The 118710-nt window shown below is 42.8% G+C and overlaps 3 protein-coding genes across 9 annotated transcripts; all 3 read left to right on the top strand.

Annotated features, from left to right (window-relative positions):
- The first annotated feature begins 24817 nt into the window (after window positions 1-24817).
- On the top strand, window positions 24818-81183 carry PKIB (cAMP-dependent protein kinase inhibitor beta). 7 transcript variants are annotated; one of them, XM_087775870.1, is made up of 4 exons: window positions 25303-25394; window positions 28308-28438; window positions 74148-74322; window positions 80323-81183. In XM_087775870.1, exons 3-4 carry the CDS (start codon window positions 74175-74177, stop codon window positions 80406-80408), a joined length of 234 nt encoding a protein of 77 aa, XP_087631996.1. In that variant the 5' UTR covers window positions 25303-25394; window positions 28308-28438; window positions 74148-74174; the 3' UTR covers window positions 80409-81183. The 7 variants fall into 7 exon arrangements, with proteins under 7 accessions (XP_087632000.1, XP_087631997.1, XP_087631996.1 ...); XM_087775869.1 differs by lacking the exon at window positions 25303-25394 and adding an exon at window positions 25446-25657; XM_087775874.1 differs by lacking the exons at window positions 25303-25394; window positions 28308-28438 and adding an exon at window positions 24818-24944.
- Window positions 81184-94756: 13573 nt separating this feature from the next.
- Window positions 94757-98222, top strand: FABP7 (fatty acid binding protein 7). Its single transcript, XM_087775536.1, has 4 exons — window positions 94757-94919; window positions 95573-95745; window positions 96380-96481; window positions 97958-98222. The coding sequence occupies exons 1-4, from the start codon at window positions 94772-94774 to the stop codon at window positions 98006-98008; spliced, it is 474 nt and encodes a 157-aa protein (XP_087631662.1). The 5' UTR covers window positions 94757-94771; the 3' UTR covers window positions 98009-98222.
- A 2719-nt stretch (window positions 98223-100941) lies between these two features.
- On the top strand, window positions 100942-116899 carry SMPDL3A (sphingomyelin phosphodiesterase acid like 3A). Its single transcript, XM_087775535.1, has 8 exons — window positions 100942-101285; window positions 102886-103099; window positions 107054-107198; window positions 110208-110304; window positions 111554-111732; window positions 112916-113096; window positions 115033-115157; window positions 116386-116899. Exons 1-8 carry the CDS (start codon window positions 101180-101182, stop codon window positions 116695-116697), a joined length of 1359 nt encoding a protein of 452 aa, XP_087631661.1. The 5' UTR covers window positions 100942-101179; the 3' UTR covers window positions 116698-116899.
- Window positions 116900-118710: the final 1811 nt, after the last annotated feature.

The following is a 118710-nucleotide window of genomic DNA, read 5'->3' as shown; positions in this document are numbered from 1 at the left end:
CGCGGGAAGATGTCGCCCGGAGCGACAGGCCAGCTGCGCTGTTTCCCCACGCCTCCAGAAACCCACCGACGGGCTGGAGCTGGGTGGATGTAGTCTCCCTTACCTGAGCAATGCTAAAGGGTAGGCTTCAGCCCGTAAAACCCATGTAAAACCATATACAATTTTCACCACATCAAATGTCATTAGGGACCACATTTCTTAAAAGTACTAATAAAAGCGTTGAGCCTGCAGGACCTTCTCGCTGTTGTGGTGGTGCTATGTAGGAGACGAACGTAGTCCAAAACCAAAAAAGTCCAAAAAAGAAAATAGTCCAAAAAGAAAAAGTACTCCTCAAAAATCTTTATAAAATAACTGGCCATTGGAAAATGTACATTTTAATAATACATCATAATACCAAGGATACTGGCTCAGCGGAAAAAATACAACCATTTCATTTGTCAAATGTGTTTTAATATCCAAAAATAAGCACTTAAGAAGGATAAATAATTAAATTGAATTTTTAAATAAAATAGCAGTATGAGGCAGAACATTTCGTATGGAGTAAACAACATGTAACCTAATTTTACAAATTAAGAAACATTTTTGACTCTCACAAGTTTATCTTCTGACTAGCATATGAAGTGATTATAGTACTACATACTACATACTGAGCTAGTGCTCAGGTTGGAGTTATCCATGAATGTTGCTAAGTCTATCATTTATAATTGATTTTAAGGGCAATCCTATTTTGAAAATCAAAGTCAAACATGAAAAGAAAAAGCTAAGAAAGTACTTTTGCAGCCTGAAGGTTTAAGGCTGTGATTGCTGTCCAGTGATAAAAAAGGGAATCAGAATAATTAACAAAATGGTTATAGCTATGAGTTTGAAAGGTAAGTACACAGAATTAGTGGGCATTGAATGCTGAACTGAAATAAAATGCAGCATGCTTGTCATTACCAAAAGGTTAAAGCTTTTGAAAATCTCTATAAATAAAGTAAAAATGTTGGTAGAGTGGAGGTACTTGAGGGTGGGAGATGAGCCTGAGCCATCTTCCCCCGAAAGACTGACTGTAGTGCAATGGGACATTCCCCCATGTTCAGCAGGGTAATGGAAGTGGGTTTGCAGCTGTGGCAAGGAGGAGAAAAGACACGGGGAGAGGAAGGCAGCGAGTGCTGCTCTCTCACGCTCCCTGTCACAGGAGCGTGAGGCTGGGGCTGGCGGTGAACGAGGATTTGGTCTTCCTGCATCCCGTGTCTCCTCAGAAGGGCAACGGGAGGGCAGGGGGTGGGGAAAAATGTTGGAGTCCCTTTAGTTAGGCCAGCAGATCCACAATAGTAATTCTTAATGATCACTTGAGATAGAGTTTGTGCACTAATTTGAGCCAGTAAAGTGTGCTGTGTTCATCTTCTACATAGCATCACCACGACAGCCATAAGGTCCCGCAGGCTCTACATCAGCTCCCAGCTACCTGTGATTTCATAATCTCTCAGAACAGGAGTCCATTCCCTCTCCTTTGCGAAGTCCTTACTCTTTTTCAAATACGAGTTTTCATTAGAATCATAGAATCATAGAATCGTTTAGGTTGGAAAAGACTTCTAAGATCATTGAGTTCAACTGTTAACCTATCACTGCCAAGTCCACCACTAAACCACATCCCTAAGCACCACGTCTACCCGTCTTTTAAACACCTCCAGGGATGGAGACTCAACCACTTCCCTGGGCAGCCTGTTCCAGTGCCTGACTGCCCTTCCGGTGAAGAAGTATTTCCTAATATCCAATCTAAACCTCCCCTGGTGCAGCTTGAGGCCGTTTCCTCTTGTCCTATCACTTGCTACTTGGCGGAAGAGGCCGACCCCCACCTCACTACAACCTCCTTTCAGGTAGTTGTAGAGAGCAGTAAGGTCTCCCCTCAGCCTCCTCTTCTCCAGGCTAAACAACCCCAGCTCCCTCAGCCTCTCCTCATAAGACTTGTGCTCCAGACCCTTCACCAGCTTCATTGCCCTCCTCTGGACACGCTCCAGCACCTCAATGTCCTTCTTGTAGTGAGGGGCCCAAAACTGAACACAGTATTCAAGGTGCAGCCTCACCAGTGCTGAGTACAGGGGCACTATCACCTCCCTGGTCCTGCTGGCCACACTATTCCTGATATAAGCCAGGATGCTATTGGCCTTCTTGACCACCTGGGCACACTGCTGGCTCATCTTCAGCCAGCTGTTGACCAACACCCCCAGGTCCTTTTCCACTGGGCGGCTCTCCAGCCACTCTTCCGCAAGCCTGTAGCGTTGCCTGGGGTTGTTGTAACCCAAGTGCAGGACCCGGCGCTTGGCCTTGTTGCACCTCATACAGCTGGCCTCGACCCATCGATCCAGCCTGTCAAGATCCCTCTGCAGAGCCTTCCTACCCTGCAGCAGATCAACACTTCCACCCAACTTGGTGTCATCTGCAAACTTACTGAGGGTGCACTCGATCCCCTCGTCCAGATCATTGATAAAGATATTAAGCAGAACTGGCGCCAATGCTGAGCCCTGGGAAACACCACTTGCGAGGGGCTGCCAACTGGATTTAACTCCATTCACCACCACTCTTTGGGCCCAGCCATCGAGCCACTTTTTTACCTAGTGAAGAGTACACCCGTCCAAGCCATGAGCAGTCAGTTTCTCCAGGAGAATGCTGTGGGAAATGGTGTCAAAGGCTTTACTAAAGCCTAGGTAGACAACATCCACAGCCTTTCCCTCATTAGTTACAGATTTTTTCTGCTTCAGTATTCCCGCAATATTCATAGTGCGCTCTTTTTCCTTACAAAAACCTCTGACAGCCAAGGCAGACTATTTCTGAGAGACCAACCTGATCTCTTTTGTTTCAAAATACTAAATCCCATCATTGTTCTCTGATTCTTTCATTCTCTCTGCTGTCTTATTTGGAGCATCTGCTGTGGAAAGATACTGAAGCATTACATACACTTCACTGAACCAAGTCCTCCTCCTTCTGCATCACACAACTTTTCTAAGAAATTGTAATAGAGAACCTATCTGCTACAGGAATTTCTCTTCTGGAGTTTTATTTCACTTTCAAGTCATACAGCATGCCTGACAGCTTTAAATCATATTGTGAAATCTCGGTTGTGTAGAAACTAGCAGTTTCTCAACATTGTTCCTCAGGAATTTGGAGGTCTATTTAGGCTGTTCATATGCTGCTATGGAAATGCTTAGGACTTTGCTTACCTTCAGCCATGATGGTAAATACTTTCCTTTGTACTGGAGCATCTTTTAATTAGTTGCTGTCAGTCTACTTGCCACTAGAAAAGCTTCTTGCAGCATTGCTAAGTTTAAGTCCTTTATTTTTATTGAGATGCTTCAGTTTTATTCAATTTGAAGCAGGGTGGAATCCTGCATACCCAGATATCTGTCTCAGATGGCTTCCCCAGTGTGATCTCCTGCTTCCCTCTAAGCCTCTTGAGTTTGTATGGATATAAGAATCACAGTCGTCCGTTATTTGAGTAGCTCTCCGAATTTTTTTTAGAAAATAACAGGACCCAAATAGCTGAAGTAACTTCTTTTTTCTTGTTTGTGTAGGGAGCTTCTTTCTTACTAAAAACTGCCTTTTTCTCAGATGCTTATTGGAAAATGAGGATTTTTCCAGACTAGAGACCACCCGTCCATTCCATGGTCTGCACAAGCAACTTCCATCAGCTCCTTCAGTGAACACCAGGTCTGCAGAGAGCCCAGAGCTGCATTGTGAGGGATCCCAAACATGGCTACACACATTTTAACCTGCAGCAGAAAAGCCCCGGTGACCATTTTGTTTCCTGAGTTCGTGTCTTCAGACCACTGAGAGGAAGGGCAAGCTAGCCAGAACAAGATACACTAAACAGGCTTATGCTTTAGGCAAGGCTATTCCAAACCCATAGTTTTCTGTTAGTGGTTCAACACACTGGTAAACAGCGTGAGAGGGAGAATCCTGAAAATCACGCTGGATGAGAGGTGGACAAGTGGCCTGCCTGCCTCGCGCTGCGGGAGGCTGCACTTCTTGCCATGAATTCCTGCCCTCAGTAATTGAGTTACCGTTCATTGCATTTGTTGTTTGAAGGAACAAGCAAGTAGGAGGCTGGGAACACAGCGCAAAGAATATACTGCCTGGCATACACAGGATAAACCCTAAGGCTTGCAGGAAACACCAGGTATACGCACGGTGACCATGTGCACAGCATGTGCACCATAAGCCCAGCAGTTCTCCATATAGGTAGGCAATGCACGTGTGTGTGCTATGAATGTGCACTGTGTAAGCAGAAGTGAAAACATTTTGTGAAAAGTGTTGAGCCTGACGTGTTTTCTGTTCACCCCCAGCTGTGCAGAAGCTGTGAGCGTATTTCTTCAGGACCTAGGGACCTTCGTGAGGCATCCAGCACTACTATCCAGCAGCAGCAGACCTTTCATCATGAACAGTCTACCCTACATCCACAAATCTCAGAAAAATATAAAAGCACCTCCAGGCCTTCCCAGACAAGATTTCCAAGCACACACACAAAAAAGAGAATGTGTGTAAGGGAATAAAAGAGCAAATAAAAGGTCTCTGTACTGGGGCCTCTCTCATCTTTGTGCTACGATGCCAAAATCATATCAAGCATCAGCATAAAATTTGGAGGAAGCAAAATATTCAGCCTTCAGAACTGAAGGAGAAAACGAGGAAGGCTTTTGTTCTCTCGACATGGATATGGAGATATATCTGAAGACCATCTCCCCCAGAGGGCAGTGCAACTTAAAGAATGGAAATGTCTCCCTGGCAGCGTTTAAATGGAAATCGGCAATTTGAAGATGTGGTTTTTATCTCAACGATGTTAACAGAAAAATAGTCTACAGGGATGTATTTTCTGGAATAAACCAGTGTGACTCTACATTTCACTCACTTTAAGCCATATTTAAGTGAAATCTACAAAAATTCCTTTTTTTCTTCCCCCCTTGATCCTCCAAATGAAATGTAATTCGAAATAATGTCTGTGATAACAGATTATGATATCCAGGGTTATGTCTCTATTGTGAGAGAGAAGTGGAGCACAAAAGAATAAAATTCTTGTTTCTGATGGACTGTGCAAAGACTCCTAATAGAGATATCTGAAAATAAATTTAATTCAGAGGCCATATTTTTAAGGACTGACCTAGATGTAAATCTAATACTGATTCAAGTAAATAGATAAGACTAGAGAATAAATATTTCACTTTATCTCTTACCTGCAAGTTTTTTTGTTCTAACAATACCCATTTATGTAGAACAAAATCAAATGATGCAATGGATTTAAATGGTAAAGCATTATTATGCATGTTTATAAAATTATGTTTTGTCATCTAGAAAAGTACATTACCGAGTAGAAACTGATGAACAACATACATATTTTTTTGTAAATATGTATGGATTTAATCCTTCTTTTGAAAAGAGTGAATAAGCTGAAACTGTTTTATACAGCTACTGTCATGAAGCAAAGAACAAAAAAATCATCAGATTGTGCAAATTGCTGTCACTCCATTCATGGCAACAGAAGATTAAATGCAGATTGGATCAAGATTGTTATTAATGTTCCTATTAAGCCCCATCACAGTCATTGCAAGTGAGAGAGGAAAACTAATTTCTACCTCTGTTACTGTTATTGTTTACTTGGAAAAAATTGCTCTCCAAGGGTAAATTAACAAGACACTTCCACATCACTACATAATGCTCTATGTTCTTAACAGGAAAAGACAGAAATATTTGTAATAAAATCAAACCCCTTCAATTTGTGTAGCATAGTATGATTCACTATGTCTAAATAATTGGCATTTTGTAGACTGCTGCTAGCATTGTACCAGTGTGTGATGGATGCCTTTAAACACCAATACTGACAACTTTCAGTCTTATTCCCATCTTGCCTAGTGGTCCAACGATGAGAAGCTTCTGTTATTTGTCCTGGGAATAAGTCTAAAGAAGCCTGTGGAATTCATCATGGAATGCTTTTTTCCCCTTATTTTTCACCAGCCAGTGAGATTTTAGAAGACCTGGGTCCATTTATGTTCTTCAAAGTCATCCTGTCGTGTGTACCAGAGAGCTCTTGTGTGTCTGAGAGGACCTGAGGACACACAACTGGCATCGCATTAGGCTGCCTCCGGTCTCAAGCCTCAGTGACCGGAGACCTGGTTGCAGTGACTTTGATGAAGGCACCTTTCAGCACAGGTTTGGAGGGAGGCTTGTGCTCAGGGTTCCCGGGGTGCACACTGGCCGGCTGTGACTGCTCTGCTGCCCTGTTCCCCTGCCCATGAATAAACACTGATCAACAGCCTAACAAGAACAGAGAGAGAAAGTGCTTTGAAAGCTGCTCCTACCCATCTTTCATGCATGCTCAGTGTTAAATGGTAGCCTGCCTCTTTCACTGGATTGTTTTTTCTTCTTTTGCAGACAGGCAGGGTTTCCTTGGCTTTTAGTCTGAGCAGGTTTACCAAAAACTAGTTCAGAACTGAAAGCCGTGCTATCACCACCTCATTATCGATGTATAAATTATCCTCATAGGTACTGACACATAGAGAATATTTGTTGTTTTTCATTTTTCATGTAGATATGAGTATATAGATAAATATGTATGTGTGTAATCACATATCTGCATGTTGCACACTAATGTACATACACATGTACACAAACACTTACACATATGGACCTGTATGTGTTAATATGTTACTTGAAATGAACTGCTATGGATCTTCATACTATACCAGCATTCCAATGAATTTTTTTGGCACTTCACTCTTCATTTCAACACTGTAGATACACAGCCATTTGTATTTTACTGATTTCTTTTTATTAGTAATGGCTAATTTGGAGGCAAATCCTTTTCCTGAATCTTTATAAATGCCTCTTAACTTCTATGTGAAATCTAGCTCTGGGCCAGAACCGTAACTGGCACAGCGTCACGTCTCTCCACTGAATTTGGTGGAGGTGTATGTGCCCCAACATTAACTAAAAAGATGATGATTTTTATATATATGGTAGGCAGCACATATAATTGTATGAGCTGTAACATTTTTGTTAATTGCATCTCTTTTGACAAATGCATGTAACCACTGTCTTATCTAAAAATAGGCCCAGAAATGTAGATATTTTTAGCTCAGGATTAATAGGCAAGTCTTAAATGAGATAGTTTAATTCTAAATGGCCTCAGAGTTTTGTGCCTCATTGTTAAGGCCTAGATTAGAAGACGACAGTGGTCTAAACAGTATCTGCTTTTCTGGATAGCAGTATCTGAAGCCATTTGATTATTGAAATAAGTTTTTAAAGTAACTCTTAAAATGCATATGTACATACATACAAAAAGCAAAACTGTTGCAGAAAGCTGATATATTTTTAGAGAAGAGAATTTAATTTTTTTAATGATTTTGTTTTATCTGTAGGGATGTTATTTGAGCTACACTGATATACATCAGTTGTTACTAGTCTGCATTATTAATGACCTTCCTTTCATTTTCAAAGGCAATGAGGACACATTTGCCTCAATTATGTGTTTCGGCTAAGCATAAAGTTTGCCAATCAGGAGTGGCAATGCAGAGGTTCTAATCTCCTTAAAAGGTAATCATGAGGAGGTAAAGCTGTAGGATTTTAGTATTTGCTCCATAAAACCACTTACCTGTTGCAGCAACATGAGAGCAACAGCTAGGGATCATTTTGCCTTTAGGACTGATATTTCAGGCACTATGGCTAATTTCAAATAAATTAATAACATTGGTGGGATCAGATGCTGTTTTTGACAAATGAAAATAGGAAATTGCTGAGCCAGTAGCTGTTATTTAACTGGCTCTGGCAGTTTTCCCAGAAGACAGGGGGCAACAAATGTGATGCCAATTTTTCCAAAGACTCCAGGGGCACCTGCACAGCTTAGCCTCCCAGGAAGGCATGCTTCATAAACCTAATAGCATTCTTTCAAAAAGTTAGTGAGCATATGAATAAGGGTGATTTGGCTTCTGCAGCGTACCTGGATTTCTAAAAAGCCTTACACAAGGTCCTCACTAAGAGCTTTCAAAGCAACTAATCAGTCATGAAATGACAAAAGAGGCTCCCTTTTCGATTAATAGCTACTAGCAAGATCCATCAAGGGCTATTAAACATAATTGTCCACTTGCAACCTCTATTCAGGAAATCCTTAAAATGGTAATTGCTGGAACCGGGACGGCGAAGCTATCACCACCTGCTTGTCCTTCCCTTACACTCTTTCCAGAAGGATTTGCTATTGGCCTCTGTCAGGGACATAATGCTGGGCAAGAAGACTTTTACCCTGACCTAGCAGAGCCTTTCCAATATTCTTAGCTAAGTGTCAAATTATGCTCTGAGTAATAAAGAGTATCTGTATTTTCCTCTTTTTAATGATAAAAGGGCTCTTCTTTATGTAACTTAATAATTTTATTTAAAAATAGTGCAAACATTTCCACATCAATAGCTTCTTTTATGAAGGATATCAAACTTCGAAAATCTGAGCCATTGGGCAGTGCAGAAGTCTATCGTTCCTATTGTTTTTAGAAGATTTTGGAGAAAGGAACGCGGTTCCTGCAGTTTGATGAGTTGTGATGAGAGACCTCCTCTGCAGAGACCTGGGAGACTGGCAGGGACACGGGTGGGCCGTAATCCTTGAACACAAGAGCTGCCCTTGTGTAGGGAAATCAGAGGTGGAATTTGTATGACTCTGCTTGACATGGCTACGCTTTAGTAACTTGCACAGCCACAAGCACTGAAGTACTGAACATGAGGAAAGTTTGGACTACAACATGAACTCTGCATCTGTATAAACTCATGTAAGAGAGAGCAACACTATTCAAGTCAACTTTTGCAAATGTAAGCATTCTCCCTCACTATAACTTCTTTCCCAGTGTGACCATATGTATGTCAGTGGCAGGTTCAGGTGTAGAAGCAAGCAGTCCTGTTCCTTAAACAAAGCTGTTAGGAGAAAAGATTTATGTCTGTGTACTAAATGGACAAATTTCTTTCTCAGTCTGTTAAGCTGTCGGTATGATCTCTTGGCAAGCTGCAACAGTTCACTGCTGTTTTTTGGAGTGGAACAAATTGCCTGTGTGCAAGTACAGACTAATAGTAAAAGACACCACAGATATACTGATCAATGCATTCAAGGAAGTAAATCAGTACTTATTTTCAGAATCCTTTGACTTCATATGGAACCAGTTTTTAAAGAGAGAGAAAAAGAATCAATGTTTTCAGAGATGAATGCCTAAAGTAATATGTAAATAAGTCCTCTGCAGTTCCATTAACTTCAGCTGAACTTGCTGACTCTCTGGACCTCCAGCTAGCAGACCATTCAGGCCACTCAGAAATCATTCCTTATTTTAGGTCCCTATTTTTAAAAAAAAACCTTGAGAGAATGCTTAGAGCCAGAATTATTTTTTAACAATTGCTTATTAGTGATGATAGGCAACTTATTTTGCAGAAACTAAAGTTAAACTGATTTAATACTGTGAAAGAAAAAAACACATTGAACAACACAAGGCTCCTGCCATTTTTCTTCTCTGGCTTGACAGGTTGGTTTGAAGAACAGTGTTTTTTCACTGCTAAATCTGAGCTTCATCATTCATGGTATTCTGCACTAGAGTAATGGTATTGGAAAGGTTGCTTTACAATAATGATGGAAAAGCCACAGGCTAGAGGAAGCATTCAGAAGCATTGGCATTTCTATGACTGCTTTGGAATATGTTCAGCACTTTTTTCCTCCTTTCGCGTATGACATTACCCAAGCACAACAAGGTTTTGTTGCATGCATCTGGTTCACTGCTCTGCATGTGGAAGTTTGTTATAATGAAAAACACAGGAATCTTGGTAATTTTCCTTATTTATTTAATAGAGACTTTCTATCAACAGTCACAACTAACTTCAAGGGGTTTAAGTGCTGTTGAGGGATCAGACCAGAACCGTTTTTTGGTTTGCAGACAAGAAAAGCCCAGTTGATGGGTGGGTGAAACTGACAGCTAACCTGTCTGCCCTGTGAAGCCTGGATCTTGATGGCATGCCCTGCTCCCACCCATCTGACCAGCAAGCTCACAAGGGCACACAAGGATGATGTCATCTCAGGTACTACATCATGACCTATGACCACCTTTGATGGTCAAGCATTGACCCACGAGACATTATCAAGAAAGATGTAAGTACTAGCACGTATTAAAAGTAAATGTATCTGAGGTATTTTCTTCAATACAAATAAACTATTTCTTGACTGAGGTCTGCTGGATAATATTCTGGCCAATCGACAAGGCTTTGAAGATACAACTTAGCAACAAGGAGGCTTTTGTTTTGAGACACTAACGCTTCACTTTCCCATTTTTTTATCTGTTTTAAGTTTTGTCTTTAGACTGTAACTTTACCTGTATTTGTTTCTGTAACTATGACAAATGATTCTTTTTCTTCTTGAAGCCTTTATGACAAGGAGGGACACTAGTCAAATATCATACGATGATAATGGTGTCAGGAAATGTTTATATAGTCTGTTGTGAATTCAACATGTCCTCTATAGGATCCATTTCCTGTATATAAAAATTCTGATGTCTGAAAACAAGAGAGGGGGTTATTTAACCATGCAAGAGTTTAGGAGGGGTCTATCTAGTGCACTACCACAAATGTGGCAATAGGTCTTTTTCATTGCTAATAGCTTCCTAATTTTCTTCCTGGTCCCAGTTGCAGATCAGTTTATTGTAACCTAAGGCAGGAAGAAGAATCACCATAATTTTTATTTCTCTACCAACACAAGATTTTGTACTTTTTCATACAAGTGCAGCTGGAATTTTGCTATTTCATCTGTCTCACATAAGTGAATTACAAACATTGATTTTATAAGTCACTGATGATCTATTACATAAATATTGCCTAGTCTAGGTTTGCTTTCTTAGGTTTTCCAGACTTTCCCAGCATATTATTATGGCAAATTTGCATGATATGTTCTCTATATTTTATATAAATAAGTTATTTTTATGGATATCTTTTCAGATCCAGACTGAAAAATATTTTTCTTATCTTGACTTTCATGGCTGCTTCACTTTTATCCTAGAAAACATCTCTCTTCAGTGACAACATGTGCCATCGGCTATGTGTGGCAACCGTACAGAAAAAGTGTTCATCTCAAGGAAATATTGCCTGACCTCCCTCCTTCTCGGGGCTGTCATCGCTCTAGCCTGCAGGGACTCCCCGCTCCTCTGGCTCTCCAGAACCTGCAGTAGTCAGCGGCACGGTCAGGACAGCTTCTGCCACCTTCTCATTGCACTCCCATCTTACATCTTACCACAGCTTGTCCTAAGCTGCCGAACTGTTTCACACCTACCCTGAAACAAATCTTTTAATGCTGAATTAGATTAACTCCTATTTTGGCTCTAGGACTAAATCTAGGACAGTCAGGCCTGGGTTGTTCTGTCTCCTGGTGGGGACTGGCCCTACGGTTTTCAGCAGCCTCCCATCGTTTCTGGAATGCCCCCAGACCATCTTTGTTTCTGGGCAAAGTAATTTGGCAAAAGCTGACCAAGTTGCAAATAGCATTTGCGTATCTCCATGTAGCAAACCTATTTCAGGTGGGCATGCTAGGTCTTGTAAAAAAGGCACTGCTCTGAGCAGTGAATCAGTGAATCAGAGCTTAGAGACAGGGAAGTTGTTCTTGCCTACCCACCTGATATCCAGGTCAGAAGAGCCAGCTCCAGGCTGCTCAACAACAGAGGCAGATTTCAATTTTGATGCTCCAAGAAAAAGAATAAAATGTAATTTGTCTTCTTTCTGGGGTGGCAAAATCTGTGACAGCAGTATGTCAAGTGAGGCAGATGAGATAACAGGTCTCGAGGAAGTCAGTGGTGGTTTCAGAGTGAGTGGATGGTGAAAGAGAAAGGCCCAAGTGGTGCTGGTTTAAGTGGTGCTGGGAGTGGATTAAAGGTCGCTGTCCAGTGTCCATCACCCTGGGTAGATTAGAGGCCCAGAAATGCCCTCATCTGTCTCTTGCAACACGCCCAGCTGAAGGCCACGCTAAAGCTTTCTTAACACTGTCTTAAATGATGTGCCCCAGATAAACATCTGGTTCCCCGAGCTCCCCTACGTAGTCAGTGATAGTTAACCTGCTGCTATTTTTCTTATTGATTTAAGCACAGAATCTGGGGGGAGAGGGCTTTGGAGTCTGGCATCTTGGTGACAGGACTTCAAGCCTCAGGACTTATGATGTGTTTCAGGAGGCGGATGAGAAATACATTAAGCCCATGATGAATATTTTTATACCATGCTTATAAATTGAATTTACAGTGTTATGGTTTTGTCCTTATTGGCTTAGCTACTGACAGATGCCATTCTGGACCCCAGGTAACATCCCTAGCATTTCATTTAGTAGCAGGCATTTTCATATCCAAGCACTATAAATGCTGATTCTTGCTGAAACTTGTGTTTATACAAGTGTTTACGCACATCTTTCTAAAGAAAGGGCCGCAGATGGTCAAGCTTACGAGAGTGGGAACCATTTTATAGACCATTCTGGCATTCTCGTGTCGAGGCTTCATATGCCATTAGCAGAAAAAGGATTTTTAAAGCTGACTGCAGGAGAGGATAAAGGTCAGTCCCAGAAACTTTCATGCCCTGGTGAATCAAAAGAAGGGAGCAAACTATAGATCCTTTGTACTTCTGCGCTGACACATCAACAACCATCTCACGGGGATTTTGTGGAAGGGAGTCTTAGGGCACCAATGCCTCCTTTAATTTGAACTGTGTGAACTAAGAGGGAAAGAAAACCTAGATGAAATAAGAATATATCATGAGTATGGAGGAGAACCACCTACAACAAAAATGCGTATCAGAACAACCCCGCCTAAGCTAGCTTCACCTACTTTTTAGTGTTTGTGTTTGGTACCATATATTTTATTTTCAGCTTCTGATATTTGTATCATTACCAGCTTATCCAGTTAATGCTTAAGAACAAAATAATTAAAAGGTTCATACACACTTAAACATCCTTTGAAATTCCTTAAAATAGAGGAAAATCCTGTGGAAGTTATATCTTGCCATCAGCATGGGTTTTTTTCTGAATAAGATATTGTCATACTTTTGCTCTGGATATGGAGGTGTATTTTAATGGGTGCTAACTAAAACTAAAATATTTTTTCCCTATGCTTTAGTGTTTCAAAGAAAAGTGTTTTTTTTCTTTCTACCAGACTTTTTTTGCCTTTAGGCTACTATTAAAAAAAAAAACAACCAAACCCAGAATATTCCAAACCCTATATTTTTTTGCATCATTTACACTTTTTCAACAAAATCAGAAAATTTTCAATGAAAGTAAAGGTATGGGCTAAGGATATCATATTGTTTACCTTATGAAAGCTGAAAAGACAAAAGCATAAGATGCAGTGGTTGAAATCTCTGCTTTTGCATGCTTTTTAAAGTATTTAATATTGCCAGCATTAATATTTATACTCCATGGGACTCACTAAATTTACATTCATGGAAAATTAGAAAAGGATTCATCATGTAACTGGTTGTAACTGATGAATTCCCTTTCCCATGAAAGGCTGGGCTGGATCATCTTTTGAGGTCCCTTCCAATCTGGGCTGTTCTGCGATTCTGTGAATGATGCGCTAATATTAGTTTATACCCAAAACCATATTTCAACAGTACAGTATCAGCTCATGGTTTTTGCTCTTGTCACCTTCTGGTTCCAAATATTATTCCCTCATGATCAAGTTGAATTGACTTAAATAAACTAAAATAACAATAATTTAAAAAATCAGATTTTCTGATTGGCAAACATCTTTTTGCTATAAATTTCTATATTTCACATCTGTAGTGTAGTAGACGAAACTCACATTCTGTTGTGTTACACGAAAGCAAAACAAGAGCAATGTAAGCCAATATTTGGCACTTCCCATACAGCAAGGACCACTTTGTCTGGCTTCTAGGTGAAGACTTGCTTATAGGAGCAGCTCTATTAAATTAGAAGCACATTCAAGTGTGTAAACATTGCATAAACTCCAAATAACACAGCAAACAAATTTTCCAGTGAGAGCCCCCAAATCATTTGGTTATGAATTTAGAAGACCAGCCATCTCTGCATACTGTGAACTGTCCTGTGGTACGTCGAGAACTCTGAGGAGGAAATAATGTTTTCTAGCGGGCAGTTAGAGGAAACATATCTTTCAGAGATTATGAAAGTGGAAAAAAACTCAGGTTGTGTGTCTTCTATATAGTGATGATTTGAAAGTTTTGCATTCTACAATAACCAAGCTCTTTGCTGTTGCTAAATTGTCATGGCAGGAACTTCATAGTAAGTTTGAATTATGGAAAGACCACGTGCACCATTTCTGTAGTCATCGAACTTCTGTGTGAATGATTACAGCTGTTCTCACAATCATGGAAAGTCTAGAAACAGAGGCATTGCTGTGGCATCCTAATAACCTATGAATAAATTGGAGATACACCCATTCATTGGTGCTGGATGAAGATATGATTTCTAATTGGCACCATCTGACTACGTACAACTTTTATTTGAATATGATTTTTTGTTGCAACTGTTTTGGTAGCTTTGGTTGGACATTCCACATTTTAATTACCATCAGGGTAATTTCAAGTCTGCTTCCTCAAAGCTCATCTCTCTTCCCAACCCTTCACTGACGGTCCTTCTGTCAGCTAGATTCTTGCTCAAACTGCTTCCCTCAGAACTGATCAAATCTCAGATATGTCCATCCTTAATCTCTTCCCCTATGGTCTTATTACCTAGTATAATGTTTTGGACCTCCAAATCCACAGTGATCATGCTCTTAATGATTTTCTGAATTATTAATATTCCCATTTTACAGCAGCCCAGAGGTTATTTAAGAGGGTCAGCCTGTATCTTCTAATCCATCATCTATGCCCTAGTTATCTCCTTCCCCTGAGCTTTCTAAGGAACAAAACTTTTGCTTTCCTACTAATTTCAGATATTTATAATTCTGGCTGAAACTAATAAACACAAAGTTAAGAACTTTGATCTTCAAGGCTGCTTAAATTTGAGATTAATTTTGTGACTAGGTGAGGATTTTTTTTTTTCAGGGGAAAAAGTCTTTCTAAAACGGATACCATTTAATGAGGGAGCAAGAATAAGACTATAGGTGATCAGTCACAGTGCTTGACAGCTGAATTATAAAGATTAATTCTCCACTAATGTTGGTGAGGCATTTTTGAGAAAATTACCAAAAGAAATTAATTCACTGATTCACTGAAGGTTTCTGAATGGTGAATACACAGAAACAGTCTGTTTTGTAAAGCTAACTTGACGCACTCCAAAGAGCTGATTCATTCTGAGAGGCTCTTTCATGAAGCATCTTCTCTCATCTCTCAGCTTTTTTTTTTAAGACAAAATGTCCTTTCACCCCTCTTCAGAACTGGTTTTTGCTGCTTTTCAGTATCCATGTGCTCTCTCCCTGGAGACTTCTCTGAGCCAGCCATGAAATGAGTACCCCCCCCAAAGATACAGAGCACGTTTATTGCTGCTTACATCATCCCCGACTTAATGATCTCTACCACTGAAGTGAGAACTCAGATTCAAGTCCATTCTAGTCTCTGAGTTTTTTGTTCCAAATTACTTGCATTAAGTGTCTTCTTTATTTGGAACTTTTTAGTCCAGATTACTCAGATACAAAATTAAAATGACAACTAATGCCAAATTAATAGATAGTCATGTGCTTGGATGCCTGTAATAATTGTAGTTCTCTGATCACCTTGTGACAACATGCAGATAATTCTCCACAATGCTGTTTCTCTTGTCTTTTGTCTCTCTACTGATTTGTGCTTCATTCTTCATTAATGCAACTCAGGGCTTGTTTTTTCTTCTAGCTCTTGCAGCCACAGAGAGGCTGGTTTATATCCTTTTATAAGCTCCAGCTCCTTTACGCGGTGCTTACTGAAGAGTGCTCCCTAGTTAACAAAAGTCTGAGGAAGAACCTGGCTTTTTGGAGACGACAAAGGTAAGCTGGGTACCTTCACGCGGCGTTCATTTAGCTGGGACTGGCGCTTTGAGAAAAGCAGTGCTCCAAAGCCCTGGGAATTTATAGCTGACAGATAAGTTATTACTTGCTCGGCTTTAAAAAACAAAAAAAGGAAAAACAGAGAGAATCATGTTGTAAAGGAGTTATAGAAGTATCAAATACATTATAAATTGCATGAGACATAAGACCTGACAGAGACATCACTGTAGCCTGTGCACTCACAACATAAAGGAATGACAACAGTGTCCAGTCATTTGATGAGGAAATGAAGAAATGTGTTATTTTGGGATTATAGGAGAGAATCAGGCGCTGTAACTCTTCTAGCCTTATTTCTTGCAACTGACTCACCATATGATGCTATACAAGCGGTCCTTACTGCTGGTGGAGTTAATCTGATGCCGGGAGCACTGGCTGACTGCGGTTGCTGTTAGACTGCATATGCTGTATCTTGTGCTGTATCACATCTGTCCTTCCTGTGCAGGCGGAAGGGATGTCCCGCTGCTGCTCGCCTTGCTGTGGTTTGAGCAACATGTGCTTGTGACAGGCACGTGCTTTGTGGCCAGGTGTGAGGGACAGGTCAAACACCCTTGGAAGAGGGAAATGTGGAAGGGGGCAAGAGGGATGCTGTGAACCTGTCCCTTCTGGAGTGAGAAAACTGGAGAGTATTCTTTGTATTCAACTTTTTTTTTTTCTCAGTTCTCTGCCTTTTTAGCATTTTTCCTCAGTAATTGCAGCTTATTCTGGACATCTGACAAGATCACTCCTGGTAGGACAATTTCCCAACATTTCCAGCTGGGACTGGTTGGTATCCTCATCCCATATAATCATTTTGTCTAACTGCTATGGTGTGCAGAGGACAGATAGCTCAGAAAAAGTGAGAACATTCAGCCCAGGAATTCATGCAGGATGTGACATTACTGCAGCAGCCACAGCTCTGGAAGGTTGAACTGACTTCAGTCATAAAGAAACACCTTGCAGACAGCCATACAAGTAAATATCATCCAACTCCCTTGCACCTTTCCAATAGAATGAGGAAAAACGAATAAAAAGATAAATTTAAAAGGAACTGGTGCATTGAATGTGTATTTGGATCAAAGTCTGATACCCCAGAGATCAGGAACTGTGTAAATCTTCCAACTGAGCTAACTTGCTAAGTAATTTCTATCAACAGAGGGCCTGGGGTCACTGGGCAGACGAGATGAAACCATGCACACCAGAGTGTTAAGAAACTATTTCACAACACAAAAGCAATTTGCATTGTTTTTCTCACTGCTCTAAAGCAAGCAGGCAGCAATTTTCTGGTGCCTGCATTGTACCTTTCCTGTGCCTCATGCTGCAAAACTCAACTATTCGGAGACAGGTAATGGCTTGTCAAGTTTTCTGCACTGCTTCTGTTGCACTAAGAACTTAGAGCTGTATGATGAAAGGAATCAGTGTCTTCTCTTTAAATGCTAATGCATAAACTGGACATTTCACCCCAGCAAAGGGCAATGTCTGACCACACTCCATCTGGTAATGCATAGCTCTGCATAGTCAACCTACCTGACAATTAAGTTAAGCATAAGTAGATGGTTGCAGTATAGCAGAGCTTGGGTGGAGACCATGCTTTCATGATACCACTCTGGCAATATTCATCAGTGCCTGTGGCCCACCCTACGTCCCATTTGCTGCTCCGGTTCACAGCATGACCCCACAGTCAGTTGTACAGGACAACGGAGGGGATGATGCACCATTTCATGGAGCTAAAATTGACCATCTGTGAAGTATGTGTGGGGGGCAGAAGAACTCCTTAACTCAATGTTGTTGCCAGCACACTCATATATTGAAAACACAGTCTCAGCTGCCTGCATTTCAGTTGTAACATCGCAGTAATATGTGTTAGGCCTGAAAGACATTCCACAAAGCTCTAGAAAGACTCATGTACATCACCACTTTGGGTCTTCTGAGCCTCTATGCAATGCTGCTTCTCTTCAGAAGTCCAGCAAGTCACATTTGAGACTCTACCTTGCCTTTGTTGTCTTTTTGGGAATGGACTGAGAGCTCTGTTGCTGTGGTTTATCACTTCTGAACAAAATGTTTGTATGTTTATTGATCTGAAAAGGAGATGTTTCCTCCCCAGCTGGGTGAAACATGGAAACATAGCCTGGGGAAAGACTGCAAACACATTGCAATTCTCTGTATTTTTTGGACATCATCTTTTTTCCCTTATTTCATATTTTCAACCCAGTTAGCTTAAGTTATGCGGGTTAGGCTGTTTATTTCAGAGATATTCCTTTACTTAGCGTGATGCTTTGTGAAATTGTCAGTTAAGCACTAATCATCATTTAGCCTGTCATTTTGGCTGTGTCTGACATATATTAAACTGTACCTCAGGATATACACATCTGGTGATGACAGTCATTTGTTAATTGAATGTGACTTTTAATGAACTTTTCACCCAGCAGGCTATTCCAGGGATTTATGAACAACTGTATTTGTCACAAGTGTTTTTGTAATTTTTGGTAGCAAGTATCAAACAACAATGTAGTGACTTTGTGGTAGCTGCGGCAGTGCGCAGGGTTGCACATATTTTGCCCGTCAATCCCCACAGATACCAGATTCACCAAAGTTATATCTGACTTGATAAATGCAAGCTCCTAATGACAGGTGTTTTACAGCCGCTCTCAAATGTACCACCTGAATATGGCCATTCATCACATCAGCCATCACCACGAGTAGCTTCCTCAGTGGCGGTATCACCAACTTGACTTGTCTTCCTTCTCCATTCTTTGGAGAGAAGACTGCTGTTGATGGCATGAGGTACGTGCTGTTGGTGAGACTACACGTGTGTCTGTGTTCCCCATGGAGGTGACACAGGGGAACAGTTCGTTTTCCCTTAGAAAGCAAGAACAGGCTTCAAAGGGTAGTGCATGCTTTTCATATGAAAGAAGTGAGAATGACCAAAATGACAGGACACAAGTCAGCTGTATGTATATCTGGGCCACAAAAAAGCAACTTGATAGTAGGAATAGACCCTTTCTTGATTCTTTTGGTTCTGTTTCTAATAAGGATTTGTTTGTTAAAGCTAGCTCAAGAGATGCCTCTTTCTTTATCTCGGTTTCTGATTGCCATTGTTTACATTCCTTTGGAAGAACCGGAGATCAAACACAGAACAGGATGAGGGAAGCTTTGGAAATTAGCTATGTATACAGAGACTTGGCAAGAGCATTAATAGATGCAAAGAAAAATTGCAAAAAGAAAGAAAATAATCTAAATGAAGGCAACTCGCAATATGAATATCAAAGGAGAACTAGTTTGGAAATGGAAATACAGCACACTTGGAATTAATGTAGACTCATTCTAGGCCTGGCATGATTCATACAGTGCCAACAGGCTGTACAATTTGCATCAGTATCTATGTTTCAATACAATTTTGTAACCAGGCTATTTAAATGCTCTAGTCCTTTTATGAATGTGTGTGGGAGCCTGGAGATGAGGAAGGGTAGGACGCAAGAGCTGGATATCTGCAGGGCACATCGCACATGCAACTCGTCAGGGCCAACTCTGGGCTGAAAAAGCAGCATCTCTGTTCAAACCCTGGCTTTGTCATTCTGATACAAACACACATTTCAGCTGCAGATCCTCTGGGTAGACATTTCTGAATCTAGGCAATGTAATCTCCTCCCTTCTCCTTAAAGTGCTTTAATTCAAAGCGCATATATAGCTCCCAGTTTTGCTCTAGGTCGCAGCGAGATGCGAAGCCTGATGCTGTATCACAGATCACAGGATGCTTGCCTGTGGAGGTCTGCATGTATTTGGATGCATACATGTAATCTCATGAATCAGAAGCTTGATTTTTGCTTCATACTTGCTTTCGACTTCTGTGGAGTTAACTCTTGCTTCGTACTAATTTAGAGGCCAGTTGCTGGAGGCCAGTAAGTTGGAGGCCCTCTCCTGGTTTTGATCAACATGAGGGTACGATGGTAACAAGAAAAAGATGTTACCGCTTAGAGTAATTGTGCAATGCAAACTAGGAAGGGCTCCATGCAGTGCTCATGCTGTCAGTATTTTAATGAAAATACTGGTAAATAAGTAAATAAAAAATCTAGTATTCCTACTGAAACACCTTTTCCAACTAACATTCTCCCCAAGAAGATTTCTGAATGCCTCCAGAGCCTGAGCTTTCCTCAAGTAAGCTTGAAGACTGCAGGCTTTAAAGCTGCAGGGAGCTGAGACACAGATGATGCACTTGTTTTTCTGTTTCTGTAGCCTATTATAAGAATTGTCGCTTTCGGTCATTTATTAGAGGCCTCACACATATAAAGAACTGGAAATATGATTTTTTGTCTTTAATTGCACCTGATGGATATTTCTTCCATAACTTGCACTTTTTTACCTGTTTATGATTTTTGTTTCTACATCATTCTCTGATTATGTGGGCAAAGTGTCATTTAATAATGTGCCATATGGAAAAAGTACTTCCTTTTATTTGTTTCAAATCCACTGTGTGAGGATTTCAGTCAGTGCCTCTTTCCTTGTGTTGTGAGACAGAAGTTGCATCTGGACGATTTTCTTTAATATCCTGTGATAGGCCTTTAAGTAGTTATTAAACGTTTTTGTCTCAAGATAGTTGAGTTTCTTTATAAAGGTCTTCATCATAGGTCTTTCCTAGAAGACCTTGACAGAAGCATTAATGGTATTTAAAAGTCCCGTATAGACTGGATCATTTACCTATGAAGGAGCTTGATGAAGCCTTCAGCAGATAGCGAGGAGGCATGGCTTCCTTCCACAAGAGGTAGCTTGATGCTTCCCCATTAGTTCAGAGTTATTCATGTGTGAACTGATACTATTCTTTAGGATATTTTTAAGTGGATTGCCTCAAATACAAATACCCTCTGGAGCACTTTTCAAGATTTAGTACCTTCTATTTGGCTGACTTCAAAAACTATTTGAATGGTAAGTTTACACTTCAGTCAGTGGAACAGCTATTCAGTATCTGACCTCTCTAGGAACTTCTGGGTAAACAGGACTTAGGCCAGCTGATTTTATTATCCATTTTACTTATCTGAGCTATTTCTTTTCTTCCAATTCAATGTGAGATAACTCTTCAGACCTGAGTTTTTTAAAGAAAGAGTATGGATATGAATGTCTGCAAGCTCTTTGGTAGTGAACGCTGCAACAGAGTTGCCTTAGTACCTCTTCTGTGGCCTTTTTTGTGATCCTTCTACTCCAAAATCATCTCTCAGCTCTCCAAAACTTCCTACTTCTTATGGTCTAAGGTTTTATTAGTAACTTTTATACTTGCCTTTAGTAAGTCGTTCTTCAAAATCTTTGTTTATAGTTTTAAGCCTAATTTGTCTGGGTTTATGGTCTGTGTAAGCTTCCTTGTTTGCACTCCACTTCCACTTTCTGAAAAATGCCTTTTACCTTCAGATAAGGCCTCTTCTATTTAGCTCTGTCATCTTATTTATAGCCCTCTAAGAATCTTTTTTTTTTTTTTTTACAAGGAATATTCATTTATTCTGCATCTCTTAAGACCATGCTTTTAAGGAGGGCAAAATGTCAGCTTTCTAAAGCCAGCTCTCTAGAAGAAAGGAGAGAGTTCAGAAGGCTTTACTGAGGCAAGACTCTGCCTCTGGCTTAAAAGGCAGCCTGAGGCTCTGACACATTGCTACATCCAGTACTGTGGCTGCTCAGATCCCATGAAAACCCAGCTCAGCACAGCTCTTCCCCCAGCTCAGGGAAGGGCAGCTGGCAGGAGGTTTGCTCCGTGGCCCATCCAGTGAGGTGGCCAACAGAGAAGGATGGCGGTCCTGCAGCTCCCCGGGTGCAGTCCCCTTCCTCTCCTGGCTGGCATCGCCAGTGCCCACTGCACTGGGGGCACCACACAGGGAGCAAAATAATCATAAAAGTTGCATTTTGCTTTTGTTTCATTTTTACTTTATTTATGTCCTGTTTATCTTAAAAATTTTAGATGCCAGGTGAAACATGGAACATGGTCACAGGACTAGCAAGGATCTGGGCCACTGAATTCATTCCCTGGCTTCTAGGCACCACAGTAAAACATAACCTTCTTCATAAATTTCTCAACTGGAATTCAAAAATAGTCATCTACAGTATTTTCCTCACTGAATTGTTTCCTGTGATAGCAATCGATTTCATTAGAAGCCTCTTTGGGATTTAATCTTATATTATTTTCTATCTGAAACTTTCAACAATATGTACAATATAATATAAAGAAACAAAGGCTTGGCATGAATATTACTAAAGTACACTAGGATTTTTTCCTAATCCTCCAGGTGTCCAAAAATACAGAAACTGCAAGAGCTACAACATGAAAAGTTTCTCAGCAAGCCTTATAGATATAAAATCTGTTTTTCAGGTGACATTGATTTTGCTACAAGGAGGGAAGAATTAAAATAAATCAAAGAAATAGCAGTTTGTGATAAAGAAAGGGAAGAGAAACCCTGTTGTGGCTCTAAGTGGGATGCTCCATGTTTCTGTCAAGGCATGCCCACAGCAGAAAATAAGTTGATCCCAGCTGCTTTGAAACAGTTTTCCACTACTGAACATAGAATCGTAGAACGCTTTGGGATGGAAGGGACCTTTAAAGGCCATCTAGTCCATCCCCCCTGCAATTGGCAGGGACATCTTCAACTAGATCAGGTTGCTCAGAGCCCCATCCAGCCTGGCCTTGAATGTTTCCAAGGATGGGGCATCTGCCACCTCTCTGGGCAACCCATTCCAATGTTTCACTACCCTCATTGTAAAAAATTTCTTCCTTATATCTAGTCTGAATCTACCCTCTTTTAGTTTAAAACCATTACCCCTTGTCCTGTCGCAGCAGACCTTGCTAAAAAGTCTGTCCCCATCTTTCTTATAGGCCCCCTTTAAGTACTGAAAGGCCGCAATAAGGTCTCCCCGCAGCCTTCTCTTCTCCAGGCTGAACAACCCCAGCTCTTTCAGCCTTTCCTCATAGCAGAGGTGCTCCATCCCTCTGATCATTTTTGTGGCCCTCCTCTGGACCCTCTCCAACAGGTCCATGTCCTTCCTGTGCTGAAACACATCACTAAGGTAACTTGTGAAAGGTTTGCAGAAATGATTTTTCTCAGTGTCACAGCGGGAACATGCACATTGCTGAAGAAGAACTTCTTGCCATATAGTAACCATCACAGTTATTGGCATCTATGGCTCTTCCAGCCATTCGTGTTGGGTCTAATTCAGAACAGGTGTCTGAAGTTCTCCACACCAAACACCACACATGAAATCCCACCTGTACACGGCAGACACCGGCTGCATGAGGAGAGCTGAGCAGCATCTCGTACTACCTCAGAAGTACTACCACTACAACAGCCTGAAGGAATACGCAGGTTGGGTTTTCCCCCAGAAGACATCCAGATGGGCTAGAAAGATGTCAAGGCCTTCACATAATTTTACCAAGCTAAGTCCAGGACTGTATTTTGGCACTAATATCTGTAATGCTGATACATATGGTGGTTGGGTGTTTTCTTCTTTCCTCATGTGTTCTCAATGCAAATGAAGCACTGCAGGTGATCAGCACGCTGAAATCCAGTTTCTGCTGGAAAAATGAGCTGCTGGATGTAAATCTATAGTATAAATACTAGCTTCATGGGAGAATAACTGCAGGTTCATTCTTCTGAATAAACCTTTCTTATAACCCAGAAAAGGAAAGACATCTGCTAATTATTTTTGTCATTGAGCTAAAAATAGTAGTCATAAGGGTTTTTTGAGAAATCAAACCATCTGCCCAAATAATAAAATAAATGACAAAAAGCCTAATCATTAAAGGAGATACAGTAAATTATATTCTAAGAAAAATATTTTAGAGGGAGTATTGGCATGACTCCAAACTACAGCTCCTATATTTTAAGAGGACATTTGGAAAGATCTAATAAAAATGCAAGATAATCAACCAATTCTAAGCCATCATCTGAGTTATTAGGTGTTTAAAGTTCCCGTTGTAAATTGGATTACTGTAATAACATGGCTTAAATAGTCTTAAAAATAGATCCGAAGTATTCTAGGCCACACCAGAAAAATGTAAAAAGTAAACCCAAGGGATTTTAGATTGAGGAACGCCAACTTCAGTTTCAAAACGAAATAAAATTCTAAACCTCTGACTCCCTTTATTTGTCATCATAAATAAATATGATAAAAAGCTTGACATAGTTTGTAGTGTAAGCACTGAAAAACCCAGGTATGATACCCAACTTCAGCTGAATCTGTCCAGTTCTCAGAATACCAGGTATAAAGGGAAAACCTCTGTGCAGGTTTCCTTGTCACGCGGCTATGACTGGATCGAGGGAAATGGCTGGATAAAGGGTCAGATAAATATGGGTTGCCTGTAGTGAGGTTTTCAAAACACTTTAAAGGGATTTCAAAATAGATCGTCTAGAGTCCTTTTGGTACAACATAGAAAAAACATGTTAAAAATCAATGCCTAAAATTTCTATGTCTTTTAAAAAGCTTTCAAAGCTGGTTTGGTATAATACGGTCTTACGCGTCCAGCTGTAGGGAACGTGATTGTGCCTTGATATACTCTAAGATGCCAGATGTTAACTTTTGTGTTCCCACTGAAATGCACTCATTAAGACAGAGAACTTGCTATATTATTCACAGGGCAACGTTTTAAGCGGAAAAATGCAAAACCTGCTGATTTCAGGCCCAGATTGGATTTTTTCAAGCTCCTGCGTAAAGGCACGTCCCAGAGGCCAGCAGTCTTATGAGAGACTAGTGCAGTTGCACCACGGCCTCTCCCTAATGTGGTATAATAAAGCCTGCAGCCAAAAGGGGTCACATATGGCTACATCCAGGTGCCAACTTTTTGCCTTGTTTTCACACCAGAATTCGTCCGACACTAGCTGCTTGCGTCGGGCAGGAACGGGAGGATGTCCTGTGTCATTTTGCTGGTGCAGTTTGAGGGACTGCAGCCAGAAAATCGTGTAACACGAAGAACTGAGACTAAAATGAGCAAGGCTCCAGGTAAGAGCTGTATTTTTTCCCCGCTGTTTTTGGGTGACCGGGCACCGGGACCTGCTCTCCTCGCCGCCATCAGTTTGCAGAGGGACAGCTCCGTGCTCCCCGGGGCCAGCGCCCTCCTGGGGGACAGGGTGCTTCGGGAGGCATGTTGGAGGTGACGGGGGGGGGGGGGGGGGGGGGTCCCCGGGCAGGCGGAGGCAAGCTGGGGGGCACCAGGCTGGGTGCAGCCGGCGGCCCGCCCCCTCCAGGCCCGGCAGCCCCTCGGGGGAGCCCCGCTGCGGCCCCGCCGTGCGCTCCGGGGGAGGCCGCCGCCCCGGCCCCCCCGCACCGCTCCCTGCCGGGCCGGGGGGGCGGCGCGGCCTCAGGGCGGGCACGGCAGCCCGCCGCCTCCCGGCGCAGCGCGGCCCGAGGGCAGAGCCCCGCCGGCCGGGGGAGCGGCACCTGCGGCGCCGGGTGAGCGCGGCGGCGGCCGAGGGGGCGGCGGCGGCGGGACAAGCCGGCGGTCGGGCGGAGGGGGAGCGGGGCGGGGCGGCGACTCCCTCCCTCCCGCCCGGGCCGTGGCCGGCGGGGGTGGCTCGGTCGGCCGGTGCGGCTGCCGGCAGGGGACACCCCCGCAGGGGCGGCGGCGGCGGCGGCGGTGCGGAGGGACGCCCGCCCTGCGCCTGCAAAGCGGAGCGCTGCCGGCTGGCCGAGCCCCTGCCCGGCGGAGCGTCCAGGTAAGGTGCAGCGGCCCCGGCCCCGGCCCCGGCGGCGGCCGTTTGCTTTGGGCAGCCCCGGGCCGGCATCGGCCGCTCCTGGGGAGAGGGACGGGGAGAAGCGAGGGCAGAGGAGGCGCAGCCCAGGCGCCCTGGGGGAGGAGAGCCGCGGGCGCGGCTGCGGGCGCGGCTGGGGACGGGCGGTCCGGCCTCCCGCCCTGTCCCCGGTGCTGTGCGGGACCGCGGGTGAGTCACAGCTGTCCCTGCCTCCCCGTCCTGGGGGCTGCCCCCCGACCGGGCTTCGTCTTGGGTAACGTTAGGTATTCACCTTTAGGAAGTGCTCAGGGAAACTGGTAATAGGTGTTATAAATAGACCGCCTCTCGTCAGGAAGAAAGCTACAAGGACTTTTTCCCCAGCAGAAAAGCAATCAGAAGTGCTCCAGGTGCAGTTTTTATCTACAGGTCCTTTCTGAAATGATGCTTGTATGGTCAAATTAATCAGTGGTAAGAACATGAAGAGCAGAGAGTAAAAATACCAGCTTTATTTACATAATGACACTGCTTAGTTATATTAAAATACATTTCTGAAAAATAACGTTTGCGCATGAAGTCCGTAATTAAAGTTGCACGGACAAGATAATGAACAACTAACATGCAGTTTGTTGATGCAAAAGGTGTTCCTGGAAAACAAGTTAAAATACATCACTGACTTTCATCTTTCCGTGATTGCAAGGAGTGTCCTTGTACTTCGATCACTCACAAGGCAGGAATGTTTCTTTCTGATTGCAGCAAAATGCTGGCAGTAAGAGAATTTTTTCTACATTCAGTTATGACGGATGCTCCTCTGCATTTGTTAAAAGTTATTTGCGGACTCTGAAGAGAGGGCAAGTGCTTTTAGCGAAGGAAGAAGTAAAAAGAGTATTCAAAATACTCCTGAAGCAATAGATTAAATGATCTACAGCATACTCTTTGGTTGGTACAGATACGCCCAACTCTTAAAGGTCTGAATTTTGAAAAAGAATGAGACTTTGGTCATTCCCTGGCAATCCTAGCTGTCTTTGGGGGCATTGTGGTTAGGACTGATGAATGTGAAAATATCCACAGCGTGTTGACTTACCCAGTATAACTTCATCACCTTTTGTAGCTAGCAAAAAACAGTTTAGGTGAAATGTTTGATCAGAACAGAGACCTTGAAGGAAAGACCATGACTTTGTTTACCTTTCCTCACCGAAGAAATGTTTTTTGTTTGTTTCAATTGTTAATATTGCCTTTGAAATGCTGAACTTAAATGTTTGTGTTATGATATTTGTGAAATGTTACAGTGTGGTTGATAAAACTACTTGGATGGAAGTAATATAAATTGAAACTTCACTAGAAATACGGAAATAACTTACAAAAGCAATCACTTTACTGGACCATTAGAGTGAAGGTTTAGTTCTATAGATTGATTTTGAAGTACACCCTGTTGGAATAAAGACCAGTCTACTTTATTTTGTCCTAGACATGTCATGACAGTAACAAATTTAAGCAAAACAGCATAACATTCATCAGTATGCTATAAACATATACATGACCTTCAAAATTTGACAAATTTAAAAAATATTGATGCAAATCATGAGATGCAGAGAGAGAGAAACTCAGTCACGTCATGTTGTTAATCTGTCTGGAAGTGCAAAAGTGTTGCCTTGTGTCCATTTATTGATCTGTCCTGTTCAAATAATATTTTCTGTTAGCATAATGATGAGTGTTATTAATGAATCACTCAGAATGTACCTGCTTCCTTTGATTTCTAAAACCTGGGATGAAAATCTGTGAGGAATCATATGTGTAGTTTTCTCCATCAGCTAAAGATCACTCTAGTGGGAGATTGTACGTTCCCTGAATTCCTGCTGGGCTTTCTGCTGGACTTCACTGATTTCTCTTTCTGGTGAAGATGCTCCAGGACCTTGCTCACTTCTGTGGGCATGGCTCCCTCTTGACTGGCTTTGGGGGAGAAGTGAGTGTGCTCTCTCCGTATCGTGATGGCCAAAGAGCCATCATTCACTGCAGCGGCTCCCTAGCAGTGAAACAGTGCAGGATTTAGGATTGATGGCTTGATTTGTTCCACTCTGTGGCATCCAGGCTGGCCACTCCGACCCATGGGATCGCCACCGGCACTGAAGGGGGAGAATTACAAAAGTAAATCCAAGCGATCTTGTCTGGTAGAAGTATTTGGACAGTCAACCATCTGTGTTAGAATGGATTAAGATTCTGGTATTTACATTTTTACAAGGGGATCATCCAGATTTTCATTGCAGCCTAAGAGTATGGCTTAGCAGAAATCCTAGCAATTCAGCAATGGTGATCTGTCTGTCAAAAGCTCCAAATCTGGCTTTCCTCACGTGACATAATGTCTTCTGTACTTGACTTAATAATTCTGGTTTTAGAAGTTTTTCCTCTTTGAGATTCCTGTTTATTATTTCTTCTCCTCTGTCCTGACTATATTCTTTTCAACCTGGTTTCCTAAGGAGATGAAGCTAAAATAATAACAATGCTGTCTGACTGATAGCTCCCCTCATTGCCCCGAGTAATTTTTTACCCCTGGGGATCAATTTCAGCCATTATAAATAGAAGAGCAGAGATTTCAAAGTGATTAAAATCTTACTAACCTCAAGACTGCTTGTGACCACAGAGATGAGAGAGATGAGGTTGATGCCCCCACTGAGGGAAGAACTGTAGCAAGCATTCAGCTTATTAGACATCAGAAAATTCGCGTCGGTGCTCCATAGGATACTGAGCTTCATAGCTTCTGCTACTCACAAGGTTAGTGGTTATGTTTTTCAATTTCTCTGCTCCTTGGGAGTGCACAGTCTTGGAAGTTTTAATCATGCCTCTTCTCCTCCATAGTCAGCTCAAAATAAGCTCTATTTGTCCGAGATGTTTTTGGTAATGGTGTATATATAAATGCTGTTGTTCCTCAACTTAATAAACTTCCCTGTTGCTTTCCTAGCCCATAATTTAATACTTCTAGATACAGGGTCGATAGCCGATCGTGCAGTAATTTTCTTTTGTTATCTTGACTCAATGCAAACACTTGATTACCGTGGTCACAATAAAACCTACTTTCTTCCACAATCAGTTTCTCTGAATTACTTACAAGTTTTTGATTAGACTTTAATTTGCTTCCTACTCCCACTGCTGTTTCTTCTGGTTACGGCTGCATCCGAACGTCCTCTTCTGCTTTCTCTGCATAGCGGGATGCTGTAGCACTCCCCCCGTGTCACAACGGGAGAAGGATAGTGGAGGAGAAATACGAAAAGGTATTGTGAGTTCATCTAGCAAGACCTTTATAAATACATGATGCTTTTATTGACTTTTAAGTGGTGGTTATTGTGCTGATTGCTTGTTCTGTTACATAAGTAAAGTTAAGAGCTGTATTTATGGGTAATTGCCCATTTTCTCCTTCTTTGTCTTTCCAACATTAATACCATCACAATACTTCCTTTCTCCTCTTTTTCATTACCTCCCTAAAAAATTGCTTTGGGTGGGTTTTTTTGTTTTGTTTTGTTTTTTAGAAAGCTTTAATAGTACAGTAAGTTGATTTGCTAGTTTTTTTCCTATTGCAGAAACCATATCAACTGGACTTGCTGTCTGGGCATGAACATACATATATAAATGAAACCAATTTAGTAAAGTGCTTAGTGAATGAGGTTTATTTCTTTTTAAATATTCATTTGCATTCAAGTTGCACTAAGCTCTCCTTTAAATCTTTTAGAAATTGTTTAAATATTATTAAAGCCTGCATTCCACGCTAAAGGGAGAGCGCCGTGCTTGTATAGTGATTACATTTGACTTTATTCTCCCAGTTTATATTAGCAAGGGGAGGAACGAGGCGCACAGGAACGTCTTTTTCTCTGGGAACAAGCACGTATGCTCATGTAACATCGTGCCCTGCCTCTTCTTGCACTTCGATGGAGACAAACATCCTTCCTTCCCCGCCGCAAGGACCTGGCCCCTCCTGGCAGCCCCACGGGGCTCGCCCCGCGCCGCGGGGAGCTGCCACCAGGCCGCCGGGCTGGCTGCCTCCCAGCTGGTTGAGGAGGCAACTCCCGCAGCGGTTTCTCACCTCCCACCCCTCACCAGCAGTTGCATCGCTCCCAGAAATGCGGGATGTGGCAGCGTACGTAGGTGCTACCCAGTCTGTTTCAGTTAAGATGCATCCAAGGGATCTTAAAACCCTGCCAGCAGAAGTGTTTAACTTGAACTGCTGTGACAGATTGGGTATGGTGTGCAAAACCCTGCCCTTACCTTGGCAGGTCGGAGAAGGGCAGCGACGTCCTGCAGAGAGGGGAGCATGGCACCTGCCCAGAGGCCAGGGGGATGGGCTGGGGTGGGAAAGCCAGCAGCGGGGCTGAGAGAAGGAGCCCTTGACGTGGTTCAGCTGCGGCCGAGGCAGAACATCTGATTACAGCCTAAAAAACCAGCCTCAGCGAAGGGAGATGACAGTTTTACCAGCTGGGTCCGGTTTGCACTGCACAAGGGCAGACGTGTACCTTGAGCAGCCTTTGAGCGTGGAGCTGTGTCAGGCGTACCCAGGCTGAGGCGCTGGGGCAGGGGGTGTTCAGCTCGCTGCCCAGAGCGCAGTGAGCACTGAATATACGCGCCAGAAGCTTTCCTGCACGTGGCTGCTTCGGTGTGTAGCGCACATCTTTCCGTGCTGACCCCAGAGGTGGGGGCAGTTCTGTGGTAGGTTGTGCTGCAAGGACACAGCTCTTAATTAAAAGCCTTCCATTTTGCTGTGGTGTCCTTAGGAAGATCCCAGAGAAGCAACTGCAGATCAGGGAGCGCTTTGTGCTTTTTTCTTCTTTAATCCAGATTAAGCAGTATTTGCTGCATGCGTAATGATAGCAGCGCATTATTTTCCTCTCTGTTGGCTTTTCCCATCCTGTCCACATATTCCATCCGACAAAGGAAGGTGAAGTGGGTTTGTAGTACGCAGTACTGTTTATGTTTGCAGATCTGAACACCTGCTGACGCAGAACAGGGCAATAATTTATGCTGCTTTCCAGTTTTCTTGGGCAAACGGGCAGCCTTTTATTTTAGTCTCTTTAAAGTACCTTTGAAACTGGTTTACAAAATTCTGTGGGGAGCTCACAAGTTTGTCCATAGGCTCCTGAGTAACCTGTAACTGTGTTCAGTAATGCAGCTGCAGAGTTGTTGCCATGTCCTTGGAAGACATGCTGCGTTCAAGACCTTGGGTAGGGACAGCTTCCTCCTCTGCAATGAAAACCCCTCCTTCGGAGTCGGCCTTGGATCAGATCGACATCCTGCACCTCTCTTTGCCTAAAGAGAAGCCAGCAGGTCAATAAAAACAAGTATGGAAGTGAACATCACTGGAGTATGTAAGCCGTTTTTACAAGACAAACCCAAATGCCTTCAGATCTCTGGGTTTGGTCTTTGTGATTATTGTTCCTGGCTGACTTCCTGAAGGGTAATGTCACTAGGATACTCTTCACAGTATTTTGAATTAGTTGTGAATACAAAATGGTTAGCAGTACCTGTGTGATAGGCCTTAAAAGAAAAGGAACCAACAAAAATGAAAATGAGGAGAACCAGGGAGGAAGGAAGTTTCAGTTTGTGTGCCCAGAGCTTTTAATAGTGCTACTTCTTCGTACTTTCAGGACAATATTGCATTAAAGCGTGTGCATTTTCCCCATGACAACATATTCTGATTAGGAAACATCTTGGAGTTATCCTATGTCCTAGGGAGTGTTTATGTGGAAGCTCTGTTGCTGTGTGTATATTCATGTACGCTACAGAAAACACCTGGATGTGTGGTATTTAATGATCTCTCTATGATGTCTAGTGACAGAGGCTGAGATACCAGCATTAACAAAATTCACACAACTATGTATTCTGTCTGGATAAAGTATTCCCTTTTGCTCAGGCTTGACACCTCCTTTAAGTTTTGTTTTGCCTAATTTTGAATCTTGTGTCATTTATACCCTCTAGCTGAGCACCTCACCCATCAATATTTACAATTTCTTCATTACAGGGTCTCTTGCTTTTGCTCAGACGGAAGCAGAAGCGTTGGCAGCTGTTACGCATTTCATACTAACTAATAAAAGTGCTCTGTGATGTATCACACTGTGATGCCAAAGGGATTATCATTAAGGGGAGTCTACGCCCTCCCTCTGCCTCATCAAAAATAGCTTTAATTCTTGGGCAATATGTGGTATGCTTTGTTCATAAGCAATTCTTATCTACAAAATTGGATCTTACAGTCCTTAATTAAGAGACTTTCCATTAAGTAGTGTTGGTAAGATTTGTCCTGTAAGTACTTAGATGGAAAACTTGGAAGGTCTGTTCCGTCTGTTGTGGACAGAGTTTGGTTAGATAGGAGGACTAAAGGAAGCAGAAGACGAGAAGGTGACATCTGTGAGTGGACAAGCAGTTCTGAAAATAATATTTGAAACATAACCAGAATTTCACCCGTGATACCAAGTAGAAGGATGTGGTTTGCCTAATACCTGAAGTATATCTCCATTCCTCAGGGCTTAGCCAGTGGTGAATAGCATTGTTAAATTTGGCAGATGATATGACAAGGTGTTGAACAATTATATGGCACTTCATCTTAATTTAAATCCAGGATATAGTAGGAGTGCTGGAGCTTTTCCACAGCTGTATGAATAAAAATTTGGAGGACTGGCTTTATAAACTGTCCTGCAAACAAGGGAAGCCATCCTGGAACTGCTCTGTTTCTGTTGCCGCTTCTTCCAGAGCATGACTGGGATGCTCTTACAAAGACAACTTGCAGTTGGAAGACGAGATGCTGTTGTAGCTGTAATCCTGCCTGTAGCAGAGCTGGGCTTGGACACAGGAACGTGGCTCCACCCCTGACGCGGAGAGTCAGATGATGCTGTGGAGCTGACAAGGGCTCTCAGTGTGATTCACCTTGATCTGCTTCCACGTAAAATAGGGTGCACTTTCCTCTGGCGAAGAAGCCGTTTTCTAGAGTATCAAGAGCACAACAGTCATGTCTGAAGCAGTTGCCCTGTGAGGAGAGGCTGAGGGACAGGGCTGGCTCAGCCTGGGACAGAGACATCTCCAGGGGGGCTGGCAGCAGCCCCCAGCACCTGCGGGGAGGAGGTCAAGAAGAAGGAGCCAGAGAGGCAAGGGGCATCGGCTGAGCGAAGCAAGAGAGGTTCAGATGGGACCCAAGGAGAAGGCTTTTCCCCAGAGGCCAGCAGGGCAGAGGCGCAGGCTGCCCAGGGCGGCTGTGCCGGCTCGGTCTGGGGGGTTTCCAGCCCCGAGGGGGCACAGCCCTGAGCAGCCCGGTCCGACCTCAGCGCTGAGCCTGCTGCGGCAGGGACGGACCAGGGACCTCCTGGGCCCCTATCCAGCCTGAGCTGTCCTGTGACCTTATCGTCCCACGTTCAAAGCTGAGCCTCTGAAGAGTTGCTGTGAAGTTCTCGTTACCATCTATGCATGAAAAACGTAACAGGGAAGAGGGACCCTTATTTCCCAGATTAAAAGGCGGCCAGTGACAGTACCTTTAATAAGAAATCACAAACAGATGCTTACAACAGCGTAGCTGTTTGCAGTCCCTGCCTTAAATATCTTGCTAATATAATCTGTCTTAAATATGGTTAAAATCAATGATATAAAATAATTTGTAAGTGTGCAGCATGTGCTCTGTTTCGGGCTTCAAGTCTAATTCAGTTTACTGCTGCTTTTGTTCACCTAATAAAAGCTTTCTCCAAGGCACAATATAGTACCATAAATATGCAGCGATTTCTGTAAACATGTTTTGCTTAAGTGTTAACATGATATTTATGTTCTGTGTTCAAAAATGAAACACTAATCCGATATTGCTGTCTTGACAGTAGGCATCATGTGCAGTGGCGTGATTTTAAAGATTTTAAAGGTTTTAAAGAAAGGTCCCTCAGTGGGGACGGGCTCCTTCTAATATGCCTCGCTTGTTTTTCTTCTTGGGAAGCTCAGGTATTAGAAATTCTACGCTACCCTTCTTATGTTCTCTTTAAATGTCTTCTCAGAGGAGCTGGAGTGCAGTGAAACCTCATGATAATGAAGTCTCCAGAGGAGACAGCCACTCACTAATCTGTTATTAAGATTGTGGGTTGCTTTTGTTTAACGAAAAAATGTAAAAAGAAGTAAAATAAAAGCAATTGCTTCTAAAATAGATACAATCTCACTTAAACAAACATCAAGCAAAAAGCTCCTCTCTGTGTTATCAAAGCTGTTTCATAAGCAGTGATTGAACATGTCTTCCCTGAGTAGTATAAAAGAGTTTGCATTAAGAAGCCAGTGGTGCTTTCAACCACCTCCTCGCTCTTACCCACCATTACTCAGAAACTGTCACTAAAAGTGCTTGCTGTTTACCTTGGAGAGCTTAAAAAAGCTTAAGAAGATGAGTGTGTGAGGGTTGGAGGAATACTTGTTTTCTTTCCCCTTGAACTTGCATTTGTTTGCTGGAAAAGCTAGAATTGTGGAAGGAACTGAACTGAATAAAAGCAAATCTCAGCCGATTACTAATGGAAACATCCTGTTATTGATGTGGTTGGAAGCTCTCCACTTGAACGCGGAAGGCGTATAGCACAGAGCCAGAGCACCATGCCTTTAGGAAGAAGACTTGCTGAAAAGGCAATACTAGCTTTTTCTGTTCTGAATTTGTGGTTTTATCACTGACAGTTTCAAGAAGAGTGTACACGCTGTCCATGCAGTTCCTTCTATTAATGGGCTAACGCACCTTTATGTTCCTTCTCTCTTTCCAGATTCTCATGACTGACAAGTAGCTGGAAGTAGCACTTCAGAGTAAAGCAGAATAAATGGGACGATGTGTTCCTCAAACAGATTTCCCAATAGTCAGTGTATTGTTTCTGTTCTAGCAAGTTTTGAAAGTAAAAGAAATAAATAGTAATTCATGATACTACCTGACTCATTAATTCATGATTTATCTTTACTGATTATTAAAATAATTCCAAATGGAAACCTGCTTGGTATAATCACATTTAAGTAGAGACAGTTCCTCGTTTTGAGTGAACTATAACAACTCATGCATCTTACCAAGGAAATTGAATGTTATTACAGAAACTTAGCTATCTTCAATGGATATAATCAGACATTCAACTGTATATTGACTGTGTTAATTAAGTGCCTGGCTAACAAGCCATCTTTTGTAGAGAGTTAAATTATGTCATATAAAGAGAGAACAAACAAATTTGGATGCCACTTTAGAAAGAAGTAGTAATTGATGAAGCGTCTAAAGAGCGTAGAAGAAAGCTGAACAAATTTACCCAGCTGACCTATTTTGCAAGTCCACTTGGAGTGATATCTGCCTCCTGATTCTGACTACCAAAAAAAAATCAACTAAAACTTCACACCATAAAGATCTAAAAAGTTGCTTGTTCTTTAGATTTCTGTAAAACCTAGAACCTGAAGTTCTATTGCTTAAAAATAAAGATTTATACTCTAGAAGAACTGAAAGATAAGATTCAGAGATGTACATTTTTTAAAAAGGGAACTTTTTAAGTATACTTAATCACTCGATCAGCTCTTACTGTAAATATTTTAACTATGTAAGTTTTCTAAGCATACATTTTGAAAGGACATTGTAATTTATTTATTTAAATCTGTATCTTGGCCTCATTTCTGTACCTTTTCAGAACTTAGGAAAGAGCGTGTAAGATTAGAGGTGAATCAAAGCAGATTAAAAAAAGGTTTTAATTTTACAAATTTAATTTTGAATTTTTTAAATTTAAATTTTGGGTGGCTCAGGCCCTCCCCACCACCACTTCCCCCCCCACTCCCGATGCTGTTCCATTTGATTAAAGCCACCAAAAAGCTGGGTTTTCCAGTCCAGACGTTTCTGTAGGGCTACCATTCCGGGTAGGATTGAATGCATTTGTTCCTGCTCTATTCCTGGTTGAGAACTGGAGAACAGAGATAACAGCCGGCACTGCTGTCTCTGGAGTGAAGGATGTTTCCCGTAATCTCCATTTCCTTGGTAAGACTTTCCAATGTCAGTATTTCACAGAGGAAGAAAAGCGAGGCTGACAGCCTGAGCTACCATCTGACGGGAGCCACATTTGATGTATAGATGGCAGCGGATCGGTTAGTTGTGTCTGTGACAAGCGATGCAGTCCAGCAGTTTAGGCTTAGAAAAGCAGGAGCCCATCGAAGGTAAGACATAATTACCATTTGAAATTAAACTTTTCCCAAAACGGGGATATTTGTTCAGATGTCTTACCAGGAGCTGGCAGGGGGATCTGGCTCTGCTCCTGCCATGCCAGTCTGAATTGAACTCCAGCAGACAACAAGCCAACCTAGACAGCTGAACAAAATATGTGCAGGATAAGACCTAGTTCTGATTTTCTAGTGTCTGTGTTGATGTCTCCTGTGTTTTGGGGCAAAGGCCTTGATAGGAGCACACAGAGACATGCTTTTTTTGCTGGAGACCTTTTTAAGGCTTGATCTCATAAGAGAGAGTGTAGGGTTCAAAAGCATGAGGGTAGATGGCTCATCACTAGATGGGATGTGATGAGGGGGAAGATGCTCAGCCTCAGGCAGCATGGGAGCTAAAAACGACTCCGTGGTGGTGGAGCTGTGCTTGCACAGTGCTGGCACAGCCAGTACCTAACTTGGGAGCGGCTGGAGCTGTTCTGGGTTTGTTCAGAGGAGCAGCTCCTCGAGGGGAAAAAAACCTGAAGCTGAGGACGGAATATTACGATATGGTCATGTCTGGTATCAGTATGGGAGTTTCAAAAACTATGAAGAAAATATGGACTGTATAAAAGGCACATAGACTTATTTTGAGTGAGGAACATAGCAGACACTCCATTCCCCGTGTTACATCTCTTCAGAAAGCATCTTCACACATTTTGCTGTAGATTTGTGACTCTGAATTGAGGCAGGGAGGGTGAGGAGGAAGGGAAGCTGAGGAGAGAGCGATGCTGGGATCTGACAGAGATTAGCACCAGTTTGTTTGCAAATGGCAGCTGCAGAGGAGCTGCAGTGATGTTGTATTGTTACTTATGTTTCAGTGGAAAAGCTGCCACTCAGGAGAAAAAGGCATTTCCAGTAACAGCTCTGGAGTTGTAGATCCTAGGAGAAACGCCACCCTGCACGGACGTGGTGCTCAGCATTTGTTGGTGAACTGTGACATCTGAAATGATGCTTCTCTAGATAAAAATAGAGCTTAACTGTGCTAAACATTCAACAAACACTTATTGAGACTCCAATTTGAATGTTTAAACTGTGAACAAAATACCAGGAAAAACCCACCACTAATTCTGTGGCATCTGCTTTCTGGAGGAAATTGCACCCTCATTTTCTAAATCAGAGGAACAAAAATAACATTTAATTTTTTTTTTTTCTCGGATCATGCTGCATTTGGTAATAAATTGCCAGGAAATAGCTCATGAACTGTCTGCACTTCTCATCTGGGGTGCTGAGTTTGCGTGATGTTCACTTGAGCGCCTTGGGAAAGGCAGCCGCCCATGGGAGGAGGCAGAGCTGGGGTGGCGGGCCAGTGGGCGGCTTGGGGAACAAGGTCTGCGGTGCTTGGAAAGGGCTTGAGGACCCCTTGCTGCCTGCCATTTGGCCTTGGGGCTGTGCGCCATGGCCTTGACAACGGGCATCAATGATACTGGGCAGAGGAGTGAGATAAAAGGTTGGGATGATTTGGTTTTATAACCAAAATGGGCAGGATGAATCTAATGAGACCTTGCAAATGCTTTCTTAGTCTATTGAGGAGAATGGTGGCTGACTAAATGAATGTGCCTTGGCAACAGCAGTTGTACCCAGGTGTCCTCTCATGTTTCGGGAGCTGTGGCAGGTGTCCGGATCCAAGTTACTTTCCTTCTTCAAGGTAGAGGACACTTTGAATAGTCATTAAAAATGAATGGATGCTATAAAAATACCAAGGCTAGAACATTTCCTCTGGTCATAAATTTCCCACAGAAAGACTGCTCTGTATTCAACATTTTAATGCTGGGACTGGTACTGATGCTTGAGTTTAATAGGGTTTATTAAAGTATCTTCACTATTCAGAAGAATAAAATTGTACCGGTTGTTTTGCACTATTTTGCACTATATATGCAGTATGGAATTGCACTGTGTGAGGCTTCTCCTGTTTTGGTGGTAAGGACTATCTTATTCTCATCTCTACAGTTCAGGAAGAGCTCTGATGTTACAGCGTACCAGTGGATCTGTATAACCAGAAAAGATACTGGTAATCAAACATGGAAATCTGTAGAAAAGGTCATTTTAGTTATCAGATGCATCTGCCCTTTTCCCATCCACTAACTTGCATTTTAATGGCTCTGGGGTGGCACAGATTTGTTACTAATCCTTGCTTTGGATCAGCAGTGCCTGCTCAGATAATGCAGGAATTGTACGGAGCTTTAGATTGACGGATGGTTCAGATGAAAAAAACCAAACAACAAAAAACCCAAACCAATCAAAAGAGCTTTTCTACTACACCACCAAATTGATTACTTCTAATTTAGAAATTCATTTAACCCTTTCTTTTTATCTTTCATAACTTGATTTTGGAAAGGCATTTTTACCATGTAACCCTGATTTTTTATTTGTGTTTGTTTCTCTGGGATTGAGTAGTGAGGGCAGCTATCCAATTAATCCAGAATGGGCTTCAACAAATTCTAGATGTTGATGTGTGGCACAGCAGTAACTCCCAGCAGCGTAGCAAGTACCTCCTTCTCCACATCCAAGAGTGTGGGACATGGGGAAAGGGAGAAAGGTCTGAAGCTATTTGTCTGCTGCTTGTTGTATCGCATCTGTTGAGCATTCGCGCCGTTGGCTTCAGCCTCCTTCACCCTCCACTTTAGCTTGGTGGTTTCGTGGCCATTTGTGGCACGAGGCTTGCTCCAGCAGCTGCACCCTTCTTTGGCGTTTTCTCCAGCCTGCTGATGAGCCACATCTGGCTGTCGGAGCTGATCTGTGCCAGGGTTTAGGTTGTGGCACCCCTCAGATCCCTCCATGCCGTGGTTTGGTGATGAGGCTTCTGCTGGCTGTTTGCGGAGCATCCTGCGTAGGAAGTGTTCCCCTGTGGCGGGAGGCCGTCATTCAGCTGGGGATCTGTGAGGCAGGGGTGGGTTTTCTCATGGATCTCCTTGCTGGCTCTGCAACATATGGAGATCTGCACCCAGATCTTTCACATTCACCTGTTTGCCTCCAACCATTCTTTTTTCCCTCTTTTTTTTTTTAATGCTGAAGAAGGAAAGCGCAGAGGCCAGCAGTACTAGTTTCAGTCTCAAGAAAGGGCATTTGCAGCATTTGCAATGCCTGTAAAGCAGGCCACTAGAACATGCGTGTGCTTACCAAGAAATGTTGGCTTGCCCTCTAATCCATAATACCCCTGACAATAAAATGGGAAAATGTTATCTTCTGAGTTGTCAGATGAAGCCTTCAAAATGCAGAACAGACAACCGTGTCACCAGGGAAGTTTCTTGAAAGACTGAGTTTACGTTCTTCTAATGAGGCAAATGAGTGATGTACTCTGGATGCAGTTGTGCCAAGCGGGTGATCATGGAAATTAATTGTTTGGGAAAAAGTTTATGATCCCAGAAACGTTACTGGCACGTATGTAAAACATGCTGCACAACGCAAGTGTTCTGCCATCGCGCTGACTGGGCCCTGTTGTTTCACTCTGTTTTTCTCTACGGCCTCTGAACTACTCCAGTTTCATTGAACTATTTTGAGTCACTTAGTAAGCAACCTGAAACAACACTCTACTAATACAGCTTTCCTGGATATATATGCTCAGCGTATTTTCTTGCTGCATGAAATCTTAGAAAGGCTACTGGTATATCCTGACTTTGATTTTTCTTTTTATAGTCATTTACAGTTTCAGAGAAAATTTCCACTTGCATTGGTAAAGGACTTAGCGTGAACTTGCAGCTTATTCTCCTTTGACTAAGTTGTCTGTGTCAGTTTTTGATATCTGGTACCCATTTTTCAGCCTCCAATTCTGTAGTTGAAAGACCACAATTCCAGGAGAGTAGTTTATTTGTAGATGTTCCTCCCTTTTTCTTCATCCACATGTAATTTTCATATATATATTGAGTATTTTGACAGTCAGCTCCCAGATGTGTTTGAAATGCACATCTCTGAAGAATCAAATATTAGCTCATGAAATTCAGTGAGCAGGAAAACTGAGAGGACACCGTAGGAATGGCTGACCGATGCATCCTAAGAAGAAAGCGTGATAGGAAGAGCTTGGGCATTAGGCACAAACCATTGACCAATGGTATTTGTGGCAGGGTAGCTTCTGTGCTTTTAACAGACATGGTACCACTGCTAAATACCTGCTGTCTCTTCTTCATGCTGCCCTCAGAATTCTTTGAAGAAGCAAAAAATCACTAAGGACAAATAGTGAGAGAAAACTCAGAGCATTGTATGAGAAGCTGGCTGTAGAGCTTAGACATCCTTTAGTGGGAATGGGCATGCTTGAATGCTATGCATGAATATTTTTCTGATTTTGAATAAAACCCTGACAGGAACTTGGCCGAATACAAGAACTTTTGAGGCCTATGCCATGTGTCCCTTCATTTCTGTGAGATGTATCCTACCGATTTCTATTTCTGCTGGGTTTTTATGCATTTCTTTGGAAGCAGTGCATCCTTAGAAGAACTTTTTAGCAGCTCTTTCTTTTAGCCAGCTTAGACCCACAGCTCATCAAGGCCTAGGAATGGACCACCCAGGACTTGAAGGGTAGAGTCTTGTATTGGTGCCTGTCTGCCTTGTTGAGCTTGAGGGTAAATGAGGGTGAATTTGGCTTCTGACATAATTCAGAATATCCGTTATAAATTGTGCCTGGTTACATTAGCCTCTCGGATGGATCTCTGCAGCACAGTGGTACGTTGGTTCTGCTTTTTCTTTGGTGATGTCCTCCATACCAAGGGCGATTAAAAAATCTGTGCATCTGCCTGGTTGTCGCTGTAAAGCTGCATGGTTGGTTGATGTGTGATGCTCGAACATATTCTTATGTAGAGCATTGACATGTGAACTGTGGTCAGAATAAGCCAGTGCATTCATCGTTTTCCTGAATATGGGTAAAGGGAAGATTTCATTCCTGGAATGAACAGAGGGAATGCTGTTGCTGTGCGTACCTGAGAGAGAGATGGGCTAGGAATAATACCTGGTGAATTAACCTCAGAATTATGTTCACTTACAGGCTGCTAAAAGCTGCATAAGTAGTCTCCCATCATTTAAGTGGTGTACATAGCAGAGAGAAGAGCAAGAACACCACCCGGTTGCCTGAGGTTTGGTTTCACAGCACACTGAATCCAGAGGTGACCTTCAGTTATCATCAGTGCGACATCCTTGGATACACAGTGTGCCAAGGCTTCCTTCCGTTGTTTTATTTCAGGTTTGATCTCAGTGATACCAGATATGGAATAACATGGGGTCAGGTTTTTTTTAACCTGTTAGGTTAAAAGAAATGTTAGCAAATGTGATTATACAGGCTGCACGATGGAGACACTTGTGCTAACAAATGCAGCAGGTTCTTGTGCAGGACAGTTTGGGTGGGGGAAAGGGGGGTGATAGTGTGATGAAAAAGTGACATGAAATTGGGGAGGGGAAAATGAATTGGGGATTCAGCAGTGACTCTGGACATAGGACAGTAGTTTTTAAACACACTTGCTTCTCTTCAGGCTTATCATCAAGGCTTCAGGCTTATCATCCTTCTGCCATTGACATCAGTTATGCATCTTTTTTTTGTGTTATCTGCTACATGCAAATCTAAATACTGTGTTTTCATGATGTGTAAAATTGCCCTACTGATAACACCAAGGAGTCTTTCAGGGGGGATTGCAAAGTACTTGTGAAAATCCTGTTTGATGGATGAAGCTATAATGGAGTATGCAGAGGTCAGGGATGGGGTTTAATGATGCCTGCTTTCCCTCTCCTGCTCTTTGCAGAGATGCCGTTTTTCCAGGGAGAGCTAAGAGGTGCAATCCTAACCCCGAGGGAACCCCTTGGGCTGCAGCTGTGTCTGGCCTGCATAGTGCAAGAACAAAGACCAAAGAAAACCTTTTTCCACCTCTGTTGTCCCTCTCCACCTCTTTAGGGATCAGATATGATTTATTGTCTTCCCTGGGACTGCCTTCCCCTCACCTCCAAATGCCATTCAACCTTTGGCAAGCCCTGGTGTACCAGCAGATTGCTTCAGCTGAACATGGGCAAGTGACGACCAGCTGCTGCAAGGGTGGGTCTAGGCTTCTGATATCCTTTTCCTTCTAATCATAGGTTTTTAAAAAGGGATTTAGTTTTGGAACTGCTGACTTCAGCTCTCACATCTATGCTGATAGCTTTATTTATGGCAGATATGGCACATAAATTGTCATGTCCTGACTGCCCAATATCAGGGATGTCTCTGTAGACAGGAGAGCAGGTGGTGTTTCTTTGGGGCATTTGACTTTTAAATTTCCTCAGCATCACCTTGCTTTAAAGAGCACCGCTTTAGGAATTGATTGCTCCTGTTGCTGCCCTTTCAGAAGGGCAACCTGCAGCACTGCAGAGCTGCCTCTGCAGCCACCAGCAGAGTTGCTGGGCTTCAAGGATGATCAATATGGAAAAATCTGTGTGTTCATCTCTTTGTGCGCTGTGAGACTTCCCATTTTACCATTCAAGCAGAGTTCAGCACAAGTGGAGGGGTCATACAGTTTCAATAGGAAGACAAAATTGATAATCTTGTGTTCTTTTCTGATTGAGCTCTTTCAATCTTTAGAGTGCTTTTTCATTCTCTAATGCTTCTTTGAAATCAAAAAACGAAACTGAATGAACAGTTAATAGGATCCTTTCCCATTTTCATTGGAAAGCTGTAATGTCTTATTACCCCAAAATACCCTTGTAATTTTCCACTTTCAGATTCTGCTTTCTACCTTTCCAAAATCAGCAGACACATTTGACTCCTTGCCACAGGAGGAACTCATCCTTCCCCTCTGCAGGGGATTGCTGTGGGGTTAGTTGAAGGTGGTCTCACACACCAGCTTCTGGGGGTGGAAATCAAAACTGAACATGATTTTTGTGGTTTTCTCTTCATTAGAAACGTGATGTTCTGCCTCGCCATGGCACCAGGCAGCAAACACTGGACTAGAAACCTTAGTGTCCTCTGCTGTTCCACTGCTTGAGGGTCCAGAAAGGAATGGGTTTTCTTAAATCAGTGTTGACTAAATGACTTGGACTGCTGTTTGGTATGGAAGGGGAGGAAAGTTTTCCATTTGCTTTGAACTGACATAATGGGGATTTAATTTGTGGGGGCTTTATTTTTATATTTTCCTCCAGAGCATAAGAACAGTTGAACTGCCTCAGATCGATCGGCTGTCTTGTCCATAGTGTCTTGCCACTGAGAGAAGTAAAAAATAAGCGCCTAGGAAAAACACTATGAACACACAACAGTACTTTCCCCTGTGTATTCTCCACATGTCCAGTGCTCAGCAGCTCACGGGTTACTTGAGCCAGGTGCAGTGTCTTTATGTTTAATAGCTGTTGATATATTTTACTTTCTTCAATTTTCTTATGACCTTCTCAACAATATTAATTACCTCCTGGACCTCTCAATCATCTCTTTAGATTGAACCCAGTTTTCAGATCCAGGATAGATTTGTCACAGACATCAAGAAATTGCTCCCTGAAGCCAACTGCATGACATCAAGCAAGTTCTGTCTTGGAAACAATCAGTATTTGTTGCCTATTGAATCTGTGGACATTTGAAATGTTAAGATCATGTGTAATGGCAAGCAAACCATAAATCTGTGGAGGTGTGGGAATTTGCAGAGTGTTGGTTTCTGACAGAGATCCTGGCCAAGGTACAGGACATCCAGAATGATAGCCCCAGTCTTCTCAAAGCCAAGCCTCACTGCTGCCATAATTCATCTTTCTTTTTGTCATCACTGCCACCTCCTCATTGCCCTCTGCCAGCTGGTGTAATTGTCTCCTTGTCCCTACCCCAGCTGTAGCCATTGCTTTCTTGTCCACTTCAGCTATGCAGGGATGTCGCCAGTGCTTTGCAGGGTAAGTGGTTCTGCATTTGTGAAATTTCTTTTGAAAGTAGTAGACCCTTGCTTACGCAAGTTACTGGTAGAGGAAGGAGCTACAACTGTAAGTAGATGTGGCTTAAGCATAAGATTCACCTACTGATCAGCTATAGACATTTTTTAAACTTGATAAAAGAACTCATGAACTGTCGTTTTTTTACGTATTTCACTGCAGATAATGCTCAGGACACAAGTTGTGTAGCTTAATAGTTTACAACATGGGATCAGAAATTAAATTAACCTCCTTTATCTGTTCAGATGTAGAGCCCACATATCTCTGTGTCTGGGAATGGTAAAAATGTGCAAACTGATACGCTCCGTCCATTTTTGAAAGCTAACCTCCTCAAATATGGGTTTACAATGTGGAAATCATGCCTGCCAATATCCTTCATGTTCAGCATAGGCTGTATGAGGAGGTTTAAGTCATTGTGCATCCTCTTAAAGTGTCCACAAACTGTGTAGGCACCACACTGAAGTGGGGAACAGTAACCCAGGTCAATATAATTATACGGGACCCAGGACGAATTGTGATAAAGGATTTTTTCATTGGAGAGACCAACCTCTCACAAAAGAGATAAACCTCTCACAAAAAGGACAGTGGAATCTCCAAAGCTGCTCTGTGTGCACATTGAAGATGTCCTATAAAAGCACTGCACAGTCTAAACTGATGCCATATTTATGTATTTCAGAAGAAAGAGCAAGTTGGCCTCTTACGGCCAAAGCAATGCTGTAACTACGGTCCTGGGAATAGATAGGAAGCCTGAGAAGGAGAGGGCTAGTCCGTAGGCTGAGGTTCTGGTCCCCCACCTGCTGTAGAGCTGTACTCAGCCAGTAAGCCTGTGGATTTGGATTTCAATAGTTGGCATAAAATGCCTTTCCGCAGAGATCAGCACTTTGGAGGCAGCTCCTAACAAAGATACAAACTCACCGGAAGGCAGAATGAGGCAACTGCTAAGTATGTCAAGAGCCTAATTGTGAGGGCCTCCACGTATAAAAAGGACTTCATTAGCACTGTCTATAGGCTACCTCTTTCTGTCTGTGATGGGACAGAGCTCTGTCCTCTGGGTTACCCTTCTCCAGTCCATGGTATGGACAAGGAGCAGATGCACTTGGGTGGTAAGTCTTACGAGGTGCCTTCACCCCTCATTTCGGAAGAAGCAGGAGTTAGGAGTGGTTATGCCTTCACTGGAAACAGAAGGTGAACAAAAATCAGAAGAGTAGCTATAATATGCCATTTCTTTCTTCTGTGTTGACATGCCAGTTGCCTTTTACATTTTTATCTTGAGAATGATTGGGAAGGGCATGGCTACCTTGGGAAGACAGTGGCAGATGAGTGTCTGGAGAGTGCACTGGTATTTGCAATGACTTTCTATGGTGCATAAATCAGACACCTGGGTCCTTAAGGCCATGCTGAAAAGTATTTGTCGTTTAACAGCTCTCGGTAAAATCACATTCAAATCTCCCAGAAATTTTACTCCGAATAGGTCAAATTATTTGAGCACAGACAGAAGTGAGGATGAGGTGGGGAAGTGGATTCCTCCACTGTGTGCACCAAAGATCTAAAGAAAGACTCAGGCCCTGTAAGAAGGGGTGCCCCCACCCCAGGGTGGGCTGGACATCCCCCTGGTTTCACCAGCTAGCCTGCTAGAAGCTGCTGTTCATGTGTTTCACGGGTGGGGAACAGCCGCGGGTGAGGGTAAGGCGCACACATCCTCTGAGCTGGAGTCTCGGGGGACAAAGGGAGCTTTGTACGCGGGCTGGCAGGGAGCGTCCTCTCCCGTGACTTGCCCCGCTCCTGTTCACTGGGGGAGCTGGCTCTCGCCGGGGACGGGTGGCTGAAATCCTTCCCTGATGCAGCTGGAGAATGGGAGTGCTGAGCTGCAGCAGGTAGCAATTCCTTTTACATTTCATAGCTAGAAACTAGTGGTCGTTCAGTCTAAATTCCAGGCAAATGAATACCGTAAAACCTCTCTTAGGAGACAGGCCTCTGTCTTCAAATGTTTTTGAGCCTATTCAAGCAACTTCAGGCTATGCTACCTACGGGCTCAGTCGGTGCCCTTCTTCCTCGCTGCTTCAGAGGGATGTTGTTGTTTTTGACATTTTCAAGTTTAAAGCCAGTACAGCATCAGCCTCATCAATCACGGTACGAAGACAAACCCTGTCACAGAATCCAGGCTTTATCTTTGCTTTTTGCTCTTCTTCGAGAAGCAGAAAGAGGAGTGGAAAAAAGCTGTCAAATGCTTCTAGGTGATAGTACTGAGGCTCAGAAATTAAACTGGAGGAGGGCAAAAAAACCTTTACCATAGGTGCGGGGGATGGAAGTCTGAATGTGAAAGGGGAGCTCAGAAGGCAGACTTTCTGATTCGTTTTGCTTGCTAGTTCTGCTGTTCTGATCGTGTTTGGTTTTATTTTAATCATGCTGGTTTTATTTCACTACTATTTTACACCAGTACAAAAGGAAAATATACTATCAAATCCAGTGGGTTTGTGTTTGCACTTGTATAAATAACTCTTTAGCAGCTATTTATCAGTTATTTCTACTGTACAGCATCAGGGGATAAAAAAGAGTCGAAGTGTAGATGTGCTCACGTAAAGATTGTATTCCTAAGGGAGCACTCAAAAAAATAACCAGCCTAAAAGACACATGCTATGTCCCAGTCTGGTATTCCATATTTGAAGTTCATACACATAAGGACAGTAGTAAAGGAAGGCAACCTTAACAGAAAGCATCAGTTTAGCATACATTTTGAAACTTGCAGTACTGACAGCTTCTACAGCATTGCTGAGTCAGCTGCATAAGGGTGAAAGGTTTGTGATCTTACTGTCAGCAAAAGCATATGAAGACTTGCTAGAGAAGGTAATGAAAATATTCGTGAAGCTTTTGACCCTCAGTACTTTTTTTTTATGATGACCCTTAAATTATAAATGGATATGGAAAACAAATGAATCATCATTTTCCGGTGGCAAGTATAATGTGATGTTCTGTTCCTTAACTGGATTTTTCCTGGGTGCCTGTGTGTGAATGTCTTCCAGGCTGCACTGCATGGTTAATTAGTTATTTAAGACAAAGCTCTTTCAGGGCGAGGGTAGACTGGTTTTGTGTGTTTCACTGCATGGATTACTTTGTTGGCTTCAAACTAAGGATTTGGGAAGGGCGGGTTTTGAGTTCTTTCCTACAGCCTGATAAAGTACAGGAGGCCACAGGCAGCTTTCTCAATTGCTGTAACAACTCACTTGCACTTTCCTGATCTTCCCTTGCCACTTACCTTTGCAAAAGATACTGGATGTAATCGAAATATGGTCTCTGATCCTTGCCAAAATCAATGGCTCTTTTGCTATCAATTTCTATCCATTTTGAAAACCATAACTGGGCCCTGGCATAGCTTAAAACTCAATAACTGTTAGTGATGTCTTCATTTTGATTTTGGAACATTACGTTTCTGTCGTGGGGGTCTGCTGCCCTGTCGAACAATGATGCCATTTACTGTGGGACACATGTCAGAAATGCAGCTGAATAAATTTAACAACTTCCACACTCTATGAAAGGAGATTTAAAGCCCAACTTCCTTATGTGTAATAGGACTCCATGATTACCAGCACTGACTTCTAAAGCGTTACAGAGAGCACAACCTGTGGTAGCAGTTCACGTGCACGTCATCTGTTCTGGTGGGTCAGCAGCGAAGGAATGGCAAGAGAGCGTGGGCAGGTCCTAGTGACTTCAGCAAGCTTAGCAAAGGATGTCTCATTACCTCCTTAGACTCATACAGTGTCTACTCCTGTTGTTTTTACACTCATCTGCAGGATGCTAAAAGAATTTCTAAGCAAATTTGTTCCTAGCATCATGGAAGTTGGATATCCAACTTTTGTCAGTCAATGGCATTTGCAAATTTGGTGGCTCTCCTGTTCTGAAATCACATCAAATAAAGGAGAGACACTGTCAGAATAAATGATTATAGCTGTGACTTATTTGAAAAATAAAATAGAGATGGAATGGAAGATGACAAAGATGGAAGCCATCTGGACAGAAACAGTCTTTTTCAAAGGAAAATTAAGAAGTGCTAGACTTTCAAATAGTGAAGGTAGCAATAATTTGGGATAGAATCAAATAGGAAATATCAAGACTACCTTGGAAATACTGCTGAGGCTGGTTGAACTTTATGGATGAGTTATTTGCTGGGATTATTTTCATCAACCCGTAGCAGTGTCCTTGCTAGGACGATGAGAGGCAGCAGGCTACTGAAACAGGCAGAGGAGCAGGCACAGCACAGATAGCCCAAAGGCTGCTAGGGCACAGCCGAGATGTAAAAAAAAAGCAACCCACCAAAACCCCCCTGAGACATCAGCAACTTCATCAGGTCTTTGGCTGCTGGATGTGTCTGGAGGGCTGGTGGCAGAACGCACTTCCGAAAGCCAGAATGCCAAGCTAAATGCAAACATCATTTCCTTAAACGTGCTCTTCTTTTACCCACACAGAGGAACACAACTCTAATCAACTAAATTAAATTGCAGCCTGGGGAAGCAAAAAGGGAGAAAGAAGCTGATAAAATTTCTGTTTTTTAACATCTGAGGGGAAGTCTGGTGTCCTGGGACGGTGGAGCAGCACTGTGGTGGGCATGTTTATGTTTTGTTTCAGCAACCAGAGCATGGCTGTGTTCTCAGAAGTCACATATAATGCTCCGGGGGAAAAATGCAACATATCATTTACATGCCAGCTGTACTTTGTTGTTTGTCACTCTTTTCAGCACGGAACCGTTGCCCTTTTTTATTTTCTATCACTTTTGTAAGCTGACAGAGAATGGGATTGTATGGAGAGAGAGTCAAATGAGAAGATTATAAGGTACAATTCCCATTTTTGTTATAAGAGAGCATCTTCTTAGTCTCAACAAGAAACCCCCATCTGCAGTTTTCCAGGAGACTGTTTCTCTACAAAGATGTTTTCAAGATTGATTGGTATCAGGTGTGCAGCGCCACGTGATTCAGGCGTTACCATGGTGACCGCTCTTTTTCGATAGGATGTCAGAGACTATAATTGTGCTTACAAAATCCTGTGCACAGTACGATAACCTGCACGGAAATAAGCTGTAGCCTCACTTGGGCCTAGGTCTATCTGCGCAAATACGCCGATTTGCGACTGCAAGCCACCGAAGATTGCTTACAGATGTTTGGGGGGGATGTCTCTCCCCTCTCCCTTTTTGTGTGACAAACAGGCAGGATCGGCTCTACAGTATAGGAGGAAAGACTAAATCCTTTTGATCACCATCCCTCCCCAGCCCCTTTTGAGTCTGTGGCTCCTTCTGCATCTCTGGCCCACAGATATGCCTGGTCGGTGCTCTGCTGATGTCCGTATGGCTCTGCCTGTGTTCACCTTGTGCTAGGGCATGTGAAAAAAGGCGTTTTACTGCCATACTGGCATCTGCGTGGTTGTACTGTGGACAGTGGCAAGCCCGAAATGCCTTCTCTGCCTTCCACAAATCTCTGACCAGTGATTAAAATTAAATTATTACCCTTCAAAATGCTTCTTGCTCACCCTTTGTACTTCATGGGTCCTAACACTGAAACCACACATTCGCCTTTTTACAGTGCAGCTGGCAGTAATGTTATGCTTGTTCATTAACCTCTGCAGGCTTAGAGGCACAGGTTAATTGGCCCCGCTGTCCATACACTGCTTATGCCTGTACAAAGGTAGTTTGACCTTTTGGCTACCACAGCCTGTAGATTCCTGGGTTTCTGCTTCAAGCCAAGTAAGTTGTAGTTGACATGAAAAGTCACAAGCTTGCAGAGTTTTATTAGCTTGAATCCTGCATCAGTAAGATGGAATGAAAAGAGAAAAGTCAGTAAGGAGTGAGGAAAGTATACCATGGGTTCAAGGTCAAGAGGCAAGGGCTGAAGGAGCAGTAGAGTTAGAAGGTAATGTGCCCTCCTGCCCCAATTCCTCTGTCCCAGCTACTGCTTCTCAGCAGCAGCAAGGAGCTCCAGGCTCAGTCTCCTATGGTTGCCTGTAGGCAGGATGGTATGAGCAGCAAAGGGAATCCTGTTTTCCATGGCTTGCTGCATCTTTGCTCTGTTGTCTCCTCAGAGGGCCTGGGCTCAAGGCCACGGCAGCACAACAGACCTACAAGAATGTGTGTCTGTCTATCAGACTGTTACAGGAGATCAGATGTCAGGGAAAGGTCTACTTTCCCTGAAAAGAAAATTTCCCTGTTGAAAGAAACCTTTCTGATGAAGTCTTGCACATTCCTGGAGTTTTAATAGGGCTTGATCCTTTAAGTTGCTAAATAACTTTAGCTCTCTCCAGTATCTGTAGAAGTCAACATTACTCAGCGCTCTTCAGAGAAAGAACAGAAAGCTGAATATTTGGACCTGTTGTGTCCTGGTGGTCTCTCTTAAGCCTGCAACTGCTATTTTGAAAGACGAAATTAGAAAATAAAATAAAATAAGTGATTATGGCCCCAGTTGTACAGAGTGCTTAAGTATGTGTTTTTAACCATGCAACTACAAAAATTAAACCCTTGACTGAGTGCTCCTATGTACTGGAGTTAGGCAGTACAATGGTGTATAGGGCTACAACTTGGAGTTAAAGCGTCATTTGATTGTGTATTGCACTTCAGTTTATTGATTTGACATTATCCCCTCTTGTATTTGAGTTGTCTGTTGCTAGGTAATAAGTGGGCTCTAATACAATAAATAAATGGAACAGAGTCAAATAGTTAAAAGTGAGTGTAGTTAGCAGTCCTTTAAGTCAACTCTGTCATGTCCCCACTGTGTTAAGTATGCACCCTTCAGCTGTGCTGGGAGTCTTTTAGAAGCCAGAGTTACTCCAGGGGTCAAATTCTTAAACTGAATTTTCCCATTGACTTTTAATGATATTCATGAATTAATTTGAGATGTAAGGAGCATTTCCAAATATGAAAAAATTAAAACAGATTCTAATACAAGCATCAAGCAGTTTGAAAAATTAAATATCAAAAGCAGATAAAGAGCAAAAGAAGTCAGACTTTGTATAGCATAGAGCTCAAACATCGATATGGAGGCTGATCGAAATCTGAGGGGATGGTAAACAAGAGCATCTGTCCTTTCAAAGACCATGTTTGTTAATAAAGAAATAAAAGCATGTTAATTGGCTGCTTTGCATCTAACTGCATAAATAAGATTGGAAAATGCCAGCCAAAGCTACTACAGACAGGACAGTCAAACACTGAATTGTTTGGCATAAAAGTGAGAGCTTCCACAGCTGGTTCCTTACTTGAGAAAGCTGTGACACAGGAAGTGACTTAGCTTACTAATGATTGCCTTATTCTTCACGTTTTTACTTCTGTTTCCCTGATTTCTTGCTTCTCTGTGGGGAAGGGCTTTCCCTTCTGATTTTGCTGTGTTCCTCTAAGCAACAGAAACACACAACAGAAAACCATCTGGAAACCAGACTCAGTGCCAGCCCCATTCAGAATAAAAAAAGCTGATTTTTGATGCCTGATTTGGCATGCCACATGCTCTGTTCTACATGTCTCACAGCCAAACTGGAAATCTGTCACTGTGCCCAGTTTCCAAAAGATGAAGGCTCTTAGAATACAAAGTCCTGCTGGATCAGTTGATAGTTTGCACACCTGTCGGGGTGAGCCACTCAATCTGAAAACTCTTGGTAACTGTGACCGTCTTGTCCTGCTTTGTGTATTGCCTGCAACAGATGGAAAAAATAATAAGCCCTGTACAACCAAACAGTAGTCACTGGCGAGAGACTTAATGACTTCCTGCATCAGAGAAGTGTAAAAGGTGTTCCACACCCAGTTATCACCTTGACTGATTCTGTACCGGAGTTCAAACCTATGCCAATCTGTCCCTGTGCCCTTGTAAATCTGCTTGGTGAGGAAGACGGTTCTGACCAATGCTGGAAGTGTAAATTATTGATTTCCACCTGGCTGCCTCAGCCATTTACTCCCACCTGAACAGAAAAACTTCGTCTCGTTAACTTGGTTTCACTGCAAAAGAGGTGATTGCTCCTTTTTTTTTTTTTCAAGAGACTGACGTTTTAGGATATCCCTAAATTTATTTGTGTTTGGTATTCTGAAGGAAGCATCAGTGGACTGTGGCCTCTGGGCAGCCACCAGAGTCTGCTTCCCTCCAGACCTTTCTTCATGTCTCATTCACCCCATCTGTTTGTAAAGTATTCGGCAAAGTCAAGTAGGATTCCTTCCTTTGATTTAATTAGGTTTTTGAGTTGTCCCAGAACCAGTGACCCTAATTCATTTTCACATGCAGAACTCTTTTTTAGAAGACTAAACAAGATAGTTGAACTAGTACGTATTTTTCCTAATTAGGTTACTTCTTCCCTTCCCCTCCTCCGCTGACTTTGAGAAAAACTCAGAATGCTCATGCTTTTCTCCAGCAAGAGGGTTAGGGTTAGGGTTAGAGTTAGAATGGGAAGATACAAAGACACCATCTAAAAAGTACCCGTGAACAGCCTGAAATAATGACTTCATAATAAATGTGAAATACAGTTAGGAAAATTGCAGAATTTTTCTTCTTTCCTAAACTTAAAGGAACTCAAAGGTCAGATTTCTAACGTGGGTTAGTGACATGTAAAGCTTCTAAAACTGTGATGAAGTATATAACAAAGACACTTTCTTTTTGGACCACTGTTGAATGTTTGGTATTGCATCTTGTCCCCAAAAATGTTAGTTTTGGAGCTGACATTTGCTAGATTGGCTGACAATAAGGAGAGCAAAGAATCTCTCCCAGAAAACACAGGGCCTCGAGTTGACAGTGAGGTAGGATCATTAGTTTGTCTATCAAAAGTCACTTCATTTCATCCAGTTATTGACAACTACTAGTCTTCACTGTTTTCTTAGCGGTTGCTAAGAGTTCACCAACTTCAAATCTAGTGACTCACTTGGGATGTGCCTGAGAACTCCGCAAAAAAAGAACGCAAACAAGACTTTGCAGAGCTTGGGTAAATAGGCTTTCTGTGTGGTGAGAGGAACAAAACAAGGGGCCTTTTCTGATGTATGATGAAGTATGTGTTGGCACCAGTTCAGATTTCACTATGTAATGATCCAGCTCTGGAAGTCAGTGTGGCTTGTCAGTGTTCGGCGATTGAGGTGGTAGTAGGAGACACACAGGTGATACAGAAATGATAAGCACAGAAACTGATGCTCAGAGTTTCCCAAATAATTGCATAATTATCTTCTATTTATTTTGGACATGTTAGTGGTCGGTTTTTCTCAAGTACTGTGTGTCTAACAGTTTACACTGACCTCTACTTTTTTCAGGACTCTAACTCCAGTATTCCTGACAAACTAATGTATGCAATGCATTTAAACTTCACCAAAGGCTGGCAAGAGGCATAACTTTTTCCCTGAGTTTAGTTGCATTAAAACTGTCACTATTTGACTTTGGTACGTGCAAATAATACATACAAGTGAAAACTGACTCTTCAGCTTTCTTTTAATCCTGTTCCTTTCTTTGTAGGTGTGATGACTCCTCACTGGCAGGGACAAATTCTAATAACGATTCCCCTAGGGGGATCAGAAAAGTCAAACTATTAGTTGCAGCGAGTCACCATAGCGTGTAGCAACAGAGGCAATTAAAACCATCCTATCATCAGATTAGCAGGTCTGTGTTGTGACTGATCTCATTTACTTTCCGTTGCAAGAAGCATGTAAATGTCCTAAGATGTTTTGCAACTGTTGTCTCCAAGAGAACAGCGTCTTGTTGGGGTCCTCTTTAGTGCTTTTTTATCAGTATTTTGCTAATGTAATACTGGCAATGCAAGGAAAATATTCTTTCAGAGAAATACTCAGCAGTTCCTTGCAGCATGGTCAATGTTTTTAGTCTCAAGTCTTACTTAAATAAACACGCAGTGTTTTGGTTTAATTTTGTTGTGGTTTTACTCATGTTTGGTTTAACCCCTTTCTAACAGCTCAGTGCTGTGGACACTTTTTATCCAGCCAGTTGGGAGCTAATTAGAGAAGAGGACAGGTAAGAATTCATGGTTTGTGGGGACAAAATGAGCACGGTCATTACGGTACTCAGCTGGAAATGTGGAAGTTGTGACTCCAAGGCCGCTTTCTTCTTGTATGAGAAATAGTCACTGCATAAATTAGAGAAGAAGTCTTTAGGTTTCAAGTACAATATTTTTCCTCTGTTCAAGTGGTGGCCTGACGAATGCCAGTCCTGACCACCAACTTCTGTTACACACTTTTTTTCCCCCTCAAAGAAAGCATTGTATTAGAGGTTAAAGTGTAAAGACTAGGGCAAAACTTACATTGACATTAAAAGAGCAGAATTTCAGTTACAATACTTCTGCACAGTGGAAAGTCCTATTGCTCAACTTAATTTCTTCCCTAGGGATGAAAGCATTCACCTAGGAGACAGAAGCTCAAGGCAGTTTTTCTTCAAATCACTAGGTATTCTCCTCTGGGCATGTTTTCAAAACGAGGAATGAACCCTTCCTGGTGATTTGAAGGAGTCATTGCAGAGGCGATGATTTCTTCACCAGCTGAAGTGAGCGGTGAGTAGATGCGGGTGCTTCCTCGCAACCCAGAGCAAGGAAAAGTCTGTGATGGGTAGGATCCCTAGGCATGCCCTTCTCCCAGGTATTACCTGTTGGTTAGTTGCAGGTAGCTCTCCTTTCATGTGTGAGAATTGTAGGTTGAAGCAGTTTTCTGAAACATCCAACTTAGTAGAGGAAAATCCGGCATCTAGTTCTGTGGTTTGGCTTTTTTCTACTTTGCAGGTCTGGTACCTCAAGCAAAGGTGTCGTGGCACCTGTCTTATACGTGCACATGCTCTTGGCTGAAGAACGAAGAAAAATCCGTCCCAGGTGCTATGAAAAATTGTGGTGTGTGGAACAAGAAAAGAGGCAAGATGAGGTCCAGGGACAGTAGTGGGCCTTCATCACCTCAGTCCACAAAAAGCTTGACTTTGCATATGGCTGCTTGCAGTAGGCTTGATTCCACCTTTATTTGCTTTAGAGAGATGTTTTTTTTTTCATCAGCTGTGGTGTGAGCATGAGCAGTTCCATATCCAGTGTAGTCATCTCACCTTAATGGCTATGGCAACAGCATTTAGAGAAAAAAGAATTTGGATGACGTATGTCCTTAGGCTTCAGTGTAGGAGATGTGGAGGTATCCATTCCTAATAATGCAAAATAAATGCAAATTACAAATAACCTGAAATGCTTTTATATGCATAGGTAAGTATTTTATTTATAAACCTAAGAGCATTCTGGACATCAAGCCAATAATATATCTCGTGGTCTAATTTTCATTTCTTTAAAAACTTCGTACAAGGTAACTTGGTTGGTCTATAAAAGGAATGGTTCAGACTTAACTGAGCTTCTCAAGTGCACTGAACACAAATTGAGAACACTTTCTTCATCTGTTACAAAATTAATAAATAGAAATTATTGTAGAAAAAGTCAGCAAGTAAAGGTCTCAGCGATATTATTTGGAAAATAAATTTCTTGAAATGAGAAGTGCAAAAGTTATTTCTTAATAAATGATGACATGCCAGAATAGACTTTCCACAACCCAAACATTATGTTGTTTAGGAGATTCTGAATGCTCTCAGCACTGCAAGACCAACAAAGTTTATCTGAGTTTACAGCAAATAATCTGTCCTTACATATGTAATGGGCATACTTTCATTAAAGCATCCTGCTGCATATTAGGAAGCTGCTAGATCATTAGTTTATCTGGCACCAAGTCACTTGCCAAATTTCTAAGTGTGAAAGTGTGGTTGCTGAGTCACAGCTTTGGAAGCTGCAGTAACAGTTCAGAAAAATCTATCCTTTAGCTGGTAGAAACCCTGGAGAGCTGCAAAGATGTATAATATATATGCTTTTGAACTTTAAAATAGAAAAGAGAGAACCCATCAACAAACCTTTTGTATGTACATGTTGTTTTCTTCCTCTCCTCAGCACTTAGGTAACTATAAAGCAGCTAAAATCAGCACGTAAAATGTCAGGTTTGAAAGGGCATGTGTGCAAAGAAAGCATTTCAGGCTAAGGATGTGGTTCAGAGCACTGACTGTACCAACGGTTTGTCCAGTAATATATCAGCTGAAGTAAACGCATGGTTTTTGGTCTTCAGGTGAGCAACAGATTTGGAACAAGAGAGCATTTTAACTTCAGATAACATTTACAATTTTGTGCTTCCCTGCTGATACCAGGCATGATTTATTGAAGGGCAGGGGAATAGAAGGAAAGAAAATAGGTTGTAAAAGGGGGCTAATGGGGCTCTAGCCATTGCATTACCCCAGCTGGGTTGTGTGTGTGCATCAGCATGGTGGCAACCACATACTTCCCTTCTGCTACTGCAGCACTGGTCGATGTGACCCTGATAACATTTTCTGTCTCCCTTTATTCACGCTAGTCTCTTCGGATCCTGGTTCTTAATTAGAAACCCAGTCTTGCTTTGCCTTGCCAACTAGACTTGTAAAATAAACGAAGTGTATTTCGTAACCAATGGCCAAGGACAGTTATGTCGTTGAAGTTTCTTCTGGATAGTGTTAATTAAGCAAAGCCAATAAAATAGGCATAATCGACAAGCACAAGAAGAAAACTGATTTTACAGAGTGCTAAAAGCTTCAGGGAAGATTGCGTTTTTTCCTGTAAATTTATGCTCCCTTTATTGTATCGGTGACTGTTGCAGAAACGTTGAGGTGGAGGTTGAGAAGTGGTACAATTTATTTTGCAGTATTTTGAAATCCAGTAATCTCTCCATAACAAACCCCTCTCTAGTTCAAAATGCTGATCTTTGTATTATCCTAATAACTTTCTGGAGCAGCATTTTTTTATAACTAGTACCTGTGGAACAGGCGGGGGTTCTCTGAGCCCTTCACAAAGTTTGTACTGGGTTTCATGAAGTATTATCACTTAATATGAAAGTGCAGAGGGAAGAATGTTCATCTGATAGAGAGAATATGGGGAAGTAAAGGTTATATTTAGCAAGTGCTGAGTTGTTGAATAGATCTGTGTAGGCTTTAGTGTGGTTTCATACTGTACCCAAATACATAAGTGATTTGAAGGCTAACTTAATATAACCATTTAAACAAATGGTTTCTTTTTTTCTCTTCTTTTTATGTCTAGGTTAAACATTTGAAGTAGAGATGACACCGTACAAAAAAGGAATATGTATCTAGGCAGATTAATTTCTATTTCTGCTACCTGACTTTATGATCCCACTGACATCCACTGAAATGTCCCATTTTCACTTCAGTAACTAAGTAATTGGCTGATGTGAACGGTTTCTGGGAAGACCCAATTCTCAAGTGCCCCAGCATACATCCAGAGGAACATAACTCCTGTGGGATTGCTCTAGATTTACAGCAGTTGAGTTCTACTCAGCTGGGTCCTCTGTGTTGGAAGAAACCAATCCAGTGGTAAATAAAAGCCCACTTTCCCCCCAGTCCCCCACCTGTGGGTGACTGACCCTTGAGAAATGTCAGGTGGAGACTATCTTGACTTTGTACAAAACGTTGAGTCATCTCCTCAACTGAGAAATTAATTTTTCTTCAGTGTTCCTTTCCTTTTTTTCCCCTGCTGACGTACTTGGCACACAATAAGCTTTTTTTATTTGTATAGATTCAAATTGTTTCAGCCTTTCTGATTTTTAAAAGCAGGGAGGCTTTTCCAGTGTTGATTTGCTTCCCTGGTAGTTGTGTGACGGCAGGTTATTTTTGAGGAGACAGTGGAAGCCAGAGCTTCTGGCTCCTTCCTGGGTGTTCCTCCCTGTGATTGCCCACAGCTCGAGCGGTGGCTTTCTTCTGTCGCTCACGCCCAGCCCCTCTTCAAGAAAGACCATGCTGTGGGGCTGAAGGCATACCTGAACCACGAGCTTTAAGGTACTTGGCATTTTGGGGGGCAGAATCGGGCAGATTGCCAGGAAACCATACTAGATAGCCCTCTTCTCTGCAGGCCGGTTGGTTCTCCGTGCAAATCAGCTGACAGCTAATACAAAATGAAGCAGTATGGTTATTTCCAGGTAGCTTTCTTGTCCGCTGTGAAACTCTCCGTGTGTAGATGCTGAAATATTAACTCCGTTGTAGACATTTGCTGAAAATGCAGTGGGAAAGTATTATTTCTCTTACAACAGCGTGAAAGTAGTTTTTATGCCATAGGTAACGTGTTCCCACTTCGGATAGCAGAATGCCATTGAACAGACACAGCTTGCTTTCTTACACAGTGTCCAGGCAGCAGTTGCCGCCTTTGGGGTGAATGTAGCGGCACCGCTGGTGCAGAGAGATGCGCCCTCCTTTATGGGAGGATGGAGAATTCATTTTATGACACGGTTGTTAAGGACTTATTTTTGTACCAGAAATGCCCTGAATGGAAAGGCTGAACTCCAGAAGTCTACCTGCAAGGCATGTGCTCCTGTACGTGAATTTGTAGTCTGTTTATTTATTTTAAATGTATTCAAGTTTCATTTCCCTCTTGGCAACAGTTCAGCCTTCCCTTGGCGTTTTGCTGTAGTCAGCTGAAAGCCAGACATTGAGATCATGTTCTAGTTGTTTCTGGGTGTCTCTGGTATTCATCAACCCCTTTTTGCTGTCCTGTAAGTAGGTTTTTTTTCTTTTCTCTCATTTGCTGTATTCTACCATTTGTGTTCTCTACCTCTTTTCAGCTGTTTTTAAACTATTTTAACAAGGTTGCATAAGCATCTAGCATTCCTAATGAACTTTGGTTAAAGAGCTGTGCTTGTCTCCGTACTGCTCTGAACAAACTAAGCAAATAGAAAAGTTCCCTCTTATTTAAATGTTCGTAGCCTTGCTGGTGTTCTCCTGCTCGCGGGACTTCATGCACCTCAGAAGTTGTCTTTGTCTGTCTAGGCTCTCTGCTGAAACACTAGAGTAAGAATCTTGTTTGCTATAATAAATGGGGTTAGATTAAAGAAAAAAGACTCTAGATTATATGTTCAAATGCTGTTCTTTGGCTATGACTGTCGGTGCTTTAGGGAGTTCCCTGCTGAGAAGTACAGCAACGGGTACAGCTTCTCTGTGGGTGCATCTCTTCCTTCTTTAGAGGGGAAGAGAGATTCATCAGGCAAAACTGGGGAGAGCCACCGTTCATGTGCCCCTTCAAATGCAGATTGTCATGTCTGTCCTGTAGAGACATCCTATCACAGCCAGGTTCTGGAGCTCTCTGTGCCCAGGAAGAGTGTGAGATGGAGCACTGGCCATGAGCAGCTGTGAACTGAGCACAAATAGCTGCTTGTGCTTGCACCTGGCCTATCGGGTCTTCACCCAGTCCTCACAAATTTGAGGGACTCTTTACAGTTTAGGGAGGAGTTTTAAATCTTCTGAGGCAGGAACAAATCTTGCCTTTTTTTTTTTTTCCCCCTATCAGAATAAATGAGCAGGGCTTTTGTGGAGGGATATCTGCAGAGATGTATTTGCTGTCAGCTCTCTCCTAAACATCTGTTTCATTGAACAAACCTGTAGTGGTTTGGTTGATGTTATAAGGAACAGAATGTGACCCATAGTTTCAAAATGAGTGTAGCATACAGGTGTGTTTGGTGAAAGGTCATTTCTTTTCATCTGCAATCAAGAAAATTCAGAATTATTTCTGCTTTTTTTTTTTTTACAAAAACGCAAGATATAAATGAAACAAACCTTTCAGCTGCTGATTTTGAAGTGAGCCATAAAAATGTAGCAGAGAGGACCAGAGAAAAATGTTTCCCATGGCGCCTGTAGTCTTTTGTAACTCCTCAAGACCAGGAGGTCATATGCAGAAAAAGAGTCCCCTGAAATCACAACATCTGCCGTTCTCCACCCAGATTCATGCAAAACTCTAGGGAGGAGATGTAGGCTCTGCTCACCTCCAGTGCCGAGTGGAGTTTAGAAAAAGGGAATCCACCATCTCTAAGGATATATGTTCAACAAGAAAGCATGGCAAGCACCCTTCTTATTTTTGATCTTTTGAAGATACAGGTCTTAAGGCAGAAGTAAATGCCAGTACCTAAAACAAGGAGTAAATGTTTTGAGTACTACAACATCAGCATAACCCCCAAAGATCTTCACTTGTCAGCCAATCTCATTTCCAGGTTTTTGTTTTTAAAAGCTCAACTCCATACTTCCACAAACAAAACTCCCATGGAGTTTCCATTAAGCAATGCAGTGAGGTCTGTGTGTTTCTGGGAAAGATGAATCTTTGTAGTATGTGTCCTCCAAAACGGTCTTGGTGTTGGTTTCAGTCTGTCTAGAAACAAGTACCATTTTGCAAAAAGATTCGCTCAGTGATAACACCTGTCTCTTTTGCTCCTTCTCTCTGTCTGGGCTTAATAAGACAAAACAGGGGAAAAAATCTCCTTCTGAGGAATTTGCATGGGGAGAAAAAAAAAAATAAGAGAGATTAATTTACACTGCCGGGTGTCAGGCTGTAATATGATTATGCTGGCAAAGCTAAAAAAGGAAATGTTCAGAGCTCATAGATGTTTTAGAAGAGGTCATTAGCTTAGCAGATGGCAAAAATCTGTTTCTGAGCATTCAGCAGTTCCTGAACTCACACAATGTGTTACACAGGTATGTATACACACTGGCCAAATGATGCAAAATTGTAAGAGGAGCTTGCAAGGGTGGTATTTTTCATTTAACATAAAATCTGCAGGCTACAAAATGTCAGCGCTGAACAGTAATCTTTAACCAACTGGAAATAGGCTCTTTCAGGCGCCTCATTCCTCGGCACCAGCGTGCCTTCAGCGAGCGAGGGAAATGGCAGATGTGATTAATTCCCCCTCTCCGGGCTGCGTTGCTCATTCTTGTGTCTTTCGGCGGGGAGCCTTACGCCTGGTGCTGCCCAGGGCAGAGCCTCTGTGGGGACAGGGCAGGCTCTGGCTGTGGTCCTGTGGGGCAGGGTAGGAGAAGCTCGACGGGGGTGGGCACCGGGACTTTCTTCGTGGAGTGGGAGTGTCCTGGAGGGTGCATGTTGGTGGAGGGTGAATTTGCTGCTGTAGAAGGGCAGAGAAAGAGGAGGGAAGGTGTTTGCTGCGGTGGGAGGGTAGAAGAGGGGAGGCAGGGCTGGTGCTGCACCCTTCAGGGTGAGGGAGGGAGGAGTTGAGGCGGAGGGTGCCCGGTCTCCTACACGGCCCGTGTGGCTGCCAGGGTTTGACCATCTTGGTCTCGGTGCCAGGTGAGAGTGCAAAGGAACCACCCTGCTGTGATAAAGCCGAGCCAGGTCTGGGCTTTCCTGGCCTCCTAACATTTTAGGAAATGTCCTGTACCACCAGGGCTGTACACAGGCTCTTTCCAGGGCAAGCAAACCCCGGTGAGGTCGTGTTTGTGTGTTTGCGGGGATGAAACCAGCAAGTGAGAACTTCAGGGCACTCAGCTAATCCGTAGGAATTCAAGCTGACTGTCCTCCCACCCTGTGCCAGCCCCTAACCACAGCCACGCAACTCTTCAGCAGCAGTTGGCGGGCTCTCTCTTGCCTGGACCTAGTAAAAAAGGTTTTTAAAATTGATGTGATTCAGGAACGGCATGGTTCCAACACAGACGCCTGTGCAGTGGAAGTGCAGATTCCTTTACGATGGAAGACAGTTTTCGCTAGGAAAATCCTATCCAACTCTGCTCCAAAGGAAAGCAAAATAAAAACATTTGCTCAGACAGATCTTGCTTGTTGCTTTTGCTACTCCTTGTGGGAGAATGGCTCTGGTCTGACATGTCAAAATTAAACCCACCTCTCACTCAGAATATAGCAGACTAAATGTTAAATTAAAAATAATAAAGACGAAGAAAAAGAAAGCTGATATTCTTAAACTTTTAAAACCAAAAGATTCAGTACATGAACCTCCCAACTAATGTTGTTTGTATGACAAATAGGAACAAGACTCGATGGCTTTCTTATATTTTGGTTTCCATCCCTCCACTTTTCCTTTAGCGTCAATGGCCCATGTAGATTAAGAAAGTTAAATAAAACTTCTATGCCTGGTGGCATTCCAGCTAAAATAGCTTAAGGGTCCAGCTGTACTTCGTTCAAGTTGTTTATAAAAAGCACACTTTAACTTTCTACTCTGTCGTCTTTCAAATGGTCCTGTATCTACTGGTTGTTTTCACAGCCGCCTCATTTGGGATAGGAACACACTTTTTTTTGTCCTTATTTGAAGCACTTTATCCAGGTGTTTCAATAGCAGGGCATGTTTGCTGAAGGATCATTTACCAAAATGGAAAAGACTCTTTTAAAGCCATCTGCCTTAATTAGATATCATTTTAATCGAATTAATTTAAAATACATTAATTCAACTGTGTAGAAATTATCTGACTGCCAGCCCAGTACATGCCTTGGAAATGACTGTTTGGTGTTTGTTCTTGAACAACAGATAGGGTATAATATTTGGAGGTAGGGATTTGCTTTTAGGGCTTACTTTTTTGAGAGACAATAATTTTCCTCAATTGCCAAGTAAGCTCAGGGAGACCATAAAATAATTTTCTTAGTATATTTTACTATAATTTTGATCGAAATATGTCTATTTTACCAAACTAGTCTATAACCGTGAAGCTCTAAGATAGGTAGGCTGTTTTAATGTCCTAGGCTAAGGGCATTGGAGGCTAATATAGATGATTCATACTTTCATAAAATAGAAGTATATTGAAAGGCTAAAGAAATTAAACCAAATGAATCCCAGGTGTAATTCCACTGACTTGTTTAGGCTTATAACCAGTATGAATTTCACCTATTAGGCTTATTCTCATAGGAAAAAGAGATAGTCTGAAATAACATGAAAGTCAGGGAGGTTTATAAATCACTGTGATCCATCATATCCTTTCAGCAGAGACACCGAGGAAACAAATGGAGTCATCTAAAAATAGGAAGGCAGGAGCAAGTGTAGTACTGCAGATAAACCTTTCACCTGAAGCGTAAAATTAATCCAAAATAAGTTGCAAGGAAAAAGTTCTTAGTGTGTACTGTGGCTAATAATATAGCCTATTTGTTTCCATCATTAGTCCTCAAGAGATTGTGGGTTTGGGGTTATTTTTTTTCATTTATTTGAAATTCTGTTTCATCGGTGCTATTCAGTGGAGCAGGGTATAGCTGGCTCATTCCCAGAAAATTTAAAGACAGGATACTCTCAAATATTTGTGCCCCCATATTCCCTAATCTGTGGAAAATTTGTTAAGTTTTTCCCCCAGTCTCAAAATTTTCTAGCAGAGGAGTAAATCTGAGACTTGCCTTGTTCTGATCGTTTGTGCCTGTGCGTGCATGTAAATACCCTGTGGTCTCTGAGCGTTAAGGTGCAGTCACAGAGTTTCTGGTGCAGACAAATAACCAGGGACTGCATCCATGGGTGTCTGATCCACTGGAGACAACTCTTATCTCCAAATCTGAGTGGGACAAATCCAACCCAGTGATCTGCTACTGAACGTTGAAGAGCACATTCCTAGTACTGTCTCCTGTCTATATTATCACATTTCAATGGAAGGAACAGAAGCCTTGCAATTAGATAAAGTTAAGTACATGCATAACTGCAGGATCAAAATGTAAACCTATAGTATCAGGATATGTTTCAGTGAATTGTAATTGATTGAATTTATTTTTTTGTTTGCATGTTAAAGTCTATTGTAAATATAATTGGGAAGTCTTGTGAATCAAGGTCATTATTTAACTTAAATTATAAAGCTAAAGGAAGACATATTTGTTGAATCTCAGTCTATTTTCTTGGTGAGTCACCGTGGGATGGGGCAGATTTTTCTACCTGTAATTTCATTAAAGTCAGTAAACGGGACTACTGCCAAGATTCAACAGGTATGCTCTAGAGGATATGACCTGAGTGGAATTGTATTAGAGTAGGCATGATGTATGCTGGAGAATGAAATGAAAATGAAAAATTATTCATTTAGTATTGAAGAAATATTGTATCTGAAGCAAAAATATATGTTAAAGCATACATAAAATATAAGTGGAACATACAGAGCAGGGATCTGAGGGTCCAGATTTAAAATGCAATTTTAGAAGACAGTGCACAGAAGTTGTGTAACGTAACTTCTCGAAATGTAGCCCTATGTCCTATTGATTTTTCATCTTTGTGAATGTTAACTGACATATTGAGCACAGCAGTAGGAAACTTCAGGAACTCATTAAAAGGCGCTTCAGTGCACCAGGGTGACTTGCAGCTGGAGGTGAGCTCCATTTTGTTTGTATTAGACTTCACAGCCCAAATGGCCGTTTTCTGCCTGGGCTCACTTAAAGTCATCAGATTACTGTGAAAAGCAGAGTGATCTCTGTTGGTTCATCTTCCCCTGAGGGCAAACTGAAACAAAATGATTTTGTAGAACTTTCCAGTACCTGTAGTGGCCTAAGGAACATGGTCAAGACAAAGTTTTTAGGGAGAGAAAATATCTTTTATTAGTTAGAAAAATGTCATTGGAAAGACTTTTGGGTAGACCATCTCTCCTTTAAGCTGAGATGGCTTTATAGAATTATCCTACAATAGCTCAGTTATATTTGGAAAATCAAAGAACTTTTACTACCCTTGAACTGAGTTAATAATAAAATACTATTTTATTAACTAACTAAACATTTATTGAGTTGTGCAAACATAATTTTCTTTCCAACGTCCTATCCAGTGAAGAACACCAAATTAAGTATTTTGGATTGGATTTCCAGACGCATTCGTGGATGAGCCAGAAGTATAGTTCAGGAAACCCAGATCATTTGTGGAGTAGAAGAAGCAACTGAAGTGAGAGACAAAATAAATAATTATGGGGGGGAATAGTTATGCAGAGCTTCATGGTGAAAGCAAAGATGGCTGAGCCCCTGAGAACCATGTTTGAATGAAGTGTTGGAGTGATGTCTACAAGATACCTTAGCAGCTCTGAGGCTGGTATTTGCTCTTTGTGAATAAGGTGGAAAAGATGGTCTCATCAACAATAAACACTAGTGAAATAGCTGAAGTTGTCAACCAGACTTTCCAGCTGGTGCTTAAGGAAGCTAGTTGAATAATAAAAACTTGGAGTGTTAGATTTACAAACTCACTTATGACAAAGACAAGCAGGCTTTGTAGCAGCTTGCTATCCTAAAGAAAAGAAAACTAGCTTTTGGTAGTACACTAGTACTTCTATTGTCCAATAAAGAGTTGAGGGTTAAGCTCACTTTGATTTAAATGCTATATCCAGACCTCTATGAGTAAGTAGCAATCAATTACTAAGTTTCACTTCAGTTTGTTTGGTTTGGTTTGGTTTGGTTTGGTTTGTGTTGGGGGGGGGGGTGTTGGCTTTTTTTGTTTTTTGTTTTAATTAGAACAGACTGCTATGAGTAATTCTTCATCTGGAAATAGTGGCTTCTCCTTGTGTGTGTTTGGCACTATGAAAGTAGAATGCAGAAATGAAAAATTTAAAGAGGAAAGTTTTACTCCAACTTAAGGAGAAGAATGGTGCTTGGATTTGGTTACACATTAGCTTTTCCAAAGTGTTCATCAGACATGAGCCATATCATTACAAGACAGAGAGTATCCTCTCTTGTCTTCAGGTGAAGAAGCCCTAAGGGGTGTGACTGCAAAACTGGCTAAACACAAGTATTTGCACATCAGTAAGGTGCAACTGAAGCTGACTGGGGAAGAAGTCCACGCATAGGGTGGGATGCTCTTCAGGTCTGATCCAGGCCATAAAAAGTACATCTTGTAGGTTGGAAGGAGGAAGACTCATACAAATGTGATATGATTAATCTGTTTTTAGAAATAATTATGGAATGTTATCTGGCCATGACAAAGATAATAAAATCAAAAGTCAGCTTTCATTTGCATAACTAAAACAATAAAGTGCTTCTGCGGGCTTGTCCTTGCTTTTTAATGGAAATAGTCTCATGCTTTGAAGGGTTGGGGACTTAGAAAGGTGCCTGCTGCTGTTCACACAGGGTTCCTGCTCACTGCCAGACTGTTACGACCTAACAGCTAGATGGAGAGAAGCACTGGGTTGCGTCTTTTTCACCAAACCCACTTCTGCTTCCAGGAGACCCTCTGGAGGTCTGAATATGAAATAAACAGGGACTTTTCTCCCTGGAAGGGAGCTGCTGGCAGGGCAAAAAAGAGGCATGTCTGTGTGGAAGCTCACATTGTAGCTGCTTCTTCTTTTGAGGGGTCTGCACAGCATCAGTCTGTAAAGGTCATCACAAATACTACGTATTCAGTTAACTAGGCGTTGTGGCACATGTCATGTTAACAAAATCTCCCTCAAAAAAAAAAATGCCTTGGTGTAATAAACTGTCCTTGTATTTCTTCTGCAGATTCTTCAGGTTTTCTACATGTGGGCATACTGGGATAATGACACACATAATCTTTTAAGCAAAAAAAAAAAAAGCCTGATTTACTGCTACCTAGCTAGTGTGCTGCTAATCCATAGGCTCTCTGTAGTGCCCATCTGTGTGCACATCCTCCAGCAGAGCTGGTCTCCTGTAATGCTCCCCAAACTTTACCAAGCCTTTTTTCCTCCCTGCCTCCATCCCACTTGCCCTCCAAAGAAGCTCCTTGTTACTGATTTTGTTCCTTTTCCTCAGTAAGGTTCCAGGGGCTCCTTTCTTCCTGTGTTGCCTTAGCTTGCTGTGTCATTTCTTTGCTTTAGATAAGAACCTCTGTTTATCTTCCCTTCTCTCTATGTACAAAACCACCATTACAGGCTCCCCATGCCTCTTACTCCTTGTGCTCCTGACTTTCAGCCCTTCGTGCCCACGTGTTGCTACAGGCAACTCCTCCTCTTTCTCTGAACTCCTCTTCTATAAGCACTCCCACAAGGATCTCCATTCCTGGGAACCTCCTGTCCATACCAGTACTGTTTGATTCACTCTGAACTAGATGAAAATGTTCCTCATTCATGTCAGTAAGATCTCAAGACGACTTGGGCCTTCTCCAGTAAGCGAATTTGGGTACATAGGTGTGTTGGTTATGTGGATAGGATTGTCCCATTGTCATACATCTGTTAAACTGTAAATTCATCTTCTCTCAATTGCATTTTATATTGCACTATGCTAATTGCTTTACTAGAGTGCATTGTGTAAGTGGACTCCAGTATGCCACAAGCTGTTTGCCGCCTCAGCCTTTCCCAGTGGTTTTGTCGGAGTAGTTTTCTTCCACAGAGCTGGCAAGCAGAGAACCAGATTCCTTGCTGCTTCTAATAAAGAATACAGTACGGACATACGCATGTGCTGGCTTACGTAGCTATCGACTTGTCTGTGTTGCAGGAAGTGTTCGTGGGATGCTGGGGCAGCAGGTATCAAAATAGAGGGAAAAAGTCCTTTGATTCTTCCCTAAAGAATTCCCTGTTCAAAGGAACAAGGAGATAGGAGAGGCTGGAGGAAATGTGTGGTGCATGTATGACTAGTAACAAAACTAAGTAGTACAGTAAGGATACTCATCTCCCTGTGTGCCTTTGGCCATGCGAAAAATCATAAATACAAGTTAACTGCAATGTTGTAGTTGCAAGGCCTCTGCAAAATTAGCCTTAAAAATGATGTCTAAATAATTCCTACATTACTCCTCAGGTATGTTCCTGTGGGTGGGAAAACTTCTCTTGGATTTCAGGCCAGATACAAATCTTAAGAAAGGATTTGGAAGGGTGGAGCTCTGTGGCTGAACTCAGAAAGTGTACTGTGTATATGTGGGCATGTGGGACAGGCAATATTTATACATTTTGCAATAGGAAATGAAAACTCTGTGAGGATGAATGGCCAAAATATAAGAGGAAGAATTAGGTTGGTTGATTGGTTTGTTTCCATTGCGCTTCATTTCTTATTCCATAGTAGGGGATGCATTTGATTTCTTTCCAGCATAGCTGATGCATTAGAGTTTCCTCCCTGTTGAATTGTGTTTCCCGTGAAGTCAACTAAAGTTTATGTCTGTCATTGCTTTTGGTCACTCAGAGACATTTGGAAAGTGACTTGCTCGCTTGCTTGGTATTGACTGCCTTCAGCTAATGTCGCTTCATTTATTACTTGCTGCAGATGATAACTTCTGATTCAGTTGTCACTATCATGACCCCTTCCCCTCTCTTCCTTATTTTCTTTCACAATGGGAAAATTGTACCATTACTTAGAACTGCTATTAGCTTTGTAATGTGTTCTTCCCTGCATCAGAGCACCGTGTGTACACAGGGTCAAACACAGCTCACAGTAAAGCTGTTCTGCTCTATATGGGTTTGTGGAGGGTGAACTGCACGGTGGTATCTGTGTGTTCTCCAGAAGCATAAAAACAGCATGACTAATAAGTTACGTGGGCTTTTTTTCTCCTGTCTTTTCCATGAGTATAATACTGGCTTTATGGAAGTGATCAGAAAATTCAACTGAAAGTTTTGAAGTACCAGTCTGAAGAAGAAAAAAGTCCATCCCGTTTTATTTGTATAGAAAGTGGTTTCATGCCACACATACTTTGTAATGCTGGCGTGGCGCACTGGCTTACAACGGCCCTTTCAGCTGCAGTATCTATACAAGGGCACACATACACTTTTTAGGTACTGTATACAGGAGACAGCAAAAGTTAAGACATATGTTGCATTTTGAGCTGAAAATTGGTGAGGTTTGTGATGGTCCCTGATACTTAATAAAATTAATTCCCCATCTGCAACCATTCCTCATGAAAGCATAGACAAGATTTATCTAGAAACTGGACTCACCAAGGGGCAAAATTCGTCAGCTCCTGTCTTTATCCTATAGCTTTGGCCAAGGTTTTCAGATTCTGTACCCCAAACTGATCAGCATCTGAAAAACATGATCAAGACCTTGGACCTTCATTAAATGCTTCTGAGAGCACCAAGGCAGGAAATGGAGGAATGGTATAATCTTAGTATCCCAGGCTGACCAGTTTGGGACTAGGAAAATCACGTATGGAAGCCATTTTTGCACATTATCAGTAAGGATGTTGCCCCTGGTGCAAGAGTGTAGAGTAGGTCACGTGCCCAGAGCAGAAGAAACACACAAGACATTTGTGTTAAATGTCTGTCCAGCTATGTACACTGCAAAGAACCAAAAGTGAAAACCTGTTATACTATATAGCAGATTTTCAAATATCATCCCCAAAATATCATGTGTTATATGGGCTGTAACATCCAGACTGAGGCAGAAGATACAGAAGGACTCAGACATGCTTCTGCACTGTAGATTTACTGAGATGGGATATAATTTAGTTTCCCTGTATGGGAAAACAACTCCTGAATTTTTCAGAGAACATGTACTAGAAAGGCCATCTCCATTGGTATAGGAAATGCAAATCATCTTTCTAACATGAAATAACAAAAGGAACTATTGTTTCAACTTTAGTGATGTATTAAAAAACCTGAAAGCAAACAAATTTACTTTTTTTCCTGAATGATTCACTTCTGACTTTCGTATAGTTAGCTATATTGCTTTGTGTATTAAGAAATGTGTGGTCTCTTGTCCTCAGCCCCAAACAGAATCGAGACTCCTGTGTTTGATATAGATACGGTAAAGACCGCTTGCTTATCTTTCTGTGTGCTTCCCAGCACTAGGCTTGCGAGTGCCCAGGTTACTGTTAAGTCATCATCATCATCTCTGGACTGTCTTCCTCAAAAACCATGAATGTTCCTAGGTTTTTTCCTCTTCTGTGGTCCAGTAATGCTTCAGGATAAAGCATAGGGATTTCACGAGCACGTATAATGAGACTGTTCCTATTCTGAGATCTTTGGGAAGAGGAAGCAAAGCCATCAGAATGCAGCTGCAGCAGAAGAGGATGTGAAAGCATGGTGACTGCATAGCAAGGAGATGTGGTTTTCGTCTCAGTTGTACAGTGGGAAGCGCTTCATTCAACAAGTTTTCTGTTCTCCTTACTTAGAAACTTTTGAACCTACAAGCTTTTGGGGTAAAGGTGCTTGGAGAACACTCATTACTTACAAGTAAATAAAAACCAACTAAACGCAACTACAAGGACTAAAGTTCTTTCTGAATAAAGTAAGATGCTGAAATGCATCTTACAGTAAGAGACCATCAAGACACAAAATCAAGCAATCTGGCTCTAAAAGTCCTACTTGACTATTGTATTTTTCAGGTGTTTGTGAGAGGATTTCATGCTTTCCAGTTTGTTCCTACTCAGGGGCATTCAAAAGGAACAGTGTTTGGGAAGCGTAGCTTTCTCTGATAGTGCAGACAGAGACTACTCGTAAGACCCAAGAGAAAAGTTTTTGAGAGGAGAGAAGTGCCTGAGTGGTAAGGAGTGATGTGTTTGGTCTTTCAGTCTCCTGTGTGGAGTTGCAACAATACCAATGTCAGGAACCTTCTGACATTTCCCGAGGAATAGTTTGTCCTTCCAAGCAGAACAAAACCAGTATTTTGTCTCTGTGTAAGACAGTAAAAAGATCAGAAGAAAAAAGAGCTTTCACAAATACGTATAATGGTGATTTATCTACTTCCTAACAGATAGGGTGAGGAAGAGACAGCACTGACATTTAATGTGGACCATGGCACCTGCTACAGCTGAGCACCATAAAGCGTTTTTTCCCTTGATCCTCAACATGCAGTGTTTCAGGAGACTTATTTGTTCTTTTCCTTTGTCATTTACTTAAATTCTCATCAGCTTCTGTGACTCATTTTCCCCCAAGAGGCTGGCTACGCTGCCAACAAAAGAAGACTCAAAGACTAACAAACTAGCTGTCTCGCTCAGAGAAAATCCCACTGGTAGTTTACCTGCCATTGCTTTGTCTGAGGACACTTACTTAAATGTCTGATAGATACAGTAATTGAGTTCTACTTTTGGTCGTAGCCAGTTTTCACAAGCAGAGCATTTCCTTCCCCCTTGCACACCTGAGTGGTCTGTTGTGCATTCTGGGTGGTCCTGCAAGGATTTCAGAGGCGTATATGAGAAGATTAACCTAGTACTCCCCAAAACCCTTTAGCACTATGTCATGGCCCAGTAATGAGCTGCAAAGTTAGTATGGGGCCATGGAGTACCGATGGCGTACTAGTTGGGATGCCAGTCAAAGCCTTCGGTCTCCAATTTTAGTAGGTGAGCTTCCCCCTGCCTTCCCACTGTTGACCCTCTGCAAACAGCCGGCATCCCTGCTCAACTGTTTTCCAGCCAGTCCCCTTCTGCTTTTGGGTGGCCTGGTTTTTGCTATGGAAAAAAGGGGAGCTGGGGAAGTACGGAACCTTCTGCTCTGGAAATCTGTCACTATTCTTTTGGAGCTGCGCACCATTAATCTGGTGAGCAGTGACACGGGAGAAAAATGACAACAGTAATTTGGAAGCTGAGAGAGGCAACTGCATGCAGGCATTGGCAAGAGGTAAGTATCTTTAACTTGGATAAGGCTACAGCAAAATGAGTTCAATGAAGCTGAAGGAGATGTTGCCAGTGGGAGGAGGAGTGGAATTGGGAAAATAGATGCTGTGCTGTTCTTATTATTTACTCTGTGGGGAAGCATGAAAAATGCTACACATAACAGATGCAAGAAGATGCCCAAAAGACAGTTACTTCCTGATGGATATGTTAAAAAAAATTAAAGGTAGAAACAGATGAAGAGTGGAGAAACTCTACATCCTTACTTGGATGTAGGACTTGGAAAATACTACTATAAGAGAGCATCAGAATTAAATCGAAGAAATTCCTTAGAACATTAAAGAATGAAATGCTGTTTATCCAAAGTACAGCAGCAAGCTATTTTGAATATGGTCTGTCATATGTTTGGAGGTGGACTTAAGTTTTGATTTATGTGGACCTAAATGGACTTAAGTTTTGATTTGTAATTTCAATTCTAAGCCTGCTGGGGTAGTCCCTTGTCTTTCAAATATACTTAGAGAAATATATCGTGTGCTAGCGCAGTGGGTAGCCCTTAACTTTTGAACTCAGTCTTCTCCTCAGCCTCTAATACCTTAAGTGTAGTACAGAAAAAACAAAGATGAAGACATAATGGTAACTGCTACATATATAAAGGTTGGTGTACTTTTATTATTTTTAGATAGCTACGTTTGAGTTATGGCCACCGGACTGATGGATAACGATCAGCTGGTTTTCTGTCTGACAGATGTTCTAGATTTGTCTCTGCACACTTTTTTAATCAAGTGCATAAATCAAAATTAATGTACATGAAAGCATGTCAGATTGTGTCCTTCATAATCTTCCTGGGTTGTCTAGTATTATGCAATGAAGAGAGATTACAGCAGGGGAGAAAGAGATGAGCTGGAGAGGAAAGGGAGGGATTTGAAACAAGTGCACAAGGTGGGTAAGATGAAACTGTGCTACAGAAGAGAGTCATTTCATATAGCATGAGCTGTAGAGCAGCTTTTCTCCATTTAAAACGTAACCATTTAGGGACAAAAACATCCGTACAGGAGAGAAAAGAGAACAAAACAAGTCCACGAGACAGGTTCGAGAAAGTCTTTGGTGTCTTTTGTTGTTAATGTCATTCTGTAGATCTTTATGTGAACGGCAGTCAGCTCACAACAGTATTATTGTCTCACCAACTAAATGGCTGAAATGAAATGGGCAGGAACTGCAGCAAAGGCATTTTGGCATTGGGAACAAATTTTAATAGCTTTACTAAGTGAAAGGAGATCCTGAGTATTTCCTATTCTGAAGTGTAATTTACAGTCTCTTTACTTGCACTGGTGAGCATGTGGAGAAATATATTTAGGACACCTACAGTTAAGTAAATATGAACACCCACAAAAAGCCATGAGACTGTCTCTGTAAATATGGATTCATTCTGCTTCTTTTGATATTTCTTGTAAAGTGCTGACCTCACCTATTTTAATGAATACATAGTATAATGTCGTATCTAACTGAGAATGTTGATACACATACTGTGTATATTTTCTCAAAGTTGCGCTCTTTAATGTCCATGTATAGTTTTTATATTTTTGCTACTTATGGAAAAGATTCATTTGGACTTGACCTGACTGTTTTCGTGCAAGACAGGAACTTCCTGCTGAATCTCCAGGTCAGAACTTTCAGCTGCCTACTTTGGTTAAAGAAAATGGTTTATTTGCATGTTCAAGTCATCTTTCAGGCTTGCAGATTTTACTAATGCCTTCGTTTCTGGCCAAGAAGGATTAATTTCTCTTATTACAAAGTATTTAGAGATACAAAGAAGATTAAGAATATTTATTCTTGTTGTTGGAGTGACACAGCTGAAAGGCACTTTGAGGGCAAAAAAGGAAAATGTTCTTTGTGGTGGAAACGCCAGGTCAGCATCAGTAATCAAATTTCTGCCCCTCGCTTCCTGCACATCAGAGCAAGTCATGATCGATCCCTATTTGCCTTGTTTTGTCTATCCATGAAATGAGAGCACTGATATTTCCCAACCTTAGCGGAATTTTAAAAAGGGGACTATGATTCTTTGCTTCTTATATGAACAACACTAAAATGATTGAGACTTTCCTTATCCAATTCTTATTCTAAATACAGCCAGTTGTCAACCAAAAGCTGACAGCCTTCCATCAGGTTGGTCTCCAGCCCGATCTGTATCCCTTCCCACACAAAGCACTGACCATGTTTACACAAAGACACGACATTCCTGTTCCCACACTGCACACAGAACTGCATTCATATAGAGAAAGTAAATATTGTTTTTAATTGAACAATTCATGTCTAATTATTAGAAATCATGCGGTTAATTATCAGAAATTATTGTGTACAATTCTGGTATGATAGTCCTTTGTGATTCTTAATAATACAGCTGCTAATGGCAGTTTTCACACACTATCCCTGTGTGCCTCCTGCAGCTAAGTGTCACCTCCTTCTGCTCCAGGTGTTCTCACTTAAGCTGGTGCCCTGGGCTGTGACCCTGCAAACACCTCTGTGCCTGATCCAAAGCCCATTTTGGTCAGCAGGACTTTTCCCATTCAATTCAATGGGCTTTGAAACAGGGATCGAGGGAGATCGTTGGTTCTATTATTTGCAGGATTCAATTATTTATTAGATAAAAGTCACATGCACAAGCCGAGGTTAAGCCAAGCTAACAAGGAGCAGAGGAAAACAAATGGTTTGATATCTGCATGATGAAAAAATGTTATGAAGAGTTTTAGTTTGTTTTTTGAGAGATCTTTGTTTGTAAATTTGCTCCTCTGTAAAAGGATTTTGCTCTAACAAGATTCTAAATAAGAATCTAAACAAGATTCATAATAAAGAAAACATGCTTTGCTTCATAGAGACAGTATGACAAAACAGTTTCAGTTCCCTTCCGAGTGGTTGTATGGCAAAACCACTTAAAAAGAGAGATCAGGTCATAAAAAGACATACAAGTGGCTGGCAGAAAGGGCTGTTGCTGACCCTATCCACAGGTCTCTTGTAGGATCTAGAGCTGTTCATTGTGCTAGTCTGATGTGCACATGGCAACGTAAGGAAATGCACAGAGATTCTTTTATCTTCTTCTGGGGCACAAATAAAGCTTAAGCACTCAGTATTGAAATATGTGGCTTTTAATACAAAAAGACCCGCTGAGCAAAGCCTGTGGCTATTGTATTGGTGAGCAGGTGATTAGCATCCATCCGGGCTACAGCTGTTTTCTTCTTGTGTTTGTTCCGCATGCAGATGTTGCTATGAGGAAAGGAGTCAGCAATGACTGATGTGGAGCCTGTGGTCACAGATTTTGCAGCATCAGGACGGGCAGGCCGCCGGAACGCCTTACCAGATATTCTGGGCTCTCCTGCTGGTGCGGGGACTTCAGACCTGCCACACAAACTGGCTGAGCTCTCCGTTTCAGAAGGTAAAGGCTACACATTCAAGAAGCAGACATTTTCATGCAGTCGTCCTGTGCTTTCTCCTTAAGACTTCTGCCACCATGCAGTTTTGATGTCAATACTAATATTTCTGTCTTCATTTAGAATTAAATTCAAGCTTGCAAAGCAGTTACCACTTGTACCTCCTGATGAGACAAGTTAATTTTAACCCAGACTAAGTCTGCCATATCCACCCACAGATTCAGTGTTCAGCAGCCTGGGGAAAGGTGCTGGGAACTGAATTCCAGTTCGCCTGAGGACTAGCAAACACAGTTGCATTGCTGGGGAGCTTGGAAAACGATCACTCCAGCTATAAATTAGGGTCTTCTCCCACACTGTGAGATACCTTAGCACAAGACAGCAAGCTGCACTGTTAATCCAATTACAGCTATCCTAACTCAGGCATATACATCAAGAGCAGGATTTACAGTGATTTACTCCTGCTCATAGGCTTTCAGCTTTGCTATCTGAGATCAGTGTCCTCCTTTGCCATGTCCTTTAATTTGATAAGGTGCTCTGTTGATTTAGCACAGGTCTAATCAACACCAGCTTTACATTTGAGTTCTTTTTACTTTCAGGGGGATTTTCAGATTCAGAAAAATCTGGTTTCTAATGCCTATGAAGTGAGAATTATAGGTTGGCCCTGAGCGTGGGTTGCCCCTACTTTTTTAGGTTCTGATTTGGAAGTAAGTTTTTCTTCTCATGCCCGTCACTGTTGCTGCTGTGACAAATGCCACCACAACTGGTGGTCCCACAGCCAGGAGCAGCGATGGTGTGGGTGCAGCACAGCGGGAGGCAGGCCTGTGCTGAGGAGTGGCGGGTCCATGAATCTGAGCTGAAGTAGATTATAGGAGGGATTCCCAGGCTCCCAGGATGCATGTCCTGCTTGTACTTGCCCGAAGCAATCACAGGATGTTGAGTTTACAGCCTCCTAAAGCACCATAAAGGCTGGGAGGGCGGGGGATTCCTTTGATTGCAAGTTGTTCTTGGTTTGGTGATTTAATTTATATTCAGGTATTTGGGGTTCTGTAATCCAAACCCAGCATGGGCCCATCGAAGGACTGCTGGGCAGGTAGAGAGAACATTTCCAGGAGGAGCGAGAAGGGGCCGAATGACCACATCCTGGCTTGAACCTGGGAAAGAGAGGAAAATAAGGATCTGAATGGGTGCTGGAAGGGGGCATTACTTTTGCAAAAGGAAAGCACAAGATTTATGAAGGAGAGAGGGTGGACATGAAGAAAAAAAGGGAAAGCCAACAAGATCAGATACCCTCAGGCTGCAGGGCAGTAGTGAGGGGAGCTGGGAGAATATGGAAGAGAGGGTGGGAAGGACGGTGGGCACTGTGTCCCGGTATGTTCAAAGTAAAGCTGGGAGGCCTGTGAGTCCGGTTAGAACTCCTTTCTTTCAAGGAGAGATTTTTCCCTAGGAATATGAAAATATGTCCCTACAGATTTTCTTCTTCTGGTGTGTGCAACTGCAGCACTGGAAATCCATTCCAAAGTACAGACAGTCACTTAACATTTGATGCTTTGGTTTTCAAATATTATGTGTTTTTTTTATTCCAAATAGCTCTTCCACCTGGCACGGTTCGTGCACCATGACCAGGGGTCAGGCTCCAGCAGGAGAGAACTGTTTCCCTTATCAAAGGGGAGGTAGATGGGAATTTATATTGTTATTAGTGTCAGGAGCTGTGGAAGTGAAGTGACCGGTCCAACCCACTGAAATATTCATTGCTACATTACGTGTAACTAACCTTTGTATTGTTTAGAGCAGTGAACCCTGAGGGAGATGCACCATGTTAACCATGTTAAACAAAGCACAAAAGAATACAACAGCTGTAGATACGTTCCTCGTGTTTGTTTCATTTTGGCCTCTGGAAAGTTTAGTAGTTGGAAAGAATATACTTTTTAAAGCATGCAAAATTTCTCTCTTCTATCTCCCCCCCCCTCCCCCCCCGGATAAAAATAAACATGAAAGAGTGAAAGTCTTGTTAAAAGAAATGTTACAGCACAGCATAAAATAAGACTTAGCCCTTCAGACAGAATAATCCTCCTCTCCTGGTGCCCATCCAATGCATTAAGAAGAAGAAATGAAACACAGCTACATTAGTTTTAGCAAAATGTACTGATGCTTTCTTACAAATACAAGGACCAGCACTGCTGGGATTTGAAGAACAATTAAGAGCATGGAATTATTCTTTGCTTTTGTCATTGACATATAGCTGTGCCAGAGCGTGCCTGGAAGGAGCAGCTTCTGTTATCAGCAGTTTGCAGCAGTGATAATAGGAGATGAACAGAGGATACAGTTAGGTCCACTCTGACTGCTTGGATGCTTTTTGGGGTTGGGAATTCCACAAGTATCAGATGGGAATTACAGCCTCATTGTGTTGTAAGTTAAACTTCTGATGAGACAGCAAGCAAAATGAGGAGAATTCATCAAAATGGAAGGAAAGTTTGGAGTTCAAATGCTGTGACAGGGAAGCAGTTTGTGAAACATTTGGGGCTCTAGCAGGCATCTCTTTTTGCCTGTTCCTGGCTTTAACAATAAGTTGTTAAAAAAATGAAAGCCATTTCCAGCTCAGAACAAAGAAGCTGGATAAATGAGAAAAGTAGAGAAGATGGAACATGTAGCTATATAAAGTATGCCCTATTTTTTTTCTGCTCTGAAAGATTCAGTGAAGATTATGCGAAATGGTGAGGAGGACTCTCTCCATCTTGCTTCAAATTTAGCTAATGCTCATTGGATCATACATTTCCTCTCTTTCTAAAATGCTGTCAGCTGCTGTCAGAGTGAAAGGATGTGCTAATACCTTTTGTCTGGCTTAGAACAGAAAAGAGACTTTGCTTTATTCTTTATGAATATGCAAGGATCGTAAGCTGTGTGATATAAATTTCCATGTACTCTGCAAGCCACACCAAATTAATGTTCTCATGAGATGGACAGGAGAGATTTTGGCACCAGCTGTTTATCTCAGAGCCTAACTCTGAAATGAAGACCATCTGTATCCTCTCTGATCGTCCTCTGATGGTGTGTAAGGTTTGGAGGCTGAGACTTCCCAGAGGTGGTCTGGTGGGAGGCCATACTGGAACCATGTTAAACAGTTGATTGGTGTCGCTGGTGATCCAAAGGTTGAAGAGGAGTCTGCTAGAAGTTTAAGAGCAAAGAGGTTATAATGGTCTCCCACATTTGGTAATCTGTGTGAGGGCACCATTCTGCCAATAACCTTTGTTTCCTGAATTTTTTCTAGGTGACTGTGTATAACTATCCTGATACACTCAGCAGCTTAGCACCTGTTGCACACCTAAGTGCTACCACTTATGAGATTAGATTTCCTCTAACAAACTGTGTTCCTCTACCTCTCTGCAAGGCTCCACTCATATTAGACATCCAACCCCACACAGAAACACCCAACAGAGGAGATTGCTCTGTCTCCCTTTCCTCAACAGTGCTGTGCTACGTAATGCTGAAGGGTGTCAAATAACTCAGTTCTTAATTTACCGGTATAAAACTCCAAAGCCCCCAAACCTCTGAGCAGACTTACAACATCAAGCGGTTTCTGCCGAGAGCTTTAGCAGATGAATTGTGTACAGCAATATACATTTGCTGTGATATATAGAGACCAAGGTATATAACTCTTTTGTCTGTTTGTGATATTTTACAGTAACTCTTCAGGGCAAATAGCTGAAAATGTACCCCTTAGATTACGACTATTAAAGTGGAAGACAGTACAGACAGATAAGCTGAGCAGACCTCTCCTTACCTCCGAAAGCTATGGCCTGTCTTAGATTTGGGTATACAAACTGTTCTGTTAGCACTGGTAATGCCATGTGAGACTTGAAGGGAGCGTGAAGGCAATTATAGAATCATAGAATCATAGAATCGTTAAGGTTGGAAAAGACCCTCAAGATCATCGAGTCCAACCGTTAACTTAATACGGCCAAGTCCACCACTAAACCATGTCCTCAAGCACCACGTCTACCCTTCTTTTGAATACCTCCAGGGATGGAGACTCAACCACTTCCCTGGGCAGCCTGTTCCAGTGCCTGACTACCCTTTCAGTGAAGAAGTTTTTCCTGATATCCAACCTAAACTTCCCCTGGCGCAGCTTGGGGCCATTCCCTCTCGTCCTATCACTCGTTACTAGGGAGAAGAGACCGACCCCCACCTCGCTACAACCTCCTTTCACGTAGTTGTAGAGAGCAATAAGGTCTCCCCTCAGCCTCCTCTTCTCCAGACTAAACAACCCCAGCTCCCCCAGCCGCTCCTCAGAAGACTTGTGCTCCAGACCCCTCACCAACTTCGTTGCCCTCCTCTGGACACGCTCCAGCACCTCAATGTCCTTCTTGTAGTGAGGGGCCCAAAACTGAACACAGTACTCGAGGTGCGGCCTCACCAATGCCGAGTACAGGCGCACCATCACCTCCCTGGTCCTGTTGGCCACACTACTCCTGATACAGGCCAGGATGCCATTGGCCTTCTTGGCCACCTGAGCACACTGCTGGCTCATGTTCAGGCAGCTGTCGACCAACACCCCCAGGTCCTTTTCTGCTGGGCAGCTCTCCAGCCACTCCTCCCCAAGCCTGTAGCGTTGCATGGGGTTGTTGTGACCCAAGTGCAGGACCCGGCACTGAGCCTTGTTGAACCTCATGCAGCTGGCCCCCGCCCAACGATCCAGCCTGTCCAGGTCCCTGTGTAGGGCCTTCCTACCCTCCAGCAGATTGACACTTCCACCCAACTTGGTGTCATCTGCAAACTTACTGAGGGTGCACTCAATCCCCTCATCCAGATCATCAACACTGAGCCCTGGGGAACACCACTCGTGACCGGCTGCCAACTGGATTTGACTCCATTCACCACCACTCTCTGGGCTCGGCCGTCCAGCCAGTTTTTAACCCAGCACAGAGTGCACTTATCCAAGCTGTGAGCAGCCAGCTTCTCCAGGAGAATCCTGTGGGAGACACTGTCAAAGGCCTTACTAAAGTCCAAGTAGGCAACATCCACAGCCTTCCCCTCATCCACTAAGCGGGTCACCTTGTCATAGAAGGCGACCAGGTTAGTGAAGCAGGACCTCCCTTTCATAAACCCATGCTGGCTGAGCCTGATCCCCCGGTTGTCCCGCACGTGCCATGTAATGGCACTCAAGATGATCTGTTCCATGACCTTCCCTGGCACCGAGGTCAGGCTGACAGGCCTGTAGTTCCCGGGATCCTCCTTCCGACCTTTCTTGTAGAGGGGCGTCACATTTGCTGGCTTCCAGTCATCTGAGACCTCCCCGGTTGACTAGGACTGCTGATAAATGATGGAGAGTGGCTTGGGAAGCTCCTCTGCCAGCTCCCTCAGTAATGCTTTGCAAGGAAATCGAGGCAAGAGGAGTTCCTGATTCTCAGTGAGAGAATTTGAGCATCAAAAGCGACAGCGTGGAACTCTTCATCTAATGACCACACATGCTGGGGAGCTTTTACTTACATTAGTCATGTAAGCATTCAACTCTAACCTATGGAAGAGTGAACTTCCAAATCAGAGTAACAAAAAATCCCCTCATCTTGTGAAGACAGGGTGAATTCTCCTAGGTATTTCTTGACAAAGAAGGTCAGCCAGATAACTGGCATATCATAAACTGTAATGTTATCTACCTGAAACCAAGCAATGCTCAGAGGAATGCATTATTCTAACTTGACTTTGTAAATGACCCAGAAAAAAAGAATAACAGTAATAAAAAGTTATCTCCAATCTGTTTCTTACAACCAAATGCACATTGATCAGCATGTGCAAGGAGCAGGCAAATCAACACCAACAGGCAATTGCTTTTGCAAGATGCCTCTGCAAGTTCTTTATCTTTCGAGTTAATCTCTCTTTCTAAAGCACCCACAAGTGTGGTAACAAAGAGCCAATCCAAACAGAGATGATCAGTGAACCCAAATATTTGGCTGCATTACAAAAGCTGTGAGAATGTGTGTGTATAAATGTTTAATTCTGACTTTTTTTAGATGAAGGAGCAGAGGGTGGAGAAGTGCCATCATCCAAAGCCTTGCTGGAAAGTCAAGAGGCGGAAGGAAAAAGCAATGATTCCTAACACCTAAGGACTGCTGGATTAATGAAACCCAGCAACAGACTTTCCAGCTTCCCGGTGTCACCCCTTCTGAAGTTTGGTAGCAAATTTAGCAGCACAGAGAAGATTTTGCAACACACTTGTACCTAGATGACATTAACGTGGAACTACTGTTTTTTCTACTGTCGTCCTTCAAAGCCAATGTTCTACACATCCAAATGGGAAGAGAACTAAAGAATGTATCTCTTGGTTTGGGTTTTCTCGTAGTTCTAGTGTTCATCCTAACTAATCTTCTTTGACAGTTTCAATTAATATACCTAGCAGATGTACCACCAACTAATGATTGCTTCAAAATAAAAATCCTGTTTCGTAATTTCCCAAAACAGCTTCTTTCTCTCTGACACAGGTATTCACTCTCTCCACCTTAAGATGATATTAAGTATATATTAGATTACAGACATTATCTGTAATTTATCTCCTGAGATTTTTGTTCTCATCAGGCATATGTAGATGGTGTGAGAAATAAAAAAAGAAACGATTTTTTTCTCTCCTCCTACTGTCTCCAAAAGGTTTTGTAAACTACTTAAACACAGGTGTTTGTTTTCAAACTCTCTTTAACCTCTATTTGATTATGGCAGATCATCTCAGTTCTCCCACTCTTAGTAGTCTTGCCACTTCTGTCATTTCTGTTTTCAGGCTGAATATTGTAGCTGTTCATGTGTATCTAAAATAAAGTAGCCATGTTTGTGATTAGAATTGTTTAATCTCACTGTGGAAATTAAATAGCTATCATCTTTTCTGTCTTCTGTTGATTCTTTGATGTTTCTCCTGTACGACAAGACTTAAAACCCCATAATACGTTTCTTTTATTTCATCTGGATTTTGCTTTATTGTTTGCCGACAATGAAGATGTTTCAATTATTGTGATTTTTACAAAGATTTTTAAGCAGAAGTTTTTCTCTGCTGAAAGGAATTGTTTTGTTATGGAGGTCATGCTCCTGAAAATACTTAGCATTCATTCCTTTATTGTAGGAGACCTAAGATTCAGGTACAGACATGCACCTTCACTGAAGCCTAGGGCAGCAGCCATTTATGTACTTCTCGAAACCTAATCAACACTGACAGTCGAATGCTTTTATTTGCCCACAGAATGTCTCTGCTGGGCTGTAGCCAGAAGAGGAAGCATCTCTGATGGGTACATTCCACATTTGACTGGTATTCCATCTATAAAATATTTGTGTATTTTATAGCTGGCAGAGAGCTTGTAAGAGGCCTCTCTGCACGCCTTCCATTCCTACTGTGCATTTAGTCACGCAGTCTTTTGGGGACCTTTCAGAAAAGTATTCCGTTTCATCCAGCTGAGCTGACACTTAGTTCCCTCCATTTTTATCTGTATTCATTTAACAAATGCAACATCCTAGAATTACTTTCAGGTTTGGAAAGGTAAAATAACTTACTCCACTGGAGCAAAACAGGTGGCTTAAGAAAATCTGAGAGACTGAACCAGCTGGCACTGGAGGACCAGAGTTGAAAACCGCAGTGGAGAGGGACTTGGAGCTAACTATATTTGTGGTACACACTCTTGTTCTGGGTTGCAGTCCCATTCTCATATACCAGCCTTCTTTATAGCATCACAGTACATTAAATTGTTCAATTTGAAGAAGTTAAAATGATCCCATGGAAATCAAGTAGCTGAGTATTACTGAAACAGAATTCCTTATATGCTTTAAGTGGAGCGTATGCTAAAGTGCTCTTCTGGGTCATGACCTATATTGAAATCTCTTCTTTCACAGTTGCAGCACTGGATATATTTAGGTTCTTCTCTTACAGAATACAGACACTGAAATTTGGGTTACAGGAGTAGATACTTAAAGTAAGTATTTTGTTAGCCTAAGATGCTTTGAAGTTTTTTACTATTAAAACACCAATTATGAACCAGCTGAATTTAGCAAATTATTCATGTGCTAAACTCTATAAAAAGCATTCCATGGCTACATACTCCATGGAGTTAACTGCTCACAGACATACAGCTTACAACTAGTCAGAGTGCTCAACACTCTGGAAAATTGGTGCTTACTTCGTACTTGAGCTGTATGAACCTGCCATTGAGAGAACTCTGTGTAGAAAGAATTTTAACAGAAAATTAGAAAAACTGCATAAGAAGTAAAAACTAAGAGGAAGATGCAACTCAGTTAAAAGCACAGTGAACATTTTTGATCTATACAGTCCTCATTTGCCTGCATATTAATCTAGTTGCAGATTAACCAAGTTACAGATGCAGAAATACTTCTTTGCCACATGCATGTACAGTCTGTGTCTAAACAATTATTAGTCTAGGCTGCATGAGAGAGCTCGTTAGTAGTTAGTTCAGATATGGAAGAGGAATATCTAGTTATGCCCTGGATTTTGTCAAATAAACCTTTCCAGTTCTGAGCGATCTGCATATTTCCGACCAGTATAAACAGAAGCACAAACAGTGCTTGGTGTGGGAGACGTGCCATATAAACGTCAGTCCAGAAGAATTTATTAGTTGTGCGTTACGCTTCACTCCCCCAGGCAGGAGCTAGCCCCTTTGGAGCTGTTTGGGGGTCTCTACGCCATGCTGTCCAGTAGTCTGGGGTTTAGGCAGGGTTATTATCTTAAGCACCGCTAAGGCTGGGAAAGCTCTGGTTCATTTTCTCGTTACTATCTTGAAGATAGGTAATAGTCCTACTAAACTTTGGTTGAGCCTGTAAAGAGCAAATGAAGTGCTTCTGAATATGTTTCTCACTGAGACAGGTTATCCAGTTTCAACCATTATCCAGGCTATACGACCCTCCCGTTGGCTGAGCTAATGGGTAACTGATGACAGTGCATTCTCTTAATTGACAGGGTAACAAAGTTATGGCCCTGAATCAGCACAGTATTTTAAAACATGCTTAATTTTAAATGCAGACTAGTCTCACAGAAGTCAATAGAACTACTTAGTGCCTAAAATTAGGTACATACTTAATTGCCTTGATAAATTACAGTGGCAAACTTCTATTAAGGCTAATCTGGTATTATAATGCATTAATCCCAATTTCCATTCCAGTAAGTGTGGCACAAGTAATAGCATCTTTTCCATCAGCTTACAGCACTATCCTGGGCTTTTACAGAGCAAAGAAATTCATTTTAGTACCAAGCAAAAAAGGTAACTTTGTCATCTCCAAATTTTAGAACTTAATGAAGCAATTATTCATTCTTAGGCACTTTGCATATTAAAAAAAAAAAAAAGGTAGGGAATACCCTTGTAACTTCATTGTGCATAGATAAAAAAATTTAGGTACTTTGAATTTACAGAAAATTGGCCTCGATCTTTTCCAGATGTCATTAAGCAGGTAATTTTCTTTGGGTCAGCCCTTCATCAGAAGCTTCATGTAAGAGGTGAACGAACACACTGAGGTGTATCTTTTGTTGCTATAAAACAGGAAAGTTCAATTTGTTATCTGGAAGGCAATAAAGGACTAAATAGGCTTTGAGGTAGAGGACTGATTGTTAGAATGTTCTCATTTAGAGAGATTAAGAGAAGTAATTAAGCTTTTTTTAAAATGAAGCTTATTTGATTATTATTCCTCATATGTGCCATATACCGTCATTCTGGTATAATACTGCATAGGCTGAGCTTGGATGGATGAAACGGGTGGCAAAGCAGTTTGCAAGGTGGTATATTCTAAAAGAAATTTCCAAATCATTGATAGTACCAGGCCAGATCTAGTAGTCACTGAAGACCAAGATCGGTTTTATACTAACTACAGTGTGAATTACATCCAACTTTAGTTTTAATCCATGAGTTACTAATCATACAGAAAATTTCCCCCAACTCAGAAAGTCCATGAACACAAATGCTCGGAGGCAAGGAGGCTAGCCAGTAGAAATATCATATATGTTTGCACTATCCAAGACATTGTATTTAGTTATACGGACCTACGATCTGACCCACAGTGGCCACTTCTCTGTTGTGAAGCTTTCATACAATGGTGATCATACAAAATAATATAACTGCACTTGCATTAGTTAAAAATGACAACATAGCAGTGGCTAGAAGAGGTTTAAACTACACTTTACCATCAGTATTCCAAATATCCTTTATGTATCACACGTACAAAGAGGAATACTTCAAGATTTAGCACATTACTTAGGACTAGTTCATAGTCCTCTCTTCTGTCTGCTGGTGCTCTATGTGTGATAAAGCCCATGAAAAGGAATTGAACAGAGATTTCTGCATGGATTTCTCCACCGGTTTGGCACAGGCTAGATTTGCTGTGATCAGTGAGCGTAAGCCCCAGACCCACCATGGTGCATGTGGGTTCCCCAGGGTCCACACAGCACAGGCCAGTGGGGCTGAGCCCACTGGGGTCCCAGGGCACTTGCTCTGAAGTGGTTTGGGTAGAAATAGCAAGGGCTTAAACTGTCCTGCCATCTAGTGGGATCCTCAGCCTGCCAGGTAGTTTGTGCAAAAGTGGAGGGAGACAGTTGAAGAGACCTCAAAACCAGCTGGGAGGCAGCTGTTTGACAGCGAAAGTGCAAAGAGGGTGCGAGCTGGCCTGGTGAGAGGTAGACTGTCTCCAGCTAATCTGAGATGTTCACTTCAAGGGTTTCGCTAAAGGTCCAGTACCTTGGTGTCTCTGTGTATTCAGAAACCTGGGTGATTGCAAACAGGAGACGTCTCACATTGCTGGGAGCACTGCTCCGAAGGCTTACGTAAGCTTGGGGAAACAACACCAGCTGAAGCTTCCCCACTCCACAGGGCTGCCATTCGGCGATGTGCGGCGCTCCTTCCCGCTGCCCCTCGTAGCTTCCTTCCTCGCCCAGTCAGCAGGAGCGCGTCGCCTCCAGCTTGGAGGCCCAAGACCTCTCAGTGGAAACTCATTCACACTGCCTGGGCAAAGGAAGGATGCCGGGCTTCAGCACCAAGGGGTGAACAAGCCAAAAGCATTTTCAACCCGTAAACTCTGTCATAAAACAGGTGTCTAAGTCTGGCTTGCAGCCTACCCAGCTTTAGATGCCCGCTCTGGAATTTGGGCGAGGGTGCCAATACTGCCATAGATGCCTGGTTTTGACCTTTTTAGGAAGAACTCAGTTTCATCTTCCCCACCTGAAGCTGTTCTACTTTGGCTAGTAATTAGCAATAAATGCTGAGAGCTGTTCCTTGATTTTATTATTTTGTTTTATTTTGCTTTTCAGCCTAGTGGGGACCAGTTCCTATCCCAAGATGGCTGTGGAGCGACAGGAAGCCTGAAGGCCATCGCTCTGCCCTGTCCTGTGCCACGCCCGAATGAAAGATCTCTGGATTTTAATGCAAGACTTACATTTAAAGGAAAATAGTTTTTTTGGCTGTTGATACAAAGCCTGGGTCCTGTGGGCTTTTCTGGATTAAACATATATTCAGCAGTTGCCTGCAATGTAAAGGGCCCTGATGTGAGGATTTAGACAATCCCTACCAGTGCTTTATTCCTAGGACCCTGCTGTGCAGTGACTGCTGATGTAAATCCAGTGCTTACCATAAAAAAAGCACTTTTTTTTAACCACAGAAAAGCTAATCTGTGAGAAACTGGTTTAACCTTCCTATATATTTTATTTTTTTTCCGGATCCCTTTGCCATGTTTGTAAATGATACATCAGCAGGGTAAACAAAAAGAAGGAGCACATAAACGGCTCTTAACCCCCAGCAATATTCCAGAAGTAGTTTCCTAATAATGGCACCTAGTTTCCTAAGGATTCAGGAGCACCTTTTGCCCCAGGGCTCGGCAGCCGCCACGCCGACAGGCAGGCAGGCGGCAGCCGGGCACTTCCCGCCCGGCGGGCACAAGATGGCGCCCGAGCCCGCGCCAGGCACAACGGTCGAGCTTTCGCCTTCCTCACAGTCTCGCCCCGCCTCGCCTCCCGGCTCGCAGCGCCTCGAAAGTGGCAGAGTTTGGGCCTCCTTCTTTACGGACCGTAACGTGAAAAAGAGGGGGAGCTGTGGCAGTGCCCCGGCCGCCCGGTGCCGGTGGGACGAAGGACGGGGCTCCCCGGGGGCGCCGGCGGCTGCGTCTAGCCTCTCCCGCCCCAGCGCTGCCCCTTGAACTGCCCCGGCGACTCGTCCTCCAAACGGCTCGTTGACGCCAGAAGTCCCCGCGTCTTCCAAAGCATGGGGGAAACGGGTTTGAAATAGGCCGCCCTTTTCCCCCTCCATACCCCCTCGGGCTCCCCCTGCTGAGCTGCAGCCGCGGAGGGCAGGCGAACTCCCCTCAGAGGCGCCTTCCACACGAACCGCGCTAGCATCCGCCTGGCCAGCTAAAGAAGCAGTTTATTCACAATAACGTTACTTCTTGCTCTCCAGCATAGCTGTCGCTCCTGCACCCCCTTCCCCATGCATGGGACCTCCATGGCCCCGCAGCCACCCGCGCACAGCTGCCCAGCGCACCAGGGAGCCGGCCGTTCCCGGCAGCCACCTAGGCCACCTCCAGCTTCCAGCAGGCAGCAGGGGCCAAGCAACGGTATGCTGTGCACCACGGAAGAAAAGCGCCCTTTAAGTCAAAAACAGGAAAACTGCCATATGTACATTCGCGGGAGAGCTACAGGTTTTCAACGTGCGTGTTCCTCCCACCGATTTTCTACTCGTCTTCTACTTCAATTGCTCAACAATCCCATCCTATTCTTTCCATCCCTCGGAATTTCTCATCTAACTCCGTTCAAAGCTCACATCCATCTACTCACTTCCTTTCTTCAGTGCTCACCCCTTGCTTCGCTCACGTATACCTCCTTATGCCCAACATCAAATGTTAGTGCTTTAAACACCCAGTATAAGAAACTAATCTCTTTAATTACCTCCATATTCAGTAAAATGAGATGGTAGAAGGACAACATTCCCCCCAGCCGGTACTGGGTAGAGATCTTACATATCAGACAGACTCATTAAAGAGCCTTGAGCCAGTCCCTAAATAGCCTTTGTCTTGAGCATTGAGGGAGGGAAAGCTTCTCTAGAAAAAAAAAAAAAAAGCATGTGGTTATGCAAATAGAGATTGTGTTGCAATATAAGAAAGTGCTGAAATAAGTTTCTTTCAGGCATGTTCTTTCAGACAGCCTTTGAACTCTTGACTTTGCATCTTTTTTTCTGTTCTTAACGTGGGCTGTTATGAATGGAAACTTCTAGGTAGATTTATAAAGGATAAAATTAAATGCTGACATGTAAGAAGGAGTATATTTAAGGGCAGGGGAGACAAAGGACAATGAGATGGAGTTAAAGGTGTGAAAGTTGTGCCATGTTTCCTCTCTGCCCTTCTTTTAGCAGAACAGCTGAGCCAGCCATGGTGCGAGCAAGTCAGCCTGCTCCGGCACCCTCCGCTGGCTCTGGACTCTGGATGTTCTGAGCTCTGGCTGCAGCGCTGATCAGCCGCTCAAGAAAGTTTCAAAGGTCTGGAGGAAGATACTCTTAGAAGCCTTGTTTAACTATTACTGGAGTAGTTAAGGATTTTGTGATACATAGAGGGTCTGGGTTATGTTTACCACTGCCACACTGAGGGGGAAATCTGTTGAAACATGTACAGATGGATGTATAGAATTAAAGGAATAGTGGATGTATCTGTACTTCCCCCCTGGCACTTGCTGCAGTACAGTCCAGAAAGTGAGTCCCGTGATTATCCAGGCAGGGACTACATGCCTATTTTCCTTTCTGTGCATATCTGCATCTATTCTTATAGCAGACTCTGGATTTGGCGAAGTATGAACCCACACTCAGCAAGTGGGATGTGTTTTTAAGTTTCCTGGTTTAGACTTGCCCATTGTGACCATCTCATGTGATTTTTTTGCATAATCCAGGATATGGAACTTCTCTGAATTACTTCCTGCATCATGTCTAATAGCTGTGGTTGTTAGCATAGTTTACAACTTGCAGGGATGAAAAGTCTAGTAAGGCAGTTTGAAAGCTGGTCAAGGGGTTAAGTCTCCTCACAGCTAATATGCACTTCATTTTTAATATAAATTTCTCTAGGCTTAACTTCCAGTGACTGAAGTTTTGTATACCAGACTGAAGAGACCACTCTTATTTCTGTTTCTCTGGGACTGTTTCCAAGCAGCTGAGATGACCAAAGTTTCCCCCAAGTTTTTCTTGGTACTAGTCCCTATTTAAAGCTAGTAGTGAGCTATCTTGGCCCTGCAATACTTCAAGTTGCTCTAGAATTTTGTGTTCCAGGAAGTTTACATATTTAGACTCGTAACTCAGAAAGGACTCAATGCTTGGTCACAAACGATTATGTAAAGCAGGGATATAGTTGCACTTTTGAATGAATCAAGTTAGGTGAGTAATTCTATCTAGGTCACCCAGCATGAGGTTTCTTTTTGAAAGCACCTCTGCCTAATCTGCGTCAGGCATTTTTTTCATCAACGACTGGCCCATAAATTGATAACCTAATTAAATTATTTATCAAGACTGTGGAATTCGGACATTTCTCGGGGGTGCATTAACACTCCCTGTAACCCACTGCTAGTTTACAGCTTTGGAGGAAACGGCTTGCTCCAGGTGAGAGATTCCGATTTAGAGGAGACAAACGCAGAGGAGTGTGACTCCAGCTGCATCTGAGGGATCACTTCTGGCTCCAGCAGGCTGTGACTCTGTCCTGTCAGTCCATAGCTGAGTAGAACAGAAGAGGACCCTAGGAATATCCAAATGCAGGTAGTTAATGAGTTATTACTTTGCATCTGCTTTCCAAATTCACTAGTTATTTTCTTAAATTTGTAATTCAGTCAAATAAAACTGATTTTACTTTTTGGCTAAATCTCCGCTGATATTGAGAGTGATTTCGGGATATTGCAGCAAATGGTGTGCTTCAGTATGGACAAACAGAATGAAGGTACATTGAGCTATTCCAAAAGTTTCTTAAATCCATCCCTGCAGACTGCAAAGTTGTCTTTTGTTATGCTGCAAGCATTTAGCTTGAGATCGATTATACTGAATTCCAAATAGTTGCACTTATTAAGTGTTAGGCAGCCTCCGTGGCATATACTAGGCCTACAGAGAATTTGTATTGGTGATGATAAAAATCATTCCCTACCTTTGTTATAATCCCGAATCCTTGGACCTTAATACAGAGTGTGTTTCTGCTGCACTAATATTCTCACTAGGCTGCTCTGAACACCCAATCTACACAAGTCTTCCAGAACCAGTTGCAACAAGTCAAATGCAAGTCACCTAATCTCCTTAAACCTATGTGCTATTTTTCTGTTTATGCACACAAGGATTATTTTAACTTAGTGTGTTCAGCTTATTCATACGCCTTCTAAATTTCTCTGAGTCGTTATTACCTCTGAAATAGCTGCTTATTTATAAGACTGTATTTCTTTTTTCCTCAGTGTATGACCTTACATTTGGCCATGCTGAAAGTGTAAGTCTGGAAAGCTGATTTCTTGTATTGATTTTACAATAACCAGACAGCTACTGTAAGTGACACCCAGTATCAGACATTTCTGTTACATTTTAGAGGCTTTTAAATAGTTTTTCTACTCTTAAACACAAAAGAAAGGAAAGACAAATATTAAAATAACCAAAGGCCTAATGGTACAAAGTTAAAATAACTGCATCTTCAATAAATAGAACTGGGAGCCAGGAAGGTGGCTGGCTTTAGCGCAGGCTAATTCTTTGAGGAGAGCCTCTGACTTGAGTCCTTTAAATGGTAGATATAGTAATATTGGACAACAGATAGCAACCCCCCAAATGCCTTTAAGAAGCAGAGAAGACCCCGGAGATATTTAGTAGTATTTGCTTCCTTCTTTAAACCATTGTAGACCAGCTGTCCTCTCAGCTTAAACCAATCCGAATAAATGTCTAATAGTTCATAATGAGGTATTAGCAGGTATTTACTTTCCAGGACTCTCCTAATCTCATGTCACACCAATTTGTAACCTAAGAGAGAGCCTACAAGAATGAAATGCATGATCACAGACCATTTCGTTTTCACCAATTAGCAAGAGACACCAGAATTAGACCTTAACATGACTTGTGCTCTAATGTTAGCCTGTCCTGGCACTATTTCGGTTGAGCTTTTACAGCGGCAGGAAGCCTGCTGAACACGCCCCTAAGCTTTGCCTGAGGTATGCTGTGCTCTTAGAAGGCATACAGTAAAAACACGTCTTCCCTGCTCCTGCCTGCATTACCTTGCACCTTGCCTATCAGCTGGTCTGCAGTTCCAGCAAAGCCCTTCCCGTGGCATTTACGCAGCACAAGACTGGATTCATACAGCTGCTTTGTACCTGGGGCCATCCTGTGACCACTTGCTTGTGCAGCCGCATAATTGGGCGTCTTCTCCATAAGGCACTTATCTCTTTTGTTTAAACTGGGATTTCAAAAGAGCTGCCCATCAATAGAGTAAACCTAGTGATTTTCTGTGACTCACAGACAGCACTGAGATAGTTTATTTTTATTAGGGGGATCAGCAAATCTCTTAGACAGCTAGAGGACACATGAGATCATTTTAGTTAAGGACATTCTACTGCCCTGTTTGACATTAGTTTTTTCTGCAGCACCAAAAATCAAATCACACTCAGCCCTGAAGCAACACCATCCCATCTGACAAAATAGCTACTAAAATCTGGTCGTTTCTGTATTACGCTGAGATCAAAGCTGCACAGAGATTCACAGCAGAGCTTCAAGCAAGGTTTAAATGTGCTGAGAATACCCTAGTCTGCTGTCCATAAATGGAGCAAATCTCTTCTACTTTCAGCTACACATTATTTTTAATTTTCTTAATTCAGAAGTAGCCCCCTATATGTTTCAGAATGCTAAGAGATTACCAAAATGCCTAAGTGAGTTAGGGCCTGAACCATCTTGGCTTTCAATGGGATTCAACACCTAAAAGGCCTTTGAGTGCCTACATCTGTTTTCATACCAGGGGAGTTAGGCACTGGTGTCACTGCTACCCTTTGTTGCACACATGGGTACAAGACGCTCTGCAGTTCCAGGGTCTTTGTTGCCCCGAACACAGAAATGTTTGAATAATGCAGTGATCGCTAAATTATCTGAAGGTTTTATAACGTAGTATCCCCTTAACTACTGATCAGACTCTATGGAGTAATACGTTATTCCTGGCTATTGTACTGCAAGGACGGTGAAAGGATAGGTTTCGCTGAGTTGGTGTAGCAAGAGTGCCCCTCCTGTGTTAGATCCGCAGAGGGACACAGCAGAAGGATAGATAAACCTGACTTCAAACATTAGCTGCACCAATTTGACTACATTCTCATAACCAGAGTACTAAGCCCTTAGTGACTGGCTGCAGTGATTAGATGCTCAGCAGTTCCTGACACTGATTATGAGGAATCCACACCTGAGAGAACCTCCTGGTCAGACTCTTCTACCACAGGTGCCTGGTGGCCATCCTGTGGTGCCCTTTTTTTTTTTTTTTCCCCTGAACGAGTGAATTTTTTTTCAAGGACTGAATGAAGGCTGAATAAGGCTGAGCGCCTCATTCTCTGAACGCCTGAGGGCATGCGAAGCAGGGATATAACAGGGGGGAAAGGTAGCCAAAAGCAGTTTTTGTGTCCTGTATTCAAAGGCTGAAGGTTAGAGCAGTGTCACATTCACCCTGGATGGCCTTTGGAAGCAAGGATTACTTATTACACAGGGATGTCTTGCCACAGCATTTTCATCTTTCAAGCAGGCCTTGCACAGAGAATGCAAATGTGCCTACTTACACTGCTCAGATGGTGTAAAGAGTTTAGTGTAAACGAGGATGAGTCCCTGGGTGTTCAGAGAGGAATCTCCGGAGGCATCTTTCGTCACACGGGCTTTTTACAGGGGAGTACGCAGTCTGTTAAAACCTTCAAACGCTGCTGATGGTGTAAAAGAAACTCCAAGCTGGTCTCTTGTGCAGCAACCTAAAATGCACACCAGGTCGGTGTATTTCACACTGCTATCTCCGTTCCAGCCGTAGCAAAGCATTTACACAGATCAGGATGACTTGTACTAGCTGTTGACATTAACACAACTCTCACATAAGGATCCACAAGCAAAAATAGGACATAAGATGCCATGGAAAACATTTTTGGCTGTGGCTTGTCACCCCACAAAGTGTCAATAATGTAACATTTCCTACTGTTGATTTATCCTCCTCCCAGATCATCACTAACACAGACAGGTGGGATCTCACCATCGTAAAACCTGGTGTGATGACTTTGGCAATCTATCTAAGCAGCAGAAGGAATGTGAACATTTTAGCAGACCCTGTTTTACATCCGAAGCGTGGTGCAAAGTGTTAAAGAATATATTTTCCTTAAGATTAGGTACTAGTCTTAGTTAAGCATGTTGAGAACTCCTGGTAGAACTGAGCCATCAGTGTAGGTATGATTGCTTAAATTATGAAGAATCCTGAAGTGGCTGCCTCCCAAGGGCCAGGCTGCAGCGCCGTCTGGAAGAAGGTGCAAGGCAGAAGTGTCCTTGAGGAGTCCAGCTACCGGCAGTGCCGCTGAATCACTTTCAGGGGTTTCATATCACACCGGGCCCATGAGGCTGGTTCTACGCAACAAGCCCCGGTGAGCACGGAGAGGAAGGAGCTCTCTCAGGGCTCTGTGCACACATCTGCACCAGAAGGATCAGCAGAGGCTCCAGGGCTTCTGCAAGCAGAACCTATATGAGCAGATAACTCTGTCTTGTCAGTACTGGGAGAGGAGACACTGTCAGTTATGAGGACATCGGTAAAATCATTTAGGATTTAATATGATGCATCTCAGACGAAGCAGGTGAGCGGTGAGGTCAGTTTGCATGTCAGCTGCCCGGGTGCCGGCGATGAAGCTCTGTGAGACCACGGCTGCAGAGTTTGGCTACGGGTGGTGAACACTGTGAAACAGTTGGTAACGTTGCTGTATTGAGGAAACACAATTCCCAAGCGTAACTGGAGTCACGGATGATACCCATGCACAGTATCAACCCTGTGTGCCCCGTGCCGCGAATCACAAAGCATAGTCCTCATTCGTTATCGAGGGTTTGACTGACGACAGACGTTAGGTTAGTGGCATCTGTAGGAGCCGCGCCAGTAAGGCTGGTATTCTGTGCGCGCTTTGGGGAGACAGCGTTACTCGACTTTGACAAAAAAACGGGACTTGATTCCTTTCAGCCTCATGAAGAACAATTGTCGGTCTATTATTTCGAGTGATGCTCTTCCTCTCCCTGGCTTTCTGAGCGCTAGCTGAGAAGTCTCAGAAGAGGGAAGGCAGACGCAAACTGAGCAGCTGCAGGAGGGCACCGTGTGTCTCTCTCTCTACTTCAAAGTAAGTGGACAGAAGGTTAAAGAGAAATGGATGTGCTAGTTCATACCCTTAGGTTATCAACACTAATGAAAGGTGTGTTGTGTGGTAAAAGGAATTAGGATTATATTCCTGGGGTTAATTCTTTCTGAGGACAAGTGAAAAAGTGGCAAATTAAATTAAAATCCTATCACTTGCCCTACACCCAAAGAGCGTGCCATACTACAAGAGCCTGAAAGAAATGCAAATGACGGTCAAAAACGAATTTTAAAATATTAGGAAAATATTAATAATTATTTATATTTCGTATGGCTGGGCCAAGTAGAAAATTGTTGAGGTTTTGTTCCTAAATCACAGAAAGTCTCTTTTACTTAGTCCCCGAGTTTTGTTAGGAGAGCTGAAGAGCTAGATTCATGACTCTGGCGTCCGTCCAAGCCACAGCTCTGGAAAAGCTGACACCGCGGCTTGTCCCGTGGAGACGGGCTGATTTCTGAAAAACACTCAAGAGACAAGATGACTACCTAATGCCTTCAATAACAACTAGAAGACGGAAAACAGTCCCTCTCTAGCAGAAAAAAAAATCGTATTAGATGAAGCAGTTTTAAGCTCTTTTCCCTCTTTCTTCATTCCTAAGTTTCCAAACGCTGCCAGTGGTGGAGGCAAGATGCTGTCTGCAGCCAGCAACAGCAAATGCCAGTTTCAGACAGCGCCCGCACAGGTGCCGTGTGACGGCAGGGGAAGGGGTCCGTACTTGGCCGGTACCAAACCGGGCTTGGGCATCTTCACGGCAAAGCCTTTGGGGAAGGTGTCTGCAGTGGCCTTGCGATCCCGTGCCTTTGTTCCGTAGCGTTTCCCGTTTGGTGTCCGCTTCTCTTTTTGCCCCTGTTACTTTAACCGGGGCAACCAGGCGGCTCCGTACCCGCGGCCGCCTCCCCCCCTCCTCCCCCCTCCCTTCCCCCTCGGCGCCCCGCTGCGCGCCCCGGCCCGGCCCGGCCCGGCCCGGCCCGGCCCTGCCCCGGGCCCCCGGGCCCCCGCGCCCCTTCCCCGCCGGCGGCGCGGCGGGGAGGCGCCGTCCCGCCGCTGCCATCCCGGGCGGCGGGGGCGGACCGCGGCTGCCCCCCGCCTCCCGGCCCCCCGCCGGGCGCCGACTTTAAATGCGGGGCGGCGCGGCGGCAGCGGCGCTCCCCGTCACCCCCCGGCACCGCGCTCGGCTCCCGCAGCCGGCCGCCATGGTCGAGGCTTTCTGCGCCACCTGGAAGCTGGTGGACAGCCACAACTTCGACGAGTACATGAAGGCGCTGGGTAGGTACGGCCGGGCGGCAGCGGCACGCTTAGGACAGCTGGAATTTTGCACCATCCTTACAATAAAAAAAAAAAATTAAAAATTTCAAAAGCCCCCCCCCCCCCAGCTAGGGGTGTAGGAGAGGCATTGGCAGAGGCGGGGGAGGTTGGGGCGGCCGTGCCTCTGTCGACAGGGTGAATTGGGTGCGGGTCATTCCGCCGGCGGGCCGGGGTGGGGTGGGGTGAGAGCCGCCCTGCCGGGAGGGGCTCCGGGAGGTGCCCCCGGCTGAGGGAGAGCGTGTGAGGGAAGGGCACAGGCTGCCTGCAGGTGAACTGGAAACAAATCACAAAGAAATCGTGGTGCTGGAGTGGTAGGGAACTGAAATCCGCAGCGGCGGCGATGGTCACCCGTGCCGCGGCGCCGCTCGGGGCTTCGGTTCCTCGTCTCCTTGTCACCCCGTCACCGCGCTCGGAGGCGAGGGAGGACACGCTGGGGGGGCACCGGCGGCCACTGTGGGTGGCTGTGAGGGCACAAGCCAAGCAGAAAGTAGCATTTCACTGTGATAGCTTAAAGCTGGAGAGCGGGGGAAGAGGTTTCTGTACCTGGATGTGTGGCAAAAAAGGTGTAAGAACCCGCATGTCTGATGGATTTCTCTTTTCCCGTGGTGGTCCAGGAGTGGGGTTTGCAACGCGGCAGGTGGGGAATGTGACTAAACCCACTGTGATTATCAGCAGCGAGGGGGACAAAGTCGTGATCAGGACTCAGAGCACTTTCAAAAATACAGAAATCAGCTTTAAACTTGGAGAGGAATTTGATGAAATTACCCCCGATGACAGAAACTGCAAAGTAAGTGAACTCTGGGGCTGCAGTGGCTTCTTTTTTCTCCCCTTCCTTCCCACCCCCGCGGCTGTATCTTTGGTAGGGTCAAAGGAAAAAAAAAAAAAGTAACTTCTGCTACGGCCAGTTGTAGCACTGTGCAGGACAGGAAAAAAGGACAAGATTGCATCTTGCTTGCCCGCTTACGCCATGTCTTGTCTGGAGCAATGTGTTGTGTCGCCAGCCCCCTCTCTGCCTTCCAGTGTCGAAGAATTGTGTTAGCTGCCCGCTTTTCTTTCAATGCAAGTGTCATTTGGCATAACTTTTTGCAGTCAAAACGGGGAAATGGCTTCTTCGTTGCATCTTTGGGGGCTTAACGTAAATGTTACCCCAAAGCACATCTGAAACAGTGGTTCTTGTGAGGCTGGAACTCAAAGGAAAACTTTTTTCATCCTTTGACACAAACAAGTACTGTATGGAGCTCATGCTTAAAATGAGGATGATTCATGGGCTTGGCTTTAAAACGGCTGGGGCTACTTTATCATTCTAGATCCACATCCATCTATTGAAGAGAATTCAATAGAATAGTGCACGCTGAATGTGTGAGCAGAATGCCAAATACCTCAAATAAATTAATGTCTTTGTGTTTCTTGGTATCTCACAGTCAGTTGTGACCCTGGATGGAGACAAGCTAGTGCACGTACAGAAGTGGGATGGCAAGGAGACAAACTTTGTGAGAGAAATAAAGGATGGCAAAATGGTAATGGTAAGTGTACAGCTCACCGAGCATTCAGATACGCAGCTAATGCTCCTCACTTACGTTTATCTCAAGCTTTATGATCAGATAGTGTTACTTACACATAAAACCTTAAAGCCGTTGGTGGGGAAAGCTAGCAGAGATTTTTCAAATATTTAGTTTTGTTTTGCCTCTTGTTTTACTGACAACTGAAAAAATGCTAATGGTTTTAGGCAGGCCAGCCAGTGGATTTCCAGACTGTATACGTTCTTTCTAGAGTCTGTGTAAATGCCCAAGCAAAAAAAAAAGTCCTGGTGACGTGGAAATATACAGAGTTCTTGATTAGATATGCAATTATCTGTTGCCAGTGCTAATTCAGATTTCTTTAAAAACTTGTTTTATATATGCACGCATAGAACAAATATTTCCCTAGGAAAATAAAACTACAATATTGCAGGAGGTAATAGCATTTTCATATTTAATAATAAAGGGTTTATTCCTCCTGTCTTGTTAAAAACAATGATAAAAAACAATTGTGTGAAGAAAAGTCTTGTTTTAAATTCACATTCTTCTCCTGACTTTTCAAAAACAGGAGTATGGGGTGAATAAATGATGTAAGTTACTATATCTAATGTCCAGGGTGGCACTTCTCATGCTTATTTTTGGCACAGAGATGTAACTTTCAAAAATGAAACCTCTTCAGCTATACTATGTGACTTGGCTGTTGGAGAAAACCAGTTAGCTTGTTTTCTAAGTACTTCAGAGAGTATCTGTATGGATGGAGGCTTCCAAATAATTAAAACTTTAAAGCATACAGTCAGTGCAACACAACGTGACAAGCGATTCAAGGGAAAATACATGCTTTGGTTTTGGAAACAGCTACGTGCATATACAGAAAACCTTTTCGTTTGGAATTTGAACATGGTGAGATGCCCTGTTTCACTTCAGGAAACACCTCCAAAGCTTACACGCTGTAGTTAGTGTTCTGTACAACTGTAGTAACTAAAATATTTGGTAGTTCTAGCACCATGAGTGCACAAAATGCATTTATTTTAATACAAGGGTCTCCTTAAGTATATGGCTATGCATAATAGTATAGAATATGGGTATAGAGGACTTGGATTTTAGATTGCATATTTTGCAGTGTGATCAGCTTTGGGAAAATAAGTGTTAAATTTGTATTAAAACAGTGCTATATTTAAGAAATTACATTCACGAAATTAGAAAAATTAAACAGTCATTTCTAGTCTCACTTTAGTTGCCTTATATATGTGCATTCTGTGCTTCTTGGGTTGAAAGTAGCAAGGAGAAACTTACGTTTATTATGGGATCCATAACTTTGAGGTTTTGCCTCTTGTTCATTTAAAATATCAATAATCTAGACCAACTAGATATAAATTACATAATGTAAAACAACCTTGCTCTAGCATGGGCTTCTTACTATGTTAAGTCATTACAGAAAATGCTCCAGCATCTAACGTGTCTGTCTTTTCCTTGGACTTGCAGACTCTCACCTATGGTGATGTGGTTGCTGTTCGCCACTATGAGAAAGCGTAGAGTTTACCTGACCTCTGTCCAGATGTTACTTCTGCTGGATGGATTAATGTACCGTCCATAATCGAACGTAGCTAAATTGCACGTTTCTGGCATGAAAGGTTAATAAAGAGGTTTGGGGGGGGTGTTTTTTTAAAAAACTTTATGCCATCAAATTGGCAAGCTTGTGCTGTATAGTGAAACAGGTTAAACTTGGCATTAAATCTCTGAAACACTTGCCTCTCTTTTTTTTTTTTTTTTTTTTTACAGTAGATAGGACATATTTGAATTGTTTTGGAATGCAGATCAAACAAAGTAAAAAGTGTTTTAAAGCTGTGCTCCTTTTGCATTTAATTGGCTAATATTCCAGTGTTCTGGAGGGAGTTGTCAAAAGTTCCTTTTTCTCAGTTAAACAGAAAAGCACGTGGTATACAATGCTGCAGCAGCCTCTCCGTGTGATGAATGAGAGTATATGGGAAATGAAAACTTTCTTTCACTCTACTTCAGTGGCTTCTTTTTGCTGGGGAAATCTAAAGCCCCTGTCTTTACGTATGTAGGCAGAGAAGTGAGAGGCTCAAGCCAGTTTCAGCTCCTCTCTTTGCTGGGAACTTGCTATCCAGTGTATGCTAAGGCCAATAGACAGCCAGCCTTCCATGTCAGGGGGAATCCTGTAGTTTTGGGTTTAATAGTTATGAGAAGTTTTTCATGTGTTTTGGTGGGCTTTTTTGCTAATATACAAAAGATTGAAGTAAATCAAAGTGCAAAGATTGAAGCATTTCACAGGATGGGAGGAACGGACCAACGTGATAAAGGGCAGGACTGGGGGAACCTAAATTACAAAGCTTATCTTTCATGAGTCTCCACGGAGGTGGGAGGAAAACAAAGGGAGAACAGTACAAGACAAACCTTCTGAGATTCCCTTCCCTGAGCTGTAGTTTCATAGCTAATATGTATGGGAGATAACAGTTTGCACTGTGAGCAATTTAAAATAAAATGCTGATTAAAAGAGATAAATTAAAACCTTATTCCTGAAGAATATTCCCTAAAAGACCAGGGTGGGAAAAACTGCCTTACACTTCAGATTCTTAGGAAAATTGAAGCAGGTTGCTGGCAGCACGGAGGAGACTGTTTGGAGAGTTCATGTTTTCTGACACACTGACTCGGTGGACCGCATGGAGGTGTAGCTACCTACCACCTTTCGAAGGAAGCTGAGCTGTGACTTCAGCTGGTCAGTACTCCCGGGTGGGGGTGCGGCTGCAGAGGGCAGTGCTGGAGGGGCGTCCTGCCCACCAAAACCCTGGGCCTAATACTGCGTTGTGCCATCCTTCAGATCTGCTACGTGGCATCATGGGAAGTGGCTTCTTGCTTCCCTGGGTAGCAAGGATAACGTGGGTAGCTCATCTCATCTGATAAAAGTTCACACACAACTATGGCACCTAACCAGCACCAATACAAAATTTAATGTTGTTAGCTTTACTTTTTCACAAAGAAGCTGCCTGAAAGGAACATCCAAGTCTGTTTTCTCTTGTGGGGAACACTAGGAGTCCTTAATTATGAACCATTATAAATGTTTTATTTGGTGGATATTGATTGTTTTTAGAATTTAGGAGCTAATTTTTTTCATCAGAGAAATGAAAAGTACAACTTATTCCAGTGGTACGGGGAGCTGCAGTCTCTGTTTTGGGCTGCTTCAGCTGCTATAGTGCAAGTTATCTTTAAACAGCATCTTCTGCCCTTCAGTTTATTAGCTCATTTAATCCTCAGCTTCAGTACCTAATACAGCTTTCATCTGTCTCCCCTCGGTGGCTGCCTGTTTGCCCACGGGTGCGTTCGCCACGACTGTCCTTCCCAGCCACCCCTTCTCAGAAAGGTGGGAGCAGCTGCTTTTTCGTCGTCACTGGGGAAAACAGACTTGGGTCCCCAGTACTGGCATTCGTCTTCATGACAAGTCATTTGTATTAAATATGAGGAAAGGAATGCAGAGACAGATTAAGACTTGGTTTACAAATAAACCCTGAACGGTAAATATTTACTACAGTCACTTTTAAACAAAGGTTACTTTTCCTTACATACGTATGTTCCATAAGTCACATGAAACCATCATGAAGTGTATTAGTGAAGTCTTTGGCTATTCTAAAGATGAACAATATTAATGTCAAATAAGGGAGAGAAAAACGCAGAAGTGGTACCTGCGAAGTGCCTGTGGCACTGCTCAGAGGAGTGAAAAAACGAGGAAAATACTGACACGCGGGACTTCCAGCTGCTGCTAAAATGGCTTTGCAAAGCCCTGGAAAGCAGATCGGAAGAGCACAGCACAGCGGGACGTTTGGGGTCAGCGATGGGGTCCATGACATCATTACTCTGGTCTGCTCCTAAAACTGACACCGAGTCCGCTTCCTCAGCGGAAACTGCTCTGACTTCAGCAGTAAAGAGCAGCTCCGCTACCATAAAGCCTTAGCGACGGAGACTCGTATTTACAATACACCTCAGCATGTTCCTTAGGCTGCATTACAGGTGTACTTGATGGCATATTCCATCAGCTTTTTAAAAAAAAAAAAATTAAAGCGTGTTAAGTAACCAGGATCCATTTTTACACGTATAGTGTGAGAAACGTTCCTCCCAGAAGACGCCGGTGACTCCTGCACGGCGCCCGAGCTCTGGGGGGAGGACGGATTTTCAGCCGCAGGTCCCCGCCGCTTCGGAGAGCCGTAACCCCTTGCTGGGAGCCCGGGGCTGGACGGGACCGGCCCGCCGGGCGCCACGGGCCACCTGCCGAGCGGGGAAGGGACTCCCGCCTTCCCGCCGCCCGCCTCACCTTCCTTCGAGGCCGTCTCAAACCGGCCGGTACCGTGAAGTTAGCCCTGCCCGCGGCCAGGCTGGCTCCTACGAGGTCCTCAGCGCCTCAGTGCTGACCCGGGGCTGGCACCTCCTGAAGGTCACCCCGACCCCTGGCACGGCCGGCGGAGGCGACAGCGCCTGCCCCCGGCGCCCGGCAGCGAGCGGGGGGCCCCGGCCAGGGGCGGCTTTCGGCCCCCGGTCGTGCGGGCGGCGGGCGGAGGCGGCTTCCGGCAGCCCCGGGGAGGCAGCGGAGGGCCGGGGCTTGCAGAAGCCGCCCCGGACTCGCCCCTTTCCTCCGCGCCGGGGCGGTCACATGAGCGGCCGTCGGCGGAGCAGGGCGCTCCCGGCACGGCCACCATGGAGCTGCGGGGGGGACGCGCCGCCGGCTTGGCCCTCGGCCTGGCGCTGCTCTGCTCCGCGCTGGAGGCGGCGCCGGCCGGCCCCCAGCCCCGCTCCGCCGTGGGTGAGTCCGCCGGGGGAGCAGCGGCTGAGCGGGGCCGCCCCCGCGCAGGGGACGGCGGGCAGGGGCCCGGCCGGGGCCGCCCGTGGAGGACGGGGGACGGGGGAGGGGGGTGAGGGGCAGCCCGGCCCCGGGCGGCAGCCGCGGCCCGCGGTGCCTCCCCGGCTGAGGGAGGCCCGGCCGGGGGGCGCCGGCCGCCCCTCGGTGCTGCCAGCGCGGGGGCCCGGCGGCGGGGGAGACCCGGGGTGCCTGCTCCCCTCCGGCGCCTCCTTTCCCTCCCCGTCTCAGTGTTCCCCTTACATAGGCTGCTGCAGTGGTATTCCCGGTCCCAACTGGCTGCAACTTCGTGTGACTTTTAGATGAGTAAATACATGGCTGTTCAGGTACGGGAGGGTTCCGTGGGGTTCATATTTAGTTAGCCAGGACGATGGCAGGTAAGGTGAGCCCTGCCTTGCCTTTGGCGTGGTGTCCTGTGGCACGCACTGCGAACATTAAATTTGGTTTCTGTGCTGTCAGCACACACACACGTGCTCTGCCCGGCGTGATCCGCGGTACGGCAGCGTACAGGTGAGTGCTCCGCGGTGGTTTCCAGGGGATTTTCATTCCCTGTGACTCGTACGTGCCTCGGACCAAAGACGCACCGGTGCCCAGGCATTTCTCTGTCTCCTGTTGGTAGGAGTCTCAGCGTTGCAGATAGCGAAGATCGCTGCTGGTCTTTGCTTCCTGACATAAAACTCCACGGGGTCCAGGCGCAGGGTGCCTGCTCTGCCACCGAGCAAGCATGTGACTTGGGAAAAACCAGTTTGTATCTCTCCGGATTTCACAACCACAACCTCAGACACTCATGTGGCTTTCCCAAGTGCTTTGAAACTGACGTGAAGAAATTACTCTTGTTTTACATGAAACTTGAGGGCTGGTAGTCTAATACAAGCTTAATTCATCTTATTCACCATATTCCTGTACTTCTTAGCTCCTTTTTCCGTGCAGTGCTATGTAGCAGTGGCTAAGAATGTGTCAGCCTGGAAAGCAGTGAGTAGGTAAGGCTGACACACCTCTCTCTGGTGAGAAGCCCAGTCTCTTTGCTACTGCGTCTGCTGGGGAGAAGAGGAGCTTTGAAATTTTTGCATACGTGCTGTTTCTTGCCTGTCTTTGTAGACCGTGATCTTTTATAGTAGCTTCCAACCAGGGAAGATCTGGAAAAATGATTAAAATGCAACTCCCTCTCTTTTCAGGTGGTGGAGCGGGGAAGTCCTTCTATCGCCTCCACTACTCTCCAGCTTCCAGATTGCTATTAATGAAAAGGAGCTGATTTTCCAGTCCCTACCAACCTCCATTTTTTTTTCTGCTGAATAGCTTAAACCTGTGCCTCTGCTTCTGTTTTCAGTTTTTCTAAGCAGACTACATGAAGGACTCTTGTCAGGAATGCAGAACTCTCCCACACTTATCAGACAGGCTGATCAACGATTTGCTAAATTTATTCTCCTTTTCAAAACTTGAAAGAGGAATAGCAGTAGACAAACTGGAGCAAACTTGGCATTACCCATGTGTATCCAGTTCAACTGCAAATAATGCCTTTTCTTTAATCTTTGTTTTCTGAAAACAGGGCAGTTCTGGCATGTATCTGACCTACATTTAGATCCGACTTACCACATTACCCCTGATCGCACCAAAGTTTGTTCTTCTTCCAAAGGAGCCAATGCCTCCAACCCAGGCCCTTTTGGAGACTTTTTGTGTGATTCTCCATATCAACTTATTTTGTCAGCGTTTGCTTTCATGAAAGATTCAAAACAGCAGGTTTCATTCATGATTTGGACAGGGTAAGTGTTCAAGTCCCTCTGCAGTTAAAGCTTTTAACAGCTGGATAACTATGTAGTGCAGTAATTCACAAGTTTATATTTGCACCAGCAGATCTGAGTTTAGTATCTCACAAATGCTACTTTTAAACAGTCCCTTTAGTTGTCCAAATGGCTAATAAGTAGGAGACTGAGTGAGAATATAAGGCCTAAGGAACATATTTCGATCTCTAATCATTTCTGGATGTTGTTGGACTGTTCATTGGGACATTTATCACATGACTGTATTAGTGTAAGTTAATGGAAACGGTGCAGGGAGGGTGGGAAGTGGAAAAAGCAAAAAGAAAGGTCAAAGGAATAACTGACTGGAATGAATTATTATGGGAGGTATTGGATTTTGTAGGTCTTAAGGTCATTAAAGTGTATCCCGTTTTAGAAGATACCCTTTGACTATATTTTATTTGGTTCTCAAAGAGGCAACTAGAATCAAGCAACACTATAGCTTATTTATTTTTTTTTTAAGGGTATAAAGTTACCATTCAGGTTCGGTGCCTGTATGAATTCTAGATCAGGGTCTAGCGGGGAGAGGATAACAGTGTTGTAGATGCTGCTGTTGCTCTCTTCATTACTATTGCTCATAGCTGCATGTGCTTCTAAAGAAAGTGTGGTTTCACAGTCCCTCATTGCAGTATTTTGGATGTGTACAGTCCCCTGTTGAGTAAAACATTTACCTTTTCTGTGCCAATATTCCTTATTAGAAAATGGGCATAATACTACTCTCTCTCTCACACAGGTGTTATTTGTGTGGCTTTGTGGGCCTTAGCAGTGGGACTAGAGAAAGAAGTGTGAAAGGGAGGCATATGAATAGCTCGATAGTACCATGCCCTGTTACTTTCTAGGTATTCATAAAAGATAGCATTAATTTACCCTTCTGCCATAGCAAAATTCTCCATTCTACCATCACATAATTTTTTTATGGTATACATCAATGGATAATAATCAATTCTGTAAGCAACTGGGAGAAGTCTCACGATCGCTAGCCCCTGTTCTCGTGGGGGACTTCAACTTACCTGATGCCCGATGGAAATACAGTACAGCAGAGAGGAGGTTCCTGGAGCGTGTGGAAGATAACTGCCTGACACAGCTGGTGAGGGAGCCAACTAGGGAGGGTGCCCGCTGGACCTCTTGTTTGTGAATGGAGAAGGCCTGGTGGGCGATGTGATGGTTGGAGGCCGTCTTAGGCATAGTGATCATGAAATGATAGAGTTTTCGATTCTTGGAGAAGTAAGGAGAGGGGGGTCAGCAGAACTGCTACCTTGGACTTTCGGAGGGCAGACTTTGACCTGCTCTGGTTGACAGAGTCCCTTGGGAGGCAGTCCTGGAGGGCAAAGGAGTCCAGGAAGGCTGGACATTCTTCAAGAAGGAAGTCATAAAGGTGTGGGGGCAGGCCATCCCCATGTGCCAAAAGATGAGCCAGCAGAGAAGACCACCAGCCTGGCTAAACAGAGAGCTTTGGCTGGAACTCAGGAAAAAAAAGGAGAGTTTATGACCTTTGGAAGAAGGAGGAGACAACTCAGGAGGACTGCAAGGATGCTGTGAGGTTGTGCAGGGAGAGGATTAGAAGAGCCAGAGCCCAGCTGGAACTTAAACTGGCTACTGCTGTAAAAGACAACAAAAAATGTTTCTACAAATACATTAGCAACAAAAGGAGAGCTAAGGAGAATCTCCATCCTTTATTGGATGCGGGAGGAAACATAGTGACAGAGGACAAGGAAAAAGGCTGAGGTCCTTAATGCCTTCTTTGCCTCAGTCTTTAATAGTCAGACCAGTTGTTCTCGGGGTACCCAGCCCCCTGAGCTGGAATGCAGGAATGGGGAGCAGAATGAAACCCCCATAATCCAAGGGGAAATGGTTAGCGACCTGCTACACCACGTAGCCACACACAAGTGTATGGGGCCAGATGGGATCCACCCAAGGGTACTGAGGGAGCTGGCGGAGGTGCTCACCAAGCCACTTTCCATCATCTGTCAGCAGTCCTGGCTAACTGGGGAGGTCCCAGTTGACTGGAGGATAGTAAATGTGATACCCATCCACAAGAAGGGCTGGAAGGAGGATCCGGGGAACTACAGGCCTGTTGGCCTGACCTCGGCGCCAGGGAAGGTTTATGGAGCAGAGCAACCCGAGTGCCATCAGGTGGCACGTACAGGACAACCAGGGGATCAGGCTCAGTCAGCATGGATTTATGAAAGGCAGGTTCTGCTTGACTATGACAAGGTCACCCGCTTAGTGGATGACAGAAAGGCTGTGGATGTTGTCTACCTGGACTTCAGTAAGGCCTTTGACACAGTTTCCCACAGCATTCTCCTGGAGAAACTGTCTGCTTATGGCTTGGATAGGTGTACTCTTCACTGTGTAAAAAACTGGCTGGATGGCTGGGCCCAAAGAGTGGTGGTGAATGGAGTTAAATCCAGTTGATGGCCGGTCGCAAGTGGTGTTTCCCAGGGCTCAGTATTGGGGGCCAGTTCTGTTTAATGTCTTTATCAATGATCTGGACGAGGGGATCGAGTGCACCCTCAGTAAGTTTGCAGACAACACCAAGTTGGGCGGGAGTGTTGATCTGCTGGAGGGTAGGAAGGCTCTGCAAAGGGATCTGGACAGGCTGGATCGATGGGTCGAGGCCAGCTGTATGAGGTGCAACAAGGCCAAGTGCCAGGTCCTGCACTTGGGTTACAACAACCCCATGCAATGCTACAGGCTGCAGAGTGGCTAGAGAGCTGCTCGTTGGAAAAGGACCTGGGGGTGTTGGTCAACAGCCAGCTGAACATGAGCCAGCAGTGTGCTCAGGTGGCCAAGAAGGCCAATGGCATCCTGGCTTGTATCAGAAATAGTATGGCCAGCAGGACTAGGGAAGTGATCGTCCCCCTGTACACGGCACTGGTGAGGCCTCACCTCGAGTAGTGTGTTCAGTTTTGGGCCCGTCACTACAAGAAGGACATTGAGGTGCTGGAGCGTGTCCAGAGAAGGGCAATGAAGCTGGTGAAGAGTCTGGAGCACAAGTCTTATGAGGGAGCTGGGGGTTGTTTAGCCTGGAGAAGAGGAGGCTGAGGGGAGACCTTACTGCTCTCTACAACTACCTGAAAGGAGGTTGTAGCGAGGTGGGGGTCGGCCTCTTCCGCCAAGTAGCAAGTGATGGCCTCAAGTTGCTCCAGGGCAGGTTTAGATTGGATATTAGGAAAAATTTCTTTACCAAAAAGGTTATCAAGCATTGGAGCAGGTTGCCCAGGGAAGTGGTTGAGTCCCCATCCCTGGAGGTATTTAAAAGATGGGTAGATGTGGTGCTTAGGGATGTGGTTTAGTGGTGGACTTGGCAGTGCTAGGTTAACGGCTGGACTTGATGATCTTAAAGGTCTTTTCCAGCCTAAATGATTCTATGATTCTATAATTTATCAAAGAGATTAGTATCTTTGAGTGTTTGTGAGAACTAGTTTGTTTATCAATAACAGGGTCTTTTTTGCTGGAAAGATTATATATGGTATGTCTCTTCATTTTGCTGGGGGGAAGGGTGTTAAGAAATATGAATATGTAAAGACAAGTGATTAATTTATTTCACTTACCTTATTGTACTTCATTTTCAACGGGATGTTGTTAAAAGGGGAAAAATTAACTTACGAGGTTGTGCAGATGACAGAAAATTTATAACCCAAACTGCACAGTAGCTCAAAATGATGCAGTTGAATTAATTTAATTTCTAAGACATCTTAGTTATGATAAATGTGAATCATAGGATAAATATTAGTCTACTTGTTTGTTTTTTTTTTAAAAAAAGCCTTTGCAGAGAGCCTTTCAAGCAACTCTATGATTTTAATTAAAGAGTCTATAGTAGCATTACATGTTAGAATGTAGATGTGTGTGCAGAATTTTTTGCCTCTCCTTATGTTGCTAATAAGCCTTTGTTAATAAAGCCTTTTCCTTTTTCAGAGATAGCCCTCCTCATGTTCCTGTAAAAGAACTCTCCACTAAGTTGGTCATTAGCATCATTGGCAATATGAGTTCTACAATTCGTAATTTCTTTCCAGATCTTCAGGTTTTCCCGGCTTTGGGCAATCATGACTACTGGCCACAGGTAAAACAAGTTAGAAAATTGTTTATGAATCATATTGAGTGTGTTCCTAATCCCTCAGAAAGCAGGTGTGAAAAATAAGAGTTAAATTTGTGTAACTACTATTCTGAAAACAATATTCCACAATTCTCCAATTAGCATTTAAAATTATAAATAGTTCCAATCAAGAACAGAAAGTACATCTCTTTCTGTGTGTTAAGTTACCCAAGCAAACGTTGATACCAGGTAAAATCTGTACATTGCCTGAGGTCATGCAAATTTACTGCTAATTGTTCCTCATGGCTTAGAATCATCAGGTGTCATCGTAGTTAATAAACACTTATTTTTTTCATGCTCTGTAAGTCATGCATGTGTGTACAATAACTTAATCTAACAGAAATGACATCCTTAATGGGTCTGTGAGCCCGTGGTAAGGTTCAAGGCCTACTGAAAGGCCTACTGGAAATCTGTTTGCTGAGATTACTGGATTTTTTTTATCAGACTAATGGCAGAATTTTTGTAATGTTCCCATAGTTCTGCCACTCTTATTAAAAACATGTCTTTTTTTCTTTCCTTATTGGACACTTAGAAATATTTGCATTGATGGTTTACTGCATATGTGTGCCATTGCAGCTGAGGACAGTGCTTTTTTGCTTTCAGTGTTCTGCGAGTATTGTTCTTGGCGTAGCTCAAAAGTAAACAGTTGCTTCATGTGCCCTTTAAAGCATATTGCGGGTTGATCTGGCAGCACACAGGACTAGAGAAACAAATTCTGTCATTGGATCTGAGGGGATCGGAAGAGATGTGGAGCAGGTCAACTAAAATATTTTGTTTGAAATGCTTAATGGGAATTTGGTAACACTCCTTCACACCCCCAAAGACTTTTATTCCAGCTTTCTGTGTTACTCATTAGGCCTATCAGGGTATATCTTGGTGCAGTAGGTGATTGTGTCATTGCCTGTATCATTCCCAAATCAGGGAGTGACAGAGGTGCTCAGAGAGGGGAAAGGGAAATGTGAGAGACAAAATAGGAGCTAAACATATCTTGGAAATGTGCGTGCACAAACCAAGCTGGGACTTCAGTTTCTTGTGTTCTTACTCTGGTAATACAGCGTCAGCTGGTCATATGCACTGATAGGGGACCAGGTTGGTTCACCAGAAACCACTGGTAAAGTATTTTGATAAATAACACCGTAACTGAAGTCTCACTCAGTGTTTTGTTTTCATTTTGTTTTGTTTTTTTTTAAAAGTCTTAACAGCTAATAGTTGTCATTCAGCAGTCTCCTTTGATATAGAAGAAAAAAACTGTATACAATAACCTTGTAGACAAAGAATGTAGTGACTTTTCCAACAAATACGAGTTTTGTTTGTGAAAATAAATCTGAAGATAGAAAAAAGATGGTCAGGAGGGGCAGATGAGCAGCAAATAGTATTTTGAAGCCAGCTGCTGATTGGAATAACTGTTGTAGTTCTCTCTGCACAAAACCACACAGGGGTGTTTCTGTGATACTTTGCTTTCAAATGACAGGCTTCACCAATCCGCAGAACTGACACACTTTTCTGTTACTGTTTGAAAAAGACCACGGGGTCAGAAATTCCCCACTATGGGGTCATTTCAGGCTGTTGGATTTTTTTTTTTTTTTTGGCTGTTGAAGACATTTCTGGGTTTCGTATGGACATGCTTGGCAAATGTCCCGTAGACTGGAAGCAATGTGGAGCAAGCCACACACTGTAGGCTGTTCCAGAGCAAGTGTGAAAGCGGTGCGCTCACCATGCACCGGAGAATTTTATTGCTCTCTATTGTGTTCTGACCCGTCCGTCTTAACAATTTAATGGTCTTGGGTGATTTTTCTTGCAGAGCCTATTAAAAATACTACTCAGGTTAATCAAGCATTGAGGTACCTTTCAGATCGTATATTGTGACCTCGGTCTTTCTGCATGGTCTTATTTGTTTCACATCCTTGCCCCTGCTTAAAACGAATTCCCGAACTGCTGTCTAATCCCCAAGTTCGCAGAGCGCTGACTTGCCTGGGTCCAAACCACCTTCAGTCCATAATATGGCCTCTTATCTGAGATCAGGTTTTCCTATGGCTGTTAGCGACTGTTAGCTCTGGCTGAACTAGTATGGCTCAAAGCTTTCTTAATAACTGGTTTCTGTGCACTGCAAGCAACAAATGTCTGAACAGACTTCTGATTGCACTACTCCTAGACAGAGACTTAGTGCCTAAGCCTCTAATAACGTAGGTTTAGTTTCAGAGATCTTAGAAAGGTCAAATTTTACGTTTGAGAAAACATGCACTGTAATACTGTTCCTGTTTTTCAACCTCTGTTTTTTTCTTCTAGCACCAAGAATCCAAGTAGATATTTTAGGAAAGGCAAGGGCAGGCTGGGATCTTCCTGTCAGGGTTGGATGAGAGCATGGCTCTTATCAGGCTGTGGCGCTTGGGCATTGCTTGGCTCAGACTGAAGAGTGCTACAGTCCTAATTAGAGCCGGTGGGAGAAAACATTGACAAAACTTTTCTTCTACGTTTTAAATGCTTTGTTACTAGAACTACAGGATATCATGGAAATATTCGTGAATTTCACCAGAATGTGTCTGAGGGCTGTAGTGGAGTTTTGAGGAGCTGCTATGAACCCCGAGTTTCTTGAAAAATTCACCTTCTATAAAAGAAGCTTATGTTCAAGCTTTTCCTCCAAGGGACTTTCTTTTTAGACTTTGAATCTTCAGTTTATATATTTATTAATTTTACAGAATGTATGGTTTTCTACTCCGCTGTGCTCCTAAGGCTTGAAATATTTCTGGCATTAGTTTATCAGTGCATTAACAAGGCCGTGCAGTCAGTTCTCAGTTCAGGCATTTGTTCCTGATCAGCAATACTGGATGTTCAGAAGTTTTTTTCCTTTCTTGAGTTCCTCCTGGTGCTGACTGGATACACTTACATATTATGCCAGAGGTCAGGTGGGATAATATAGTGATTTTTTCATCTGTGTGTCTGAATGCTAAGACTTAGGCAGGTTCTGCTCTCTCACAGGATCAGCTTCCTGTAACTACCAGTGAAGTTTACAATGCTGTAGCAGATTTCTGGAAACCTTGGCTAACAGATGAAGCAATCAATACCTTCAGAAAAGGTAAAATATGCCAGTAACGCATTGTAAAGCTAGGGCTTAGAGAACTAATGTTTCTATAGATTTGTCCCATTTGTTTAGCTAAGCCTTGTAGGATGAATCAGCACAATGGATTATCTGTAATGCTTCTCCTGGAAGAAGTTACTTGTCTTTTTGAAATGCAATGCTTATCTTCAGGGTACATTTATTCTCTTCTGATGCAATAATTATTGCTTCTTGTAATATGTACAGTATTATTGGCTTTGTAGCAAAGCATGTGAAATATTGCCTTCAAGACCTCATAATACTTTCTAGATAAAGGCACATGATGCACAAGAAAACTTAAATTTGGTTGTAAAAAAATCGATGAACTGTTTCTGTTTTGATACTATATGTATTTCAGAGCGTATTGAATGGGCACATATTTGTTCAAGTTATGATAGCACATAGTCTTGGTGATTATACTGTTAATTGCATCATATTTGTGTCCAACTTACTGAACCAGGAGAATATTGATATCCTAATTAAGATTTTTCTTTTTAGCAAAGGACTGAAAAATTCAACCCAATTTCCAATCCACTCAAACACTAGGGATTTGGAAGTTTAATTTGTGGTTTCGTGTCCTGAATGAGAAGGAACTCTGGGTAAGAGTGGAAGTAGAAACTCTAATAGGAAAAACAAAACTCAAAGGTATATTGTTATAGCTCTGTTGCCATGGCTCCACTGAAGTCCATGAACTATGAAATTGCATCCATTGAAGAAGCTCTGTATGCCATGGAGAGTTTTAGGAGCTTGGGTTGAAAAACGTGATCTTTGCTTTTCATCACATTCCAGTCTGAAGTTAAATGACTTTCAAAGTACAAGGCTACTTAACTCAAACAGTTCTTCCTGGAGAAACCTAGATGTTTGCAGTATTTCAAGAAATGTGGACTTTTTAACAATTACTGCATCTCTCACTGTGGAAGAAATGTTACAGGGCACTTTTTGGTGTGTCACTGGGATAATTGCATCTGAAAACTGTCAAATAAACACAAAGGCAATTACAGGCAAGAATCCATAAAAAATACAGTGTCAGCTTCTCCTAAAATGTTGCTAAAAACAGATTCTTAAGATGTTCTGTTGTGATAAGGTGATGCATGGCTTGAATAAACATGCCATATTCCATTTTATTAGAAAGAGTAAGGCTGGGTATTTTGTCAGTGCTGTACTTTCATTCTAAAGTTGTGCTTTGAAGCCTTTCATTTTTCAGATGATGTTGGTCTTATTTTCACAGGTGGCTTCTACACACAGCTGTTTGAATCCAGTGATAGTTGTCAACCACTCAGGATAATCAGTCTGAACACAAATTTATATTACAGCCCCAACAGTGTAACTGTGAATATCACTGACCCAGCCAACCAGTTTGCCTGGCTGGAGGGAATACTGGAAACCTCTTCACAAAAGAAGGAAAAGGTAGGGGCTGTGAACAGAACCCGTCAGTGTTATTTGTTTAAACTTTGAAAAGAAAAAAAAAGTAAGAAGTAGAGACAATGAAAATATAAGCATGATACTAGAAGAATATTAATGCTGCCAAAGACGCTGCAAAATCAAAATTTCATCTTTTTAATAATTCTTCCTTGAATATGCACATTATACTACAATTAATAAAGTAGTTGAATGCAGTTTCTCAAATTATACAGTAAAATACCTTTTCTTTCCTACTATGTAAAATACTATAGAAGCCAGGATGAGAATACTTAATACTTTCACTTTTGTTTCTGACTCTTTTTACTCATAGCCTTTCATTTTAAAATGTGCACCCTTGGCCTGAGACAAAAGCTAGCATATTTCATTTACATTTTCATGTAATTACAAGTATCAAAAATAGAAATTAGAAAGGAGGTTGTCAACCACAAAACTTAGCCAAGCTGCAGCAATTGCTATGATTTGAGTGTTATAATAAATTGTCTTATAATACTCGGGTTTTGAAGTGAGGTTATAAATTGTTGTCTTGTGTTTGATTGATTGGAGCAGAGATTGGGTCATCATCTGACCAGAAAAAGTGTTTAATTTGAAACATGTTTACATTTCGCTATGGTGTTGTAATTTTAAAAATATTATATTACAGTCGGGAGAAAGGAGAGATTTCTCTTCCTCATAAAACCCTGCAGCATATTAGTTGATGTGTGCAGTTGGAACCAAGTCTTGACCTCGGAGGGGTTTTAACTAGTTCTTCCATATTTCTGGTGACTTTCTGACCATGCAGGCTCTGTAATATTCTAACACAAGTTTTTCTTACTGTCCCCTTGAGATGCCAAATCATAAGTCTTGCCCTAGTAATTTATTTTTTCATTAGGAAAAATTGATCAAATTTTCCTTTGGCCTAAAATCACACATTGACTTATTAGAACTTTGTTCCCAAGAATATACTGAATTCACTAAAAAAAAAAAATCTATTTATTTTTTCTCATTATGAATTTAAACATTCTTACTGTTTGTATTTTGTATAACAAAACTGTTGTGATTTCTAGCTTTCGGAATGCCATTTCTAAGATAGAAGTAGTTACCACAGTTTCATAATAATGCTAAGTTACAGCTAAAAATATAAGTTTCAAATGAAGGTGCTAATTGTGCTTTCTGTATCTTAATTCCTTAGGTATATATAATAGGACATGTGCCAATAGGATACTTGCCATATGCAAGGAATACTACAGCTATCAGGGAGTATTACAATGAGAGACTGGTAAAGATTTTTCGCAAATACAGTAGTGTTATTGCGGGGCAGTTTTTTGGACATACCCATAGAGATAGTATCATGGTCCTCCTGGATGAAGAAGGTAATGATGCTTGTTGAATCTTTCATCTTTTTCTTCTTGATTAAAAGCAAGTTAATACTTTCTTGCATGTTCTTATTAGTCAGCTTCTGTTATAAGTAATTGAAAAAGGAAATTGGGAAATACTGCTATTTACCTACAAGAGTTCAAGCCTCACAAACTCCCAATTTTTTTCCAAAGAGAACCTTGCAAGGCAGACTGTCTTTTTTTGTTGGAGTCAGAAGAGACTCCCCATTTTTTTTAATGAATGCTTACGCCTAGACAAGAATTTCTAGTCTTTCCTCTCTGCTCTCTCAGTGACATGGGCAAATTATACTAGCCAGTTGCTATTGTGTAATGTGTCAAAGGGAATGTTCTCAGGCCAACTAGACATGCTCTATGTTCTTGTGTTTCCTGCATCATTACTGTGCCTCTCCGCTGAGTTCCCTGCTGCTTCAAAGTTAATTAAGATAAGGGTAAGCAGGAAGCAGGGGAAAGAAAGTCTCTGCCTGTTGCATCTCTTAGATCAGCTAATTTCCCTTCAAGAAAAGCACCCAGCTTTGAAAATTTTGTTTATTGCTTTGAAATCCCATGGGCTTGGCCGTATGGAGCACTCTAACATCTCTAACAAAAGAACTCGTAACAAGTAACTGGTTAAATATTTGTGTCTGTACCATAGAATAGTGAGAGGTCCATTGCTTTGGTTTATGTAAAATACCCAAATATTAACTGGCTCTTTATCTATGTTTTATATGAACTCATAAAAGCCATGCCCAAAATGCTGACTTGGGGTAACAGTATTCTAAATCACTTACCTTTTTACATGGCATTATCATGGAATTAATCTCCAGTAAAAAAGGAATCTAGCCCTAGTGAAAGAACTGGCTTTTTATATTTTTTTAAAATGCTACTCAAGGCAGTCTTATACCTACATATTTTTTGTAGGTACCTTGTCCCATTTGTGCATGAAATCATCACCTCTACTGCAAATTTCACCAAGGACAGACTGATCTTGGTGCCTTGTCATTACAGTTTGCATGTGCAACTGCTTCCAAATTATTTTAATAATTTTGCATCTTTTGAGAAAATTTAAACAGTGAAATTGCATGTAGCTAAATGCAGTTTGTGTTTATCTGTACAGTTTTAGGCTGTCTTCTATTCATGCCATTTTCCTCTTGACAAAATTCCAGAGAATTCAAGATAAATGTAATACTGTAGCCAACATCAGTGTACTGAGATGCAGAGCTCAGTTTTATCTTCTCCAGAAGAATCTACTGATTTCCAAGCTTTCAAAGCTTCTGCTCATATGTGGAGACTGGCCTTGTGATTTCACTGCTGTGATGTTGTCAGAGAAAGGAATAGATAGGGCTTCTTTTTTGTTCCACAGAGAACCTCTCAATATACTTACCTGCATATTCTGTCTAATTAAACCCCGTGTACATCCTCATGTTTCAGTTGCTGTAAAGATTGGTGTTCATATACTAGGTGCTGGGCTAGTTCAGATGAGTGAAGTCAGGGTCAGGTGATGATACCCTGGTGTTTCTAATAACATCATAAATACATAAAGCAAAAAATACATAAAGCAACATGTAAAATATAGCATGGAGACAGCAACCAGAAGTTTTGAATATTTCTTCAGTAGACATATGCAAAATACAGAGACCTTACATATAGGCAAGACCATTTTGCACAGGTGGTTGAATTGGTGGGAAGCCTCTAGTATAGGCAAGCTTAACTGGTGCACAGTGGAATGTGTATTGTGGTAGTTTACTCAGATTTTGGTCTATCCAGTGGAAGTATAGAAGGAGTTCACAGTGATATAGCTAATCCAGGGAAAAAAATGCTAATGTACCTAAGCCAGTCACTCTGGTTCTTTCTGTGTTGGTTCTCTATAAAAGTATTTGTTTGAGAAAGAACTGATTGGAAGGAAACTGTTCCCTCACCTTCCCTTTTCCTGCAGAAAAGCCAGTAAATTCCTTGTTTGTCGCACCTGCTGTAACCCCAGTGAAGAGCATATGGCAAATGGAGTCCAATAACCCTGGCGTCAGATTGTATCAATATGATCTTCTTGATTATAGCTTGCTGGTAAGTAAAGATTTTAAACCATTGTTTAAGACTTTAAATATAGTGTCATTAAAAATTATAGCGAGATGTCAGCCTTTCTAGTATTATGGCGATTGGTGGAACTTTGATGGTTACTCTTTATTTTTCTTCCTGGGCAAAGGAAAGGAAATCTGAAAGGTAACTTGGTCAGGCTTCCTGTGCCTGCAGGACTGCCCAGTACTTCCTGGTCCCTATGGAATATTCTTACAACGTAGAATCAAAGACAGTCAGAAATTTTCTGGGCGGAATCCTAAAACTATTTGCAGGGAGCTCTGCAATGGTGAAAAAGGTTCACCTAAATCCTGGGCTTGGTGGAAAAGGTTCACCTAAATCCTGGGCTTGTTTACATACCAGTGTTGTTTGCTGGTGATTGCCTGAGCTTTGGGATGCAGCCCATGAAATGCTGCTAAAGGGCGTAGAAGAGCAGAGGAAGAAAAGCACTTTTAACCATGTCATATCTTTCGTAATCATGCACCTTCCTATATAGAGTTTATACTTTTTATAGGAAATTGTAGATAAATTTAGAAGGAAAAAAGTAGAATACTTCTGTAGTCTCATGTGATTTTTGGAGATGAAGGGGAATCCTGTGTAATTATTTTGGCTCCAAATGACTCGGATATTCTCTCTGTAATTCAGGGTAAAATTGTGACCTCTCTGAGTTCAGTGACAACGCATCCTGCAGCTTGACTGGAACTGAGGTTTCTCTCTGGAGGCCTGTGCTAATACAGGCTGTGCCTTTCTTGTGCAGAATTCACTCCTGCATCTCTGTCTTCACTCCTGTATCTCTATCTCTCCCTTTCCCTTGAATTCTCCCTTGGCTGTTCTTTTTCTATCCACTCTGCCCCTCAAGCAGTGCCCACAGAAAAGAAACTTCTGGATCTTGCCCTTTTGCCCCATTCCTAAAGCAGGCATGAGGACAGTGGAGTTTGGTTTACAGTTTGGCTGGGAAACACCTCTAACAGTGCCACTGCTGCCTTTTGTGGCTCCTTTTTCTTCTCCTCCCCATCCCCCCACCATTACGGCACTGCAAGTACCAGCTTTGGGTGTAAGCCCAGCTCTTGGGGTAGGACGTGACCTTCTATTCAGTTGTGAATAATGAGGAGTGACAGCTTCCTAATCAATATATCACTCTAGAGACTTAATGAAGCAGGGAAGAAAGCAATACAGCCATGCCTATTTTTTCTTTCTTTTTTTTTTTTTTTAACTGTAGGATCTTTGGCAGTTTTATTTGGACCTCAGAGACGCCAACCAAAAAAATGAATCGAACTGGAAATTAGAATACATCCTGACTAAAGCTTACGGCATTGAAGACTTGAAGCCAGAAAGCCTATATGAAATGGCCAAGCAGTTGTCTGTGCCAGACAGCACACTGTTCGAGAAGTATTACAGTAACTTCATTGTGAGTTATGACAAAACCATTGTCTGTGAAGAGGGGTGCAAGACCTGCCAAATATGTGCAATCCAATATTTGGATTACTCCTCATACACAGATTGTATCAATCGAGAAGCAACGTGGAGGTGAAGTCTCCGTGCAGTTTATGCTGATACCGACTTTAGCCTGTGATCTAAAGAACCTGCTCATCCTTTTGCTCAAGCACTGACATGCTGACAGGGAGCCTGCGGGACTTTTCCAAATTTCAGGGGAGCAATAAATCTTCCTAGATCTTTCTTCCTGTAAACATGTTTTCCTTCCACATCTAAATAAAAGTTTATTGGCTATGTAATAGTGACCAGGTACTTTGCTGTTGTTTCAAGTGTCCTGTGCCCTCTGTAACAGGCTCCCAGTATGCGGGATAGAAGTTACTCAGTTCTTTGGAAATCCAAGTCTCTTTTCTCAGGGTGTGTAAATGTAGGCAATGTCATTTCAGGCATGGGATTTGTATGGGGGCAGGTTTCAACCATCTGCTGTCACAATTTGCAAACTGAAATGTGCAAAACCCACATTTGCTGAGAGTGGAGTGCAGTTATGTTGTTGATGCGATGCCAGTATTAGGTATCTCTCTGTGCCAAGTTTCCTTTTCTTTTTTAACCCCTTAAACCCACCTCTGTTTAGGGGCATATTCTAAAGACAGCATGAAAGTGACTTATTAGATCACAAACCTCCATCCTGTAAATACTTAATGTCTTTTTTCAGAATGTGTGTGTTTCCCAGCACAAAGTGCTTTTTCCTTATGATAGAGCTAGGTACATTGGTAGTGCTATCAAGCAGTCTTCTGGTAGGAGATTTTGCAGCAGACCGTAAATCAGGTTAAATTGATAAAAATCACTAACAGATATAGCATATACATTCTCTGTGCAGCACAGGTAAACATACACTTGTCATGGTGTTTCTCAGATTTCTTTTTTCGAAGAGCAGTCTAATACTTAGTGTGAAGATTATTACATGTATGAATTTACAATTGCACAGACCACTTCTTCCTCTTCTTGTGATTAAATGTGTGCACAAGATGATAATATTAAGAAGGCCGTTTATCTAGTATGTATAACCAAGAAGAACCTTTACCCATTTTTCTGTCACATCAAGAGCTATACTTCTGGAACCTTTGGTCAATGCAGTACCATACAGACCCTTCTCTAGACAATATTATTCCAGAGTAACTGGAGCTGTAGAAGTGGTTATGAGACAAATCCAGTTGCTAACTGTTTATTTTCATGAGACTAAAGCCTTTACTGTAGCTGTTGAGGAATTTTCTGGTTTTGTTACCACCCAAGCTTGAAATACTTAGCAAAATATTTCTGGACAAATTTTCTAAGTATGTAGTATTCACAACTGTAGATGCAGATACCTCAAATTTGTTACGCATCAATCGTCCAGAGAGGAAATGGTTGGTTTGCTAAATGTGCATTCAGAAAGAAATCCTCTAGTGACACTAATGTTTAGAAATGCCATTAATAATGTGCAGTAGGCAGTCCTGTATTTTAAATTCTGTGCTTGGAGAGGATATGGTGGGCATGTAGACTCTTCAGAGCTACCTGCTCTGGCTAATCTTGAATGTATCTGGATCTGTAAATAACCTGAATTAACATGGGTTCTGTGCAGACTGTGACTATGAGGAAGTACCAGAAAGTTTCAGGGCTGAAAGCTGATGATTCCCTCTGTGTTGGATATGTTTCTTGATTGGGTTTCTCATGGGTTTGTTCATTAAAAAATGCCTGTGTTACCAGTATCTGTTCTCCAAGGGCAAGCAAGCAAAGTTGTGGGCGGATAGCATAAGAGCAGGTGCAGCTGATAGGATAGCTGAGCTTCCTCCAATTCGCCAGATGGGTTTTGTTCAGTTCAGTCTTGTGCTTTGAAAAACTGTCTCTTTTCTCATACTGGTTTGTTTCTGTTTAAGCTTAATACCTACAAGACATCCTGGAAACACTATAAAAATTATCCAGTTGTATTCTCCCTTTAAGGATTTCTTTATTGCTGAACTTTAGGGAGACCTGAGCCACGTAGCAGATTAGTAGCTACAGAACCCTAGGAAGAGTGGTATGGTGCTGATGGGTTGTTGGGCATCTTGCTTCCTGGATTTCTTTTTTTTTTGTATGT

The sequence above is a fragment of the Nipponia nippon genome, unplaced genomic scaffold (assembly GCF_047370975.1).
Source record: "Nipponia nippon isolate SJK-2023a ecotype South Korea unplaced genomic scaffold, ASM4737097v1 scaffold_4, whole genome shotgun sequence".
Lineage (NCBI taxonomy): Eukaryota > Metazoa > Chordata > Aves > Pelecaniformes > Threskiornithidae > Nipponia > Nipponia nippon.
This window is presented reverse-complemented; position numbering and strand designations above follow the sequence as displayed.

Excerpts from the sequence above, each read along its gene's own strand:
- PKIB (XM_087775874.1), top strand. The coding sequence starts at position 74,175 with ATGACTGATGTGGAGCCTGTGGTCACAGATTTTGCAGCATCAGGACGG. Across the intron at positions 74,323-80,322 it reads TGAGCTCTCCGTTTCAGAAG|ATGAAGGAGCAGAGGGTGGA; the intron begins GTAAAGGCTACA and ends GACTTTTTTTAG.
- FABP7 (XM_087775536.1), top strand. The coding sequence starts at position 94,772 with ATGCGGGGCGGCGCGGCGGCAGCGGCGCTCCCCGTCACCCCCCGGCAC. Across the intron at positions 94,920-95,572 it reads CGAGTACATGAAGGCGCTGG|GAGTGGGGTTTGCAACGCGG; the intron begins GTAGGTACGGCC and ends GTGGTGGTCCAG. Across the intron at positions 95,746-96,379 it reads CCGATGACAGAAACTGCAAA|TCAGTTGTGACCCTGGATGG; the intron begins GTAAGTGAACTC and ends GGTATCTCACAG.
- SMPDL3A (XM_087775535.1), top strand. The coding sequence starts at position 101,180 with ATGGAGCTGCGGGGGGGACGCGCCGCCGGCTTGGCCCTCGGCCTGGCG. Across the intron at positions 110,305-111,553 it reads AATCAATACCTTCAGAAAAG|GTGGCTTCTACACACAGCTG; the intron begins GTAAAATATGCC and ends TTATTTTCACAG. Across the intron at positions 113,097-115,032 it reads GGTCCTCCTGGATGAAGAAG|AAAAGCCAGTAAATTCCTTG; the intron begins GTAATGATGCTT and ends CTTTTCCTGCAG.